Source organism: Brassica napus, unplaced genomic scaffold (assembly GCF_020379485.1).
Source record: "Brassica napus cultivar Da-Ae unplaced genomic scaffold, Da-Ae ScsIHWf_270;HRSCAF=446, whole genome shotgun sequence".
Lineage (NCBI taxonomy): Eukaryota > Viridiplantae > Streptophyta > Magnoliopsida > Brassicales > Brassicaceae > Brassica > Brassica napus.
Window position 1 is genome coordinate 1 of NW_026015992.1, and position 139341 is coordinate 139341.

A 139341-nucleotide genomic window follows, 5' to 3' on the forward strand; every position below is an offset into this window, starting at 1 on the left:
GGCCAACTAATTATCAGGCACGGTCCCTGGTATACAATGTTGGGTCCTAGCTTTTGATCGTTAGGTTTTTTCTTTTTGTTAAGATTACATTTTAATAAGTTCGCTTGCACTTTGGAAATATGAGTTGTTTTGTCTTATAGTAAGGTAATATAGTATTTAGGCTATTTTGATGTTTAATTAAGATAATGATTTGACATAATATAATGGTGATTAACATCCTCTATATAAACAAAATTTTCACATTGTTAAGAATAATAAATTTAAATAGTATTTTGTCATGTTTTGTTTGGTTGTTTAACATCCTATGTGGATATCTTCAATGGCTTATAGTTTCAATTTTATATATAGATACTAGATTTTAAATTCGCACTACGTGTAATTTGTATAATAATTTAGTTTATTTTTATAATAATTTTAAATCTCACTAATATATAATCTTTGTTTTTGTATAAATTTATTTAAATATAAATGTATTAAAATATTATTTTCTGCCATTCTACTTATGTATTCTATAAAATTATAGCTTTAAGCTAATTACTTCTTAGATATTTTTTTTGTTTTATAACTGAATATATTATGTGTATAAAGGTACTTATAATGTTTATAAAATATATTTTGAATTTTTTTAAACTATTATGTATATTTCTCGACACATATAACTGTTAATACACTTTGTATAAAACATTATCATCATTTTACCTATCATCTTGCTCGATTAATCTATTTGCATAATATTTAATGTCTAATGATTTTTACCGTACATTTTATTATTCTTATCATAAATTTTAATCATACACTAAAGTAACCTATCATAATTCTTGTTAGTCTTAGATAAAATGTATGAATTTGTTTTGAAATTTTAGAAAATATTACACTTTTGATAAGACTCTCACTGGCTTATCCATCCAACTAACTGATGTGCGTCTTTAGACTTTTATTTTATATATATTATTTTCTATATATCCTTTTGATCAAAAGAACATGTTTGAAATGATAAATAAAATTCTTATTAACATTATAGTGTTTCACATAAAGTGGATTATTCTTATCAATGGTTCTTTTTAAAATATCTTTTTGTGAATGTATTGAAAACGAAAGAATGAATTAACTCGGTAAAAAAAAACTGAAACTATCCATTGTTTATAAACAAAACTTGTATAACCTATTATAAAATAAATGATTATTTATAGTGTACACAACTACTTCGGAAAAAATATATTCAATTTCATGTTAATCTTGTTTTGTTTTATTAGTAAAGAAATATTTATATTAATTATATTTTTTCAATATATACTTATATTTCTATGTTTTAACATACTCAAAATTCAAAAAATAGTTTTTTAATTAATTTCCTTGCCGTTCTTCCAAATAATTGGCATGTATATAAAGTTATTATTTTAAAAAGATTCCCTATGTTTGTTTACAGTATTTGATATTGAATTATTTTATTTTAAATAAGTGGATTTTGAAAATCTTGGTAACTTTGAATTCTGTATGTAGCTTTTGGATAACTTTCAAATTATATGTGTTTTAAGTTCCTACTAGATTCTGACCCGCGCCTGAAAAGCGCGAGTTTATTTTTGGTTTTAATTTTTTTTAATGAATTTCTATATGAAATAGTATATAAGTCTTAGAACATTTATCCGGAACCTAGGAACCAACAGAAAAAACCAAAAACAAAATTGAACTGAATTTCATGAATACCCGACTAGATGTTTTATCTCTTGAATCAAAAAATTGAAACCAAACCGAAAACCAAATGGGTATATGTATTTTTAAAATAAAAATGATTTACCTACAAATATTAATTATATTTAATTTCTAAATAAACAAATATCCTAAAAATACTATTTATAAAACAAATTACCCAAAACCTAAATTATCCTAATATTTTTTATTCGAAATGTAAGCAGTGTTTCCATATCCGATCCGCTGTCAAGCCAGTAAAACAGGTGGTCATATATAATTCAGAGATGCTTATGTTCTTCATGTAGCATTCTATGAGAGGTTATACCAACTGATATATTTTCACAAAATTCAGATTTAATGAAAATTCATTAATTAAAATCTGATAAAAAACTGTTATTAACCTGTGAACCAATATCGGTTTACCCGCTAAGAACCCATAAAAATTTGATAATATTTTCTTATTATTTAACGTCTCATATATTTTATAATAGTACATAAAACTGAATAAACTATTTGATTTGTTTTATAAGGTAAGTGCGTTGTTTTTATGTTATGCATTTTAATTTATATGTTTCTAATTATTGTTTTAAAGTTACATTTATGAATTTTGGAATTAAAATTAGTTATGATTTTTTTATATAAAAAATAGAACAATGTTATTACGCATTTGAACAAAAATATGTTATAACATAAATTAGATATGAGAATACAAAATTTATTATCCTGATCATGGTTCCCTTACATATTTATTAAACTTTTAGACTTTGGATAAGGGTTTAGGGTATAAGGATCCATAGGATATCAATGATACACGATACACATGAGTTTTTATTATATGGTATATGACATATATGGATTTATTTTATTCAATATTATAATGTGACATTGTGTGTAAATGTGGCGAGATAGAAGAACGTGTTGGTAAAGATATATTTTGATTTTGAAATTAATTAAACCAAACCCGAGCATAAATCATAACTAACCGTATTTGCTTTGATATTAGATATCAGATTTATTAAGATTAGTTGCATTAAAAGGTCAAAATAAGAACATTTATTATGATATAGTTAGAAAAATATAAAGTAGAACAAAAAATAATAATTAGTTAATAATGGGTGTAACAGCCTTTTCACGTAGATTTTTAGATAGTTCTCTTTTAATAATATATAGATTCAAACTTTTGAATCAAGTTGTAAAAGGCAGGATTGCTACTTTTAAAAAAAATCTTTCTTAACCTAGTATTTTAAACCTATTGAATAGTTCAAATTAATTCTCAATGTGAGGTTCAGTCCACAAATTGATTATTTTCTGGATATTCAAATGAGGCCCTATATATTTATGTAATGAAAATTATAAATTTTATACATAATAAATTTATTTTAACATGTGCTATAATATATGTTTAAATTTGTATAAATTTTATATTTTAAATTTTAAATTTTAAGTGAACTATATATAATTAAAAAAAATCAAACATAATTTGCATAAACACATAGTTGTTTTTAAAAAGATTAACATAATATTTTTGATATAAATATTCGATGTTGTCTGATACCATAGAACCTTATATGCAAAAACTATTTACGCTACAATTGTAAAACTATGAGATTAATATGATATAAGGCCATCATTTATTATATTTTCCTATTCAGTGTGGTATATGTTCGTAAAGTTTGAAGAAAATATATTTTTGTTAATGGAAATGATCCATTAGATAATAACATGTGGCCCTAATCATAAAAATTTGAATCTAACGAAACCTAACAAAACAAACACGTAGTATTTTGACATAAATGAAAACGTAGTCCGGTTTGCTACGCCATGGTATTCTACGGGTTGTTATTAAAACTGATAGGTTTAAGTTTTTTTTTTGAACGAATATAGGGTTAAGTTATGATTTATTTGCTTGTATATAATAGATTAAATTAATAATGAAAGGGTCCAAACAATCTTTTTAAGTAGATTTATTAAAACTCCTTCCCTTTTAATAGTATTGATAGCTTTGATTTTCAAGTTTTTGTGCTTATAAGAAAATAATATTAGTTTTATGTTAAATGTTAAAGTAATATGTCAAGTTACTTCCTTTATTTTTAGTTTACTTTAACTAATATGTAACTATTTTTTTATTTTGAATGATTTTTTTTTTTTGAAAATAATGATATTTTAGAAACTAGTAAGCTTTTTTATTGATTTTTCATATTTTGACTGGTGGTTTTAAATCATTAGAGGCCACATTGAGTGATTTATAGACTCAAATTTTGTATAGCATATATCTTCAAAAAAAAAATCTTTGAAACAAAATTTACAATTTCATTTTTTAAAATACTTTTATAAAAGTTTTATAACTTTATTATAAATTTAGAGGATTATTTATAGTCTATATACAACTAATTTGGAAATAAAAACAATGCTATCTAAATTCATGTATATTAGATGTTTGAGTATTACGATTGGTGGTTTTATACCTTAGGTGGACGCTCTCAATGGTTTATAGCCTCAACTTTTATATAGTATAGATTGCACTGGACCACTAAACAATATCAAAAGAATAAATTAGAAAAATATCATACGATAAAGCCTGATTTTTCCGTGAAATTTCGTTTAAACTAGAAAAGGCCTCCGGTCCAAATTAGTCCAAAATTGGGTTCAATACAGCATAATTAGAAAGAGAAAGGGCTTGCTTCGGTAATTCAGAGGCCTCGATGTCAGCGACCGAGAAAGATGAGAAAGCTATATCTCGACAAAAACAGAGACGATCTGCTGAATATCGTTGATGATACCACATATTTTCTTCACCTAAATGTCATTGTTTATATCTCTGATGAGCGTTGAGCTGTCAGAAAGCATCATGAGCCTGATATGTTGGTTATTTTATGAGTTTTTGTTGTTGAAAAAAACAATAACATTAACTGAAATGACATGTCAAAAGCTTTTTTTATGATTGGCTGATTTCATCAGATGATGTGGACACTAGATGTTGAACTTATTGTCCTTTTAGTATTAGTAGACTTTGGTCCCCTTCGTTCGTATAGTTTTGATAAACATAATAGCAAGTATGTCGCTGAATTTAATTTCAACTAGAGATTAATCCGCACACCAATGTGGATACTATTTTTTCTTTATAAATTAGTATTTTGTTTTTAATCATTAGTGTTATATATTTTCTATGTGTCATCATATAATTAATTGTATAAGTACTTGAATATTTTTAGGTTCATATACATCACAATCGAACATGAATCAAATCGGGTAATATGGTTACTTTTGGTTATTTGGTTATTTTTAGGTTAATATAGTTAGTTTTAGTACAAATATCTAAACCTAGTTCAGATACATTAGTTTGGATATTTTTATGTTTCTATACATCAAAAATGAATCCATCCAAACTTGGGAAGACCCAACTTTAAACCAGTAAAGATAATTAATGAAGCAGTTAAAAACAATGAAAAATTAATGTAAAAGATATAATAAAACAATTAAAAATAGGTAACTACATTCTTGTGTACTTTTTTAGTAAATGATGTCAATTTAGTTAGAAAAAAAATAATAAATGAAGTTGTAACAATTAATTAAAAAACAGAATGAAAACCTGTAAAAAAATCATTTAAAATAGACAAGTATTGTTTTGTGCTTTAGTTTCAATAGAAAAGAAATGTCACCATCTTTAGAAAAACTTACATCTAGACACACATTTTAACTTTCTATTTACACTTAGAGACACAATCCACTTGCCACACACTTTTTGGTTATCTATTGTCACTTATACCCTTTAGTATTCTTTTTTTTACCTTTTAATACTCTCTCTTGTTTCTTTCTCATCTCTTTATCCTAACTAATCAAATTTTTTTCTCTTTCTAAAAATAGACATGTCTTTGTGGGGTTGATATAATACTTATATTGAGATCCATCTAAAAGACACATTCTATCTTTCCTTTACGTCTGAAGACACAATATTATTTGACACACTTTCTCTTGTACGGTGTGCTATTTTCAGACCAAAATTGTCTTGCTTTTGACAAAAGAGAAAGCGCTTGGTTTGAGGTAGCTAACTATAAGGAAATTGGTTTATGGATGTTTACAATAAATTGAATATTTATTACGAGACTAGTTAGTTGTATGGGATGTAGTGAATTACTTTTGGCTGTTAGATCTGTTTTCGTAGAAGAAGATCCAACGGTCTAGGATTAGCTTGATAGTGATTTTTTAATGACTAAAGTTCCCCCATCACCTTTTATTCATCATTATTTAATACTTTCAATATGTAAATATATAAAATAAAATATTGACGTTAAAATAAAATATTTTTTATTTTTATTTTGACATCCATATGTATATATATTATAATACTTCAATTTTTTTAGTATATATTAACATTGTGGACAGTTTTCTGGTGGATACATATGTTGTGGACAAGTCACGTCACTACAAGAAAACGTAGCAGTAACAACGGCGTTTTACGAGGAAATAATTTCCTCGTAAATTTACATACGCTTTACAACGCAATTACGACGAGACATAACTTCGTCGTAAACTCCATGGTAATTTACGACGAAACGTTTTCGTCGTAAAGTCAATGTAAGTTTACGACGAAAGTACATGGAATGCGAAATAGTTGTAAACGTTACATCGACATTACAACGAATCGTGTTACCGTTATATAAAGGTGAAAACGTGTATTCAATGTGCTTTAACTTACCTAAATTCGTTGTAAACGCGTTGTAAATTTTCTATGTAAAATCCATGTAAAACTTACCATATTTCTCTATATATATGTCATTTCCCACAACTCTCTTCCTCACAACACACAACTCTCTTCCTCACAACACACAACTCCTCATTCAGCCACCAATTACTATTTCGAAGATAACGATAACGAACATGAGTCATTCGTCTGTCTGCCATTCAGTGGAGCGACAAGGAGAAAATGGAGGGAAGTGCAGTTGGTTTATACTTGAGTGGAACCTCCGACCATCGTCAAAGGTTCCTCTCAAGTACAAACCAGCTGCATTTCCGTCCACTTTCTCCTTGTCGTTCCACTGAATTGGCAGACAGACGAACGACACAGGTTCCTTATCGTTGTCTTAGAAATAGTAAATGGTGGGTTAACAATGCAATTACGACGAATCCAACGAAACCAAATTTCGTCGTAAACGCCATGTAATATTACGACGTAAGTACGTCGAAAAGAAAACTTTACATCGATATTACAACGAATCATGTTACCGTTATATTTAGGTGAAAAACTTATCGAAGTTCGTTGTAAAGTCGTTGTAAAAAAACTATGTAAAATCCATGTAAAAGTTTCCTTGTAAAATCGTTGTTATATTTCAACTACCCAACTCGAAAATTTCTCTATATATATGTCATTTCCCACAACTCTCTTCCTCACAACACACAACTCTCTTCCTCAGAAGACCCAAACGGAAAAAAAAAATTTTTTTAAAAATAGAAGAAAAAATGGTCGGTGGCGGTAGTATTTACGAGTTACGAAGTTGGATGTATTTGCACAAAGATTCCGACGGGAGAGTGACGAATGCATTTCTGAACGGGCTAGAGACATTCATGCACCAGGCGGGCTGTACACCGATCACGCAGGAAAGCGGTAAGATGTTCTGCCCATGTTCAAAATGCAAGAATTTAAAATTTGCACGTAGTGAAACTGTATGGAATCATTTAGTAAACAGAGGATTTACACCACAGCACTACATTTGGTATCAACATGGAGAGGGTTATGGGGGAAATGAAGCTAGTAGTAGTAATGCTAATTTTGAGGATGCTCATCATAATGAAGAACTGAATCATGTGCATAATGAACATAATTATCATCAAGAGGAGCAGATGGTAGATCATGATAGGGTTCAAGATATGATTAGTGATGCATTTTTAGAAACAACTACAACAATAGCAGATGGAACTGGAAATGTAGAAGAACCTAATTTGGATGCAAAAAGGTTTTATAAAATGCTAGATGCTGCAAATCAACCAATCTACACTGGTTGTAGAGAAGGTCTCTCTAAATTGTCTCTAGCAGCTAGGATGATGAATATTAAAACGGATCATAATTTACCTGAGAATTGCATTGATGCATGGGCGGAGTTGTTTAAAGAGTATTTGCCAGAAGACAACGTGTCTGCTGAATCTTATTATGAGATTCAGAAATTGGTTTATAGTCTTGGGTTACCCTCGGAGATGATTGATGTTTGCATCGACAACTGCATGATCTACTGGAAGGAAGATGACAAGTTAGAAGAGTGTCGATTCTGCAAAAAACCACGATTCAAACCGCAAGGCCGTGGGAGGAATAGGGTACCGTACCAAAGGATGTGGTACCTACCAATTACAGACAGATTGAAAAGATTATATCAATCTGAGAGGACTGCTGCGTCGATGAGGTGGCATGCCAAACATGTCCAGAGAGATGGTGAGGTTGCACATCCATCAGACGCAAGAGCGTGAAAACATTTCAACAAGGTACACGGAGATTTTGCTACAAATATTCGGAATGACTATCTTGGGTTATGCACCGATGGATTTAGTCCATTTGGAATGTCTGGTAGACAATATTCTTTGTGGCCAGTCATTCTTACGCCGTATAATTTACCGCCGGATATGTGCATGGAACAAGAATTTCTATTTTTGACCATATTAATCACAGGTAATATATCTCATACTATTATATTAATTAAGTAAGTGTTTAAGAATATATATATATATATGTTTTTTGCAGGTTGATTATGACGATCCTTATTATCCCGTATGGTTTCACGAATTGGTTCAAGGTCCAGTTGCAAAGGTCACCACATCACCTATGTATTTCACACGAGGATTTACCTTTCACACATACGAGTATGGGAGACATCGGGCAACGAGTAACTACGGAATATGTGTGAAAGGTGAAACAGACTTTTACGGGATATTGCAGGAGATTATTGAAGTGGAATTTCCGGGGTTATTGAAGCTAAAATGCGTCCTCTTCAAATGTGAATGGTTCGATCCTGTTGTGAACCGAGGGATTCGGTATAACAAATTTGGTGTTGTGGATGTCAATTTTGGGAGAAGATACAACAAATTTGAGCCTTTCATTTTAGCTTCACAAGCCGAGCAAGTTAGCTTCCTTCCTTATCCTCGGCTTCGAACTTTCGGGATAAACTGGGTAACTGCTATCAAAGTTACACCTCGTGGACGCATTGTCGTTAGAGAAGAACCGCCCTTGCAAGAAGAAGACGCTATCACTGAAGTTGAGGTACCAGAACAACCAACTGATGAAATCCTTTTGATCGACCCGCAAAACTTTCAATATGAAGATATTCCCGAAGATGCGACAGATGAAGCACGTGAAGACGAGTTCGAGAGAAGCGACGATGATGATTGTAATGATAGTGATGAGAACGAAAACGATTTAGAGTGATGTAATAGTGATGAGAACGAAAACGATTTAGAGTGATGTAATATATGTATCAAATGTTGGATTTCTCTATTGTAACATTTTCTAAAAGAAAGAGTAAGAAGTAGTATGAAATAAGATATGATGTTAGATGATATGTGACTTTGGGGTTTAGGGATTTCATTCTCGGTGTTTAGGGTTAAGCGTCGTAATTTCGTCGTAAATGGAAAAACGCGGGCCTGGTAATTTCGTCGTAAAACGAAAAACACGGGCCTGGTAATTTCGTCGTAAATGAAAAAACGCGGGCCTGGTAAATTCGTCGTAAATGGAAAAACGCGGGCCTGGTGAATTCGTCGTAAAATTACGTCGCTTTTACGACGAATCCTAATCTATATAAGGGGACGCCGAGAGCGAGGCTGCCTCGCTCATTCCTCCCAAATTCCTTTGCTCTCTCTAAGGTAAACTCTCTCTTCTCTCTTTTTTTTTTTTTTTTTAATTAGTTTAGGTGATTAGTTAGGTAACGGAATTAGTTTAGGTGATTAGTTAAGTAATTAGTTTAGGTGATTAGTTAGGTAACAGAATAATATTTTTATTATGTCGTAATTGATTAAATTTATTTTAGTTTTTTTAGATGGCTCCTAGAAGAAAATCCAGAGCACCTAGCTATAGAGATTTGTTTGGCGACGATGGTTCCGGTACATCTTCTTCCTGTCCATCGTCTTCCGGTCCATCATCCTCCACCGCAGTTCCAGACTCTCAGCCTTCTCAGAGAGTTGCTTGGAGTCCTCCTCCACCGCAGATGCCTCCACCGCAAATGCCTCCACCGCATATGCCTCCACCTCCTCCTCCAGCGGCTGCACCTGAGCCTGTCCCAGAAGGTGCAGTTCATCCGGATTTGCGTGTGCCTTCATATGCCCCATTCGCGAGATATACGGTAGAGGATTTGCTTGCCCAGCCTGGACGGGAGGGTTTGGATGTTCTAGACCCCGATAGACCCCGAGGAACTTATTGGTAAGTTATTAATTTTTATTACATTAAAATTTAAATTATTTTTATTTTTAAACGGTTAAATTGTTTTCCTTTCAGGTTTGGGGCTAACAACCGTGTTGGCCGGAGCGTTTCGAAAACGATTAAGGGTTACTACGACGGGGCATATCCGAACTGGAGCAAGACTCCAAATCACGTTAAGATCACTTGGTTTAAAATGTTTGCGGTAAGATTTTTAAATTTAATTAAATTTTCACTTTTAAATATGTATATATTTTTTAAATATTATTATTAATTGTAATTTTTTCAAATTTTTTGTGTTTCAGCAAAAGTGGCATTGGTCTTTGGGAATCACCGAGATGGTGAAGGCGGAATTCGTTGCAAAAGCAAAGATCCGCCTCTGCAACACAGTCTCCGATTGGAAGGACAAGTGGGAGCTCGACGGGTATGAGGGAAAGCCCACTGAGCTCACGAAGGATGTGTGGGATGGCCTCATCGCCTACTGGAAGCACCCCTCTTCGATCAAAAAGGCCAATTCGTGCTCGGCTTCTCGAAGAACGAAGGATAAAGATGGTAATTTGCCCATGCTTCACAGAACCGGCCAAAAACCACATGCAGGCATCCGTCTAGAAGTTGTAAGTTTTGTTTTTAAATATTTATTTTAAAATATTCAATTAATATAATTTTAATATTTTTTTTTTGTAGTTGGAGAAGACGGGAGTCTTACCATCTCTGTCTGACCTATTCAAGATGACTCACGCCACATCCGACGGAGTTTTTGTGGATCCTGCATCTGAGAAACTCGCTCAAGCAGTGGCTACTCGGATTGAAGAACGGGAGACGCAACTAACTCAGGAGTCTCCCCATGGATTACCCGTCACATTGTCCACCGAAGAAGCCGACAGAATCTTCGAAGAGGTAGTACAACTAAAAATTTTTGTTTACATTATTTTTAATAACTATATTAATATATGTTTTAATTTTATAGCTGGCTCCTAGAAAGAAGGGACGAATAGTCGGTATAGGCTCTGTTAACCAAGTTGCAAGGGCAACTTCGTCATACACTTCGAGACGGGATGAAGAGACTTCTCAGATGAAAGCTCGAATGGATAGCCAGCAGGTTCGTTTAGACTCTCTTGAGGATTTGCTAGACGTGATGGCCGTGGGAAACCCGGTTATGCAGAGAATGTTGAGTCAGAGACGAGCCGCTCTTGGGTTGCCAGTACGAGATCCCCAAGAGTCCGATCCAACCCGTCAACAGCCGAGCAACCCCACCGACTACTTCGATGATATGTAGTTTTTTTAATATTTCGGTTTGTATTATGAATTTAAATATTATGACTTTTAATGCTTTTTTATAAATGTTTTTTATTTTCATATTTCGTTTTAAAATTAAAATTATTTAAAATTCTGAATTTTAAATAAATTCAAATTTATATATATATATATATATATATATATATATATATATATATATTTGAGGTTAAAAACAATATTCAAAATATATTATAAAACGAAACGTCGATGTAGGCTCGACGTAAACATTTACAACTGATTACCGTCGAAAATAATTACGAGTCTTTTACATCGAAGATTTTACGTGATCTTTACATCGAAATGTTACGTGGAGTTTACATCGAAACATTTACGAGGGTGTTACAACGAAAATGTTTACGTGTGCTTTACATCGAATCCATTACGTGGAGTTTACCACGAAATTTTACGTGTAGTTTACGACGAATCTCTGCCCTGCGCTTTACGAGGAATATATTTCGTCGTAAACTTAACAAGTCATTTACGACGAAACGTCGGTTACGACGGGCGTTTTACGACGAAACGTGTTTCGAGGTTCATTCGTTGTAACACCCCGTTTACGACGAAGTTACAACGTATATTGCCCTCGTAAAAAATATGTTTTCTTGTAGTGCGTGAATGTGTTTTTATAATCAAGTTTGTGGTGGACGTATTCTTATGGACGACAAGCTCTTACAATTATAGTTGTGTAACTATGATTGTTTGTGAAGATAATACATGTAGAGAACATATTGTGACGTTTTGAAAGAGAGAAAGGGATTAAGCTTTTTTGTGGACACGATTCAGTGGAAGCAGCTTCTGTGGACACAATTTATGTGGATACAAAAAATGTTATAATTTTTTTGTGGACAAGTTTCTATGGACAAAATATTTTGTATCCATATATATATTTTTGATATTTTATTAAATAATTTCTAGTGGACATAAAAAATGTGGATATGAGTTGATAAAAAAATTATTGTTATGGATTAAAATAAATAATTAAAAGTTTGGGATAAAACCAAGAGGATCTATAAGCAAATTAGAAAATGTTGGGGTCAAATTGCTGTTGGGGTCAAATTGCATAAATCCAAAAAAACGGAAGGACCATGTGTAAAATAGAGTAATTTGACCATTGTTGCTTCTAGAACTTTTTCTGTAACGGAAGCGACGACGAAGACTTCGGGCAGCTGTCACGGCGGACCTCCACTGTATACATCTCCACTGTATCCTTCCTCACGTCTTCCACCACAACCTCTCCCATATCCACAACCGTCTCCCCAGTGCGGTATCCACGATCACGTCCTCTATCCCACCACTTTTTCCATAGACTGAGCCTCGTCACCTTGTCGATAGGAAAAAAAAAGGAGAATTAGGGTTAGGAATTAGAAATAGAGAAATATAAACTGGTGAGATAAAGTTTTTGAAATTTGAAACAAAGAAGAAAAATAAGGAAGAAGTTTGGTTTTAAAAGTAATGAGAGAGAAAATGGTTAAGAGGGTATATTGGCCATTCAATACTCATAAAGTGTGTGTCAATCAGAAGTGTTTGTTTCAGAATAACAACATGTGTGTAGGTGTTACTGCGTATGACCTTTTTGGCTTTTCCTTAACATTTGCAGAGGTAGCTACAGATTTTTTAAGAAAATTTAAATAGCTTAAGCATCTCTAGTCAAATATGCACATTGTGATATTATCTAACTACATGATAAGAGAAGAAACATTAAGTGGAAGTCTACTTTGAAATTATGCTATAACTTTGCATAGTAAGTTACAAAACCTTTGACATCAACCGCGAGAAACAAACCTCACGGGTAGAATCGACCAACAAGGTTAGTGTTAAATACTGAAATCGTATATGTAGTGTTTTCATGTCGAATGATTAGTGTTTGGCAGAGATTGCAAATCAAGAATGACGACACAGAACATCAACAAGTACAAAATAACAATTTACAAGAGATTTTGGACCTCTCTCTCTCTCTCAGTCCTCTCTATATGCAACTAATAATTAAATTCAAAAGATTGAACAGATGGACTGGGGAAGACGCTGTTTTTGATAATTTGCACACAAGTAGAAACTTCATGATCAATCGAACAACATCACCACCATCCACATAGACCATTTTTTTTTATCATAAAAAGCTTGAGAACGACAATGGATTTACCCCAGATACAAAGTTTAGTGTTAGAAGGGGGCAAAGATGTTTTCAGCAAACCAGAAGCTACTAGAAGGAAGTGCCTTCTGGAGGTTGAACAAGCTTACGGTTATGCGACGCAGTCATTTCCTTCTTCAGCTGTACCAGTATATCTTCCATTGTGTACTCCCTTTGCCAGTTCGCAAGAAGCCCGAACTTCTTGGGATCCACCTATACATTACAAATGCATCTTCAGACAAAAGTTACCGAAAGGAACGAGTCAGAGAATGGCAGGATGATGATTTTATTATGAGTACCACTCCTGTTTCATGGTTGACACAAGTCATGTTGATACGTGAATGGAACCGGACAGTGGGAGGTTTCTCAGGGTAATCTTTGTCACAAAAGAGCTTCAACTGATAGATCCTACCTTCATGAACAGTCTGCTCATAGAAGAAGATAAAAAAAAAAAAAATAGATATCTGTAAGGACAAGCAGAAACAAGAACCTTAGTGCTAAAGAAAAAAGCTTAGGATAAGAGCATTGATCAATGCTTATTAAAAGGAGAAAGATATAAGTACGTTGTGAGGAGCGATGATAGTGCCAGTCCAAGAGCGCATGTAAATGTCATCACCATCATCCATTCCGTAGCTCACAGTTCCATCTCCAATACCTTTCTCCCCACGTTCAAGCTCCTCCAGCAGCCGGAAATTCCTCGGTACTATATTGTTATAACAATCCATATTCAAACACATGAATCATAACACTAGACACAATCACAATCTTGAGACATCATCAAGTCATATTATCATTGACCAGGCAAATCATCAGAATACGGATTTCAAAACCCTAGAACAGGAAAATCAAAACGAGAAGAAGAGAGACTAAAGCAATCGAAATCGTTTACCAACAACACTCGTTCCTCCGGAGCCAAGGGTCATATTTGATCAAACTCGTGGATTCTATTCGATCCGATCCGATTTTGAGATCTGATCGTGCAGAGACGAGAGAGACGAGAGAGACGAGAGATGAGGCAACGAAAATCAAGAGAGAATCTTGTACAATGAGAGAAAGCTATCTTTAAGGGGTAAATCGGGTAATTTAGGGGAAAATGGAAAAAGTGTTCAATTTGCAACTTTACTACCCAGGAAATTATTTTCTAATGTATAATCCGTTTGAACCGAGTTCGGTCGAAACGAGTAAAGAGAGATGGAACTTGTTGGTGGGTTAGTTCAAAGGTGTTTTATTAATCGGTGAATGGTAAAGTTACAAATAAGAAAAGTTTGATCTGAAAGTAAGTCGATGCTCGGGGAGCCATAACCGGGAAAATACAAATCGGCGAGAATCCAAAAGCGTAAAACTCTAATTCTAGCTATCAGATGAGTGTGTGTATGTTCGGCTTCCTCTCTCCTTCCCTTTATAGCTGTCGTTTTGTTCCTAATTTTAGGTATGTCTGACCTAATGGGCATGTTGTGGTCGGATTGGACGTTGGGACCGAGCAATCTCTCATGGGCCGATTTGGCACACTTCTCTGAGGCGCCGAGCGGAGGGCTGAGCTCCAGTCGTCGCTTAGTCGGGAGCCGTCAACTTGATCCGGCTTCTTGGGCCGGCTTAGCGGATCAAGTCTCTTATTTGATAGGCTTTGTGGAAAAATGTAATTCATCTCCTACAGTAAGTCCCCTTTAGTTCACTTGTGATAAGTGTAGTCGATCTTAGGGAATTTCTCGAGCTAGGTTTAGAAAATCGGAGACTCTATTGGAGTTCGATGATGGTCTGTCCCATCGACTGTGCAGCAACTGCGCAATTGGGACTGTGAGTAGGGGCAGCAGTATCGCGGTATGTCGCTAGCTCGGGTTTTCTTATGGTTTGGTTCAACTATCAATTGTGAATCAAATACGGTTCGTCTTAACCGGATTATTCGAATATTCGGTTCGCCTCTAACCGATTTCTGGTTTTCCCCGAGAAGTGGAAACGTCACGAAGAGTGGAGGATGAACTTTAGCGGTTTCGTGGGTTCTAATAGCCCGTTTAGACTTAATGATGACGTCTCTAGAGATTTGTGCTCCGTTTCTTATAAATAGGCGGGTACGTGTCATTCTCTCTATTTTTCTCCGCATATCCATGTACTTTCTCTCTCTCTTCTCTGCTTCTCTCTCTACACTGCCTTTTCTTTCGTCATGTCAAGTTGGTCACGCGGATTACTCTAGTCATGACATCCACGAGAAAAACATGTGCCAAATCATAGAGTTGTGTTAGGTTGGACAACCCTAATATCAGATTCAACACGTGTTGAAAAAAAAAACATGTTATGAAGTTTACAAGCCCAAAATATTATACATAAGGTCCATTGACACAGCCGGAAAAAAAAATACATTCTTATATCTTGAAACGAATGATTAGCAAAAAAATATCTAATCTACACTAACTCTTACAGTTCCGTGATCGCTATGGTCCTTTCTACTGATCACTTGCAAGAGATGGTGAAGAGTGAGTGAACTAGTTTTACCCAGTAACAATGTTTTGGGCTATCTCATTCTTTAATTGTTTTGGGCTAAGGCTAACATATTGTTTTGTTCTATTTAATTATTAATTATATATGATTTACGATGTTATCGTTGTTACTATATGAAAACTGAGAATGAGATTCATTCAATACAGCCAACACTTAAAATATTAAATGATTTATTTATTTTTAGTTTTAGTCTTTAAAGAGAAAACAATTTTCAGAAAACATTTATATGCAGTTTGGTTATGTTAATATCCAGATTATTAATTGTTACAATACATTTAAATTTTTGGGAAAACTGTTTTTTTAGAGCAAAAAAATAGTAACTATGTCCCTTTAGACTAATCTATATTTTGTGTCATATTTTCCTATAATACCCTTTAATATTTATGAAAATAATTTTAATAAATAGTTTTACAAACAAAAAAAGTTTGGAAAAATAGTAACATTTGTTAAAATACCTATATGAACTTAATGGTATATTTTCCAGTTATAAAAAAGTTAAAATTATAAATTTCAGATTATGTTCTAAAAAAAGTAGAAATGACATTCTACGAAGTTGAAAACGAAATCTACTTTTTTCATTGAATCTACAATGTTTAGAATACGTGATCTACGTAAATAGGAGTATTCTACAAATATGTAGAATACACATTCCGCGCTTAACCTACCATTCTAAAGTTCTTAGAAATCAAAATCTACACATTAATCTAATTCTAAAACATGTAGAAACCGACTTCTACAGATTTACTATAAATCTAAAACATGTAGAAATCAAATTCTAAAAATTACTATAATTCTACAAAACTGTAGAAATTGATTTCTACATATTAGTTGTATTCTACGGATAAGAAATCAGTTCCTAAAAATATGGAAACAAAATATTTGAGAATATTCACTTTTATATTTTTTAAAAAATCGATTTTTTTTAAAAAAAAAAAAAACGAAAAAGAACAAAAAAAAAACGACAAATCGAGTTTGGGTGAGAATTTGATTTTCTCCCCCTTTGTTCGTGAATGGGAATTAAGGATTTCGTCCCAGAGAAATCGAGTTTAAAGAGTTGAAATCATGCTTAGTCGGTTCAAATCAAGTGGGAATCAACCCGGATATAATCATACAAAACCAAAAAAATCGATTTGGGATTCTTTCCTGGGCACGGGATCGATCGATCTATCCTTAGTGGATCGGTCGATCTGTAAAGAATCGACCTTCGCCGATCGAGTGAAATGGACCAGGTCGATCAGTATATATTTCGCGTTTTTTTGTTCTGAATAATTATCGGGATCGATCGATCCACTGTAACTTGTAAAGCTGGATCGATCGATCCCGCTTGTCGAACTCATTATTTATCTTTTTAAAAAAATTACAATTTTAAGGGCATTACTGCCATTTTTGAAAAAATTAGTCTAATAGGACATAAAGTAGTACAGATTAGTCTAAAGGGACATAGTTACCTTTTTTTTGCTCTAAAAAAACAGATTTCCCTAAATTATTTTGGTTAAATTACGTTTGGTTCATTCTAAATTATTCGAAGTAAATTATTTAATATGATAGGATATGAAATTCAAGTAAAATTATGTTATAAAGGTAATACTTTATTAATTTATAACACATAATTTATTCAAATAGCATTAGCGAAACTTCCGACAAAATATTCTTTTTATTAAAAAAATTCAATAAATGCTAAAATAATTTACAAAAACATAATTAGTAAAACACTAAAAATCAAATAAAATTTCATTATAAATTGAAAATTTAAAAACCAATATGTTAACATAAGCACTGACATGAAAAGCGAGAACCGAATAATTTTATAAACCAAAATGAATTTCATAAATAACAGAACATTGACTATATCTCTGGATCGAAGAAACAAAACCTAATGAACCGTACGAAATACTGAAAGGCCAGACCTATGTTAACATGTGAAAATTATAATTTCATCAGAATATTTTTTCACCAAATATAAAAGTTTTAAATAAATTATATAAAAAACACTGAAAATTATAAAACGTACTTTACCATAACTTATTTTATATTCAAAATGATATTTTTAAAAATAAAACGTATAAATAAAAATTATATAACAATAGAATTTGTTCAATTTAATGGGCGTAAAATGTTGGGCCTAGATATATTGGATCTCAGTTATCCTGTACGGCCATAAAATCACAACTCTGAACCCTAACGGAAGTTTAGACTATTAAAAATTTAAAAGCCAATTATGATCCCTTTAGCTTCCAAAAAGCGAGCAAGAAGAAACCCTAGATTCTGCACTTTTTCCTTTCGAAACCATGGTAAGCTTTGTCTGGAACTTGCTGTTTTTTGTTTCTTAGATTTAGTTATTGAAAGAACTTTATCGTTCCGATTTACATTCAAATAGAGAATCCACAGTTTCGAAATCGTATTATAGGTTTAGATGTTATGTTATTTGGATTTTTAGTAATTATAGCTCTAAATCAGTCTCTCCGACAAAATGAGAATCTTTTTCTGACATTCTATGAAATTTTCCGGTGATTTGGATTTGCAATTTAGCACTTGAAGTATCGATTCTCTAACAAGTATTTAAGATGTTACAAAAACCGTGTGATGTACGTTTTGGTGTGAAATTTATGGTGTAGTCGAGGAGAAAGACGAGAGAGCCAAAGGAAGAGACAGTGACTCTTGGTCCTGCTGTTCGTGATGGCGAGCAAGTCTTTGGTGTTGTCTAGGGCTAGGCAAATAAACCGAACCCGAAAATTCGAACCGAACCCGATCCGATAAAAATGAATCCGAACCGATCCGAACCCGACATAAATACCGAATGGATCCTGTTTTTTGGTATTTTGGGTTATGAGTATTATCCGAACCGAACCCGGACCTAAATGGATATCTGATAGAACCCGAAACATTTAAAATCACAAAAATAACTTCTACCAAATATGATCTTAATTCTTAATATGTATCCAAAATACTTTTGGATATTATTGAACTTCTAAAATAATTATCTATTACATGAATGTTGATGTTGGAATGTGACGGTTGAAGCCTCAAGTTTTTAGATTTTGGTTTTGTTTTCACTGAATAATGTTTCTCATTTCATGAGAATTTAGTTTTTGTTTTACGATTTCATTTATCTTCTTTCTATCACTAACTATGTTTATCTTTGTTTGATGTTTTTTCTTATTTTGAATCGATTTTACTTATGTTTTGGCTATTAAAATATGTACAAATCATGTATTTTAAATCCGAAGATCCGATTTCATTTATGTTTTAGTTACAAAATATGTACAAATGAGGTATTTTTAAACCGAAGAACCAATTGGGATCCGAACCCGAAAGTACAATGGGTTATACCGGTTCCTTGAAGATTTACTAACCCCGACCCGAACCCGATAAAACCCAAACCGGTCCCGAACCGAACTTTTATATAACCCGAATGGGGTTGATTTTGATAAACCCGAAAAACCGAAACCCGAATGGATAAAACCGAAATCCGATTGGGACCCCGAATGCCCATGCCTAGTGTTGTCCACATCTTTGCTTCTTTCAACGACCCTTTAATCGTCTGTAACCTAACCCTACCCTTGTTCTTTCATTTTTGACCAAAGTGATATTTCTTTTTTGCTGAAATTTTGTAAATCTTTTATTTTTCAGCACGTGACTGATTTGTCTGGACGTGAGACAATTGTTCGTATCACTAGTAAGCATCTACATGCATCTCTCTCTAGTGATACCTCGTGTAGGTTTAGCTTATCTATAATTTAGAATGGATTGTTTTATATTTTCTAATATGGTCCGTGCACTCTCTAAGATGAATTGTTTCTATTCTCATCACACTTGAGAACTTTAATGTATTCTTTGATATAAAATTGATTTCATTGACTTCGTATTTGGCTGCTATTAAGTTCCTCTTTAAAGTCGGTGTTGTTAGAGTCTATTCTTATGAGGCTTCTAATCTTTTGAGGAAACTCGTTATTATCTGTTATGGGAATTTGCATTGTTCTTGATTGAAATATACCCATTGCCTTTTAAATTGTTGTATTTTATGTTATGTATAGGTGGGATCAAGGTGCAAGCCGACAGAGATGGGTCCGCACCTTATGCTGCTATACTTGCTGCACACGATGTTGCTCAGCGATGCAAGGTATAAGAGCCGAGAGAATATGCTTCTCCAAGCTTATGGTTTTGTAAATCTTTTTTTTTTTTGTAATTGTAATCGACTTGGTGTGTTTTCAGGAACTTGGAATCACTGCGATGCATGTGAAGCTTCGTGCAACTTGTGGTAACAAGACCAAGACCCCTGGTCCTGGTGCTCACTCTGCACTCAGAGCCCTTGTGCGTTTTGGCATGAAAATTGGTCGCATTGGTAAATAAAAACAAATTCTTCATCTCGAGTAATTTTATTGTTATTGCATCTTAGAATGTGAACAAATCTCTAACATTGTTATTGATTTTGAACACAGAGGATGTGACTCCAATCCCAACGGACAGTACTCGCCGAAAGAGTGGAAGAAGGGGAAGGAGGCTTTGAGTTCTTTTTTATGGAGTCATCTCTATATTCAGCTCTCTCCATCTCTTTCTGTTTCATTTTGTCTTCACATATTGAAATTGAGTTTTTGATTAACTATATGTTGTAGTCTCAACTCTTAACATATTTATCTTGCTGCTATTCTCATAAACATTGTCTTGGATTTTGTTTGCAACTATTTGCCAAGTCTTAGTTGCCAAATCTTTAGTTAGTGGTTGATGAAGTTATAATTGCAATACTGAGACGTTTTTTTAAACTAATTACAAACTGGCAAAACCATCTTTTTCTTTAAACGGCAGGTTCTTTTTATTCAGAATAGACTCTTGTTCATCCTTCACACCAGGAGCAGATCAAGTTTAAACAATCTCTGTATTAGCGTCTTTGGAACTTGGGATAATAGAAAACTGTTTTATTTCTCAACAAAGGAAGCTGTTGCCAAAAGTGATAGAGGACATGGATGAGTGCACTTTCTGCCAAGGTACTTCATGCCGTGAAATAAAGCCCATACCCTGATCATAATCCAGCAACCACAGGTTTGGTTTACTTCAAGTAACGTAGATTGAGTATAGAAACTTGGAAGAAAACATACTAATGGACTAAATTCTTAGAGACGCCATTGCTGAGATGGGTTGGCGAACAAGCCATGCTACGAGTTTGAGATGACAATGTTCGGTGGATTAGATATGAAAAATTTCAATTTTATGATTGCTCATTTTGTTTACTTGGACGTTTACGGACCGTCAGATCGTGAGGAGAACTCATTTTACGGTGTTAACTAATAACTATAGTTTCCTCACTTTTTAGCGAGACACCTCGAAGTATTTTAGAGCACTTGATAGGTTCACTTTTACATGGATTTCTCTAAAAGCCAATAAAATAATGAATAGTCAAAAAAGAAGAAGCTAAAAGATGAGAAAGTGTTATAAGTAAAAAAGAGAAAATGATTCGGTGTATTTTCTTTTTTTTTGTTTTTGCAACAAACGGCTATTCTAAACATGAAGTGGTCTCGGTAACCAGACCGGAATAGAACAACCAATAAAATAAAAAGATTTGTGAAAGATCGAGTATTCCTAGCTAAAGAATCAGCAACCAATAAAAAATTCGGTATATCTTATTCCATGAATAATGGATCATTTATATAGGATTACAATAGCTTTAGAACTAAGTATAACTTGGAGAAAAAATAAACTTGATAATCAAGTAAATCTAATACGTTCTATAAGGAAAATCACACAATATTCATAACAGTTCCTTTTGATGTTCATTATACTAAAATGCTTTTAAATGTCGTAGATGTTGCCTCATTAAAAATTTTATCAAAAATTTCAATGGAAAAAATTATGGTTTAGGGGAAAAAAGTACAGCGCGAAATGATTTCCTCTCATGTATAGGTTGAGACCTTTGAGGCGATATAATCTGATAAGATGAACTGACTTTTTGGATGTGGCAGTGTGTAACGCCTTGTTAAATTGATAAGTTGTCACTTGAATGAACATGTAAGACACATACATCTCTATTCTTATGCGGTTCATGAATCTTCCTACGACTTGACCATTTTCTTTGATTCTCTTGATCTCATAGACTCCAAAACGGTGATAGATTTTTATCTTTGAAATTATAATATCTCCTTTGGGTGTCTAGAGTTTATGTGTTTTCTGCTACATCGTTAAATCTTTGTCAAGGAAAAATTCAATGGAATAAAAACCATGATAAGAAAAAAATTACAACCACATACATTATCACATTTTTTCTCCTAGAAACAATATCTTCAACGTGTGTATTCTGGTAAAATGGAGTATATCTTTAAGAAATTGAGCTTAACAGAATAAACTCTTTTGATTTCTACTATAATATACAGGGTCTTTAGACTTCTAGTCAATAATTCTGAAAATAGTATGACGACCAAATAAATATGAACTACAAATAAGTTGTGACAATGTACGTACCGTTGATCCAATGTCGGGGAGGTTGAAAGTAAAAGCGGGTTCTGTGAAGATAGCTCACTACTTCCAAGAACGTTGACTTAGATTGCAATTTCTTGAAAATTTTGTGAGATGCATGGACGCTATTGATGGTATTAGTGCTTATATTGATGAATAAAAGCAATAGTAACGCATAAATAATATTTGAAGCATTCATTGGTGTAAAATTCTACAGCTATTTATTTCAGTTTGATTTTCATTTTACAATTTTTTTATTTATTTACAGATCGCTTTGTAAATAAATAAATAAAAAAAATGTAAAATTAGAGAGGAATGGTGGTAATTCATAGTCGAAGAGCTTTCTCTAACATAGTGACCCTTGACTATGCGATATTTACTACATTTTTATGGGCGACAAACCTATATTTCAATAGGATTATCTTTGCATATGATTTCAAAGAACTGTTCTTGGCGGTTAAGAAGCCACATCAATGGCAGACTCTTAGATATCAGGCTGATGAGTTGAACAGAGTATTGTCTTTAATGAAGGATTATCAGCTGATGTGGGTTTCGGTGGAAGAAAATAGAGGGGCGGCTTGTAACAAGACAAGGAAGATACCATTCCTATGTGCTAACGGTCATCCGGCGTGGCTTTTTGAGTTATTTGTTAATGAAAGCAGGACCCTCTGATCTATCCTCCGGTGGTGATGGTGTTTGAGAAAGAACTGGGTTTTTATAGGCGTTCATATTTAATTGTGAGCCTGAGTGGTGAAGTTTGATAGTGTTGGTTTTTGGTATGTTTGCTGTATGATAAACTATGTGTGGTTCTCTATCTCTAATATGAATTCAGAAGGAAAAAAAAAACCTTCTGGCCAATAGTTTTGAGGGTTGTCAAAACAGCAATGACATGTAAAAAGTAGTAGATAACTCTGGTAAAATTTGTAGTGGTAAAAAAGTAGTAGATAATATTCGAGATATATCAAATAGAATTTCATCTGGATTTAACCATGGTGTCTAGATTTAACTAACCTTGTTACAAGAAGGACCAAGTTGAAGTTACCAATAGTCTCCACATGAGAAAGAACCTTCTTTGAAGCAATGAAACCGATTTGCATCTCTTACAATAATCTCTCGCTTTGTAACCAATGATGCAAACTTGAAAAAGCTATGGCAGTCACCACATACCCTGAGATTCTTCGTGATTCTTAAGAGACTACCTTCAGGAGTCGCAATCAAACCAAACGCTAACGCTAGCTTTTCGCTATGTAAAGATAACATCCCGACTTTAACCTCTTCATCGACATCATGCAACACAAAGTTTGTATCAGGGACAAAACCCGCCTCTTCAAGCTTCTCAGTCAAGTCCCTGAGAGCATCATATATCTCTTTAGACTTAGGATGAGTCCTGTCCCCAACCTTGAACCTATGTGTTCTGTTATTAGCTTCAATCCAAGTATAACCGGGGACTTTCTTTAAACCTCGTTGGTTCATCAAGTTCCTAACTTTAGCAACCTCCTCCCACTTACCGTCGTTTGCATAAATGTTAGAGAGTAAAATGTAGTGACCTGGGTTTTGTGGCTGTAGCTCAAGCAAGAACATAGCAGCCTTCTCTGCCATTTCTACATTCTTATGGATCCTGCAAGCTCCGAGAAAGGAACCCCATAAAGTTTCATCTTTTTGAATAGACATGGTTTCAATCATCTCACTAGCCTCAGTGAGCCTACCAGCTCGACCCAAGAGATCGATCATACAAGTATAGTGTTTCACGTTTGGCCTAACGCCGTACTTTGTCATCAAATCAAAAATCTCGAGACCCTCTTTGACAAACCCTGCGTGGCTGCAAGCATTAAGCAGAGAAATAAAAGTGATCTCGTTAGGAGGTAACCTTCCATCTCCAACCATCACATCAAAAAGCTCAAGAGCCTTAGTTGCTTTCCCGTGATACCCGTACGCTGCAATCATCGCACTCCACGAGATAACATTTCTGTCCTTCATCGAATCAAACATCTCTCTCGCAGCATCAAGGTTCCCACATTTCGCATGCATATCAATCAAAGCTGTTCCAAGAACCACACCAACAGGAAAATTCATCAAGCGGATGTAATCATGAAGTATCACCGCCTTGTGCAAAGCTCCAAGCTTAGCACACGCGTTAACGATGGTGACAACAGCAGCTCTATCAGGGACAATCCCTTCATTCCTCATCCTTTCGAACAAAACCCACGATTCATCAGGCTTCCCTGAATCAGCACACGCACCAATCATCACGGTCCAAGTCACAAGGTCTCTCTTAGGCATTTCATCGAACAGCTTACATGCATCATCAATCTCTCCACATTTCGCGTACATATCAACAAGCGCAGCACAAACATAACAGTCCAAATCCATGCCAGACTTCAACGCTACTTTATGAATCAATCTACCTACCACAACATCTCTCTTCTCTCTGCAAACCCTAATCATTATAGGCAACGTGTAGTTATCAAGATTCAAACTTGATCGAAGAATCTCCCTGAAAACTCGCAAACTGTTGACGAAATCGTTAGTTTTCGCAAACCCACCAACCATCACGCTCCAGGAGACGGGATCCTTAACGCTCATTTCATCGAACAGAGTCTCTGCATCAGCTATGGCTCTGAATTGAGAGTATATGTAAAGGAGCTTATTTGCGACGGTAAGGTCTTGTAAGAAGCCATTGACGATTGCTCGCGCGTGGATTTTCCCAACCTCTGACACGTTTTTGCAGGTAAGGATCGCGGAGATGTAATCTCTGGTGTCTCGAGAGACGGAGACGTTAGGAGATTCGGGTAAGTTCGGGTGATCAGTGAGAGGAACATAGGAGGATTGTTCGTGTGAATCATCCGCTGAACAAGTGGAGTATCGCACCTTGGTGGTGGCGTTGCTCCAGAAGGGATGAAATCTACCTCTGAGATTTCTCAACATGATGAATGAAAAAGGTTTGTACTTTCTACTTATTTGAAATTTGATTACTATTTACATGAACCGTATATCACACACAATTAGACATAGGTTAATATTTTTTGACCAAAAAAGAAAAAAAAACATACGTTAATATTACGGACAAAATAAATATCTTATATATTAAAATAGAAGTTATAATTTCTTTTATTTGTGATTTTTTTTTTAATTTGGACCATCACTTAGAAATCTTATCAAATATATTTTATTAAGACTAATAATACATAAAATCTTTAAAATACTTTAATCATAATATCTTTTGATATCTTTTTATTTTAAATATATATATATATTTATTTTAAAACTCTAACAAATCTGTTTTAAACGATTTTTACAAGATCTTCATTTTTGAAATTACATTTAAATATTTTCACTAATTTCAAAATTAGTTTGAAATATTATTATACATAAATATATTCAATTATCGTTTATAAAATGGAGAATAAAAAACTTTAGAATATTTTATCTATTATATAATCATAATCAATCATATTAAAATAAATTATTATATTAAGCTACATATAATAAAATTATATTAAATTTATATATTTTATTTTCGTAAGTATAAATATTTATGTTCAAAAATAAAATATAATATGTGGGAAAGATGGGTTAACATTAGCAAACAATATAATACATGTATAAAAATTAACATGTATTTCTTTAAAATTAATAATATGAAATCTTTGTAACTAATTTAATCATAATATATTTTCATTTTAAATATAATATATATTTATATATATTATATTTTAAAAATTCTAATAAATCTATGTAAAAATATTTTAACAATAACTTAATGTATTCAACTGATAAAATAAATATATTTTAAGTTATCGTTGATAAAATGAAAAATAAATATGATAATAGTATATTCAACTGATAAATTTATAAAATTTACTTTCATAAATATAAACTATTTATTTTAAAATATAATATGATGATAGAGCGGCTTAAAATTAGAAAACTATATAATACATGTCTAAAAATTGACATATCTTAGACTTTTGTATATACAATAATATATTATCTAAAATAAATAAGCTTAAAAAATTAGTAAAAAGAAATACAACTTTGAAAGACGACTCAGAATTAGCATAAATTAAATACAAAATAATTTTCAAATATTTTTTCTCATGAATGTATTAATTGCTTAATAATTAAATGCAATTACAATAAGATAAATATATCATAAGAAGTGACAAATACATACAGTTTTAAACAATTAATTAATTATAACATATAAATTATAAAATTATTGTATTTGAAATAGTTATATAAACATTTAAGTATATGATGATGTTCTAAAACAATAATTTGTGAGTAGAAAAATGAAAACAAACAACCGCGCGGTTGCGCGGATAAAAATCTAGTTATTTTATTAAAAGAAAATTTGATTTTGATCAACAATTTCAAAACACATTTTTTTAATAAAGTGACCATCTTAAGTTTAATATGCATTGCGTTTATTTATAATTTTTTTTATCGAATAACATACGTTCATTTAAATTTTTATTCGTGTTTTTAATATTCTAAGTAAAATTTTACATAAATATAACTATATAATAATCAAATTGAAATTATTCATATATTTTTTTTTTTGTGAAATTGCCAAAAATATTACATTCATAGTACCATTTTTCATGTTTACATTAACCACTTTTACATTCACTTGTAATTAAGGATAAAATTTATAACTCTAACGTTAACTAATCTAGACTTATGGTTTAGAATTGAAGGATATGGTAGGGTTTTGGATTATAAAATTTAGGTTCTAATAAATATATAAATAATACTTAAAAATTCAAAAAAATTAAAAATTTTAAAAAATAGTTTCAAAAATAATTTTCTATTAAAAAAAAGAATTTGAAAAAATATTCATAAAAGAATTTTAAAAAAACATTTATAAAAAAAGTTCGAATTTGAAAAAGTATAAATTCAAAAACATAAAAAATATTTATTTAAATAATTATTTATTATATATATAGAATAAAGGTATAAGAATCTTTTAATAAGGTATTTTTGAAAATGTCTCTTTAGTGGTGGTAAACATGAATTGTACCAATTGAAAGTGGTAAACATGAAATTCTTCTTTATTTTTAAAAAATTAAAAATGAAACAGGAGTAATGGCATTTTTAAACATGTCTTGCATTAGTCAAATTTTATTCTTATCAATTTTTAATATAAATGAGTTAAGGGAAAATTGTCTAAAATGACTTAAAATGCTAGTGAAATTACAACTAACTTTTTATGACCAAACAAAAAAAATCAGTATGCATTTTTACTGATATAATCTCTTTAAATTTTTTCTGGTTTTGTAAGTCTTTTACGAGAAAATTTCCTTAAAGTCAGCCACTTCATTCTGGACCATTTCACTCTCTTCTTGACAGGATGTCTATGTCAAACCTTTAAACTCCTCCACCTGAACCGGATTGAAGGCTTGAGGGAGTGTATCACATGTAATTCATGTGTTGTTAACTCAGTGTATACGTTAGTGTGGTTAGATGGTGGTTAAGCTTAAGTTAGGTAGATTAACACTTTTTTATAAAGCTGACTTTACTATATAGTTACAGTTAATGTTGAGATGAATATTTATGTAACATCCCAAGTTGTGATATATGAAAAGTTTAAGAGAATTGATTTGGCTACCTATGTCACCAAAGCTGGTTTATCTTTTCGTTTATACACCCGTTTAGAACTTCATAGTTAAGCGTGTTTGGACTAGAGTAGTGAAAGAATATGTGACATATCAGGACGTGATTTGTGATATCGTGTAAGTGAGGCCAAAGCACGGAAAAAAATTGGATGGTGATTGCGTCGGGTGGTGATTGCAGGGTCAGTAAAACAAGACTTTCGGATCTTTGAAAATTAAGCACCGACCGTTGGAACAAACGGATAAGGTCCACAGACCAAAAGAATGGGCGTGGATGACCCATCAGACCAAGAGAACGAGCGTGAATTACCCCATTAACAGTGAGCAGACGGGAAGTTACAATTTCATAACAAACTTTTCTCTCCCTCTTTCCTTCTTCATCGATTTTCATCTTCCTCAACATTTGTACTCTTGATATCTGTTTTCGGGACAAGCTATAAGCAGCAGCAGCACCTCTCTTGTCTCACTTGCTACTCTTGGTCACGTTTTGTTGGGATTGCGAAATCCCGTGTCCAACATTATCTTATCTTATTAGTACGATATTGTCCACTTTGGGCCTTAGAGGCTGGTCCGCATGAATTTATTTTTGGTTTCCTTCCCAAAAGGCTTCGTACTATTAGAGTTGGACATCTCTTTATATATTAGACACTCCTTGTCTAATTATCCAATGTGAGACTTGGATTGACATCTCTCATTCTCCCCCTCAAGCTAAGGACCACACACCTTGTGCCCTTTTCCTCTAGCGAATCATCTCGGTGCCTTGTCGCATCTTCGACATTCGACACCCTTAGTCGCAAGGTTACTTTGAGTTGCTTTGAGGATGCTCTTCCCACAATTCCAGGATCTTCTGACTAATCTCTGCCGAACCTCTCTTTCCACCTTGAAGGGTCTCGTTCCTACTCGAAAGGTATTTTGGTTTTCTTGCAGATTTCTTGTCAACCTGGCCCTGATACCAATTGTTGGGATTGCGAAATCCCGTGTCCAACTCTATCTTATCTTATTAGTACGATATTGTTCACTTTGGACCTTAGAGGCTAGCCCGCATGGATTTACTTTTGGTTTCCTTCCCAAAAGACCTCGTACTATTAGAATTAGACATCTCTTTATATATTAGACACTCTTTGTCTAACTATCCAATGTGGGACTTGGATTGACATCTCTCACGTTTGACCTCTCTTTTGCCTTTTTTTTGTTGTTGTTTGTTTACTATTTTGGTATCACGTGTAATTCATGTGTTGTTAACTCAGTGTATACGTTAGTGTGGTTAGATGGTGGTTAAGCTTAAGTTAACTAGATTAACACTTTTATATAAAGCTGACTTTACTATATAGTTACAGTTAATGTTGAGATGAATATTTATGTAACATCCCAAGTTGTGATATATGAAAAAGGAGAATTAATTTGGTTACTTATGTCATTAAAGTTGATTTATCTTTTCGTTCATACATCCGTTTAGAACTTCAAAATTAAGCGTGCTTGGGTTGCAGTAGTGAAAGAATGAGTGACCTATTGGAAAGTGATTTGCAATATCGTGTGAGTGAGGTCAAAGCACGGAAAAAAGTTGGATGGTGATTGCGTCGGATAGTTATTGATTGCAGGATCAGTAAAAGAAAAAGAAGACTTTCGGATCTTTAGAAATTAATACACCGACCGTTGGAACAAACGGATGAGGTCCACAGATCAAAAGAACGGGCATAAATGACCCATCAGACCAAGAGAACGGACGTGGATAACCCATCAATCGTGAGCAAACGGGAAGTTACAATTTCATAACAAACTTTTCTCTCCCTCTTTCTTTCTTCATCGATCTTCATCTTCCTCAACATTCGTACTCTTGATATCTGATTTCGGGACAAGCTATAAGCAGCAGCAGCACCTCTCTTGTCTCACTTGCTACTCTTGTCTCACTTGCTACTCTTGATATCACATTTTGGCCCGTCTTCTAAGAAAATTCTCATGGTTTCTGATTCCATACCGAGTCTTCTCTATTATGTTTAATGCTTGTATTATGATTACATTCTTATGCATTCATACTTTGTTTTACTCGTTTTGTGTAGTTTTTGTCAGGCCGAAAAAAAGGCAGTTAACACAATTTCATCCATATGTTTCTGTCAAAAATATATCAGCAAAAATACCCCCGAAAAAGAACCTAAATAAGAGATTCATATAATAAAGGGGATATGATTTGTGTCAATTCACATGAATATTGCATAAAATTTCCAGAAACATCTCTCATCTTCTGTCTTCATAACAAATTACTTTCTCCGAGTGTAAAAATGAAAGAAAAATATCCACTGAAACCAAGAGCAATGAAACCTTCGATGCTATAAAAGAGGAGGTGCAGAAACACAAACTGTGAACAAAGCGACTGAGATCTCAGGGTTCTGTTATACGTTGAAGCGGAAAAGCATCACATCTCCTTCTTTAACAATGTACTCTTTACCCTCTGATCTCAACTGCACCAAAAGAAAAAAACAAATAATTCTCAAGAAAACTCCCGAGTAGGCGAAGAGAATCTCATATGATACATATTGAGCTCAATTTTAAGGATAGGGGGAAGAAACTCACAAGTCCTTTATCTCTTGCTGCGGCAAGAGAGCCAGCAGAGACAAAATCTTCATATGCAACCTGAAAACAAAAACAAGAACAAGTGACAATTGAAATGATGTCCGGCTACAACTGTACAAGAGAATCAATCAGTAAGAGGAAATAAAAAATGCTTACAGTCTCAGCTCTAATAAAACCCTTCTCAAAGTCAGAGTGAATGACACCAGCAGCTTGTGGTGCAGTCATGCCTGTATCAACAAATGTTTTGTACCAAATTACTTCCGCATCCCCAGAAAACAATGCATGTTGAGAACCCAACTAACCTGCGTGTATCGTCCATGCTCTTGTTTCCTGCCATAGGAGAATGGATATTTTAGAGGCAATGTTTCAAACTAATACTGTGTATGTGAACATATCTCACCTTTTCACCAGAAGTGAAGTAGGTCTGCAAACCGAGCAGACTGTATGTGGCCCTGATAAGGTTCCCAAGGCCACTCTCGCTGACACCTAGCGAGTTCAAATATTCTGTCCGCTCCTCAAGAGGAAGCTCGGTTAACTCAGACTCAACCTGCTTTCAATGAGAGTAAGGAAGATTTGTTCAAGTAAAATCTTGCCCTCAGCGCATAGGAAAGATGTATGATTCCTGACCTGAGCAGAAACAACGACATGACCAGACTGCAAATCCGAAGAAAGAGCCTTAACTTGTTCAAGAAAAGTATTCTTGTCAGGGTCGGCAAGATCGGTTTCAGCAACATTAGCGACATAGATCATAGGCTTCATGGTAAGCAAGCAGAGATGCTTGACAGAGTCCTTCTCGATGTCATTTAACGCAACAGAGCGTGCAGGTTTCCCGTCCAGAAGGCTTCCTGAATTCTTTGCAGAGCAGATTTTTCGGCTTCCTCCTTGACTTTGGACTGGGAATCCTTAGGCTTGCCTTTGTTAAGTCTGTCGAGTCTTTTACCAATCTGGTCCAAGTCGCAGAAGATAAGCTCGAGATTGATGACATCAATGTCAGAGGTGGGATCAACTTTGCCATTGACATGAACAATGTCGTTGTCCTCAAAACAGCGGACCACCTGGAGGATGGAATCCACTTCACGGATGTGAGACAAGAACTTGTTCCCTAATCCCTACATACAAAACCAATCAATCAATCTTCAAGCTTGTGAGTGACTTGTTGTAATCAGATCAGATACAAGAGAATAATGACCACACCTCGCCTTGACTGGCACCCTTGACAAGACCAGCAATGTCCACGAACTCAATGGAAGCAGGGACCACTTTCTGAGAGTTGCTGAGCTTAGAGAGCACTTGAAGACGAGAATCAGGAACTGCCACTATACCAACATTCGGCTCAATGGTGCAGAAGGGGAAATTAGCTGCTTGCGCCTTTCCATTCTCAACCTTTATTGAAAAAAAAGACATTTTTTCACAAACGCAAGGTGTTCGACGAAATGCCTCAGAGAGATAAAGAAGAAGCTCATAACCAAAAGAAAAAATGACTTACGACGGCGTTAAAGAGAGTGGACTTCCCGACATTTGGAAGGCCAACGATTCCGGCTTTGAGGCTCATGCTTACTGTGGAAGAAAAGCATCGCTTCTCCAGAGTCAAAACTCCCACGAACTTGTTTGATTTTCCGGAGAAGCTGAACTGGTTTCTCAAGAGATGGTGAGACTTGCACGGTAGCAAAGACAGAGCCGTGACGACGCTGCTACAAGCTGCTCTCGCCATTTTAACAGACTCCTATTCTCTGCCTCTCTTCTTCTCTCTATCTTTCTTTCTTTCTATCTCTCCCTCCCAGCTTTTAAAGGCCCAATACTAATAAGAGGCCCCAATTGTGTACATTTTATTTACTCTTCTCTTTTTTAAACTATAAGAGTAACATTATTGGTCAGAAGTCAGAACCTCTAAAAAGATTTCAAGAAAAAAAATATAATACTACTATAATTACTCAACTATGTTTTACTTTTGTAAAACCAACTCAAATGTTAATGGTATGACATTTGTCATTTGGACTTCTTAAGCCATTTCCAACCAAGACATATTTAAGCTAACTGACAATTACGGTTACTAGTAATATGATCCTAAAAAAATTTAGGAGATCAATCCAATAGCAAAAGAGGAATGGCAAAAACAAAAAGATAATGCAGTTAGAAGGACTTTTAACATGTCACTAAGCCCTTAAATCCACCAGAGAGAATACAACACAATCTCCCCTTCCCCCACCCCCACACCCAAGTCAGTTATATTCTCGCAAGGCTTAGATTTTTTAACTAGACAAAACCTATAGATAAAATACAAGTTGATAATCTATGTCGCTAGAGGCAAACCCACGTCGAGTATTAATGAGTCAGCTGACACATGTTAAAATTTAGTTTTATCTGTTTTTTCTATAATAAACTAGGATCGGCCCGCCCTACGGGCGGGATATTAGTTAATTTGTTTATTTTTATCGTGACTTTGATTTTTGATAATTCTCCCATGATGGTGGCACTAACTATGGACTAATGAGATTATGTGATGGGGAAAGTAGCTCTTTGAAGTTGAGATATGTTGTTTAATAACCTGAAGTTGTATTGTTCATATTATCAAATAACAATTGGTTGATGAGTGGATTTTGTTTTTAATATACTAATATTATATTTTATTAGTTATGTACGCTAACACCTAACATATGTTGTAGCTAAATGATTGAAGATATTAAGTAACTGGTTGAATTTCATAGTCTTATTTGCTTTCCACAGAATGAGTTTTTTTTGTTCCCGGCGGATAAAGGACAGAAGGTTTATTTACAACTTTATTAAGGACCTTCGAAGCCTCCATATCTTTCTCGAAATAAATAAGACTTCGGTATTTTTATGATTAAGATCGCCATGAATTGTTGACAAAAAAAATGATCACCATGAGTGACCTTTTTTTTTGAAACACTTGGTATTTTTAATTGAAATTGTGTAATATTATCAATTAAAATGATCAACCGAACTACTAAGGAAACAAACAATGAGATAGTTCGCTGAAGGAAATATTTTATTGAAATTGTGTAGTATTATCAACTATGTTTGACTTGTGCGATTTAAATGTTATTTTCATCCTTGTAGTGCGAGGAAACTTCAACTATATAATTTCTTAAAAATTTGAAGACCAGCAAGAAAAACAATTTAAATATCCAAGTACTATAAGCTCAAACACTCAGGAGACTTATATTTAAATACTAAAAGTTTTATTTTTGTTTCAAAGTAAACGGTAGATGGAAGTATCGTTATTCTTTGGTGTTTCACTTGCAAATAAAATTTTTAAAATAAATTGAACGAAACATTTACTAAATAATAAACATTCAAAAATGTATAAGATGTACGTCAAGAGGAGAAATCTTATGACCAACTCTTTGGGACATATTAAATTTCTTCTTCAGAGTTTAGTGTAGCTAAGTAAGAGATTTGATTGTATAAACTGAATGTAAATGTTGGTTTCCTGGAAGCTGTAACACCAAAGGCTTTGAATCGGTTTGCAGAAGATAGGGAGGCTTGGTTAACATAATGATGGGACTCTTAAAGATGCAATTCAAGCAAGATTTATATTGTTTTCTTCTGTCACCTGTCAAACACAACCTTTCGGTTTGAAAAACAAACTCACATAGTTTTATTGTTTCTTTCCGTGGTTTTTCTTGTTGAAATCTTGTAAAATGTGGTTTAAAAATATTATCATATAAAAAAAATCTGATTACTAAAATTTCTTAATCCCAGAATTATTATGTCGTTCCACCATTTTATGAATCAAAAATAATAAGACGGGAAAAAGTCTAATACATTATAATGAAATTTCAGATTCGTATAAGAATCTCAGCTCATCTTAAAATTTCAAATCTAGAATGCATTTTTCTTAGTTCCCAAAAGTCAAGTTTTTAACTTCTCGTCATCATCATCTCTTCGCCAGCTGAATGTAGAGACAATGTAGTGTTCATTAACCGAAAGCGTTTTACAGAGTGTAAACCGCAACTTCTTTCCCTCATGTAATTCTAAATAGCATATCCGTTGAAGAGTTTTGAGATGTAAGCTCAAGCATTCAGGAATATAATTTGGTCCAGAGACCTCATCATAATTGGTACAGATTCAGCATGGAATTATATATCAGTTAAAGCTCTGGAAACAGATCACTAAGAATGGAAAACTTTGAGCTTACCTGGTTGAGAGTTAAATAAGGGAGGTAGGTGTTGGTGTTTGCAGAGCTAGGTCACGATTATGGAACCAGAACATCGCCTTATTTATTGGATCAATTTGAGACGCTTATGGACGTTGTAGAATCAGAGAGCTTGAAGTTGTGGTTGCTCCGGTAACGTCAAACCCACTCACCGAGCACATTGAACCTTCCTTGTAGAGATTATCAGACGGTGGGCATAGACAGAACCTTGGATTTTCATGCGTTCCCTAACTAAAACAATCAGAAACAATGAGTGAGGAGAGATATACACTAAATGTAAGATATACTTTCTTTCAACATACATAACATCTAAAAGAGATATGAACTTACCTGAGCAGCATATGTCTGTTGAAATGGGCTCTTCTCAGAATTAAGCTGAGATCAAAATTACAATAGGAATCCACAAAGATCGTTCAGAAAGGTCAAGTAATATCACAATTGAAGATCAAAGTTCAAAGAAACTGACTACAATGGACAATCATATAGCTTGTAGAGAGATGATCAAAAAGAGAGGAAGAACCTCCTAGAATCTGAGGAGACGCACTTCGCTGGTGGAGCTAAAACGATCGGCCTCCAATCGGCAAGTAATAGCGCAGAGGTTACTATCACAGTCACTGGAAAAGTAAAAAAGAAAGTGATTGAGAAAGAATGAAGTGATGAGAGATTGGATAGGAAACTAACATATTTATAGTGGAGGATTCAAGCGAAGGATTCAATGAGGGGATTCATTGAATGATAGATCGTGTGAGTAGTGGGAATTTGGTGTTAATGTGATCGTCAATGCGGATGCAAGAATCCAACCGACTTCCATAAAACTTCCATAACGGTTCAGAAATTCAATCAAGAGTTTAAGAAATCAAATCCAACAGACAAATACAATGCCATCCAACTGAACTTGACTGGGGTTCATAGTAATATACGAATCTTCCTTGGCCGTAGCCTGAACTGCATATGTGACTGCGGCGGCTCTGCCCTTCGTTCCTCGTCGACATTTTTGGAGAAGAAGACGACTACCGTATTAACCTACAGACAAAGCCCAAAGATCAAATTATGTTAGGCCTAACAAACTGATTTCAATCAGTTTTAAGTAATGTAGCAAAGCCCATCAATAGTGAAGTTATTAATCAGATCGAAGCCCATCACGCCGAGAGTTAATGAAACGCAGAACATCACTTACCTGGACACGTGGCGCCATCTCCTTGCTCGAATTTCCTAGCTGGCAGCTGAGGTGGACACCCTGGGAGAGAAACAAAGCCTATTTTATATATAAAGATATGAAATTTTGTACATTTGGTTAACATTCTTCTCTTCAGATCCACCTAGCTAGGGTTCGATTCCATAATATGCTGCTTTATTACTGATTTTTTCTTCAAATGATTTTCATTCTGAGCTAAAGCCCAATTGTTGACAACATTTAAATTTTGTGATGTGTCCACCACTGTTTGTCGCGTGGCGTTAGAGTTGTCGTCTCTCGAAGCAGTTAAACGGAGGACAATCTCTTCTGAAGATGCAAAGATCAGGTGGACGTTCTGATACAGACGCAAGTACAACAACGAATGGAGCATAGTCTACGACAATGAGTGTACATGCGGATGAACAAGATCAAGTGGAGATCGAGACTTGAAGAAAGGAGTGCTGGCCAAGTTAGAGTTAATGCAAAGACATTTTGGAGGGCAAGCATGAAGAGATTCACCTTGGAGAAGGGATATCTCACGATGGAAAGTTCCTTAAAGATTTTCTATGAGTTTTAGGGAACTTACTATATTTGGGTAGGTAGTAAATATTGGGTAGATATGCTAGGTTAGCCGACTTGATTATTGTGTATATATAGTCTATACTACCTATGTATTAGGGTTGTCACCAAAATTGTATTCTTAGCATAGGAGTGGGTTTCATAAGCTTGTAAACGAGTGAAAGCACTAAGGGCTAAGGGGAGAGATTCTAGAGGTTTTGTATTCGACCTTAGGACGTATGAGGCTAGAGCAACAAGTCAAAGGTGTCTTGATCTTGTTGAAGTTCATACTTGTAAGTTCACTTAAAAAAAATACTAGTAATACACATATCTTCGTAGATATATTCTTTAGTGTGCCGTTTGCCTTACATTTGTGTGGTAGTTCTTACATTTACATCATCATAGTTATCTTATTTAAAGAACCCAATAATAATAGGCCTAACCTCCTTATTTTGGGCCGAGGTAAATGAAGAAAATAGACACGTCATTCCTTCGTAGGTGCAGACTACGATGATGAAGTTCAAACGACGTTGCTCTTATGAGTTTAATTTTGTTTTACCTTCTCAAGAAGAGGCTCGGGAAGTTCAAAGGAGAGTGTGAACTGTGAAGTCAACAAGAGTTTCAGAAGAAGAAGAACTAAGTTTAGCATCTTTTATGCATATGGAAGCTCGCAGGAGTTTGGCCCATGTAATTAGTTCTCGTTACTGATCACATCATCCTTTTTCTTCTTATTTCTTTTCATCGATTCTAAAACTTTATCTGCATTTGATTGTATGTCGAAGATGAACTCTCAGACTTCGTATGGAGTTGTAGGGAATTCCAACGAGGAGAAACGAGTTATAGAAAAAGCAAGGAGGTAATTACACTGCCTCACCTTTCCATTTCATTCTTCTGCTTCCTTTGTGGGTAAAATCTCTAGATATAATAATAATATACTTAACGGTTGGATCTAGTTTGCTCAACTGGTTGACTGAACGGAACTTTGACAAGATAAAGGATGAGATCGTCCAGACCATTATAAGAGCGTCCCCCTCTGCTTTCGTTATCAAGGTGCGTGGCCTTTTTTTATATATATATTTGTACATCTCCATGCAACATATAATTCCAGAGTTTTTTTTGTTTCTTTTGTATCTAAATATCTAATGCTTTAGTACATATGATATGTGTACAGTCTCTAGTGTGTTTCATTTTAGATATGGCGATGGTGGACAGTACTGCCAATGTCTTATTCGCTCGTCTATCAGTCCATCTTTTTCAATCTCTTCCCCCTTTCCCATCAGCTGACTGTCACGGCGAGATTACCACTTTCGAGAGGCTCTTCTTGTGTAAATGCCGAATGGAACTTGAACACTCATCTCCTGAAACTGATAGGCATGCACCACTTGTTTACGTTGACGAATCTGACTGTTGGAGATTTATCAAGACCGTGCGTCTCTTGGCTGAAATTTTCAAGAATAGGATGCTCTCCAAAACTACTCGCCAAAGTATTATTCAGGTTAACTTAATTTGCCTCTTTAAATCTGCCAATTAACTGAGCAACTTAAAGAAGAAAATCATATTTAAGACTTTTTGTACATTACTTGTTAGGTGCTCATGAATCCCATCTTCCCACCTGAGAGGAACACGGATTCTATGAATTGTTTTCTGTCCTTTGTTGGAGTTCTAGCTGACTTTAAATTTTGTGATGAAAATTTCAAGCAGCTACTGCAAAATTCACGGGTAACACTTTATACCACCATTACCTCCATCCAAATGCGCATTTTGTGCGGCCGTGATTATCTCGCTTGATTTACAGGCTGTAGAGCTGGAGAGCAGTTACAATGAACAAGTCACGCTTAGGAAGGAAGCAGAAGATGCACTTGCTAGAAATGAAGGAGAACGAGATTTAATGAAACGGCTACTCGAATCTTACAAGGAAGACAAATGTAAATTGCATTTACATGCTCAAGGTTTGGAGCAAAAGTACCAAAATGAGTCAAAGCTTCGGAAAGAAACAGAATGTGCGCTTGCAATAGAAAGGGAGAGCATTGCCAAGGTAAGGCTTCGACTGGAAACTCTCGAGAACGAACACAATAACTTGCGGTTGAAAGCTGAGGAGCTCGAGAGCAACTACACGGACGAGCTGATTCTCAGGAAAGAATCAGAAGTTTCACTTGATAAAGAAAGGAATGAGTTGGAGGCGATGACGCAAGTGTTTGAAATTTGTAAGACAGAACAAGAGAACCTGACCTCGCAGGTCAGAACTTGGCAGGACAAATACGACCAAGAGTTGAGCGTTAGGAAAGAAACGGAGGATTCTCTTTCTAGACAAAAAGAAGAGCTTGAGATAGTCAAAGGACTACTAGAAGCATACAACCAAGAAGCAGATGCAATGCGAGAAGAGAGGGATAGTGCTCTCCAAACAGTACAAGAGCTCACAAGAAAGCATTTGGAAGAGCGTCAACCACCGCCCTCGTTTTACTGCCCTATCACACAAGTAAGCTCTTTTCTTTGTAAGATGATTACTTGCACAACACTCAATCTCGTAGACATGATATAATAATATGTTTTGCTTTTGCAGGAGGTGATGAAAGATCCACACTTTGCTGCGGATGGATTTACATACGAAGCAGAAGCTATTAAGAAATGGTTTAGCACAGGTCACGAAACGTCACCCATGACAAATCTCCAGCTTCCTCATCGCAACCTTGTCCCAAACCGCGCTCTCCGGTCTGCTATTCAAGATTTGATTTGAGTTGCTTTTCATTCCGGTTTACTATAAAACTGAAATTTGGTTTCTCTATTTTGCCATCTGGTTTTTGGTACTCTACTATTTTATTTTTTCCATAAACCATAAATATGGCAATTTTTCTCTCCTAATTCCCAACTCAAGACACTATTTTTGTCTTTAAAACGAGAAAAGATAAGACAAGGCAAAAGCTCCAAATAGAAACTCTTAAAACTGAACATGATGATAACATGCGTTTCAAGGCCTCTGAGGAGTTTATGGCGATGAAGCAACTGCTTGAAACTTGCAAAAGAGAACAGGAGAACCTGAATTCACAAGTCAGGAGTTTGCAGACAAGCACGAGCAAGACGCTAGCCTTAGAGAGGGAACAGAGCCAGAGGATGCTCTTTGTAGAGAAATACAAGAGTTTTTTGACATACTCAATGGGCTGATTGAATGAATATATATTACAACAGAGAAGCAGATGCGATGTGAGAAGAGGGGAACAATGCACTTGAAGAGATCTCAACACTAGCAAAAAGGAAGAGCGTCAACCTCCCCCATCGTTTATTTACCCATATCTATCTCACAGGCAAAACCCATATCTTTACAAGAAGATTACTTGCACAACACTCAATTTCGTAAGTAGCCTAGGTAGTAATATGCCAAGTTACTATGTGTTTCTTACTTTCATAGATGTTGCTAATCGAAAATTCGAAACCATTGACAAGTACTCCAAATGGCATTTCCATATATATAATATACGTGCGCTTGCTGTCACTTCATCAAGAAACAAAGTAGAAATTTAGGAAGATCACATAATATGTCTGCTTCATCGGCGGATAGAGTTTACGAGGAAGACTGTTATTAAAACTATTACATGATTCAAGTAGAATACTTATAATAAGAATAAATATATATATATAGTTAACTCTGTTTTGAGGTACACTGAGTAGGGGGTACCTATAAGCAGCTGGAAGCCTGCAAAAGCTTTGACGCTGCAGCTAAGCCACTGAGTATGGCACCTTGGACGTTTGGACTGACACAGAAATCTCCACAGATTGCTAGGTTCCTGTTTCTATCCCAGAGGCACCTCTCCTCTACGGCTATGCTTTTGGCTGGGAACGCACTTCCCCTTATAGATAGATAGACAACAGATCTAATAAGCTAACAAGAGATATCAAAAAGTTACAAATTAATTAGAGTCAGTCAGTCAGTCAGGCCTACCATCTGTGGGCTTTCATGAAAAAGGGGAGAGAACTAACAAGCCCTGAGCACTGAAACTCTTTGAACATCTCTTCAGATATTTTGTCAAGTGTTTCGCTCGATAGCTTTTGGAGGCCGGTTTTGGCAATAACACTGCTGGCATAGCCTGGAGTTGAATGCAGTATCCATCTTTCACTATAAAAAAAAGTATATAAAGATTTTAGAATGCTGAACCAAACTTATAAAATTTGGGTGCAACTAAACTGCTCATATACTTTAACTCCACACTTATGTTTTGGTTAGCGAAGTCAGCTGTTACTTACCTATCAGTGGACCGCCCTGGCTTAGTGCTATCACAGTGAGCCCAGCTCAAAATCTCAGAATTCTTGAAAGATAAGCCTTTCGCTGGTATCTAAAATCAAGAAACGCAAACGAAGAAATCAGCCAGATGAATTCAAACACTTTGGCTAGAAGATTGGATTGGTGTATCAACCAACATTAGTAACACGCTGAACAGCAGGAAGACATCTTACCAAAGACAATGGTTCTTTAAAAGCTAGCATAAGAGAAAAGCATGGCAAAACAGGAATATCTTGCAGCTTAGTGGCCAACTCGGGGACAAGATTCAAGTCTGTGTGAAGGAAGCAAATAGAGATAAATGTGATAAACGGTAAGAGTAGGAGGAGTGAGAGAGAGAGAGTAGGTTCAAGTTATACCAAGAGGAGGAGGGAGTCCGGTTAGTTGAGTAAACCTTGGAGAAGCAATGTTTTTATCAGATGCAACCACTCCATCAAAACGACCCAGGTTTTGTCCTTTAGAATCTGTCAACAGCCATGGTATCTCTTCCTCTAACCACTCCAGCTTGGCAATACCAGTTCCAAACATAGATTCAACACCTACGATGACGGATATAAATGTTTAAGAGCGAGCGAGCTGAATCCCACAGACTAGAAAAGCTAGGAAACGAACCGGACTGGTTGCACAAGGCCTTTGATATAGAGTTCATGCCTGGAACACCCACATACTTGTTGTTGTTGTTGGCATCCCCTTCCTATTTTTTTAAGGAAAAAAAAAACTCAAAACTCAAAGATGAATGAGACAAAAGGCAGATTGATAACAAAACCTGTTGCATGATGCCAAGAAACTTGTTGGAGGCACAATCGAAACTCCCAAAAACTTGTTTCCACTGAGAAACAAAACCTCTGGACTCCCACTCGTGAACAAGGGCCATTGCATCAGAGTTGGTCACAGAGAAAAACGGAGCTCCATGGTCGAACGTCAGCTCCTTCCCATCTTCCCCAACCTCCCTGCAACCCTTTCACCAAATAAACAAACCAACCATCTAGAGATTCAAGCAAGGCAGGCAAAGGAACCTTCTCTGAGACGTGCGGCCACCGGGGCCACGACCGGAGTCGAAGATAGTGACGGAGACTCCATTCCTGGCCAGAGTCGATGCGCACACTGCTCCTGATACTGCTCATCCGACAAAACTGGATACTAATCACAAAAAGGAAGGAAACTAATTAAGTGAGAGGAGAGGAATCTCTACTTCCGCTTCCGATGACGGCCACCTTCATTGCCACGGAAACGCTCCTCCTCCTAATCGCCGGCGATATCAAAATTGAGCCTGACATCTCTCTCTATTTTGGCCTCATCCTCGAAATTACACTACGTGTCGTTTACTGTTTGGGCTTTACAACCGCGTCCTCTTTTAAATTCTAAAAACCACAGCTCGTCTGTTAAATTTTGGTCCGAATTGCCACGTGGGACATTGGGATTCAGGGAGTTAATATGGGCTACCAGGGCCCGTTTAGATCCTGTCCGTTTAAATCTGTTTAATGTCAACTCCGTTTAGACCTGTTATCCGTTTAAACTTGTTTAACGTTGAGTCCATTTATGTTGATAGTACCAGTTTAGCCTGTTTAATTTTTTTTTTGTGAATTCTATTTTTTGTCAATAATCTTTTGTCATATCTTTATATAATTTTTAATAGTTTTTATTTGATTTAAAACTTATAATAAATAGAAATTCCAATTAAAAAAAATTTTGAAGGAGAAGACGAACTGACAGTTTCGCGACTGAGCTCGACTGAGGTTCACCGCCAGTCACAGCGGATGACCAGGAAACACGGCGAAGAGGAGTTGCGGTATTGATGACCTGAGATCGAGAGATCAAAGAGTGAGACGTGAAGAAGAAGCTCTTTTATTTAAAAATTATGTTTGTCTACTCTAGAGAAAGAGAAGAAAAGTAATAAATTTTAGAAAATTGTAGGACCACTTAGTTAGATAAAGAGCGTCTAGTTAACGATGATTTGGTTTTAGTCATAAAAAACTACGTCAGTAGTGATAACTAACTTAGAATGTAATAAAAACTTGGAAATTGTTCTATAGCGTAAGATACTTTTCTTATTACTTACACCAATGAATACTTTGTGTTTGTAATATCAACATTAGACACCCACAACTAACTCTTTGTTATTTTCCAAACTAGATATCTATTTTTTTATTTGATTTATGTTTTTCACTTTTAAAATGTAAAACGACAAAGCTTAAAAAATCAAACTTTTTTTTGCTATCTTTTGTCATGAACCATCAAAGAAAAATTATTTTTGATGAACAAAAATCGCCAAAAAACTTGATGAGAAGTCTATGAAGAATGAAAAATCCTTTGAATGATGCTATTGAAGGGAGAACGGACAGGAGCTTGATGGTCGCAACATTACTATGAACAAGGCTCATTCCCATATGAAGTGGTGGTAGTGGAGGCCGTGGTGGAGATGGCGGTGGATAAACAGTGGAGGCGGTGCTCAGCTCCTCCTCTGTGTTGTGCTCTCAACTCATGGCTGCCGTCTCCGTTGCATCGTAACAGACTTGTCGTCTCTCGACGGTCAAAGATTGAAATCTAGATCAACAATGGTGAACTATACATCATTTGCACATCCGGTCCTCCATCTTTTGTACATTTTCATTTTTGACCCCAAACTTCTTAGTGTTCATAAATATCTTCTTGATTTCGTCCCAAATTTATAATTGTACATTCTAAACCATGTCAAATATAAAAAAAAATACACGAAAGACCTCTAAATCTATCATAAAATGATATATTTGAACGGTGTTGAAAAACATAGATCTATTTAAAGTAAAAATAAATGGTAAAACTCATTAAAATCATAAGATATCAAATATCCAAAACAAATGTACATAGAAACGTACCACCATGGACATGAACCTATCCACCACGAACATATCCACGCCATTTTTGTCTACGAAACATACATCCACAGAAAAGTTGTCCACTAAATTAATACTAAAATTTAATTAATATATATGGATATGAAATTAACATATTTTAAAAAAACTATAATCTATTATAACTTGTCCACACTAAAATACAAATTCATGAAATGATAGCTATTATAACATCTATATAAGATAATTTCCACATTATTTCCATTTATCCATATCTATGTCTTTTTTTTCACGTATTTTTCGAAATATCCACATTCTTCTATCTACATTTCATATCCATGTGTTTTTATATAATTGTTAAAATATGATATATATATATATATATATATGAGAATGGATGTTAAAATACAGAGAGAAAGAATTACAATTTATTGTAACAATTATATTTTCACTATATATTTATAATTTGAGAAAATGGACAAATAAAATCACAAGATAAAATGAATAATATAAATTAGAAAATAGGACAAATTTTCAACCACCAACACAAGCATTTATTCACGTCAATTGTCATTTTATTCAAACACAAAGAAACTACAACCATCCTAGGATCTAAATGCATTTTTAAATCGTGTGGTTCAAAATATTTTCTAATACCCAATTTTTTTAATATTTCGAAAATTTAATTTTTCTATACTTTTGAATTGTACATAAAATATTTCCTAATACCCATTTTTTAATTTAATATTTTACCAGATACTCGAAACTATAATCGAAAACCTTGTTCCAAAACTTAAAAAGTATTCATAATATCAAAAACACATTTGAAATACCGAATACATATCTCAAAAACCCAAAATATATCTAATATGAACAAAACATTTCAGACACTTTGGATACATGATTGGATCTTGAGTAGGACCCGGAATTGAACAGAGACCGTAGATCGAAGAAAAAATTAAATATGTATTTTGCTTTGGTCCCGGACCCAAACCATAACTATATTTCTCAGTCGATTTTGGTTTGGTTTTATAGGATCCGGTAAAATGTTCATGGCTAAAAAATATATATAAATGTGTACATACAAAATTTTATATAAACTAATTCAAAATTATATAATTTTAAACAAATGTCTTTATTCGATATAATGACTTTGTAACATAATAATACATACCAATTTCAATATGCTAACTCACAAACTTTGTTTTCATCTAGTTCATATTATTACTCTTGGATCATCATCTATACTATACTAAAAGCAGCATATACTCAACAGAGAAGCTGTCCACGTCGTTTAAAAAAATCGTCCAATCATAATCTTCAAAATGACCACGTCATACCGTTGTTTCTCAACGCAGAATAATAGCAGACCAATTCATATGGGCCGATAATATTTGGTTGCGGCCCATTTTAAATCAGTCCAAATTTCTTATTCCAAATACAAACGTGTGACCCTTCTACTTCGCCTCATCTTTTCCGATTTCTGCAGATTGTTGTTTCTGTTGAGTTATTATGATCCATCCTCACTCATTCAATCCCGTTATTTTCTTCGAAGGTTACAGCAAAGACGATCAATAGATCTTATCTCACATCCCAATTTAATTCTATTTTGATCGTCTCTAGCCGTTACACATCCTAATCTACATCTCTGGAGAAACCGATGGCTGATACATCTCAAGATCTCACTTTTAGGGCGCTTCGTTTGATAAAATGATGTAGTTCTCGCCTCTACACCCTTCAAATCTGAGGCGAAATGGTATCTCAAATGCATGGTATTCATCTGAGACATCTTTTTCCCACTGATATGGTGTCTTCTTCGAGTGGGGAAGATGGCTTCGCGTCGTACCCGGTCAAACTATTCATCTCCACTGAGAAGGGATATGACAGAGGAGAAAGATGAAAAGATAGTCCCAAATCTGGTAATAATCTTTTCTCAGTCTCCCTTATTGATCGTTTTCCAGTTTTCGTAGGAATACAATTGCTTTTTCATATTAATTAGAAATTGACATTGATGCTTTGCTTTAGTAATTCAACATAAAGTGTAAAGATTAGTTTATTTATCATTTCTCGGCTTAAATATTTTCCTCTGCTATGACTGGACCTTTGATTTTTTTTATTCATGTTAAAGCCTAAGAGTGTGGAGTTCCTGTCCATGATGACAAGTATAGCCTCTCACGTTGTAAAGGCACTTCTCGACTTGGGTCACTCCGTAAGGACAACTGTTAGAGACTCCTCAGGTACTTAGCGATCTCTCATTTTGATTGCTGCGACGATTTTTGTTTCTAACTATTCTGTAAAGATGAAGAGAAAGTTAGGTTTTTGTGGGAGTTGAAAGGAGCAAAAGAAAGGCTAAAGATTTTCGAAGCCGATCTAACGGTGGAGGGAAGCTTTGATGAAGCAATCAAAGGTGTTGATGGAGTCTTCCACATCGCCTCTCGTGTTACCCTTTGTGTGGACAGCAATGATCTGGTCAAATGCAGTTTACTTTTGCTAGAAATTAATCTCATTTTTATTTCCATATCAATCAAAGTAGTTGATTTTTTTTCGTCAGGAGAAGTTGGTCGATCGAGATATAAATGGAACAAGGAACTTGATGAACTCTTGCGAGAAATCAAGAAACACTGTGAAGAGGATTGTACTCACATCTTCTTCGACCGCTGTCCGGTACCGTTATGACGCCACAGAAGCCTCTCCACTTAACGAATCACATTATAGCGATCTTGACTACAGCAAAAGCTTCAAAGTAAGAAACATACCTCACTTTTGTATCAATTTTAACCACTGTTTTAGTTAATGAATTGTCTGAAATGTATGTAGAAATGACAATGTATAAGAAAAATCTTCTTTTAGGATGTTACATAGAGTTGTGTGTAAATGAATTATCGTAACGTTGAAACTCTTTAGCTTTGCCGAGTACATAGAGTTTTCAGTTATTCACATACAACTGAACATATATTCATTGGGCATCTTCCTTCTACGGAGTATGGCCCTGTTCGGCGGTGATGCAAGGCGGAGTTGCAATGGTAAAGTCGTGACGTCTCACTTCTTTTTTCAGGCCTTGAGTGGACAAGTGTGTACACACCTTTGCTTTAACACAAGCTCTAACTGCAGTAATTTGAAAAGAAAAGCTTCAGCTTTCAAACGCTTACCTGAACCAACTGGTTAGGATGATTGACTGTCTAATTGTGGAAACAGACATCATTTATCATAGGTTCTTACTTTAGGACATTATGATAATACAGGTTTAGAGAACGATTCGTCTTTGGTTACATAGATGTTAATCTAATCCTTTGTGTCATGGATATACTCATCTAGCGTTTGTGCACTCATATAGTTGCATCAAAATCAGAAACTGAGTGTTGGAACAACAGTTTGAAAGAATCAGAAAGACTGCAACAAATAGCAAAGAAGCAAATATGTAATTGTTGTTAATTTGATTTAGGCCAAGCCAACTATTATAGATGTGCTATTCAGAGTTCTGCAAGTTTTATTTTTCACAAAGGTTTTACGAGTATGATTTTTTAGAATAAAAATGAAAATCAATAACAAAATTTAAATTAACAAATAAAATAATATAAAACAATTAATATCTGGAAACTCAACATAAAAATTTTAATTTCCAAAATTGTATAACTAGGAACAAAAAGAACATAAATTATATCTTACCAAAGTAGAAAATCCAAATATTTTGAAAAAAAAAATTAAAAAAAACTAAAAAATCATAAATTTGAAAAAAAAAATGTAACATTTTCTTTACACGGTTTTTAACAACAGTATACAAAGTTAAAATTACATGTCCCAAGATTAATGTTCATTTCTCAAATGTTAACAGTTATTATTTTCATTATAATTTCTACACATATGTCATATATCTCAAACATGTTGTAAATATTTTTATTTTCATAAATTAGTTATTTACCAGTGTAAGTATTTAATTTTATTTAAATTTTATTATTTTAATAAATTATTTTACTTATTTTTTATAATTTAAGAAACATATATTATATTTTTATAGAAAATAAAAAACTAAACAAAAACAAAATTTAAATATATTTTTCTAATACTAAATTTAATTTATTAGTAACTTGAAAATTATTAACCAATTCTAATGATATTTTAAAAATTTATCAATTTAGATATACTAATTTAAAAATATTTATATTCATGACTAATATTTATTTTTAAAACAAAAAATAAACTTAGTGATAAATATTATTATTTGCATGTATGTCACATCATTTAAATATCTAATTTTAATCATTGTAATATATATATATATAAATTTATTGGAAATACAAATGAAATATTAGTTATTACTTGTGTAATTCAAATATATTTTATTATAAGCCCAAAAAGCAGCATATACAATAATTAATGAATTTAGGTATATTTATATTAAATTTAAAATTTTATTCTAAGTGAGAATGACTAAACGGTTTTGATCCAAACTTATCGGTAAATATTTTTTGTATATTTTATACACAAACTAATTTTTAGAAAAAATGAAAATATCTAATATAAATATATACATATATATATATATATATATATCACTTTTTATTAGATCATCTAAGCAAGTAATGTACCAAAAATGAATCATAAGCACATTTCTTAAAAACAACCAAGACTTTAGGTAATTATCTATACAAAATTAAAAATCATCTGGGTATGTGACTTCATTCATCGTCAAGTGCATATGCCTCTGGTTACACAGATTTTGGTCTAAGACAATGTCATAAAGTTTAGGATATCAGGTACAAAACAACGTTAATAAACATCTTTTAGCGTTCAAATAATCGGCATGCAGCAGCTAAGAACCTTTTAATAAACTATTTTTCTGAATGTCTAAGTAGATTTTATAAAGGTTATTTTAGAAAAATTATTTTGTTTCGATCCGATTTTTAGAATATTGTTTTCCAAAAATTAAAGTTGGTTCAAAGACACAATACATAATCTTTCAGTTCTATGCAGTTTCACATACTTAAAAAAATATTTTTATAAGTTTACAAAAAGACATATTCTTAAATGTATACCTTAAACATAAATTCAAAATACATAATCCGCGCATAGCGCGGAGAAAAGATCTAGTATAATTAAACACCAACAGTTGAGCTCTATACAAAATTTTGGTTAAAGAGTACTTATAAAATCAGATTAATCGGAAATAACTACAATTGGCTTAGATGACATAATCAGACCACTCGGTCAAATACGAAGTCTGGTCCATACTCAAACCTGGAACCTTATCAACCATTCTCCGATTCTCTTTCCCACCTATCGGTCTCGCCGGGTTTCCAACCGCCGTTGTTCGCGGCGGCACGTCCTTAAGCACCACCGACCCCGATCCAATCTTAGCTCCCTCTCCGATTGTTATATTCCCTAGTATACAAGTCCCTGCTCCGATCAAGACCCCATCCCCGATCTTGGGGTGCCTATCGCCGCACTGTTTCCCTGTTCCTCCCAGCGTCACGCCGTGGAGAATCGAAACGTTGTCTCCAACCACCGCCGTTTCTCCGATCACCACGGCCGTTGCGTGGTCTAACAGAATCCCTTTTCCGATCTTGGCTCCCGGATGGATGTCGACGGCGAAAGCTTCGGATACTCTGTTTTGGATGAGTAAAGCAAGGATCTTTCTGTCTTGGGACCAGAGCTTGTGAGCGATACGATGAGCTTGACAAGCGAGAAAGCCTTTGAAGCTTAGGAAGCAATGGACGTAGCTTAAGCAAGCTGGGTCTCTTTCCTTTGCTGCTACTAGGTCTTGCTTCACCGACTCCACCATCTCTGGGCTTTCTTCTAAAACGCTGATGAACATCTCGAAAAGGGTGTTGCTTGGTAAGGTTAAAGTGCTGAGCTTTACCGAGAGAATGTTCGCCAAAGCGGAACCTAACGATGGATGCGATGTTATGGAAGCGTGATAGTAGCTTGACAAAACGGGTTCTTGCTCAACGTCGGATTTGGCTTCTTCAAGCATCTTGAGCCAGACATCACCTCCGTCCAGGGAGTTAGTGATGGGTGCTCGTGAAGGGAAATGAACGGGTCGGAAGAGATTCATGTAACAGAACCGAGAGTCATCTTTATGAGAAAGCTGGGGTTTACATGTTCTGAAAGTGTCGATGCAGGGAGCCATTGAATCTTTTGGGATTGGAAGAAGAGATGAGGGATGGTTGTTATGTGGAGAAGAAGATGAACAGAGCTTATATAGGAGATGGCCACGGCTTGTGCTGACCGACAACATGATGCCTAGTAATAGTAATATTCTTTTACTGAACTGAAGTATGTTTTTTGTGTGGATTTTGTTTTAAAATTGTTGCGTACTATATATATTTGTTCATGTCTAACGAAAAAAGTTGTTAGGTTAATAATATGACAAGCAACACATGTAAGACACATTGCAGTTATTATTGTTACTTTGACTTGATTTCCTGTAATATAATTAGTCTCCTTATCTACACATCCTACGGCTCATCACTCGTCACATGTTTTTTGTGCCACCTACTTCTTTTTTATATCATCAACCTCCTACCTTGTTTTCTATTTGGATTTGTAGACAGAAGTGTCCTTGTAGACAGAAGTGTCCCAGCGTGTAATATAAAAGATGAAATGTGCCTTAAAGTGTAAATCTTTCTTATATATATTTATTACTTAGATGACTAGTTCAAAGCAAGAAGCAAATATCAAAATAGCTAGTGCTAGTATTTACATAATTTGTATATGCGATTTCAGTGTGATTTCTGTTGTCCCAGCATTTAGAATTTGCTAACATATGACAAAACAAAGATTAAGAAAATTGGACCAAGTAAGCTAAGAGAAAAACGAGGTTAAATATATTTTTTAAATGGTAGAAAAGGGAAAACGAGATAAAAAGGTGACGCTTGTGACATATGAGTATGTTTGTCCCAAAGTTGCGTGAGGGCCGTGAGGCCATCGTCCTTTGATTTGAAAACTCCTCCGTTCATTTAAGGTTGCCTGAATCTAATCATATTGCTCACTCTTTTAATTTCTACAACAAAGATATCATACAGTATACGATATCATACCGTATGAAACACACAATAAATCTTTATTTAACTGTTTAATTGTTTCTCAGAGAATATTAACGAAATGTCAAACATACTCTAGGATAAAAGCGTGAACGACAGTATTAAGTATAAGTTTAACTTTAGCAAAAAAAAAGTAAGTTTTTTTTTGTGGAAAAAACATGGGAACAATATACCTTTTTGAACTTTGGTTATAGTTAATCAAAATTCGCCTAACAAATATTTTAACCACTTTTCACTAGGTAATGTACATGTTTTTTTTTTTTGAAAGACAGGTAATGTACATGTTTTAAACCAAATAGTGATAGCTTAGTGCTAAGCAATATTATTTCAGAAGCAAACTTAAAATATTTATCAAAACATAAAAACTTTATATCCAACTACATATTAAAACTATACCTTAAACTGGACATTTTAATTAATATATGATATATATTTATTTTAGGTATTTATTGGGATCTTTGAGTATACATGTAATAAAAGTACAAATGTGAGCAAAGTTTTGAGGAAGAAGAGAAGAGGACGAGACGTGTGAAACTTGAGAGGGTTTATGTCATGGCATCCGTTTTGTAGTACAATAATTTATGATCTAAGTTAGTTTGACTTTTACAACTACTACTAGTCTACTACTACAGTACTAATACGCATTGGAAAGGATTACAGGTGAAAGGATCTTTGTAAGTGGATATTGCACCTTTATGCACGCATTGAAAGTGACAGATTTTAGTCGGCTAATATTTACCATAGTTCTAAATTAATCAGTAAGGTTAGTACAAAACTAGAAATCCACTAATTTGTCTAATTTCTTTGGTTTTATATATGTAACTAGGATAGGCCCGCCCTACGGGCGGGTAAACAATTGAAAAAATAAAATAAATATATTTAAAATATTTATTTCAGAAATTATAATTAATTTTTTCTTGTTTATTATTAAAATAATTTATCTATTTATTTGGCAATTTATTTTAAAAATTGTAAAATTATTTTAATTATTGAAAAATTTATAGATGGTTATTATTTAATGTTTGTTTTAGTTTAACTATAGTAATAATTAGAATTTTTAAAAATAATTGCTCGATGGGTTTAGCAAAGTTATAAGTAATAAGTAGTGCAAAGTTTGATCCATTCTAACTGAGAATATATTTAAGTTAGGTAGACTACATACAAATTTAATAGTGATCATTATTATTTAAAATTATACATGTTTGTTTTGAGTCTTAAATATATTACTCTATGTTTGTTCGCGCAGAATGTTGTCTTTTGTGATTTATGATGTTTATTTGTTGGTTTTTATCATTAAGGTGTACTTGTGTGTATATGAACGGTGTTGGGTAATTTTGTTATATAGTTTCTGTTGTAGATGTGTAGAGTTCCGTTTAATTAGCTTCAGTTCAGGGATAACAATTGAATGTTCCTTAGTTTTTTTATATGTATTCTAAGTTTTTGTTTGAACTAATCGATGTTTTCTATTTTTTATGTCTCGTTATACATGTATTAATTTTGACGCTGTGTCGTTTTCCATTAAATACTGATTCTTATGACATTATTGTGTTTTGATTTGGTGATTAAATTTAGGGGCATTTTTCTTATTTGTGTGTGTTTCTTCTCTAGTGTTGTATAGTTGGGTCTTTGGGTATTCAGGACGGAGTCAGTCTTTTTCATAATCTGAACATTTTTATATGTTACTTTTTGGTTATCCATTTTTTTATAATTCAAGGAAGATAATTAGCGTTTAAAGATTACATTATTTTGAAATATGCCTGTGTTTTTTTTTTGTTATTTGGATTCATCAAAGCAATCACACAGTTCGATATTCCATATTTCGAGGTCATCAAAATTGTCTAAATTTTCTTTCTAATCGTATGTTTTGATGCTTTTGAATTGGCTTCCATGAGTGCGCCATGTACATAACCTATTTAGTTCAGTTCAGCTGTAATTAAAGAAGAATAGATTGTTGACAAATATTATAAGTTTTTCAACACCAAAAGATTATATTTACATAACAAAGAAAATATTGTCGATGTGTCAAGAACAAACACAAAGAGACAGCAGAACAAACGTAGTGATGTACTCATAAAATGACACTGTATGATACTCCACCTAAATGTCTCTTCCATGTCTAAACCACACTGACCATAACTGAGCAAATCAGTCAGCAAGTGATGTCAGTTTCACTTGGACCAAGTCACTGCATCGATCTCTAATTGGGCATCTAGGTACAACTTTAGCGCATACATAGGTAGTATCTATAGGATGTAGATTAAGAGTTGGGGGAAAAAATGGTACCATCTTGCTCTGAATTTTAATTTCTTTGTTAGAAATCAGGCGTAGAGATTCCACATCTTTATCACTCTCTCAAAGCTTCCTCTCCTTCACCCTATGAGCTTTCTAAGCCTGAGCTAGATAATCCATATTGTCCGTGCAGCACAATAGTAAAGACCAATATATAAGTTGAGGGTCAGAGAAGAAAACATACATTAACAAAGTCATTACCTCTTATGACTATCTGGATAACCTTTTATTGATGTTGTAGATGAGTCCGATGAAACTTCAGGAGGAGAAAATGGATCATGGACCGGTAGTCAACGTGCAGCTTGAACCCTTCTGCAGCAAGTATCCCATGTGAGGAAATAGCCAACTTTTGCTGAAAATATAAACCAGTAAAATGTCAAGTGCCCATTTTCTTTTTTGTTTAAAAAAAAAGAAAATCTAAAGGTAAGTATTAACTTACTTTTAACTTATCGCTCTTGACTATCCACTCACACATAAGGCATAACCTCTTAAGTCCAATCTGAGAGACATATAGCCAAATCTCCAAAAGTTAAAAATAATTTGCGGGAGAAAGCACAACATGCGTAATGCAACAATGGTAAAAGCATTTCTCCTTCGCTAAGAACACTTACCCTATGATGCTTGAGACTTTCTAGTTCCTCTGGATCCTACTCTGGCCCATGTTTCTGAGATTTTGCCTGCCAACAGTCATACATATATAAGCAAACGAACTTCAATTCTGGTGGTACAACAATCAGTTTTTAAGTTAGCAAGGAGGAGAAAGGAGTTCTCCATTCTACTCTGCAAAAGTTTATCTGCTTGATAAGATTGTGAGTAAGAAAGTGATGATTTTGACGGATGGAAACACACCTATATATACCTGCAGATGCACCGACTTGAAGGAAAGGGATGTACTGAAAGTGAAATAGTCGAAGGAGTGGGTAGATGGAGTCAATTAAAACTTTAATGACAGTGATTGAATGGATGGGAGTTACGTAACGTTGCCAATCTCGAAACGTATGAAAAGAGCTGGAAGCGAGTCGACACAGACAAAGGCTTGCATCAATCATTCGCCGGTGATAATGGATGGTACTGGGAAGGACCTTCATCGTTGGTGAAGGAATGCGACATAAGCTTTACGACGGCGGAAACTCCAAGGTTCTTTCCCGTCAAGGTGAAGAAAACAAAGTGGTCATTAGTGGGCCAAAATCTAACATTTAGAAGCCCATCAGAAACAATTTTAATGAAGCGCAACGTTTAGTATAGGTGAGACACGTGTCGAGCCCACATAATCCGACTTTCTGACCTGTCTGCTGAGGTGGCACAACAGGAGGGATACAAACCCTTCTTTATATATAAAGATTTTGATAAGTCATCAAAATAAATTTATAATTAAACCCACAAACTAAATATCTTATATAAATATAATATATATAGAAATAAATCAATAATTCGTTAAGGTCTAAACCTAACCAAATAATAGTCGCTAGGCATATACAAATTGCCTACTTAACTAGCAATTTCTTGAACATCTATTTACTCACAATACATATAAAATTATAAATAGACGTTTCAACCAATTAACTTCTCAAAGTTCATAATCGTTATTCATTTGGTAATCAACCAAAACAGATTAGAAAAAAAAAATATTTGCTAACTAAATTAAAAATAAAATTTCATTTTGGTTCCCTTGGAAAAGGTTCACTTTGTAAAACCGAGACAAAGGTCACCAGAGGTAAAAATCGGGTAAAAACACATAACATTTTCATGAGGAAGACACGATTTGTAGTTGTTAAGTTTACCCCTCAGCAAAGAACAGTAGCTTCTGTTCCCTGTGTTTTATGGTGTAATGAATCAAAGAGGATATAATCGTCTCTAACTATACATAAAAAATGTTTATGATCCTTCTAACGCCTCCAGAGTCGGCCTTGTCTCTGTCCTTGCATTCGCCTGCATATTCAATAAGACTTGTCTTAGTGGGGACAGCCAGCAACAGATTTTGCATTCATACGACAGGTAAATAAAAGACTCACTTTTGATACTCAATGGACCTCTCAAGGAACTCTTTGGCAACATCATTTCTCTCATAAGAGGCTAGAACCGGTCTAATATCAGCTGGATTGTTACGAGCAACATCTGCAAAATAAAAGAGATGAGCCAACCAACCAACCAAGATTAATAAAGAAAGAAAAACAGAAGGCAATGAAGGAACAATAGTAACATTCAAGGAAGGGTATTAGGTCGACAAGGGCTGTGTCATCAGATTCGAGTTTGTAAGGCTTGATAGGCACACAATTCTCAGGCTGAAGGCTCGTATCAAAAGCATTGCCGCTAATATACAGAACCCTCTTGGGGTCCCTGTTCAGCTTTGACAGATCCTGGCACCACGGCGGGGATTTTAGAAAAGCAGAGCTACTTTTGGTAGGTTATTGACAAAAAGAGAGATTACGTACCCGGTAGCGCTTTCCATTCTCATATTTAGTAGCGTTTCTGGCTAGCCTATAACGTATGTAGTAATTTGGGTCTAACTTGTCACAGACGGGCAGTACATACTTAGAAAGCAATGAAACCAAAGTGTGTTGTTAGTTGCCGCAATGTTAACACAACATAAAATAAAATAAAATAAAAGAAAAGGGATATTTTTTTTACCGCATCCATCTGGTCAGAATAGAGGACAATCTCATAGAATTTGGAAAGGTGCTCCAAGAATGCATCCACACCAGGTCTTTTGAACGTCCTCCACCCTCTCTCTCGCTAATTTTTGTTAACGGAAAATAAGAATTTTTTTTTAAAAAAACGGATATTCAGAACATCATCAGTCAAAGATCAATTGGAATTAAGGGTGTTACTATTACCTTCCAGTCAGTGTAAAGCAGAGTCTCATTCAAATCAAGAACGAGAGTGTAGATTACATTCTGTTCTGCGGGATGCATATCTGGAAGAAGCTTTTCAGAGAGAGGTTCTGCGAAGCCCTATAAAGAACCGGAGAAGAAGTAAGTAAAGAAGAAGAAGATAGGAGGAGCAAGGCACAAGAATGTGTGAAAGTAGTAAACATACTTTAACTTGTTCCTCCACAGCTTCCCTAAGCTCCAAATACATATCAATGGCTCGGGCAGGAACTGATCATTCAGAAACAAAGTCGTCATAAGAGGTAATAATATTAGTTAGTAGTGAGTGACAAGGGCAAAAGGGATAATATACCTTTGACGGCAGCAGAGTAGAGCATTGCCTGATATTTCTGCAAAGAGATAAAAAAAAGTATTTTAATTCAGAGAAACAATGGTAAAGTCAGAATTGAATTGAAAGCGAACATGAATGCCGGAAGAATGAAGAGATAGTTGTTGAGTCGTCTTGAAAGCAGATTCTCGGAAGGCCTTGGTCTTCTGATTCACTTCATCTAACGTGTAGGCTGCACAAGAATCATGAGATTTTTTAAAAGAGTCAGACAACAACAGTTAGAGACATGACACCTAAGAAAAACACACAAGGCAGACATTCGGACACTATTCGAACCCTAAAGAAGGGCGAGGGAGTGCAAGAAGCACATCATACCATAGCTTGTGTAACCAACAGCAGCTGTAGCACCGGTGAGAGCCCAGATGAATACGTTGCTAAGAAACTTCAGACCTTTCCGCTCCTTCGCCAGCGCCGCCTCAGGAGGAGGAAGTTGATGATGAAGATCAGAAAAGAGCGAGTGCGAGAGTCCTGGAGCAGCCTTCTTGGATGAAGAAGCTGCTTCCGTAGAAAGTAGCCTTGACGTACGACACCTAAGCTTTAGTAACCTTGGCACAAGGCGCGATCGGAGAGCTACGAAAAAAGCCATTCTCAGTTTCGGCGTACTCTCCACTCAATCAATCACTGGCGTGGGGTGGGGGGTTGAAGTAGTAGGGTTTTCAAATGCTCTATAAGGAAATTAACTGTTTGGTTACACGATTTACTTTAATTAATTAAACCCATTTCCTCTGTTTGGAGGTCGGTTTATATCACCTCCTAGATTTATTCACTAATTAATAATCGATTTATTTGTCCCAGTGAAACAATGAATTCAACCAAAATGTATTAAACAACGAATACATGCAGTTTTACATTGTTCACAGAAGTACAATAGCCCACAAGACAAGGAATAACTTACCAGTTCATCATCTCCTAACTGATCAACTGAGACGACGACAAATCAAGCTTGAACTTCAAGAAATCATTGTTCTTTGCTATCTCCACTATCTCCTCGGCTTCTCCTCTCTTTCCCCCTTTTACCAATTCATTTACTAACTCCTGCAATGTCGTTTGTCCCACAAGATAACGCTTACTGAACGTCTCTTTGCAGAGCTCAATCGCACACCCAAACTCCTCTGCTTTACACAATGCAGGAATCAGTAAAGCCAATGTAGCTTTATCAGGACGATAACCCTGCTTCACAATTTCTTCGTACCAAGTTTTGGCTTCCTCCCTTTTGCCTTTGTTGATTGACCCTCTAATCATTGCATTGAAGCTGTAAACATCAGGTTTGATCCCACTAGCCTTCAGTTCTTCAAAGAGACTTACTAGTTCTTCCGATTTCGTCTGGTTGGCTAATCCAAGCAACCGAGCATTGTAACTCCTGATGTCCCTTGCTACCTTCTTCTCCCCCATTTTAGCCCATATCTCTTCCCCTTGCTCAAACTCTCCCTTCAGATACGACGACAACAAAAGTGTGTTAAATGTTATTATATCAGGTTTCAAACCACCCTTGTTCTCAATATCACCAAGCAACGCAACAGCTTCGGACAAGGAACCCTTCTCACACAATGCCTTGATCAAAGTATTGTAAGATACGATGTCTGGTTTGATCGATAGCTTCTTCGGCAAGTCATTGAAAAGCTGCTCAACCACATCGAATCTCTTGGAAACACCATACGCACTGAGCAAGGCATTGAAGGAGAGCACTGACCTCTTGCAGTTTCTCTCTGGCATTTCGTCGAACACCTTCTGTGCGTTTTCAACCAAACCGGCTTTCCCGTAAAGGGAGATGATCCTAGCCGCGAATCCTTCCTTTGACATGTCGGGGTACTTCTTCTGCTCCTCCAATATCTCTTTCACGAAATGTAATCTCTTTGCCGCGACGAGACGCCGCACGGTTCTATCGTAGACGGCTATGTTAGCTCGGAATCGCTCAGACTCACACGCCATCTTGAACTTGTCCACGATCCGTTTGGGGTTTCGTTCTTCATTCACGATACTACTGAGTGACTTTTTAGGAGGTGGAGAGATTGCTGCCGTGGTTTCCGAGGCGGCGGCGGAGGAAAAACGACGGATAGTACAAGTGTTGAAGGCGCCACGGAGAAGGCGAGATAACGACGACATCGTTTTGGGTATGTAGGTTTTCAGGAGAAGGGTTTAATAATATTTTGGGAAGGATGTGTCTGATATTTTGAAAACATTTGTTCCGTATTTGTAATGAAAGAAAGAAGTGGGGGTTTAAAATGAAAATAAAACGGCTAGAAAAAGTGTTGCTTTGCCTTTCCAAGAAGAAACGGGCTCATTGACTCATTGGCAATACTTCTCTGATTCGAATCTAAGAAAAGACATTAACTTTGATTCTACTGGTGTTGATCAGATTCTTGGCAAGTGTGAGTTTTTGACCAGGAGGTAGCAAGAGTTGCTGTCAAGATCATTGAAGAGGTATACTATTAGCTCTGATTTTCCAATCAGCGATTAGCATATTAAATATTTTCCAAACTATTAATGATTATCAACTGATAAAGAGGCCGTTGAGGTATAGTATTCATACTTTATATACCTGGATAATATTCGTAAAAGTTGGGATCATGATTTTTTATTTTTTATTTATGTTCGGTCCCATATGTTTATTCTGAAGAAAGATGGGCTCTTTGTTGACACACGATAATGGTAACCTATTATTCTTTTGTAGCACTGTGAGAGATTCATAGATAACAGCTATATCTGGAGTCAACGCAAGAAAGTCAAAGCAACAAATGCATGTGTCTGTTCACGAAGTCATGCCCCAATGGGCTCCCTTACAAGATACTGGGGAACATGTCATCAGGATTTTTTTTTGTCTTTGTACCCATTGGAATCTTGTCTATGTTCAGTGCATTCGGCCTGGAAAATTCATGATAGAGATGAACATATATATAAATCGGTTTGTGTAAGGTCTGATGACCCGGACCCCCAAACAATGGCGAGAAATGAAGTCAACAAGACACTATTGATCTCAGCACTCTCTTTCTTGAAGAATCTTTTCAGTCTCATAATAACTATCCCAATCTTGTTTCTCTCTAAGGTTCTCCACATTACTGACGTGTTCAAAAGCAAGTCATCCAAGTCTTGTCTTCATGGTCGGGAAGAGCTTGAAAGTCAAGAAACTAAAACCAACCTAGATTATGAAGAAGAAGAAGAAGAAGAAGAAGAAGAAGAAGAAGGGCTGATAGAGATTACTCTGACGAGAGAAACAAAAGAAGGTTGGATGAGTAAAGAAGAATATTACCAAGAGATGACGATCATGGATATTTGGGAAGAACTTGAAGCTGAAGAAAATTTGATTGAGATTGATATCTCCATCCGATCCATTGTCAACAATACTAGTATTTGATTTATCACACTATTGCGCTTTTCATTATTTCATGTACTTAAAACAAAAAATTATACCTGATCATAACACTATATGAGTTTCATGTTTCTTAAAAAACAAAAAAGACAAAGACTCTCTTTGATAAAAAAAAAGGAGTATGGCTAATTAATCCTAGTGTGGTTTAACCAAAGACTCGTCTTTAAACTCTATTTGCCTAAACCGCATCGATCAAATCCGATGCTTTGTGAGTCACAGCGACCATGTTCTCTCTTCTCTCAGCCGTCTCAGGTCTCTTGTTCTTGGTTTGACACCAACCGTTTCAGCTTGGTCAGAGAATAGGACCTTTGAGATGTGTGAGCTGCAAAGGCTTTGCAGATGCAATCTTTGGTCTGTCTAGCCTTGAGTTTTCGTGGGAAGTTCCAGATGAGTACGATATTCTCGTATTTAAACATTGAGACTCGCCAGTTCTCTGGATTACTATGGCCTGTTCGTAGGTGGATGATGTCGCCACTTGTCCAGCTGAGATAAAGACGGTTAATGTACTTTTCAAGTCTGAATGATGTGCAAAGTCGAACCCAAGATGAGTACATGCCTGTGCAAAGACGCAACCTGTCATGAACGAAGAATAAAATGAGATATATTTGAATTAAAGAAGGCTTTGTAAGAAGAAGAATAAGAGAGTGACAGTATCCATCAATCCTGAAAACTTTGCTATCATCGACTATAATTCACTTCATCAATCTAAGTAAAGATCCAAGGACATGTATGTATCTAGTGGTAAGAAATCTTTCCAGCAAAAGTGTAAATGGTATATATTACCAAGAGATTTTCCTTGTTGGATTCTGAATCAGTGTACACAAGAAGAAAGTCTTGCGAACATGAACTTTCATCATTCGTATGTATGTATGTATACAGGATCTCTAAAATGCTTTGCTAAAATCCAGAGCCAAAACACAGTATCAATCCAGGAACTTTCATAATTGCATCTTCCTCTTGTCGTCTGGACAAAAAAAAGAGATGCCTGGGGGAGTATTCAAATACGTGAATTCCTCAAGAACTAAAACACAGTATTGCTAATCATGAAAAGGGGAAAGGAGGAGGAACCTTCATTGATGCAGGTGTTAAAATCAAAGTGATACTTAGCAAGGAAGTCGATGGATGTGGTCTGGCAGAGAAACTCATAATGATCAGAGGTGTGCTCTTGACGAGGGAGTACATAGAAGTTGTGCCTGCCAAAACCAAGCACTGGAGAGCGGCCATCGGTTGTGCCGCCGCATTTTTTTGGACGGAGAAATGGCAGTGAGTGACACTTGTTTAGGTTTTTGCTCAGTCAGTTCCGACGATCGTTTAACGACTTACGAGTTTCAAAAATCTACACTAGCACTGTCAGTCGTTTCTAACTAAGAAAAACGGCAAACATTTCTCAGCGTCATTTTTTTTTTAACAAAACAGCTTTGTCTTGGTCTGCAGCCTCGCCTCGCCTCGCCTCCGGGTCGCAATGGCAATGGAAGTTGCCGTCTTTGTTGAGACTAACTTGGGAACCCGAATCGCCATGACGGTTTCTCTCGATATCACATCCCCAGATTTCAAGAGTATTCCCTATGCTTATTGATTACTGCTCAAGTTTTCTCTTTCCATTAAAATTATTTCTTCTTTCTCAATTACCTCTGCTTTTACCAACTTTCTACTTAGCTTTGTAGCTATATCGTTCAGGTTATAGTAATCACTGTAACAAGTGTTCTTCTCTGGTGTTTTTCTCCATTTGTATAAATGTCAAGTGTGCTTTTGCAGGAAAACTTGAGGAAACACATGCAAGTTGCCTTCCCACCTTAGGGGAGATACGAGTTCATGCTCTCATGGTAATGTAAATCTGTGCAAAAGTATCCATTTTTCTTCAATCATGTGCTTTACTAACTTTTGCTTCTCTCCTATTATAGGTTCACCGAAAGTCTCAGTTTTATTACATTGCTCAATCTGTGCCTATAAAGTTTATCTTCCGGGATAACCATTCTAAGCCCTGGTTTATCCACGCAGAAGCTACACTTGTTAACAGATCACCAGCGCCAAGCATATCCAACTGCTTTGGTAAATCTCAAATTGTACATTTCTCCGGTTCTAATAAATCCCCTCAAGGAGTCGTTGGCCTGATCCCTGCTGTAAACAAGAAGACAAAGAAGAGAGAGTTTGTCGGTTCTGACACCATAGTAAGATGTTCATTGTCGACAGCAAGAGCTGCTGAGTTGAACTCGAAATGTTTCATACCAAAAACGCCGGAGAGGGAAACTGGAGCGACTGCGAGTAAAAAAAGTGAAACGATAAGCAATAAGCTAATTGTGGCTGCAAACAATATCAGAATGCAAGGAAAGTCTAGTATGTCTTGTTCACTATCATCATCTATTTTCAAAAGCAAAAATCGGAGAAAGAGATGCATAGATGCTAAGACACTCGCTTCTCTTGCAAAGTTTATGGTCTTTGAGATACCTGATACTGAGGATTGAGTCACTAAAAGGGAGGGAGATATACTATGTACAAACAAGACATGGCTACATTTCTTCAGTTTGTCACCGGAACATCAAAGGTAAACAAACTATCATCGAATTCACCTGTTTCCTTCTTTTTGTTGAAAATCTTCATATGCTTCCCACTTTTGAAAAGAATAGGAAAATTTTATTTGATTTTAAGAGAGTGGTGTATCTCCTTTTCAGGTTAAGGTGATAATCTTCACCGGTCACCTTCAGATCCAGTGAAAAACCCATCAATGCTCCATTCTTTTCGACTCCTCTGTATGTAAGCTTCATACTTGTACCTCCTCTTTAGATTTTGTCTGTCCATAGGATCTTTCGGTAATCACTGCAGAATGGGAAAAAACATTGGAGTGGCTACTTTTATCTGTCCATATATGTTAGACTATTATTAGGATGTTAGGACCTTTCTTGTGTTTCTCTTTAGATTTTGTAAGCAGAAAATCTTTAAAACAGAAGAATCAATGTTGCAAACTTCCCAAACATTTATTTAGTAGTTGCAATCCATACTTGATGCACATTTGTATCAAATACATTGGTTCTATCTTTTATTAAGACAAGGCGATACAAGTGCAAGCAGACAAAGCTAAGACAAATGCTTTGACAGTCACGGTCCGTGGCATCTTCCCTTTGTCCTTCCTCAACAACATGCCCTCATATAAAGGCCAGTTTATTACCACAAGTAGTCCTGTAATCACAAACTGCATACCCATTGTATGTACATCTCCTCCAGCCTCTCTAGAAGTCATCACCAGTCTCATAACCGCTGCGGCAAAACAGAAGAGATGGAGCATCCCGAGTGTTCCGAGGAGGAGAAACATCGGAGACTCCACTCCAAACTCCATTACCTCTTTCTCGTACCTCTCTGCAGCCTCTTCTTCAGCTACTTTCGCTGTGATCACAAACGCAGACTCCGAAACCCCAAGTTTCTTCAGAATTGTGTCCGTGAATCCGAAAAGAAAGGAGCTTGTTCTTCTGTAAAGCCACATCCTTTGCTCGTTCCACCATCCACGTAAAGTTCCTCCGCACCACAAGAACTCGGCTAGGCTGTAAGCATTGACTGCAACAGTCACGTAACCAAACGGGATAAACCACCAGCTCCAGACCTGAACTAATAAAAAAAACAGATCAGTTTTACCTGAGATTCAGAGTTCATACCCAGAAAAAAACAGAGGAACGCTAGCTATTATTACCTTAGGAAACAGAGGAATGCCTTTGAAGAGACAGAGAGAAGTAAAAACTGAGTAAATAAGCACAGGAACTGAGCTTGGAGCCCAGAGGCAAAAGCAACAGTAACCAAGGATCAGTCCAAAGCCGATCTTTCCTTGGGCATACCAAACCGGACTATACTCTGAAAGTAGAATCTGAAAGTCTCCCTCTGACCATCTCCTCTGCTGCACAAGCATCTGATGCAAATTGGTTGGTGCTACCCCGACGAAAGCTTTCTTTTTCGGATTCAAGTAGGCTGATTTCCATCCACGGCATTGAATCGCTAAACCAGTTATGACATCCTCTACTGGACAACCGTATTTTACACCCATCTGTCATGGAAGCAACCACATTTTACTTAATTTTGAATGAATGAAAGAAAGAGGAAACAAACCGGTATACTTGGTAACTAAGTATGCTTTACCTCCTTTCCCCATTGAGAGTTTTCTTCATAATTGCAGCTCGCGAGAGCCTTAATCATCTCAGTTTCTGAAGTATCCTCAGATTCTTCTTCTTCTTCCTCTCCGTACTTTCTTCCGCAGATCACATCTCTTCTGTGAAAGCATCCAGTTCCAATGTATAACGGACCTCCATTTCCATCCAATCCCTTAAACTCCACCTTTTTATTTTTATTTTACACATACAAAGTTTGTAAGCAGAATAAATATTTTACAAATTCAGAATCTATATATACAACTTACATCAGCTCCTACGCGCATCATGCTTCCATACAGATCATTCCTTGTAAGGTTCTCGAAACACTGCGGAAACTGCACGAAAGCTATCTCTTTTCCTTCTTTCTCGTCAAGGAGGATGCAGAGTGCATCGCGTGCTGACTTTGAGTTGTTTGAGTACATATCACAGTCCACGTTTAGTATGATTCTCCCACAAGTTATCTTCGAAGAAACCCTAACCTGTCAGAGAATGAAAACGGTGTCAAATCAAGTGGTCCGAGTGACTTGTGGAACAAGTAAACCATTACCAATGCATTCATGGCTCCAGCTTTGAAGTGATGATGATGCTCAGGTCTCTTCTCTCTCGACAGATACACCAACGTTACTGTATTCGCCTTTCTTCCATCTATCAAAATCTGATCATGAAACCAATAAAACAAATAAGTCAGAGTCAGTTCTTTCCATTGCCGGAAGTTAAAGCCTTAATTTACTTGAAGAATGGTTCCATGGTTTCTGCGTGTAGCGTCAGGGTCCCACTGGGAGAACCCCTCCACGTACTTCAAACGCGCCTCATCGGGTATTCGCCCGAGTCTCGCTGCTGTTTCAATCCTCTCCGCCATTTCTTTATACAACCTAGCCACTTCCTCTGCGGCTGCAGAACCAAGAACGCTTGTCTTTGCCTTGCAAGACAAGTAAGCAGCTGGAGATCTCGGCTCCACGTTGAACTTCTTACAGAACGGAACCCAAGTTTTAGCAAACTCAGCTGCCTCCGCAAGAGCATAGAACGTGAGCTCAGAGCCACCGTCGTCTGAGAGATACACGGCGAGTTTCTCCGGTGGGTAATCCAGGGCCGCCACAGATAAGACTGTGTTGACCACCATCAACGGCGGCTCTATCACCGGATCCGCCGTGCAAACGAAAACGTCGAGCCTCGGGAGATCGTTACCGTACCTCCGGGAGAGTCTATCGGTGAAGGTGAATCGCCAAACCGGATTCCACCGGAGAGATTGCACGACTACCCAATACAAACCGAACCAAATCTCCACGATAAACATAACCAACCAGATTAATCTTACCAAACCGGTCCGGTTTTCATCAATCTCTGTCGGTACGGTAACTCTGTAGAGCCAAATACAGCAGATACAAAAGAAAACCGAGGCTGAGAAAACACGGTACGCTATCACTCTTCCGGTTTTCCTCCTGGTGTCAAAAAGCGGTTCCCCTTCGTGAACCTGTATAAACCGGTCGTCTTCTTTTCTCATCTTTTTTTTGCTTAGCCTCTTGAGTGGGGGAAGTGATAAAGATAAGAGAGAAACGTCTCTTCTTGGTTTATGTAGAGATGTGAGTGGAGGCTCTAAGCTTGGACATTTCAAATGAAAATATTCGCTGACGTCACTCAAACCCTCCCTCAGCAATAGTGATATAAGGCTGGGCTGATGTTTAGATTTTAGAAAATGGTTGGTGGTGAATCGTCAAGGGTAACAATATTAATTTGCTCATTTTCGATATTTGCAAATGGATGAATGTATAGGGCAAATCTCCAAAATAGCACCTTTTTAAGTTTATATCACAAAAATAGCATTCAAAAACTAAAATGACCAAAATAACATTTTATCTTTTGAAAAATTTAAATTTTTTTAATTTTCAAAATTTGAAATCTTATTCCCAAAACTTCACTTCTAAACTCTAAACCCTAAAACCTAAACTCTAAACCCTAAACCCTAAATTATAAACCCTACCCTTTGAGTGCTATTTTTGTGACTTTTAGACTTGAGTGTTAGTTTGGGAACAAAAACTTGATTTAGTGCTATTTTGGTCATTTTCTCGGATGGATGTATATAGGATAAATTTTCTACATAAAAGCTGGCAATTATTGAAACTCTCTATTTTTTTTTCCTTACAGAAACACAATAAAAGTGCAAGCAGATAAAGCTAAGACAACTGACTTGACTGTCACCATCACTGGCATCTTCCCTTTGTCTTTCCTCAACAGCATGCCTTGGTATAAAGGCCAGTTTAGTACCACAAGCAATCCTGTTATAACAAACTGCAAACCCATTGTCTGTAAATCTCCTCCAGCCTCTCTAGAAGTAGTCATCATCAGTCTCATAACCGCTGCGGCAAAGCAGAAGAGATTGAGCATGCCGAGTGTTCCGAGGAGGAGAAACATGGGAGACTCCACTCCAAACTCCATTACCTCTTTCTCGTATCTCTCTGCTGCTTCTTCTTCAGCTACTTTCGCTGTGATCACAAACGCAGACTCCGAAACACCAAGTTTCTTCAGAAGCGTGTCCGTAAATCCGAAAAGAAAGGAGCTTGTTCTTCTGTAAAGCCACATCCTTTGCTCGTTCCACCATCCACGTAAAGTTCCACCGCACCACAAGAACTCGGCTAGGCTGTAAGTATTAACTGCGATAGCCACGTAACCAAACGGGATAACCCACCAGCTCCAGACCTTTGGAAACAGAGGGATGCCTTTAAAGAGACAGAGAGAAGTCAAAAGAGAGTAAAGAAGCACAGGTACTGAGCTTGGAGCCCAGAGGCAATAGCAACAGTAACCAAGGATCAATCCAAAACTGATCTTTCCTTGGGCATACCAAACCGGACTATACTCTGAAAGCAGAATCTGAAAGTCTCCCTCTGACCATCTCTTCTGCTGCACGAGCATCTGATGCAAATTAGTAGGCGCTACCCCAAGAAAAGCTTCCTTTTTAGGGGTCAGGTAAGCTGATTTCCACCCGCGGCATTGAATGGCTAAACCGGTAATTACATCCTCTACCGGGCAACCGTATTTCACCCCCATCTGCCATGGTAACAACGTTTACTTGTGGTACAAGAAACAGATTGAGTAAGTGAAGACTTATTAATCACTGCCTTACCTCCTTTCCCCATTCAGAGCCTTTTTCATATGTGCAGCTTGCAAGAGACTTAAACTTCTCAGCCTCTACAATTTCATCTTCTTCTTCTTCTTCCTCTCCGTACTTTCTTCCACAGATAACATCTCTTCTGTGAAAGCAGCCTGTCCCAATGTATAACGGTCCACCATTTCCGTCCAATCCATTAAACTCCACCTTTGTTTTCACATCCCAAATGACAAAGGTTAGGTAGCAGCAGAATCAATAATACTATCAAAGCATCCAGAATCCTTACATGTGCTATTACTCGCATCATGCTTCCGTACAAATCATTCCTTGTTAGATTATCATAAAACTGTGGGAACTGCACGAAAGCAATCTCTTTTCCCTCTTTCTCATCAAGTAGAATGCAGAGCGCTTCGAGTGCTGACTTTGAGTTGTTTGCGTACATATCACAGTCCAAGTTAAGTATGATTCTCCCACACGTGATCTTCGAAGACACCCTCAGCTGTCAAAGAAACAACCATATCAAAAGAATCAGAGCAGCGTAGTAGTAGTATCGGAGAATGGTTATATGACTTGTTGAACACGAAACCGTTACCAATGCGTTCATGGAACCAGCTTTGTAGTGATGGTGATGCTCAGGTCTCTTCTCTCTCGATAGGTACACCAGTGTTGGTATTGCTATTGTGTTCTCTTTTCTTCCGTCTATCAAAATCTGATGAATGAAACAAATAAACTCAGACTCTGTTTCTAACAGAACATAACTAAAATACTTACTTGAAGAATGGTTGCGTGGTTTCTTTGAGTGGCGTCAGAATCCCACTGCGAAAACCCCTCACGGCACTTCAACCGCGCCTCCTCGGGTACTCGCCGTAGTTTCGTCGCCGTTTCAATCCTAGCCGCCATCTCTCTATACAGCTCAGCCACCTCGGAGTCAAGAACATTTGACTTGGAAGAAAAGTAAGCGCCAGGGGATCTCGGCTCCACGTCGAATCTCTTACAGAACGTAACCCATGTTTTAGCAAACTCAGCTGCCTCCGCGAGAGCGTAGAACGTGAGCTGAGAGCCACCGTCGTCCGAGAGATACACCGCTAGTTTCTCCGGTGGGTAATCGAGAGCCATCACGGATAACACTGTGTTGACCACCATCAAAGGCGGCTCTATCACCGGATCCGCCGTGCAAACGAAAACGTCGAGCCTCGGGAGATCGTTGCCGTATCTCCGGGAGAGTCTATCGGTGAAGGTGGATCGCCAAACCGGATTCCAACGGAGAGACTGCACGACAAGCCAGTACAAACCGAACCAGATCTCCAAAATTAGCATAACCAACCAAATTAACCGAAAGAAACCGGTTCGGTTCTCATCTTTCTCTAACGGTTCGACCACTCTGTAGAACCAAGTACAACAGATGCACCCGAAAACCGAGGCCGCAAAAAAACGAAACGCAATCAGTCCTCCGGTTCTCCTCCTGGTCGCGAAAAGCGGTTCACGGTCGCCTTCATGAGCCGAGCTAAACCGGTTATCTTCTTTTGCCATTTTTGTTTAGTTTTCTTTCAAGAGGATAAGAGAAACGTCTCTCTCATGGGTTGGAGTAATAAGAGAGCCTTAAGTAGAGATTAGTCGAGAGGCCGTAGGTGTCATTTTGGAGATAATAGTCAAAAAAGGAACGTGGATATCGAGGTCGTCGCTGACCTCATTGTAATCGTCAGCATGTATGTTTCTTCTTCACACAAATGATGACAGGTAGGCGTCAATGATCAAAGATTATACTTCTTAAAACCCAACTTGTTTTTTTTTTTGGTAAAAATGTTAAGTAAAACCCAACTTGTTAGTATATGAGATGACATCTCTGAGGCGGCCGCTAAAGAAAGAATAAAATATAAATATAAATAATATAATGCTAAAGCTAATGTTTTCTTAGCACATGGTAGGTGATGATATAGTCAAGGACTCAAGTATCAATGGTCGAGTGCACCGATCCAGACATGGTTTCATTAAAGAACACTGATAAAACTGCAATAACAGACTTCATGAAAGAAGGTACTTTTTGTCCATTAAGTACAACTGTTGGTAGAATCTTTCTCTAGATAGAAAGAATCAAGATCAAAGAGGATCGCTATCAATCTTACATTGCTGCTGGATATCCTGGTTGGTTAAGACATCTCTTTGTTTTATCATAAGGTTTATTTGTAATGTTTAGATTCTGGCTGATCATTTTGTAAAATTCTATCTGATCTATACTATGTATTTGTAATACCCTATTTCAATGAAAAAAAAAAGCGTTACCACCGGCTTCTTTATCACCACAAGACTCATCATACAATAGTTTTCTTGTTTATTCTTACCGAATTTATTATCCGGAAGTTATAAAGTTTAATAACGTTTTTCTAACGATTTAGAGATATTAGGTTCTATACATCGGCTTTTGATCATAATTAGTTAAATGCTTCTTATGTATTATGTAAGTGCAAGATGCAAACATAATAGTACTGCATAAGTAAACTGAGAAACAAATCAATACAAGCAAACACTATGTTTTATTAGAATCTGCTTTATATAATCTACTAGTATTACTGCCCGGCTACGCACCGGTCAATTTACTTTTTTTATAAATTATTTGATCAGTGTTATAATTGGCGATCAGAATAAATATTTTTAAATAGTATACAAAACACATAATATTAGAGGTCATTGAAATAAAGCGGTTGTCGAAAGCAAAAAAAAAATCTGATATTATTATAAAATTGAAACATATTTGTAGTATTTCAAAAATAAATAGGATATGTACAAAAATACTTGATTTGATCCATTAATTCTTTAGATGATTCATACAGAATAAAAAACTCAATTTATGTTGATTATAAATTTGAATGTGATGAATCAAATAAATTTATTGTTTAAATATATTTTCAGTTTAAAATAACAATTTACTGACATCTTTATGTTATTTTATCTAATATATTTTCGGAAAAACACACATTTGAAACATAATTAACCCAGATTACTTATAGTTTGTTGAATTTATAATTTAGTTTGATTTTTATTACAATATCATGAATGTTAAGTCTTGATGAAAAATTGCATGGTCAACCTTGCTTGAATTAAAGTAAATTTACATTAGGATTCAGATATGCAAATTCCTTTATACGTTCAACAAAAGTATTATGGTTGGACTCGATTGCAGTGTGAATACTTAGAAATAATTGTTTCAACAATGGAAACTTTAATCAAGAAATCAAAATTTAGGAGAGAAAAGTAGTAAGAAGTTGAAAAATTGCAAACCTTTTTTGTTAGGCCAAAACCTGATGCTTGTCACTTTAATCCTCTTTTACCCCAAGAACTTATGAGCTTTCCAGGAGAATAATTTTGCAGAAAAAATAGAAGAACCGAGAACAAAACTGAAAGTTTAGGAGAGAACAAATAATATGTTCTATTGTTTCTTTACTAATGGAGAAAACAGAAAACATTGAGTGAATCAGTAGATCTAAAATATATATGAGAATAAACGGTTTAAGAACGTGGCCAATTGTTTTGTACGTGATATTCAGAGAAGATTTAGGATTGAGTTGCTGGAAATTAGGGATTGAACAGATATTTTTCTAATCAATTGTTTATTATTTTAATGCATTTTCCACATGTTAAATTTTGATTTGTTAGCTGACTTGTGCTTTAGTATATAAGAGATTACAAGATCTGTTTAATTCAACTTTTACACGTCTAATGTTAATATCCTAACGCTACTAAAAATTCCTAAGTTACCTGCTTATGTCTTTTTTCTGTCAAGTACTTCAACTACTGCTTCAGCACGATCCAAGAGCACTTCCAAAAGCTTATTTTTCTCTATAATCTTATATTATTTTCCACGTTTTCGAAATTCTAACCTCTAAGGTAACATGAACATCTTCCATATCAACATGAAATCCTAATTTTCCACTTATTCCTTTTCCCTTAAGTCATAAACTTGCTCCTCAAGTTTATTCCCCTTTCTTTATCTCCAGGATACGTCCTTGCTCTCCAAGTCTACACGACTCCAGCTCAGCATCTTGACTCCACATGGTCTTCACCACTCAATACGACATCTGCTTCAACAACTACGTCATCGACTACTTCATGGCAGACATCTTACATCTTCAGTGTCTCCCTTTTAGTTTTGTGTACCGATCAAGCACAACATTCTTTTTGTTCAACAACCACGTTCTTCACTTGGAACCTTTCCATACCAAATGTGTTTTTCTCCCCCCACGAGATGTCCATCACACATGTTTTTCTCCCCCATGAGATATGCATTCTCTGGACCAGAACGTCGCCATTCTCCCCCTGCTTGATTGCATACTAAACTAAAATACAAATTCTTAGAAGTCAAGCCTTACAAACATACCCGTCTGCTTCTCCATGCGTAATTATGATACAACCCCTGCTGCATGGGAATAGATTACAAGTACTGCATCACGATCTGACGCACGAACTACCCTTCGACCAGCTTCTGTTGAGGACATGGCTTCCTTTATGTGTCGTCTTCTTGACCATGAGCCCTTCCCCATCCGCACCGACTGCACTCTGCACTCGTTGCTATTTTCTTGGAATGATTTCACTATCACCCTACTGAAGATCATTTCGCATCACTTCCTGACGCACTTCGATCTCCTTCCCCTTTGTGCCACAAATAACCTTTTGTCCTAGCTCCAGACTAGATGCTTCTTGACCTTCTTCAAGATCATTCATGACAGAGCTGCACCCTTCTTATGTTGTCTCATCCTTGATCTCATCAAGTAAACCACTTTTGGCTAAGAGCACCTCTTCAACCCTCTTGTGTTTAATGAACGGTTTTTCACCTTTTTAGCCATGTTTCTGCTCTTCTCACGAGCAAAACACTCCACCTTCTTGTGTTCAACCTTCCAACAGAACCAACATCACATCTGATGTTGCTTCTTGTTTGGCCTGACACAGTTGATGATGCACCGATCAGTTTTCTTCCTTGTACCAGATGCACAACCATGCTTCAAAACCTCTTGTTTGACTTTCATGTTGTTGCACTGATGTACCAACTTCGGTTTATTAGTCATAGCTGCACGACGTAGAACTTTCTGCCGCACTCCTTGTCGTACGTCCCGACGTACATCCTGACAAGCTTCTTTGGCTTCACTTTTTGATGTGCTTATTTGCACGAAGTGCGATAGCCTCTTCTATTGTACTTCTTTAGTACTCAACTCCTCGATATCCCAGTCCCTAATTCACCTTGACTGGTTGTTCGATAACGACAGTACTGTGTGCCATGTTTCTCTATCGTTGATGATTAATTTGTTGTCAAAACCAACTCTTGTCCGTTCAAAGGCCCGCTTTTTAGATTGGTAAGGTGTTCAAACAAAGGCATTTGCTTTTGAATTGGTTTTCTATAATTTACAAGTAGACTGATTAGTCTCTCTTTTTTATCTCTTATTTGGATTTTGCTTTAGTTGAAAGGATGTGCCAGACATGTATATTTGGGATGGAATGTTGTTACGTCAAAACCATTAAGCTCGGGTGTTCAAATGATGATCTTTTGTGCAATGTGATAGTTGGGGCCAATCAGCTTAGAGGATTTTTGTCATCATTTCTGAGTACAGGCTGTACAACCTTTTCTTTAATTGCTCATTAGAGATTGATCTGTGAATCTGCACGGGTACTGGTTCTTACATTTTTATACATTGATATTTGTTTTTCATAATTAGTGTTATATATTTTAGATGAGTCGTGATATAACTAATTATATTCAAAAGATTTGGAACGAATTGAGTAATATGGTTATTTTTTGTACAAATATTCGAATCCGTTTCAGATACATTTTATATTTAAATATTTTAGGTTCCTATACATCAGAGCCGAACTCATCTATACTCAGAAGAACCCAACTAAAATCCACACATAAATTTATAATATTCAAGCAGAGCCTAATTTAAAAAAAATGATACCCGAAAAAAATAACCCGTACCTAAATGGATAACCAATGTTCATGCCTACCTAATTTTATAAACTAATAAAAATGACTATTTCTATGTGTTTGGCTAAATTAAGTGAAAAAGAAAGAGTTTTTTTTTTATTATTTAGTAAAATAATTATATGGAGTGAAAAATAAAATGCAATAAATGTAATACATTTTTATTATTTTTATTTAAGTTATTATTTTATTCACATAAACATTTGTTTTTGAATTATGTTTTTGGCTACGTAATTTTCGACCGATTGAAACTAAAATATAAAAAAATGGTTTTAGTAAAACAAACTAAACCGAACGTTTAATCATATGCAAAACTCAATAATTTTACATTTTGATTTTATAACTGACAGAAAGTTAATGTTGATTAACTAATAAATAAAAATCTGAACTCTTATTATGGTAATATAATTAATGATGTGATGCATTGTTAATGTAATATAACTAATGAAATTGTTAGACTTAATGAAATACTAGGTGACCGGTCCGCACCCTGTGCGGGCATAAGAAAATTTAAAATATGGAATAAATATTATATAGTTTTAGAAGTAACAGATTTTACAACATAATACCACCGTCTTTGGAGGAATTCATCAGTCATGGAAAAAAACTGGTAGTCAATATTTGAGATGGACGAGAGGGAACACAATAACGTCAGTATGAAGAGGTAGATATTGTGAGTATGTATAATTGCAATGTCACAAAATATTTTGTGTGTTTAAGAAGATACTTTCATTCAAAAAATAGAATAAATAATGTATAGTTTTAGAAGTAACATATTTTATATTATCATTAATTAGAATTGTATTGTATATGTGTCGTAATTCTTTATTTTAGGTGAATAATATTATTTTTCCATAAATAATAAACAAAAATTTATGTAGACATATTAAAAGAAAATATCAAAAAAATCAAAATATTATCCATAAATAATATAAATTATGAAGTACATTTCTCGTTAAAGAAAGCAAATTCAATTAGAAACCTGCAAAAAATTAAATAAATTTTGTAAGCAATTTGACGGGTTAACATTATTTGATACATTTATAAATTTCTAAATTTTATTGAACATGAAATAATATTAAATTGACATACCGTCATCGGTCTCCTAACTCATCACAACCCATCTGGAAAATACAAAAAATAAATAATTGTAACAGTTTATATATTTTAAAATTTGTATTTGAAAAAAAGTAGATTAAAATTACGTACCGTGACTACGGAATATTCTGAAAAACTTATTTGTAGACAACATTCAATGTTTTTGTCTGCGGCTTCTCTTCTTTACCAGTTATTAGGATTTTTAATCCAGATCTCGACTTAACTCTTGAAAGTGCAACTTTGCTTTGCATTTTGTAAGCATTTTATAAATTATTTTAAAATTATGATAAATTTATTCTTTAAACAACGATAAATAATTTAAAAATAATATTAATAAAAAATATTGGATTTTGTAATATTTAAAATAGTTATTATATAATTATATTCGAACACAATTCATCAAGTAGAGTATAAAACTATTACAATTATCTTATATAAATTTTCGTTCATTATATTTTATAGGTTATAAATATTAAAAGTAATAAATAAAACATTATTAATCTTTCTGTAATTTCGAGAATAGTTTCCATAAATTGTTATTTGTAATATTCGTTAGATTATATGGCAAGTGATGTTCAATGATTTTAGATTTATCTTAAAATTTTAGATCTAAATTAAATAAATAAAAATAAAAAACAATTGACCAATCAAATTATAACAATTTCTTGAAACTTCACCTATGAACCCCAATCTGCGATAGATCAGTCCACGAGATTCACAAAAAAATCTAAATCCCTTACAAGTTGGGTTACTTAAACGTAGATTTGTCCATTTGACATATATGCACCATGTTGGTAAGTTGACCACGATTATTGGTGGAACTAATATCTGGTATAATAAAAAAAGATAGTTTGTTCGATTATTAATTTTTAGGTTGTTTGATTGCTTTGAAATATTTTGGCTTATTTGCAATTTAATATGCTAACTTATTTTATGTTATGCCTCTCTCTTTTTTTTTGCCTTTTGCGTATTTAATTTGATAATTATTACTATGATTTGATAATAATAAATAGTAGTAATTCATTGAGCATTTTTTTGCCAGATGTTACAATCTCATTCAATCTAGCCTGCATATATAGTCCAATTAAAATGAAATCAATCTTGTTGATTGACTGATACACACACATCAAAAAATAACTCAAGTCATGGGACAAACCTTGGCAGCTTCCATTTCAATGCTAGCAGTATCAAGACCATCCAACATGGAAGAGTCCTTGCTAACCAAAGAAACCTTGAGAAGCAAGAAAGATAAAAAGACATTATTAGTAAACACATGATGATATTGCAAATTAAGCACCAGCAATATAATATTAAGAAGGAAAAACCAAAATTGGCATCAGCTGTCCTTCTAGGTCAAGCATGCCTTTAGCAAAAGCAGCTGCAGACATCTGGTCAACATATGCAAACCAGTTCAAACATTTTTTTTCCAACACATATGCTTAATTATCTTCAGTAGTATCAATGTAAAAGGTGTACATACCTGAACACGTCCCTCGTCAGAACTGTAAATTTTAAGGTCATGACGGTATGTACTATGGAGACGAAGTAAACCAGTCCCTTCACCTGAAAAAAGCATATAATTTAAGAACATTTCATCGGTGAAATACTCCAAAATAAAAGTAACAGATCATAGAGCCTTACCTGGATACATATTGTATCGGAAAAATCTACCAAGCTCTTCTGCCTGCATGCAGATGAAGCAAACATCAATAAGTTAAACAGTTCTTCCATATTTAGAAAATATATATATATATATATATATAACAATGACAAATTAAATGGTAGAGTATGTAAACACTTGTTTTCTACCAGCGTGAGTTAGAACACCACCGTATTTAAGAATCATAAGGGCCTCTACAGGTCTTTCTTCTTCGCCTTCACCATCCCACTTCAGCGGCTTCAGTTGAACCTTCCTGTATATCCCTGAGAAATTTCTTTCCTGCGCCATTCCAAAAGGTTCTCTGCTGTGAGAAAATGACCTCATGAATTAATCGAAAAATGCATAATGCTAGCTTACTTATAAGATAGTATATTCAACAAAAAAAATGATATAAGATAGTATTACTAAATGATACTATGTAATACTTTTCCCGGACTATATTCAACAAAAAAAGAGAAAGTACTAAAGAACCTCTTCAAGAACTGCTTTAACTTGGCGAAGCTTCTCAGCATGTTCAAGGTCTTCTGGATCACTATCACTCTCACGACCTGGTCTACATATAAAAAAAGGAAGACCATATTGTCATTACCAGTATTCAACATATGGAAAAGATAGACCAGACATGCTTTTTGGAGACAAGACACAAAGAGTTGAGTTCAGAGTTCTACCTTATACGGGGAACTAACATTCTTGTTGCATCTAATAGGTCTTGCAACTGGACTGCACTTTTTAGTTTTGTCTACAAAAAGAAGAAAAATATATAAAATGAATCAAGACTCTAATAAAAGATGGATGACAGAAAAGTTGGTGCCTCTCGCACCTCAGCTCTTGGCTTTCCACCATTGTACTTCAGCATCATGTTTAACAGTTTTTCCTCTGTAACATTTAGTTTCACCTTTTGTTTTGGAGTTCGATCGCCACTGTCATGTAATAACAAAATTTTAACAGATAGAAGTATCGAAGAGATAAATGTGATTTATATGCTAAGAAAACATACTAACAAATAACAACAATGACACAACGTAGCTCTTCTGAGTGTCCATTGCCTTCGCGGATTAGTCCTTTATTAGGCTGTACAGGTTTATTTAACTTCCAAGGCAAAGTGGGTGGCAGAGTCGATGAAAGATGAGGAGCCTTTGCGTCTAAACACATTTTTTAGCACACAAGCAACATCGTCGTAATACCTTAATAGTATGAGAGTAGAGATTTGTGAATACTACTTTAAAGAATGAAAAGAGAATGTTTGTATTTTAAAACCTTGGGTGTCTCCTATATATATACAGTCGATTTATTTCTCATATTAATGACGCACAATATTTTGCACAATAAATAATGAAATCGTTTAAAAAAAGATATTAAATGTGTATTGTCAAAAAATAATTTGCATATGATATGAAATAACTTGCGCAAGTAATCCATATTAGAAAGGTAAGTTATTAAAAACAAATAACCTAATTAGAAAAATTAAAATATTTTGTAAGCAATGTAATAAATATGATATCAACAGGCGCAAGTTTACCGTTTGAATAATAAGGAAAGGTTTTAATAATTGTCTTAATTCTAAATCTTGCCCAAGGGTAAACTAAATCGATAATATTTAATGATTTCAACTTGCGCAAATAATCCATATTGTGAATAAGTGATTTGCATATTTAATAATTTCAACTTGCGCAAGTAATCCATATTAGAAAGGTAAGTTATTAAAAACAAATTTTGTCAATAAGTTATTTGCATATTTAATGATTTCAACTTGCGAAAGTAATCCATATTAGAAAGGTAAGTTATTAAAAACAAACAGCCTAATTAGTAGGGGTGGACACTTTACCCGATATCTGAAGTGGCACCCGAACCCGATCCGAAAATGCATGTCAAGTTTTTTATTTCAAAAATTAACAAAAAGTTACATCCAAAATTAAAAAAAAATAACTAAATTAATGCCTTTTTAGTTTTAAAATGTTATGTTCAAATCTATTAACCATTCAATCTATTAAAAATAAAAAATTAGTTAATTGAAAGTTATATTTTTAAATATAAGAAACTTGAGAAATGAAAATTTTAATTTTTTTTTTCAAAATCTAAATATTCGAACCCGATCCGAAATAACTGAATCCGAACTAAAAATACCCGAACCCGACCCGAAGTACAGAAATACCCGAACGGGTTCTACACCTCTATACCGAAATACCCAAAATCCGAAATACCCGACCCGAACCCGAACGGGTACCCGAACGCCCACCCCAACTAATTAGAAACATTAAAATATTTTCTAAGCAAATGTAATTAATATGATATCAACATGCGCAAGTTTACTGTTTGAATAATAAGGAAAGTTTTTAATATTTGTCTTAATTCTAAATCTTGTCCAATGCTAAACTAAATTGATAATTATTATCCACTAGCAATATATGGGCTTAACGAAATCGACAATAGTTTTGGCTTGTCTACATAAGCGACTGATTAAAATAAATGAAAAATAAAATTCAAAAAAATCGACCAATAGAATTATAACAATTTTTCTGAGAAGCTCTATATTAATGCCATGTCAGCAGAATTCACTAAAGTGACTTCTCTTTTAATATATAGGGAGATGGAAAAACAATTAATGTAATTATATTAATGAATTACTAAAAAGACAATATACTTATTTTTTTATATTGCTATCTATGTTCCAGACAATTCATATTTATATTGCTATTCATGTTTCCAAACAATATTAAAAATACTCCAGTTTTAATAATATAAATAAATTCAGATTATCGCGTTGAGGACAGTGGCGTTTGCGTTTACTTGTCGCTAATTAACGCTAGAAACAAAACACATTTTCCCAAAATCACTATTCTCCTTTAGGTAACAAACATGTACTTTATGAGCTTGAACCAAATCAAGTCAGTGATCACCTCTTTATGTTTTGAGGGTAAAGCGAACAGTCATTTCCATTGCTAATAGAAGCTGAACGTCCCTCTTTTTTAAACTCATTACTAGGGCTCCGAATGGTAACAGCGGGTAAGGCTGTGCACGACAAGCGGATTGGTTAGTGCGGTGCGGTTTAAAAGCGGTTTGTGTTAGAAAAACGCATACTGCAGGACAAGTGAAATTCATCTAATAGAAGTGGTTTAAGAAATATGTGAATGGTGACCAAAATAATTAAAAGTGCGGGACAAATATTTGAATGGTATTTATAAAATAAAATATAAAATAATATTCTACTTGATATTATAAATATATTTTACATATTTTTATAAAGTACAAATCAATTATAATCCGAAAATAATTTTATGTTATTGATTTTCTCAAGGCATATTTGCAATATTATCTCTTATTTGCTTCATATGTCTTCCACAGTCACCTTCAAATATTAAGCAAGAAAGAATAAATGTGCGCAAGTGTAAGCTCTTCCGCTATACTTAGGCTCCAAATGGTAACCGTAGTTAGAACGGTGCGGAACAAGCGATTAGGATAATGCGGTACGGTTTAACAGCGGTTTGTATAAGAGAAACGCATACTGCGGAAAAACTGCAGCTCATCTGAAATAAGCGGTTCAAAACCAAATATGAATGGTGACATGTATATGAATAGTGTAATTACGGGATACACATAATATATTTATTTTTTAAAACTAAAATATCAGTGATATTAATATTATTTTCAAAATAGTTATTTTATTTTAAAAAGTATTTTATATATCTGAAATATGAAATTTAATATAGAATTATTGAAACTTTATAGATAACATTATATTTTTTAAAAATATTAAATTTGCAAGTTGCTTTTAAATAAAATTAATTAAGTTTGTTATTTAAATATAAAACATAAAAGTTTGTATCAAAATTTTACTATTGAATCTTTATTATGTAATTTTATAAATCATAGAACAATCGATAATTGTTTTGGTTCTTTTTTTGTTTTTCGGTTCGGTTCAGGTAACAAAGTGAGAAACTGGCTAATATTCGAAATGAACTTGGATCCCATTTAATTCCAATTTAGTTCCATTTTATGGTTAATTTGGGTTAAAAAGTAAGAAAATTTGATTTTATGAAATATCAGAATATTAATTAAAAATTACATAATTCAGATAATTTTGAATATTTTCGACAAAAATATTGTAATAATTCGGTTTTGGGATTTTTTTTTTTCAGGAGAGTATTTCAGTTTAGAAATTGTAGTTTTAAATTGTTTGACTATTTTAAAATTAAATATAGTGAATATTTATAAGTATATAAATTATATTATAGAAAAGAAAATATTTTATCATAATTCATTTGCCAACGGAATAATACACATTTAAACTTGAATTTATGTGTATTATATTAATAAAAATTCTAGCTAGTAGGTAAATTTGTGTTACCAAAATAATTATAAACAATAAAAGCTAAATTTATTTATAGTGGGCTGTTTAAACCACACCATGTGACCTTCTTCTAGAACGCATGTGTGGTATGACCAAATATCTTCTGCTTTCAATATTTTTCATTTAATTTATTATTTTTAAAAAAGAAAATAAAACACAACAAAATAGTGATGAATGGTGACACATTTACCTTCTCGCTATGTGGTTTGCTGGTCCCGCACTTATTAATTCAATACCTATGTTAAATTCTTCGCCTTGCGCGTAACGAATATTATATATAAAATTTTATGTATTATATATTCTTTTACAATTATAAAACAATAAATATATATTAAATATTAAAAATTTAAGTAGTTATTAGAGGAAATTTTACTTATGCACTTTTCTTAGTACCATTATTCAATTATACCATCCATTAAATGATATTTTCAAATATACCCTATTCATTAATGACTAAATGACCTAGGTGCCCCTGAGTAAACCAGATGTAATCGAGAAAGAGAAAGAGATAAGGTTTGGGGTTCACCGTCGTCGTCCTCATCCAGCCTCGCCGTCGTCGTCTTCATCAAGATCCATCATTGTCTCCGTCGAGATCTACTATCGTCTCCGTCGAGATCTGTCGTCGTCACCGACGAAATCCGTCGTCACTCTCTCTCACACAGCCAGCAACAAGAGATTACGAGAATCACTCTGTCTTGCGGATCTTCACTATGTCTTCGCGACGTTCTTGATGGTTTGGGCTGAAGATCTAGTTTGAGAGAGTAGTTTTGTGTGGTTAAAGGTTCAGATCAATCCTCGTTTGCTCTCATTGGGTTGGAGAACCGGCGAATTGAGGTGTTGTTGGCTTCATACTCGGTGGTTGTGGGCTTGTTAGTAGAGTTACATCACCGATGTAGGTCATGGGTCTTGTTTGGTTCGTGTTTCTCCTGTTTGCAGCCTTAACTAGGATGTTTAGAGTCTGGTGAAGTTGTTTAGTTTAGTTAAGCTTGGTTGAGGTTGTTGATGCATTGGAAGAGCTTTGTGGAGAGAGCGTGTGGCTGGGTTTCTATCGGGTTGCTTGGAAGACTTCTCTACTCTCTAAATTGTTTTCTGGTGCAAGGTTGCAGGTTAAGCCGGCTCTGATGTGGGGTGATAATTCTTCCATCGATTCTGGTGTATCATTTTCCAGAATCGATGTGGGGTGATAATTCTTCCATCGATTCTGGTGTATCATTTTTCAGATGGTCAATGATGGTGACTAGTGCTCGTTTCTCCTGCTTTGTTCCTTCGTTTCTGCATCAAAGTGCTCTTGTTTTCTGGTGTTATGCTCTTGTTTTAGGAGATCAGATTTCTTATGCTGTTATGTTGTTATGCTCTGTTCCTTCGTTTCTCCTGATCTAGTCTTTAAATTGTCTTCGTTTCTGCTCTTGTTTTAGGAGATCAGGTTTCTTATGTGCTATGGAGTTTGGATGGTGTCTCTTCACGGGTCTTCAGTTAGGTTCTCCTTGGTGTAGCTTTTGGTTATGTTCCCTCTACCTAGGTCCTCCTTGTGGTGATCTCTGGTAATGCTTCGCTGTTCTTCTTTGCATGTACCTAATTTATAAAATAAATTATAAACCCTTACAAATTGGTGTATGAAGCATAATAAATGATTTATAAGCCTTTATAAATCATTTTATGGTTTCTTTTGATTTTAAATTACCAAATTCCTTTCATATGTGCAGTTTCCAGCTATTTTTTACATGAAATCAAATATTTCTACTTTCAAGTACACTGATGCTCATTTACAGTTAATACACACAATTCAGATGCAACAAAAAAGAGAGAGATAGAGATTGGCAGAAACATTATAACTATTTATAAATTATTTCTAATTGTTTATAAATCATGAGTGGATAGATAAAATCATAAGCTATAAGATATTCTTATAACTAATTGATTAACAAATAAGAAACTGAAAGACTCCGTTGTGCATTGCCAAAATGTAAAGTCCGTGAGTTTGTGAATAATGGACATATTCCTGATCTTGAACTGTGTCCAGCAGCAATTCATTTCTTGAAAAAGAGAAACATTGTCTTCGGTGGCTGGAACATCCTGTGATGTTTGCCAAAAATATAGGTTCAAACCTCCTTGATGTGCAGATGTTCGTCACAGTTAGGATAATAGGCGCAGTTCCTGTCTCCAATATGAATTTCTACAAGCTGCTTCGTTCAAAGACTCATGTTGGGGTCAAAAACGGTCATGACAGAATTAAAACCCGAAAATTTTCGGAAATCGTATTTTCGAAAATATAGTAAAAGAAAAATATGATTTTCGTAAAAATTAACCAATACAAAGTTTTTACGAAGAAATATCCTGAAAGGTTCAAAGTGGACAAACCAAGCTCGGTCATTGCGCAACTACCGCACATGCACGCTGTCCGGTCACTACATAGCAACCAAGTCCGAGCCAAACTTGGCCGCTACGTAGCGACCGAACGTCCGTCCCGCTCGGTCCCTACGTAGCGACGAGGGTCCATCCCTCTCGGTCACTACGTAGCGACTGAGCTTGAGCCAAAGCTTGGTCTGTACGTAGCGACCGAGCGTCCATCCTGCTCGGTCGCTACGTAGCGACCGAGATCGAGCCAAAGCTTGGTCGCTACGTGGCGACCGAGCGTCCGTCCCGCTCGGTCGCTGCATAGCGACCGAGCTCGAGCCAAGCTCGGTCGCTACATAGCGACCGAGCTCGAGCCAAAGCTCGGTCGCTACGTAGCGACCGAGCGCTCGTCCAGCTCGGTCGCTACGTAGTGACCGGGCTCAAGCCAAAGCTCGGTCGCTACGTAGAGACCGAGCTCTTCCGAAACGTCGATACGACACCAGTCCATGCATTCTCGTCAAACCTTCGATGCTATCTCCCGAAGACTGTAGCGAGCTCGGTTCATGTTTTCCGCTATTCTAAATCATCGATCAAACTTTGCGGATTAAAACCGCGGAAAGATCGTTCTTTGTCAAGAGAAGTTGTAGTAAACGCTTCGAGTCGGAAGACGGCCCAAAGAGACCTAAAACACGACTCGAGACCCATCCTACGATTTCTTAACCAAAACCCCGTAAACCGTAGCACGGTTTACGCTTGGCGCGCAAGGAAAGATAAATGTCAAGTTTCCGCGGATAAATACGAAATTTTGAGGATATACAAAGATCGGGAAAAATGGAATATCTCTATTCTATGCTATGACGGCTTAAGGGCAGAAGAGTAAAAGCGTAAACCGACCTTGGAGCGAGTATATAAGGAGTCCTAGGCGAGAGGCATGAGAGAGAGACTTTTTCAGAGAAAACTTAGCACTTAGAGCGATTTAGGCAACTTTCCGTTTTTGTTATTTCGAGCTGCGACTCAATTAGGTTTAGCCGTCTTAGGGTTGCTAGAACTAGGAATCTCGCCGACAGCTCTCGAGCCCAGGCTTATACCTTGTTGTAAACGCTCATACGCAGATTCGGAAAAAGATCTACTTTGCTCTCTTTTTCGATTTCTTATACTTTATCGTTGTTATTCTCGTGTTCTGATTGCTTGACGTGTGGTATTAGCAGATATCCGGGTCCTCTGGGAAATTAGGGTTTTCCTAGTTTCCTTATTTAAACGGAAATCGACAGTGCGAATTTCGGTTCCCACAACTCATGTGGTCTTGTATCCTGGATTGTATGTGAAGCTTTGCACAGAAATGTAGTTGACAGTTTGTGTATTTTCTACATATATGGCTCTGACACATTTGGAGAAAGTTGTTTATTGGATTTGGAGAAAGTTGTTGATTGGATTTAGAGAGAGTTCTTGCTACGTCGAAGAAGACGCAAGTTGCAGCATGCGAGTACTGTGAGTTGAGAGAGGGTCAAGGGAACCAGATGAGGTGGAGGCAGCTATAAGTGGAATCTCGAAGCTACTGGTCTCTCAGTTCATTAACCTTCAGTCTGGTTCTTAGGATAAAACTATTCATGTATGTTTATAAAGGTTTACAAAACCAATCATATGGATATATGAAATAGTTTTGTATATAAATCATTTATAAGAGTTTATAAAACTATTTATTAACAATTTATAAATTTTATAAGAGCTTATAAAACCTTGTATCAACCATCTATAAAGTTTATAAAACACATATAAATATTTATATAACTATTTATAAAAGTTTATAAAACTATTTAAAAGGGTTATTATAAATATTTACAAGAACTTATAAGCTATTTATAAGAGTTTATACATTTATTTATAAGTTTTTATAAATTAATTTACAAGGTTCATAAATCTATTTATAAATCAGTTAGAAGAGTTTATAGATCATTTATAAATTCTTACAAAATTTGTAAGTAAATATTTATGAAAGTATTTATAATGTTTACAATTCTCCAATAAATGTTTGTAAATTATTTACAATTATTTACAAAATCATTTTCTAGCCAAAAGCATCATTATTGTACGTGTAATTATAGAATTCATAAATCATTTTGCAATGATTTATATCATCTTATAATGGTTTATAAGAGCTTTTTCGTTTGTGTCGATGGGTTTAGGACATATTTATAAGAGTTGATCAAAATATATGAGAAATATAAATCTATTTTTAAGAGTTTATAAATCTATTTATAAGGGTTTATTCAAAAGATTATAAGAATTTAATAATCTTCATAACACAATTTATAAGGGTTTATAAATCAATTTAGAAGTATTTATAAAGGATCATACAAGCAACTCTTTATGACACTGAAAGCCATCAAGATTCAAGGTTTTGACAGCGACAGTAAGGCCAGTGCCAGGCTTAACAGGAGCAGTTTCGTTCTCCTTCACCCATCCTTTAAAGAGACAACCAAAGCCACCTTCTTCGAGAAGACTTTCGGGTCTGAAATCTCTTGTAGCCAACTTGAGATCAAGGAAAGTAAACTGCTTGAGGTGAGAATACATCTTAAGCTCTTCAATGATCATAGGAGTGGACAAAGAGCTTTCAGCATTGGTGATTGTTGCTATTGTAAAAGAAGAAGAAACATGGCCAGCTGGTTGCTCATTAATTTGATTTCACAGTTGCTGCCGAGTTACTTCCTAGTGTTAAAAACAAAAAAAAAACAATATAGATTAGGATGAAAGTAGTTAAGCTCAAACTCTGATTCTGATACTTAGGTAAACCAACCACATTGGACACATACGGGAAAGAATCTTAGATGGAAATTTTAAGTCTATTTTTGGAAATCAAATTCTAGAAAAAATTAAGAAGATTTGATGCCAAAGTAAAGATTTTTTTATGAGAGAGGAGAAGGAAGAAAGGAAGGAAGGGGCATTACGAGTGGTTGTAGAGAGAGAGAGGGGGAGAGGTATCAACATCAGAAGTTGAAGGTAGGCAAACCCCCCCCCCCATTTGATTCTTCTTCTCCTTCATTGTTCTTAATTCACACTGTTCATTAATAAGAGTTTATAAAACCATTTATAAATTTTATAAGAGCTTATAAAACCTTGTATCAACCATCTATAAAGTTTTAAAACATATATAAATATTTATAAAACTATTTAAAAGGGTTTATAAAACTATTTACAAGAACTTATAAGCTATTTATAAGAGTTTTTATATTTATTTATAAGTGTTCATAAATTAATTTACAAGGTTTATAAATCTATTTATAAGAGTTTATAAATCATGTCATCGACATTTTACGTGCGACGGCGATGGCGATTGACTGCTAGGGTTCGATGAATTTTTGCGAATGGGATCCGGGGACTCGAGGGGTTACAGGAATCTCGGTTCATCAATATGGGGAGTTAGAGGCGACACGCAAAGGATTCAAAGGATTGGAAAGTACAGATCTGATTGAGATTACAAGCGATCTCATACAAAATGGAGAATTGGGAATTGAGGGATTTTGGTGTTTCTTGGGAGTTTGGTCTCGGAATCTCCAAGGTATGATTCTGAACCAGAAAGGGGAAGTAGCTGCTTTGGAGTTTAAGGAACAGATTTACGGATCTGTTTTCCTCCGAGTTTGGAAGGTTTCGATGGGGACTAGGCCCTCGTCGCCACCTGCAAGCGTACGGTCAGTACAACGGCAACTCGTCATGGAGAAGGAGCAAAACAGCAGGAGGAGAAGGGTCTCGCAAACCCCAAACCTTATGCCACCAAATCTTAGAAGTAGCATGACGACACAAGAAGTGGAGGGTTTATGCGAGCAGTTGGCGTGTTCTATTTTTAATTTTAATTTTGTTTTTCAGTTTAATAAGCTCTATGAGCGTCTTATTGAGATTTTTTTTGGTTATTTTGTTGGTTCTACTTGTCCCCTGTGTTTCATTGTCTTGCCCTATGTGGGTTTGAATTGGAACAAGACGAGACTCTTTGGTTTTTGGTTTTGGCTTGGATGTGGCGGTTGTTTTAGTGGTCTTTCTCTTACGGTTTCAAAACACCAGAGGCCATGTCTGCAAGATGGTTTTACTATAGAGGAGCTACTGTGTTTGGTCTCATTAAACCATCCACAGATATCACATGTGTGTACGGAGGTGTTTGAGTTGGTGGAGATCGGTCAAAAGGATAGTAGAATGGTTTTATTTTTGCGTATGGGTTGGTCTTCTATTTGTTTTCTTATTCGGATGAAATGGTGGTTTTGTGTCTCTGTGGTATTTTTTCAAACAAGGGAGTTAGGGAGTTTGGCTCAAGAAGTCCAACAATTATGGAGAGGGGATATCAATGGTGGGTTACGAAAAAGCAAGGCTGAGGTTTTATTTTTTCGAAGAGTTTTGGTGGTCCAATATTATATTCCTGTGAAGGTTTTCTACGTCTTACAAGATACACATAAGGTCTGGTACTTTCTAATGTTTAATAAAAATAGGATTTCAATTATAAGTAATCATCGGGGATGGACTTTAAAAGTGGCACGTGGTTTAATATCTGTTGATGATCAAGAGTTTATTTGGAGTGGTTTAGAGAGAATCTGGATACATGGGAGATGGGAGGTTATATTCAATACACACATGTTAATTGAGGCAGTACGGCTTCAATGGGGTGTACGGTTTTGGTCCATGTTGCAAATTATATATTTTGGTATAGTGAAAGATCAGGTTTATGACAATACGATTCACACAAATTATGCCGAGTGCATTCTGGTTACTCAGGGTTTCCTCACACCCGATTGTCTAGCTCGAATGAGCTTTTTGAAAAAAAATTATGATAGTGTTGAGCTGGAATTGTAGAGGTGCGGGAAGTCATTGGACAATTAGTTATCTCCGGGAAATATGGCATAAACATAAACCAGATTTTTTGTTTTTCTCAGAGACAAAACAGGATTTGACGTTTATTCAGGGTTGCAGTCCCATTTTGGTTATGACAATTTAGTTACAGTGGACCCGGTTGGTGCGAGTGGAGGATTGGCATTATTTTATAATAATGAATACCAAGTTGATATTCAATATACTAGCAATCGTATGATTGATGTTGAAACATTGGCCCTCGGGAAAAAAGTTTACATGACCTTTGTATATGGAGAGCCGATCCAGAGTTTAAGGGATCAAGTTTGGGAACGTTTAACAAGATTTGGTCTAGCAAGATCAGAGCCGTGGTTTATTATCGGAGATTTGAATGAGATAACTGGGAATCATGAAAAAGATGGGGGGGCCATACGGAGTGCAGGATCTTTTGTACCGTTTAATAACATGATTAGGGATACTGGACTTTTGGAGTTTCCGGCCCGAGGAAATCAGATGTCATGGCAAGGAAGAAGGAAACAAGGAAAAAATAAAAAAGTAATGGTCAGGTGTCGGTTGGACCGAGCGTTAGCAAACGAAGATTGGCATACGCTTTTTCCCTGCTCTTACACAGAATATTTGAGAATGGTGGGGTCCGATCATCGACCAGTGGTAGCTTATCTTGATAATAAAGTAACAAGACGGAGGGGACAATTTCGTTTTGACAAGAGATGGATTGGACAAGAAGGTTTATTGGATTCAATTGAGAGAGGGTGGGGTGAATTTTCAGAGGCGAATCCGGGGGATTTCGTTTCGAAAATCACAAACTGCCGTCATGAGATCTCTACATGGCGGAAGAATAATCCACCTTATGGAAAAGAGAAGATCGGAGAACTCCAGAAAGCACTTGAGGAGGTCCAAACAGATAATAATAGAACCCAGGAGGATATTCTGGAGGTCTCAAGGAAGTTACAGGAAGCTTATAAGGATGAGGAAGATTTCTGGCAACAGAAGAGTCGTAATATGTGGCACACTTCAGGGGATCTAAATACAAAATTTTATCATGCTCTAACAAAACAACGTCGTGCCCGTAATCGAATTGTGGGTCTATATGATTCTGATGGAAACTGGATAATTGAGGAACATGAGATAGAAAAGGTGGCAGTGGATTATTTTGATGATCTGTTTCAGACGACAACTCCTACAGGTTTTGATGGCTTTTTAGATGAGATTACATCTTCAATTACCCCACAAATGAATCAACGGCTCCTTCGCTTAGCAACTGAGGAGGAAGTTCGACTGGCTTTATTTATGATGCACCCGAAGAAAGCTCCTGGGCCGGATGGAATGACGGCTCTTTTTTTTCAACACTCATGGCATATAATAAAAAAGGATCTGTTGGAAATGGTCAACAGTTTTTTGACATCGGAAAAATTGGATACAAGGTTAAACATTACGAATATTTGTTTGATTCCTAAAAAGGAGAGGCCCACAAGGATGACTGAACTCAGACCTATCAGCTTATGTAATGTAGGATACAAGATTATTTCTAAGGTATTATGTCAAAGATTAAAGGTCTGTCTTCCATCATTGATCTCGGAGACGCAATCGGCTTTTGTGCCTGGACGTTTAATAACGGATAATATACTTATAGCTCAGGAGATGTTCCATGGTCTGCGGACTAACAAATCGTGTCAGGATAAATTTTTGGCAATAAAAACGGACATGAGCAAAGCTTATGACAGAGTTGAACGGGTCTTCATCCAGGAACTACTAACAAAAATGGGATTTGATCAGCATTGGATCCAATTAATGATGGAATGCATTTCATCGGTTCAATATAAGGTTTTATTAAATGGGCAACCAAAAGGACATATAGTACCACAGAGGGGATTACGACAAGGGGATCCTCTATCTCCTTATTTGTTTATTATGTGCACGGAAGCTTTGGTCGCGAATATTAAAAAGGCAGAAAGAAATATGCAACTAACGGGTCTAAAGGTTGCTAGGGCTTGCCCCCCAATTTCCCATTTACTCTTTGCAGATGATAGTCTTTTCTTTTGCAAAGCTCAGAAGGAAGAATGTCAGACAATTCTTAGGATCCTTAAGGAATATGAAGGGGTTTCAGGACAACAAATAAACTTTGACAAATCATCGATTCAATTTGGACACAAGATCGAAGAAGATACACGACAGGTATTACGAGATGTCTTAGGTATACATAACTTAGGAGGAATGGGGTCATACTTGGACATCCCGGAAAATCTGGGGGGTTCAAAGGTGCAAGTTTTTGGATTTGTTCAGGATCGGTTAAATAGCAGAGTAAATGGATGGACATTTAAGTTTTTCACCAGAGGAGGTAAGGAAGAAGTGATTATAAAATCTGTGGTTACAGCTCTGCCAAACAATGTGATGTCATGCTTTCGAATCCCGAAAACGGTAATGAAGAAGTTAGTGAGTGCTGTGGCACAATTCTGGTGGAGTCCAGGGGGGTAATAAGAGAGGTATGCATTGGAAATCATGGGACAAACTCTGTAGTCCTAAGGATGATGGAGGTTTGGGATTTAAGGATCTTATAGACTTTAATACAGCTATGCTTGGGAAACAATTTTGGAGATTAATGGACAAACCTAACACGCTTTTTTCTCGTGTTTTCAAAGGGAGATATTTCAGGAATGCTTCACCCCTGGAACCCATTAGATCATACTCGTCATCTTATGGCTGGCGTAGTATTGTCTCTGCTAGATCTCTGGTTAGCAAAGGACTAATCAAAAGGGTGGGAACAGGATCATCTATCTCAGTATGGAATGACCCTTGGCTTCCATCCACTCGCCCGAGACCAGCAAATAAAAATCAACACAATCTTTACCCGGAACTAACAGTGGATGCTCTTATCGATGGAACATCACGGTCATGGAATCTACAGGTTATTCGGACTCTGGTGGATCCACAAGATGTGAAAATTATTGAAAGTATTCCTATAAGCAGATTTCACCTAAAAGACCGAAATGGATGGCATTTTACAAACAATGGGAAATACACGGTTAAATCTGGATATGAAGTGGAATGAGTATATCCGGACAGAGAAAGTATGCCACCCCAGTTTGGTCCTTCGATAACACCTTTGAAGGCGTTCTGTTGGAAAGTACGCTGCCCACCCAAGATGAAACATTTTTTTATGGCAAATTTTAACTGGGTGTATAGCGGTTAAGAAAAATTTGAGGTCAAGAGGAATGCAAGGAGGTACTGTATGTGACCGATGTGGAGCCCCCGAGGAGTCCACTAATCACGTTTTTTTTTAATGTCCACCGGCGGTTCAGGTCTGGGCACTTTCACGGATTCCAACGAATCCGGATATTTTCCCCACTCAATCTTTGTTTACCAATATGGATCATTTATTTTGGAGAGTGTCCCCCGAAATGGAGGATCATTACTTTGCTTGGATTCTCTGGTATATATGGAAAGGTAGAAACAATAAATTTTTTAGCAATTTGGATATGGATCCAAGAGATACTCTCAAATTGGCAGAAACGGAATCGTTACTTTGGGCGGAAGCACAAAACTCTCAGACTCAGAGTACGGACCGCACCCAAGTTCCAGTACCTTTGGCAATACCGAGTATACCAGGACGATGGTGTTTTACGGAGGGATCTTGGAAAACAGAAGATAAATATTCAGGACAAGGATGGTACAGTACCCTGGAAGGTTTCGATGGACTAATGGGAGCAAGGAATACGAGAGCGAGTCAATCGCCACTACACACAGAGATAGAGGCTCTCATATGGGCAATGGAATGCATGAGGAATCTTCGACAGTCTTGTGTTACTTTTGCAACGGAATGTGCTCAATTGGTGAAGATGGTTTCGGAACCAGAAGAGTGGCCAGCCATTGCAAGCTATTTGGAAGACATAAAGTTCTTGAAGAGAAGTTTCAACAGCTCAGAGATCATTCATATACCACGGACACAGAACTCAAAGGCGGACAGTCTAGCATGCAGTGCAAGGAAACAACCGTCGTTTGTCGTTCATATGGATGCAGAGTTACCGGGATGGTTCGCAGAGTCTATATGAGTCTGTTTTGTTGCTGACGAAAAAAAAAGAGAGTTTATAAATCACCAAATTAACCAACTTTCCACCATTTCTTTGCTTATTAAAGAACATCATTTTTTTTTACAGTTTCTTTTATAAGGCCTTATAAAAAGGTATAATTGAGTATTGAGATGATTGAGCATTGAGAGATACTTGGGATTTCTGAATTTATAATGGTTTATAAAAATTTATAAAGGGTTTACAAAACCCACAATGTTAGATGAACGCCTCAGTTCTGCAGATGCACATAATGTATCCAGACCAGATATATAGCCTTCTAGGACCTTTCTCACAGCAATAGCAAAAGCCTGATTAACAAGAGTATAGCAGCTCTTGTTATTGGCTTCTTCATTTTCACCTACTTTACAGCTCCCCCTGTCCCTCAACTTCCAACTTGAAGTTCATGAAATGGATCTACGAAGTTATGGAGAAGAAAGACCAAAGAACCAAAGCATCATATGTTTCAAAGAATCTGTCCCAAGGCGTCAGTGCTTGATAACCGTTGCCACAAGCTCAGACTTTGGTGGGTTGTCCTATCAGCTGGCTCAGAGCATAATACATAAGAGAGCTTTTGTATGCTAATAAGAGAAGACTCAACACCTTACATGGCATTCAACGGCAACCTAACCAAGCTTAATTCCTATTAAAAACCAACAAAATTGTCAGAGAATGTGGCCAAAAGTATAAGTAGTCTCAATATATATCGTTCATCTAAGCACTAAAGATATTCAATTGTTCTGTAATTAATTACTAAGAATAGAAATCTGAGAACATCACATCGTAATCTTCCCAAAGATAATGATTTTGCTGTAACTCAATACAGTACATCGAGTACTAAACTCAAATCAATAAAAATGATACTTCTTTTTCTCCAAATCATTTCCTATTAGGTTTCCGATCCTAGCCACTCAAGCAAAATGCAAAGCTCATGTTTCCACGCATACAAACATGAAAAACGTAAATGGTGAACTTACAGAGACAAAGGAAGAAGATAGAGGAGAAGCACGAGTTGGAGGAGGAAATTGGCGGCTCTGAGAATGTAAGGACTCCCAATTACTTGGTGGAAGGTAAAGCTCCTCCTGTTTGAGCTTCTCCAGAAGCGAATCAACGCTCGTCGCCACCGTCATTATTTCTCAATGGAGGAGAAAGTGAGAGATCGTCTTGTTCGCCTAAGCTTGCAGAGTTTTTCAGCTTCGTCGGAGAATTCGTCAGCACCGTCAATCCGCCGAAGAACTCGCCAGCGCCGTCCAGAGAACTCGTCAGTATCGTCGGATTTGATCACCGTCGAATTCAAAATCAATCTGGGAACTCTCAGATTTGGAATTGAGGGAGAAAGAGAGTAATTTAGGTTTAATTATTCAAGGGTATAATGGTACTTTGTCTATTAAAATTTTAATGCTAAAGTTGAAAAGTGTAAAGTTGAAAAGTGGTATTAGCAAAGTGGTATTAGCAAAGTGGTATCAGTGGCAATTCCCCTAGTTATTAAGTATATTATTTAATTGATGCAAACACATAAGTAAATTTTATTAGACAAACACTTTTTCTATTTTATATGGTTTATAATTAAATTTAAATGAGATTATCATATATATATAGTCTTTTTTTAATATTGATATTTATTAAATAATTTTGTCTACTCATAGTGTTTTTTAACCATTTGTATCTTTTTAAAACAAAAATTTTAAATCACTAATAACAAAAAATTTCATTGTGTGATGTTTAATAGTTTTAGTAATTTATAATTTAAAAAATCAATGAAAAAATTTAAATTTAAATATTAAGTTGTCAATATTTGTTCAAAGCTTTTCAAAAAAAAAAGTTCAAATCAAATTTCAAAATTAAAATATATCTATATTTTTATATGGTATATAGTTTAATTAAACGATATTAATATACACATAAATATATATATATATATATATTTATTTAATCTTAATATTTATTAAATGAGACTTCATACTTATACGATTTTGTAATCATTTGTATTTTGTCATAATAAAAAATTTAAATCATGTTTCATAAAACTTTAATGTGAGAGTTTTAATAGTTTTAATAATTTTTAGTTGTTTTCAAAATTCAAAATATAACATATACAAAAAATCTAATTTTTATTTTAATAAGTTAATGCTGAAAAAATGATAAAAGATACACTAATTTTATCGAATCTTTATTATTCAAAACCATTAATTTTCATATATACTTTAGCCACATTAGACAATTTCGTAATTTTTATTTATGAAAGAATGAAAAAATTAATAATTAAATTGTAGTTAGTTTAATAAAAACTTATTATATATTGAGATGAACCAACCTATTTCTCTAGATTCTAAGAATCATTGCGAATAGATTTGGAGCTTCCCTTTTACAGGGAGTTGATGCAACCAAACTGAAACAACACCCTCATCTTAATTGCAGAAGATTTGACCGAGTCGTCTTCAACTTCCCACATGCCGGTTTCCACGGCAAAGAGTCTGGTTCCTATCTTATATGGTGAGTGCATGTTTTGACTATGCTGCTCAAACTTTAGTGTATCTTTTTATTTGTAAGATTATTTGTTGTAGGAAGCATAGGGGACTGGTGTTTGGATTTTTCCAAGGCGCAAGCCATATGCTAAGAGCTAATGGAATCTGGAGGAGCTCGCTAGCAAATGCTCTCTTGTGTTGATTCAACCAAGGCTGGCTCTGGCCATGCTTAGTGAAACATTTGCAAAAGGTTCCAAAAGTTTTGAAAAAAACTATTTAGACATCTTCCAAATTTGTAAAAAATAAAATTTTACATAGATAATGCCACGGACTCCCAAAATCTCAAACCCAACCCTGGATTCAAAATGTGGCTTTCGAGAAAAAAAAATTACCCTGGTTATGAGAACAAGAGAGGAGACGGGTCCAGATGTGACAGAACTTTCATCTTGGGAGATTGCAGTACTTTCAGGTTTCACGTATCTACGGAGCTTCACACAGATAATATGAAATGGAAACAAGTGAAGGGAGGAGAATCAAAGCGAGAACAGTTCGTTGAGTGCACCAACCGCGTCTGTAGAGTTTCGTCTGAGATTCATATTGGGGAACTAGGAAGGCTGTCACCACGGGAACGGACCAGATTTCCTTACAGGTACACCAAAGAATCACCAGAAAGACACCGCCTGCGCTTTGTAAAGACTTTGCAGTTCAAGCTAATCAAGAACCACCCCCAAAAGGTTTTCATGGAATTTTATAAGGTGAAAGGACGAAAAATGTTAATACGGAACAGATATTCTCAGCCAAGCACTGTAGAGAATTATGAAAAAGAAGCATGAGTAGGCAGAGAAACCACATGATTCACTACCAAAATTCTTAAGAATAGCATTGTATGTCGTCTTATGTTTATTTAGGCTCGAGTAGCTCAGAACTGAGATGATGATCTCCATGTGGAGATGATATTTTACTACTTTAGAATAATTTTTGTGTATCTGTTTAGTCTTTTGTGTGTAGTAGAAGGAAAAGTGGTTGGGAGAGAATTTCTCAAAACTTTGTGTTTTTCCACGCTATGACAATAGGTGGTCCCGAAGGTTCGGAACGATTCTTTTTGTTTTACTATATGGTAATCGAACAATATGATTTTTCTATAGTTTCTCGTAGACATGGCGACGACAATCACTATCAGAGCGGAAAAACACTTCAATTTCATTAAATAGGCAATTAAGTAAAACTGAAACCATGAAAGTTTCAACCAAAATGCAACGAAATTTGGTCTCGACAAAAATAAACAAACCAAAATTGTTAGAAACTGGTAAATTTCAATGGAATTTTATTATAGAATTACTACGAAAAAATCCAACTGTTGACAAATTGTACAACACTTTCCAATAAGACTAAAACTATATAAGCTTTAATAATATTAAAAGTACGGCCTTGGCCGTTAATTTATCGTTTTTATAGGTATAGGGGTATATGTCAATACTCTATGATTGTTTTATGATTTGAAACAGAACATCCTTAGTTAAGAATTATATAATCCTTGTATTAAATTATATTTTTGTATACAAAGTAGGAAGCTACATATTTCTCATTCGTTTGTTTATGACCATTGTTATCTATATATAAACACTCAAAACCCTACATAGATTCAAGTATTCTCACCTTATTACACAAAGTATATATTGGTTTCTCTCCTTACTCAAACACACATATCAGAAGATTCACTCCGGCAGTATGATGAGGGTAAGTGCCCTTTGGTTTTCCTCTTATAGTTAGTTCCTTTTGGTGAAAACAACATGCGCAAAACATACAATATTTTTAGACATTCTTAAAATAGTGTTGTAAACTTTTTTTTTTCTTTTTAATAATGTTGTAACTATTTTCTGATATATCATATATCATTCTTTTTGTGCAGCAAAGGATAGTTCTGAAGATTGATATGAGCGAGAATGAGAAAGCAATAAAGAAAGCTATGAAACTCGCGTCAGGAGCATCAGGTACGTAACACATCTCTATGACTTCTTTTGCATATAACTTGCAAGGAAAGTTAGGTCACGTGAAACGTTTCAGCCAATATATTTTTGTTTACGTGCATGCAGGTGTGAGATCTGTCGGGATTCAGGGACAGAACGATCAGTTGGTTGTTGTGGGAGCGGGAATTGACACGGCCGAGCTAACACGTCTGCTCCGGAAGAAAGTTTGTCCCACCACGTCCATCGTCACCGTTCAGGCAGCACCGCCTCCACGGCCCCAGCAGCAGCAGCAGCAACCGCAGTTTCATCTAATGGAACATCACAACGAGATGGCTCCGGCTAGAAGATGCATATGCGAGATACCGAATTCGGGTTTCTGCGGGTTTTGTAGACTACCCCCTTACCAGATGGTAGCTCTGCCATATCCAGCTCCCGTGGTCTACCGTGAAGAATCTGATGGTTGCAGAATCATGTGATGTGAAGCTTTCAACTTTGAGTTGATGATATTTGTTTGAGTTTCTTTTTGTTTATACAAGTTAAGACATTTTAAAATTCGTGGTGCTGTAAATATTGTGACATGTGACAATGGGACTAAAAAAAGATTCATTAAACCGCAGAAAAAAAGAAAGTAAAATGTAATGTTTCATGATCGAACTATACTCAAACAAACTATCTATCTATATATATATAAATATGTTCGCTTCTCTCCTGTGATGTCACGTCATCAAGTGAATGCAGTCAAGGATAATTGAACCCAACACCTTCAGCACTGGTAATTTCTCTTAGAACCACTAAGGTAAAGTCACTTTTTATAAATATGTGGCCGCGAAAATACTTATTATCGTGTCGGCTGGAAGCCCATGCTTCTTCTTCTTGTGGCTAGGGCTGACACTGAACTGACATCAAGATAAAGATCGTGAAGTTAAAAACTATGCTCGAAACAGTTTTGTAATGTTTCCACCCTTTATAACTCGATGCATATAGTATATATATCCAAATACATTTGTTGTACACGCTTTTATTAGTTTTACTTTTAAAAGAAGGTATTTGCAGTTATAAATATTTTGTGCCAGTGAAGTAATGGTTGAAAAACCTCTATACATGTGTCAATGTTATATTTTAGACTAAATATTTTCTCTTTTAAAAATATAGAAAACAGTTTTTTTAGTCTACAAGCAAATATTGTAGAGCAAGTATGCATTATACAAAATAATCAATACTATTAAAACAGGAACATGCCCCATTGATAATAGTTGAGTCCAATTAAAAATCATATACATCATCTAAATATAACTACAAATATAACTATAAAATATAACTGCTAACTTTTACGTTTGTGTACATGTGGAACCAAGCCCAACTGACGCTTTTAAATTTGAAGGATCCACATCTATATAAAACATAACTGCATTTACATCTATATCTCCGTAACTACTTTCTTATTGGTCAAGACAAATTTTGTAACTTCATGTCCAAAATTATCGGTGGCCACTTCATTCTAATTTTTATATTGTCCCACAGTTATATATTATATAACAATTATTCTTTTCCTTTTGGGTTTTACCAACATTACATTTTCAATAATATCAGCATTTATATGTTCTGTCATTTTAAAGAGTAAGTATATTTTATGTTAACTTCTTTTAGAAATTTAATTTTTATAATTTTTTTTGTAATCATATTTATATTTTTTTAATCATATATATGTATAAATTTTAATCAAAATCTATTATATTTTATAAAATAATAGCAATTTAAAAGTTATAGAAACATAAAAAAAAATAAAATAAATGTAGAACATACAAATATGATTACAAAGAAACATGTATACATACATATAATTACAAAAAACCGAACATATAACTTTTTAGCTACTATTATTTTATAAAATAGATTTTGATTAAGATTTATACATATGATTACAAAAAAAAACACAAAATATAACTACAAGAAGAAACACTAATATAAAAATTAAATTAAAACAAAAAATGTACCCGCCCTTTCAAAGGGCGGGTGAAAATCTAGTATATATTTAAAATCCATACGCAAAAACATAAAAGTTGTTATATGCCTCTTTCTGACACATGCACACTCCACTATGAATAATAGTTAAAAAAAACAGTATTGTCATCAAACTTTATCACAAATCCACATTTGTACATCTATAATTATGAGTTCGACAATTAGTTAATTTGATACAATACCAAAGTAAGAATAATCGAAAAACAACTATACCACCGCATACTAATAAGTAACACATAACAGATAACCAAATTCCTAAATCTTAAAACAAATTTCAACTCGAGCATTTAGTGAATATCAAATTAACTAATATCCCGCCCGTAGGGCGGGCCAACCCTAGTTAAAAGAAAAAAGATTACACGTTATCAAAACTCTTCATCTGTGTCCTAATCTTCTGTTACAAAAAGTAATACTTATGCGTCTTAAATTGTTTGAGTATATACCCTTTATAATCTGATGAAATGATTTACATTTTAAATAGTTTTCTAATAATTAATGTGTGTATATTTTATCCTGAATCAAGTTGTGCTTAGTATAAACTCTTTATAATGTGATGAAGTCAAGTCCACTATTATCATTTTTAAGGACTTTGCTTTGGTGAGTGTATAAGGACTGGGTCGTGGATAGAGAGAGTCGTCCACATTCCAAAGAAAATTAGTTTTCATACACACAGAAGTTATGTGTTTATTATTTTAAATTACTATTTCGTTGAGTATTTCGTATATTCTTAGTCTAAGAAACCTTAAGGAAACTTCATAAATGAAGAGAGTGAAATGATTGAAGGAATATACTTCATATATATATTGCATGAGCTGATGATACATTACACACATCTGTATATCGAGAAAAAAAAAAAAAAAAAGAAAAACTTAAAATACAATATTAGTCTTAAACATTGGTTTTAATCTTGTTTGGAATTAGCATTTCAGCCCATAGATCAATTAACAAGTACTGATCCAGAAGGCTCAGTATAATATTGGCCCAATAAGTTGTTATTTGTTTTCTGTTTGACCGTTGCATATTTCCCGCCGATTTTCTGAAGGCAGACAAAATTATAAAAACAGATCTCTTCACAACAAGAAACAAAAACAATAAACAAAACTCGCTTTGAACTTTCGATTGTTTCATTTTTTCATTAAATCTCTATTCATCATCCATAACCCTAATCATTCCCCTAATAAAAGATTATGAAGCAATTCACCGGCAATTCACCTGCATCATTTCTTTCTTTCTCCATCGGTGGAAATGCTGATTCCAGTTTAATTTCCGATCTGTGCAAACATTGTGACGACCCAAAACTCTGCCTCTCTACCATAAAGTCGCGCCCTGAGTCCGGTGAATTTGCAGCCACCAGCAACCAAATTGAGATTATAGCTATCTCCGTTGCATCGTCAGACGCATCTGCTACTTCTGCTTACATCAAGGAAAATCTGAGCCACGAGGATTTGGAGCCAGCAACGGAGGCCACATTTGAAGACTGCCAGAAAAACTACCAAGATGCTGTGGAGCAGCTCGACGACTCAATATCCGCCATGCTCGCTGACGCACATGCTGACGTTGATGTCTGGCTGCATGCGGCGATAAGCGCCATAGAGTCATGTGCTACCGAGTTAGAGTCACGCGGAGGAAATGATGCAGAGCTTTCAAAGAGAAACGAGGTGTTTCTAAAGTTGTGCAAAAACGCTTTGGTGATAAACAAGATGTTATCCTGAGAATGTTAATCCCTAAAACTCGAATATTATTTATTTTATTTGGTTTAATTAAGATGAAAGTGGTTCGGTCTGGTTTATTAACAACGGTCCTTGCCTTCAATATAAAACTAGATTTTAACTCGCACATCCGTGCAGATATTTTATTTTATTTTATAAATGTATTTTATATTATTAAAATGTTTTAAATATATAATTTCTATTTTAGTATTCTATATTGTGTAACTATATAATATTATTGTTTATATTTATTATCCGGATTAATATATAGTGATTTGTTTAATACATTTTATTTTGTTATTAATTTTTATTACTTACTAATATATTTTCGAGTTAGGTACAATAAAATAAAAATATGAAATAATCAAATAGATAGCTTCTTTCAAAATATGTTTTCTTTAATTTATACATTTTGATATAATACATTTTTAAAATTTATTCTATAGAAAACAAATATGTTTAAGATAATTTATATTTACATGTTGTGTTTAAATAAATATACTTTAACATATATTATTTTAGTGTTTTACGGATTTATAAGTTAAAACACTGTTTTGTTTAAATAATATAGCCCTACTATTTTAGTAAATTTTATACATAGTAGCATCTATCATATTATTTTAGTAAAATTTATTGATATTGGATATTTTTTGGATGTTATAACTATTAAGTTTCCTTTTTATTCTTAATGAAGATTTCAAAATATTAGATTGCTTTAGTTTTTACAACATATATAGTTTGTTTTTTGGTGGTGCATTTCAAAAAGTTATTCTTGTCAAAAAACTTTTAAAAGTTAAACTACTATTTTTTAGTTTGAAAGATTACATGAATTTTGAATTTATTTTTGTTACTATGTTAATACATTATTTTATATAAAAATATTTGAATTTTGGTAATAGTTTCTAAATTTTTCCTACTGATTTTGTTATAATTAAAATATAAGAAAATTTATAATTAAAATTTGGTTTGTCATTAAAATTTTTAATGAGTTACTAAAATTTCACAGTTTTCTAATAACATATTTTTAAATACTATATGAACTAAATGTTATTATTACTATTATATTTTTGTATATAAACATTTTAAACAATATATTGTTGAGAGTTTCAAAATAAATAAAAATATGATATATAGTTGTAGATATAAAAGTTTAACCTATGTTTATAAATTTATTTTTGTATAAAAAATTATATAGTTTATGATTTTTAACCCATTTTAATGATGAGTGATAATTTATTTATGTGAAATTTTTTTTAAAAAAAAACAGTTTGTTAATTTACGTTTTAATAAAATTTTGTCATATTTAATTCATATAGCACTTCTATTTTTATATGATACAGAATATAATTATAGAATTTATAAAAAAAATAGTATATAATTTTTATTTTCTTGTTTTAAAATAAAATTTTAGTTAACAACGATTTATAATAATATTAAATTACTAATTAAGAAATTAATTAGTATGTTATTTTATAAAAAATATTTAAATTTTAAGTCAGATTTTGTTAGATTTTTTTCTCAACAGATTTTGTTATAATTAAAAACTAAAATTCAAATTTATAGTTGGTTTATTTTTAATGTAAATAATCAAATATATCACATTAACTAATTTTTTAAGTGGTCCTACAATGACTTGTTAATGGTAGATAAAAATAGAACTCTAAATTAATAGATTAGATCTCACACACTGTGATTAGGATGATTAAGGTCCACTGAAAATGAATACAACGGTGACCTAAACATATTCATAACGTAATGAATGTAACTAATATTTTGGGAAACAAGGTGGGATAGAATAATCAAGAGTTGGAGATATATAATCAGGATTCAAGTCTTATATTTTCGGGGAAATGATACGCGACTGATTTGGACATTATTTAAAAGAGGTCCGTTGCTTGTAAGATTGGGTGATGGATAGATTCTAGATTCAGTGTCCCACAAAATGACAAACACACAAATACATTTCTTCTCCTCTTGGGCCAATTATATATGTACACTTATTCTATGCTTTAATCAATGTATTTCTCAATATTCATCACTCAAAAAAGCAATTCAAACAATCTGCATCACAGGTGAGATCATAAGAGAAAACTTGCACTCTTGTAAAGGAATTCAAGATTCCACTAAGACCCCACCATTGGTTGCCTTTCCTCTTAACAACGATATAATCTTGCTTCTCTTTTTATAAATATCAATGGATAAAACTATATTTTATCATCCAATTTGATAGTTCGCAAAACCGCCAAAAAAGCTTGATTACACTAATCATATTCTGGTATTCAAGTAAATGCAAGCATAAGCATTCTTGCACATTTTCAAAAATATTTACACATGATCAATCGATGGGTAATGTTTAGATTGGTTAGCTAAATATTTGAATTTTACTGAATCAGATTCAAGTGTGGTGATACCATGAAAATACTTTGAATATCTTATATATTAAAACATAAGTCATGACTTCTTTTCATGTGTGATTTTTTTAGTTTGGACCATTTCTAAAAAATATCATATTTTACATAAGTTCATTATTATATTTTTAATATCTTTATTTTTTTATTTGAAATACAAATGAATATATTTAAAATGTTCGAACAAAATCTTTTTAAAATCTTCTTAGAATCTTTTTAAATTTACTGTTGAAAATTAGTTAGTTTTAATTTAAATTATCATATAATATAATTAGAAATTAAAATTGAATATAGTTTTGGTTTATAAACAAAAATTTAAATAAAATGAAACTAATTAATTTCAAAAATACATTTACTAATAATTTTAAAAGATTTTTTTAGAAATAAATATTTATTTCTATTTTAATTTTTTCAAATTTGTTTTCTAATAAAAATAAAAATTATGATTTTTTGATGAGTGATATTTTTATTTGGACCATCATTTAAATTCTCTATTAAATGTATATCACTAATGCTAATATATACAATATTTTTAACTACTTTTATCATAATATCTTTTATATCTTTTATTTTTTAAAAAAATATTAAAATTCTAACAAATCTCTTGAAAAAGATTATAATAAGATCTTAATTGTCATAAATTGAATATAAATATTTTCAACTAATTTTGTAATTAGAAATAAAATTTTACTAATAGAATAAAATTATATCCTATTTTATCAATTTTATAATAATATCTATCATTTTAAAATAAAAACGTTATATTGAACAATATATGATAAAATTATTTTAAATTTATATGTTAACATATTTCATTTTCATAAATATAAAATATTTATGCTAAAAATATAATATGTTGGTTGAACGGGTTAATATTAGCAAACTATATAATACATGTATAAAAATTTATTTTATCTTAAATTTTTTAATATACAGTAATTTATTATATAAAATTAATAAGCATTAAAAATTACTAAAAAAATCTAGCGATTTGAATTACAGATCATGATTATAATAAATTAAATACAAAATTGTTTTCATATATGTTGTTTCATGCATTAAAAAATTTAGTTTCGTAATCAAACGCAAATTCAATAGGACAAATATATAATAAGCAACATATATATGTGATGATTTTAATTTACAACATGAAAACTATAAAATTATTATATTTGACATAATTATACAAATATTTAAATATGTAAGTAACATAAAAAATATATAGTAATTATGTAAAACAAATATCTATATATATCAATGTTAAAATATATACCCGCACGGTTGTGCGGGTAAAAATCTAGTTTAATATTAATATGCAAATTTGATACGTTAGATTTCGAATATGGGAAATTCAAGTTGAAAAATCCGATTAAGAATCTGACTGGTAGGAACGCAGAGGTTACATATGCGACTATAGGAATATACGGTTGCAAGAGATGTGGGTAATTGCAGTTTTAATCGCTATTAAGAAATTTGTATGACTGATACAATAGTTAGAAATTGTTGTGTTTGTAGGATATTTATGAGTCAACTACCAGATACAATAGTAGTGGTTTAATAATAAACTAACAATATATATACATATATATATATATATAATATTAAAATGCATATTATTATAACAAATATAAAATTTTATTTATAAAATTACACTTAAATTTTTGAAAAATTATAGAAAATATATTTGTTTTTAAATTTTCTAATATAAATTAAAATATTTATATTTTAGTATTTCTATTATTTTAAAAATAAAATTATTGTATCTTCATGCAACCGTCTGCAATCGCCCGTAACCTCAAACGTTAGTTAGAACTATTTTTAAATTTAAGATGTTTAAAACGGTTCGAAGCAATTTAGGTATTTTCTGTGATTGTTGGAAACGTCAAAATACCGTTACCAACTACAAAATTTGCGTTTGCAGATAGTAGCAGAGAAACTAGTGATGCGTAATTTGTATGTTTGGAAGGAGTGGGCAAAAGAACCAAGGTGACAGAAAATGGACGCAAATCTATTTGAGAAATCTAATATTTAAAGATAATTGTAAAGTAGAGTTGCCTACCTTGGAAGCACACAAATTCCAACTGCTTCCATCACGCTAATAATTACTAGAGTTTATCCCGCACACCGTGCGGATATATTTTCATTTTATAAATATTTAATTTTGATATTATTATATAAATTTAAATATACAATTTATATCTTAGTGTTATGTATTTTATAACTCTTTAATTTTATTGTTTAGGTTTCTTATTACTTTATTAATATAGGGGTTTGTTTTATACATTTTACCTTTTTTATTACGTTTTCGAGTTTTCATAATTTGAAATAATCAAATAAAAAATATTTTTCAACATATGATTTTTGAAAATATATAGTTGTAGAAATAAATTATTAACATATGTTAATAACTTCATTTGTATAAAAAAAATCTGACATGATTAACAAATTTGAACCTATTTTAGTGGTAGATGATAATTTATTTAAATGAAAGCATTATATTACTTAATTACAAAATTAATTAATACAATATTTAATAAAAATTATTTAAAAATTTAGTAGGATTTTGTTAGATTTTTCTAACAGATTTTGCTATAACTAAAGATAAAATTCAAATCTATAGTTAAAATTAATTTATTATTAATATTCCTATTAATTATTATGTCATATTATGTAATTAATGAAATGGTCTTAGTAGACTTATAAATAGTAGATAAAAATGATACTTCTCTTTTAATAGAGAAGATATGCCTTAAAGACCCACGATAATATAAAATCGGCGTCGTTTCACTCTGAACAAGCCCTAGTTTTTTAACACAATCTCACAACCCACAAGTCTTTCTCTTAGTCTCTTCCTCAGCCGGCGACATCCTCAAGCAATCCAGGTTCTCTTCTCTTCTTAGTTCTTACTGTACAGTAACTAAACTTACGATAATAGATAGGAGATTCTATTGGAAGAGTAAATTTTTTTGGATACTATGATCCACTTTTGAAGCTGTATCAATTTAGCTAGTGGACGCATAAACTATGTCTCCGGTTCTCTTCTCTGTTTGATATAATATTCTCAGCTTAGTCAGTTTGATGAGGGAATCCCTGTTAGTTTCAGACCTTGCTTGGTAAGTTGGTAACTTGGTATATGTGTATTTTTGGTGGTGTTTGCTTATATATACTAGTATTATGGCCCATGCATAGGCAAATTATTGTTAAAATTACTCGTACCAAAAATGATAATTGTTTAAAGTGTATCATTATAATTTAATTTTAAGAGAAAAACATGTTTTGATTTCCCAAAGAAAAAAGTGTTTTAAATTGTTGGCAATTCATGAAAACTGTACTCAATTTTGACGACAAATTGAAAATCAAACTAACGCCTCAAACATATTACAACAAGAGTTGATTACACCTTATGATACTTTTTGTCTTTCTTTTACAATGAGAGTCAATTTCCACTTGTGAGACACTTTCTGGTGGGACCTAGGTGTATTTTTGACAAATTTGTCCTTGTAGACGACGAGTTGTGGACGGAAAGTTATTGACAACAAGTTGTGGACAACAAGCTAAAGATGACGATGAATTATTGATCGACTTGTGAACGACGAGTAATTTGTGTACGTCTGAATCAAAAAAATGCAAATAATATTGTATGATGGTTTACTACCACTATTACAAATTTGAAATTTTTAAAAAATTAATATGATAACCATTATATATGTACATAATACACTTAACACCATGTGGACGGTAATTTCTATGAGAGTGATTTGTTATGAAAATAAATTATGAATATATATATATATATTTCATGAACACATATGGTTTAGTCTTAAATTATGGACATAATAATTGTGTACGTAGAAATATGGACAAGATTACAATATATGAGATTAAAATGGTTCAGCTAAACATGTGAAAAAGATCTACGCTTTATAAAAGATTACTCGGGCTTTCCTTCTACAATTGAAGAGGCGAAGACAGCTACCACAACGATCTTGAGCATGGCCACAACACATGAGACGATGTGGATGGTGTTCATGTCTACATCTAATCTATAATTATATTATCCATGTTTTGGTATCCACGTCGATATTTAATTTTGTCTACACATTAATATATATATATAATATATATGAAAATAGATTTTAAAAGATAGAGAATTTTATATATAATTTATTATGATAATTATTTTTGTTTAATAGAGTTTATAATTTGAGATAAAAATAAATAAAAACATAAGGTGTGATAAGGAAAACAATAAAGTAAAATAAAAAGAAGAGAGAGATTTGTGTGATGGAAAGAAAGTGAAATGTTTCATTTTCTTTAGTTTAAGGTCATAAGAGTCATTTTTACAAGGGAAAATATGTCTCAACTCTCAAATGATAAGTGTCTTGTAGTCTAATTGATACTAGATTTTGACCCGCGCTTTAAAAGCGCGGGGTTATTTTTTCTAAATAATTTCATACGAAAGCAATATAAAGGTTGATCGAGTATAGCATTATGTGTGTTTAAAATACTTATAATACAATCATATATTTAATCGTGTAAATTTTGTATGTTCGTAAAATAAATATGAATTTTAAAGATGGTATTTCTAAAATGTGGGATTTTATACTCATAATAAACTACTTTGGAAATATTTTAATAGTTTTTAGTTCTATAAATTAAAGCTTTATATTTTTTTTTAAAACTATATGATTCACAATTATATTAGTTAGGGCTATGGAAAAAATCGGAATCGGAAAAATTGACTCGAATCTGATCCGATCAGAAAAAGTAGTACCAAAACAGTACTAAAATTGGTTAAATATCCGAACATGTTCAAAACTTTGGTATCTAGAGAATCGGAACTAAATCCGTTTCAACTTGAAATATTTTGGATATCTGAATATATCTGAATCAGATTTATATACTTAAATATATTAATTATCCTAAAAATTAATATATAAAAATATTTAGTATATAAGATATTTTGAAGTTGCCTAAAATAACTGAAAATATATATATTAAAAATAATTATAAAAATAGCTAATCAATAATCAAAACACCAATTATACTTAAAATATAAATTAATTCTATTCAAATATTCAAGCCAAACCAATTTATATATTAGGTTTATGTATTTTGGCATACATTATTTTAATTTATATTTAATATATTATTTTATTTTTATATTTTGAGAAATTTAAAGTATATATGAATTTAATTTTTTTAAAAATAATTTATCCGGACTATCCAAACCCAAACCGAATCCGCAATGATCCGAACCAAAATTTATAAATACATGAATGGGGCTGATATGTTTAACTTAGAATATCCAAAACCCGAATAGACATGAACCAAACGCAAATGAATACCCGAATGTCCACCCGTATTATCAGTCTTTTTTTCAAAAAATAATTTTTTTCTTAGAACATTATTATTAATTAACTAATATATACTAACATCTTTCTACATTTTATACTAATTAAACTTTTGATTCAATGAGGTTAAATTGATTATAATGTGTTTTATAATTTGGGTTTGGATAAAATAAGAATGTTATTAGTAATGGGCAGTGAAATGTTCTCTAATAATTTTGTTTTCCTACTTGACCCATCAACATTTGGTTAAAATTTGTCAAATATTGATTAACAATATAATCAATCGATGGACCAGGAATATTTATAAAGTAAGTCAATTAGTTTAGGATGTACACAATTTTGTAGATTTGTCAATTAATTTTGGGCCCCTAGATCTTTTGAAATATTCCCAAAATGCTTAAAAGATATATTAATCGAATATGCTGAAAGTTAATGTTCCGGATTTTCTATGTAAATCACATATGCTGAAGTTACTGCATTTTCCATAACCACAGGTTAGATTTTTAGGCAACTTCCGAAATTGGTGGGTTTAATTTATGAGATGATTATTGTAAACATGGTTTCTACATGTATTATCTATTATCGTATTAAGAAGATGGTAATTATCTGTTACACATATCCCAAAAAAATCGATTACATTCGATATATTTAAATAATTATATGAAATATAATTTTTATTTGAGAAGAAACTAACTCATACTGAAGCAATTAAGAAATCTGTTGAAACCTTGAAAAGTTTACCGTATTCATAACAAAAAAGAATTTGTAAGAAAAAAAGAGTTTGTAATTGACTTACTAACCACAACGACGGAGAAGAAAATGGGCGTTTCTATTTTTTTTCTCGCTATAACCTTGAATACATTTAGACCAAGACCTGTGTATCTATAGTTTTTAAAAACACAAGAGAACCAAAATAAATACAAAGACATTACACCAGAATGAAACCTCAAATCAGAATAAAAATAAGACTTTGCACTTACTTTGGACCGTCTGACTTGGAAAAGAAACGTTTAACCTTTTAAAATCCATATGTATACCCTGTCCTGAGCCTTGTCTACTGGATATGCAATATGCACTGATGACAATGTGGAGAGTTGATAAGAGTTTCTGCAATAAATCATAAACACACAGCAGACATGGAAGACAACGGTTAATCTTGAAATAAAACCCCAAACCAATTCCATTAATTCCAAGCACTTGCAAATAAAATGCTAATTAGAAACCAGGTTCCCCCCTTTTCTTGAAAAGATAGTCCTTATTTTTATAAGCAATCAATCTCCTTATTTATTCCTAAGAAACCACCAATAAATCCAAAGCAGTTGTACACTAACCTCAATGATATGATAGAGAATTTCTTGACTCATTTATGAAAATCACCCTTCATAGATCTTGACTTGTTTATCAGAATTTTCTTGACTCTTTTATGAAAATCCTCTTCATAGATGAGTTAGTTTTTTTCTTTTGTATCGTGTGAAGTATTCATGGTTAGTTAGGAATTATTAATTGTTGCTTTATTAAGGGAAACTAGAGCTTGACCCGCGCACCCGCGCAGGTGTTATTTTTTTTATAAGTAAATATTTATTTGTATAAGTGATAATATATATTTTAAAATTTATTTTTTAATATGAAATTTCTAAACACAATAATTTTATAGTTTATATTGAGTAGTTTTATTTTATCATGTAAACCCTTAGTTATATCATCCATTTATTTAGAATATGACCTATAAAGTCATACAAATGTATTTTTATTTTTTATGGATCAAAATTTTATGATTATATATAATAAAATTGTTGTATAAACTGGTTTTATGGATCAAAATTTTATGATTATGTATAATAAAATTGTTGTATACTATTTATTATGTATATGTGGAATTAGTAAAATAATTGCCATATAATGTATGTAATTACAAAATGTATATATGGAATTAAATTATTTTCAAACACACATATGTATAATAAAAAAAAAGGAAAAGACAAAAAATATTAAAAGTTAGGTTTATTAATTATTGTTGCCATGATTTTTTAGTTAGAATTTAATTTTGGAAATACATTAATTGAAGAGAAAAGACAAAAATCCTATTATCCTAAAAGATAGGTTAATTAATAACTTCAGTGGCATACCATTGTAAATATAGTGGAAAACTAAGGGATAATCTAATTTTGTACTCCTCTTTTTAATAGATTAGATAGATGTGAGAAAGTGTCTCTAAAGGTAAAATTCTCTTACAACTACCTAGGAAATACTGAAAGAGCAAAAACAGCTGTAATTAGACCCAAAGATTAAAAATTTCATACTGTCTCAAATAACAATAATTGCATTTTCCATCCATTAGTGGAGCTAGCTTTTTGTTAAGTGGTTTTCACTTCTAAAATGTACTGAGGAAAAGAGTTCTTTTTTTTAATTTTACTATTGTTAATTAATTATTATAAATCTATATTTTTTTTGAAAAATATAAATATATATATTTAGAAGGCCATATATAATAGAAGTTTACATAACTTATAATGGAAGGAAAATGTAAAATAGCAGATGAAAACATGTGCTTTACTATTACCAGAGAATAAGAGCATCCACAGCGGAGAGGTACTCCTAAAATCTCTCAACCAATAAAAGAAATCATTATGTCAATTATTTATTTTTGATTTGTGTTTTAAACCTACTGGACCAATAGACAAACAACAGAATTTGAAGGAGCTTCTTTAACGCTCAGAATCGTTTCTTCAAGAAGAAGCAAATTTCACCTTTTTTCTTGTTTCTACATTCTCTCTCTTCTTTCTACATTTTTTCTAATCCATTATATATTAATTGAGAAACATTTAAAAATATATAACCTCGATTTTGTAATAACTAAAAAAAACCATTTTTTATGTGTCAATCAATTAGGTAGTTAATTAGTGCTATGTGTCATCCTCATATTAAATTGAAAAACATATTGGTCCAATTCGATTTTTATATCTCACTAGAAACATTTAAGACCAACTATATGATATCATATGATATTAACTAAAGCAAGGTGGTTATGTATTATATATTATTTCCTTAAATAAACCTATGGAATTACCTAATTTGATTATGATATATATAGTAATTAATGATTTTAAATAACGAAGATTTGCTAATAATATGTATGCTTTCTATCATTTCTGTTTAACTCTTTACTTTTAAAATAAATTACACAATTACATTAATCATATATTAAAAGTTCAGATTTTTTGTATATGTTGTATTTTGAATTTTTCAAAACGATTATAAATTACTAAACTATTAAAAGTCTCACATAAACTTTTATGATCAATGTTTATTTTTTTTTCTATAATAAGATACAACAATAATAAAATCATATAAATAAATAATTTTATTTTAATAGGTATTATGTTAATATATATATATATATATATATATATATATATATATATACTTTGAATAGTTTAAATTTAATTACATATCATATACGATAGATAAGATTGATTGTTTTAATTTATTTATTCTAAAATGATTGCGCGTAAACAAGAGCAGTCATTTGATTTATATGTGCAAGCTAATTTTTTTTTGGTAGGCTGTGCAAGCTAATTTATTACATAATAGTAACTGGGTTTTTAGTTATTTAATATATATTTATTATTTTATTATTTCATAATATGCAGCAAATATAAAATAAGTATTTATTCTGCACAAGGCACAGATCTTATTCTAAGTAAGTACCTTTTTAATAATTTTGAATCTTAAACATTTTCTAAATTTCAGGCCAAAATAAAAGAAAGAAATGAGAATAAACTCAAAAATAAATATTTATATCGAGCAATAACCAAAATGACATAAAAACGAAAAAAAACATTGAAGATATATAGTATTGACACGTGAACGTAAACTTCTCATAACCATAAAACCGAACTGGCATAGTTTCATTGTAACCAAATAGTAGGCATGAGATTCTTCGGCCTAAACGTTAGGTTTTTGTGCGATAAATAATTTTTTGACCTAAATATTTTTAAAAATAGTAAACAAATTATTCAATTTACAAAAAGGTTTAAAAAAATTGTTTAAGAGCCAAATATTTTAATTTGATCAATAATATAAAAAAATTTTCATACGATATTTCTTAAGTAATTTTCATATAAATTTATCCTGCGCAAAGCGCTTGTTTTATGCTAGTTTTTTATTAAATAAAAAACTCAGCAAAGTATTCCTAATGCTGATGCTCGTAGGTTTGTTCCACACTGATAGGATTTTGGAGTGAATCCTAACTAAAGTTTTTCTCAGACCTGAAAACAAAGGATAAATATAAAATCATGATAATTAAAGTTTTCAGATCTGAAACAAAGGATAAATAATGAAGAACAACATGAATATAAGAACGTCATTTACATCAAAATCATACAAAAATAATATTATTTGATGAATCATATTAGTATTCTTGCACTCTCGACAACAATAATGCATGCTTAGCAAAGACTTTTAAGCAACCATGGATTTTTAAATGCAATTTTAAAAAAATTCGCAATAAAAATAGATAAAAAGTGATTACCTTTTATTTGTATCTCCAATTGTTGACTAGATAAAACAGTCGAGTGATGATTGAGAACAATTGACATAATCTAAGTTATAATAGGGCAGTTGCATCAAGAGTGATGCGACACGTCAACAGGTAAGTGGATCCCACTTTAAAAAAGTGTAATAATGTCAAGCTTTTGGTTAAAATCCGGGTTACTGTGATATAAACACCAACATTTATACCACTAAACTAAATGATACTTTGTACATTGATGACCGAACTAATATATATTTACGAAGGTCATCTGTTTTATTTTTTAATGGGCCTATGTAAAAACACTCAATCGACCAAGTTATCATTCAAGTCCACCAATATTGATAATTAGCAAATTACGGATCGTCATCACTCGTGCTCCTCTGTCAATCATGCCGACGTTCCGTATGAACCTTAATTTAGAACTTCGGGAGTTCACCCAGCCTTTGCTCATAAAAAGAAGAGTTCACCCAACCTCTGTCACATCTATCATCACTTCTAATAAAGGTATTCACTATGTTGAACTAAGCATAATTTTTTCACTTCTGCCGTTTCAGGTATCCTCACTACTATAAATATGTGGCAAATGATGCTATTTTCACTCACTATTTTCACTTCTCAGTTATGCATAATGTTACATTTTCTCAGCGATGTCACGAAAAGCCTTTTCCATGAGCTCGACGAGATACTGTGATGTTTTATTGGAATAATAATTTCTAGTATTACGTGGTTATGCTGATGTATCGTATCAGATGGAGAACATATTGGAATTTCTAGGCTAGAACAAGTTTTAGTTGATCACAAGACTGACCAAAAGCAATATTCTTTGAGTTTACTCCAGACCTATATGTTAACTTCAGGTTAGAATTTTTGTCATATAAGTTTGTATAGGTTAGCAGTTTCGATTATATGTTTTCCCGATTATGATTGAATCCTACTTTAATTTTTCTTTCCATGGTTAGGTAAATATCTTTGCCAAGGGTGATGACCTTCAGAATCAGGCTCAACCTCTTGAAGATTTTGCAAGAAGGCTTAAACCGAAGGTATTTAGTAAATGCTGAATCATGTCAGAAAGATTTAGTTCTTTGATTTTGTCTTCATGTGTATATTTTTACGTGCAGCTTATGTTTATATTTAGGACCCTATATTAACTAAGATTAACTAACCGACGAAATCTGTAGGAAAAAAGTGTGGTGACTGTGGTAGGAAAGACTTTTGATCAGTTGGTATCAAACTGTCCAGACAATGTTCATCTTGAGGTAAGTAAAACCAAAAGACCACTATGCTAAACCAAAGATTTTATTAATCGAAACCGAGATAAAAACTCATGGATCGCGTGAGGGAAACTAAAAACAGGTACATAAACCATGGTGTTGAATTGTGAGGCATTGAGAACCAAGATAGGTGATTCCCAAATGATGACCCGATCTTTGTTAATGACAGGTTAATGATTATCTGACGACATTTCTCTACAAATTTGATAGAAATGAGAAGCAGAATAACCCTTTTCATAGAGCTTCACTAGCTCAAGCCCTTTTCGCTTTCACTACTTTTTGGTGTATCTTAACAAGTCTGATTTGCAGTTAAAACTATTAATTAAATTGAGCTCCTAGGACATGGTTGTATTCATCAACGAAAAGTTAAAACCAAAAGGTGGTACTGTGAAGGATGAATTGTAGTCAAAGAAAATGTAGACGTGGGAAGAGACAAAATTATTTTAATTTGACATTACATGATTCTAATATTCTAATTAACATTCACACTCTTTTGACCTCCGGCTCAGAGCTGTACGCGGGTACCTGCAATTTATTCATAGGAAAATATTAAGATAAGATTAGAAGAACACAAAGTTATACTGTATAAAACTTGACAGATAAATCATATATGTGCCATCAATATATGGAAAGAGATTATAAATACCAGAAAATGTACAAAACACAAATATAACCCATGCAAATAATATGACCTTGCAAGTACATGCAAATTATAAAACAATATAAGACGCATAGACGCAAACTATATATAACATCATGCACTTATAACTAAATGACATAGAAACCCACTAACCCTGCGCTTGCGCGGGTGAAAGCCACCTAGTATTTATACAATGAAAGGAAAGTTAGTCATCCGATTGACATAATTGTGAGACCCGGAGAAGTCGACATTTCTTTGTTGTCATTTTCTTCAGAGGTTTCTTACTTTTGTAGAACAGAAGTGAAAGTTAGTGGGAAGTTACTAACTTGTAGTGGAAAATTTGAATGTGATACATAAATTAAGGGATTTAGATTTTGGTTTCAAAATAAATCGATTCACAATTGTTTTTCTTTTTTTTTAATTGATATTAGGTTTTCTAAACATGATTATGTGTCAAAATTTTATTGGTGAAGTGACTTGTGCTTTAGTATATAAAAGATGTATGTTCTTTTATAGGTCTGAAAAAAAAAAAAGATAATTGTTCAAATGTAAAGAAATCAATGGCAGAAGAATCTACCGAAATGGAAATTCAATCAGCAACTGAACCGGAGTCACTACCTGCTAAGCCAATCTTTAAGCCACTCAAGGTTAATGAGATGTCTGATGGCAGGGTTTAGTTCCGGAAGGTATCCGTCCCATCTAACCGCTACTCTCCTCTCGAGAAAGCTTGGTTAGATATCTACACTCCTATCTACCACCAGATGAAAGTTGACATTCGCATGAATCGCGGATCCCGCAAAGTCGAGCTCAAAACCCTAGCCGACACACCTGATATCAGCAATCTTCAGAAGTCTGCGGATTTCGTGCACGCTTTCATGCTCGGTTTCGATATCCCTGATGTGATCTCTCTCTTGAGAGTGGACGAGCTGTATGTCGAATCTATTGAGATCAAGCTGGATGTCAAGACTCTTAAAGGCAAGCATCTGCCCCGTGCTATCGGGAGATTGTCAGGGAAAGGAGGGAAGACCAAGTTTGCGATTGAGAACTCTACAAAGACAAGGATTGTGATCGCTGACACGAGGATCCACATCTTGGGAGCTTTTTCTAACATTAAAACCGCGAGGGATTCTTTGTATAGTCTCATTATGGGATCTCCTGCTGGTAAGGTTTATGTAATCGAACCAAAAAAATTGTAAAGACTAGAATAACGTCTAAACAATAAGGGCCTTAACGCAAAAATTAATTTAATGTTGGATTAAATCGAAACATTATAAACAGTAAGGGGCTTTAAGACAAATAAAACTATTTGTATGAAATCTGATAATCCAAAACGAACCAACAAGAGAATGCCACGTCATCAACCAGGGATCGTGTCCTCACAAACAAAATCTTGTAATCGTCTCCTCCAAGAAGATCATAAAGGTAAAACCACTCATTCTCTCTTTCGCTAAAGCTCTCCAAAAGAAGAAGAAGAAGATAACATGGCGACAAGCGCATCTGCTTTGCTCACACCCACAACTTTCTCCACTGTAATCTCCCAGAAAAACCCAAACTCCATCTCATTCCACGGCCTCCGTCCTCTCCGTCTGGGTGGCTCCTCCTCCTCCTTACCCAAGCTATCCACCACCGCCGGAAGAAGATCTTCCTCCGCCGTCGTGAGAGCCGAGCTCAGCCCATCCGTCGTTATAAGCCTCAGCACTGGTCTCTCCCTCTTCCTTGGTCGGTTCGTCTTCTTCAACTTCCAGAGAGAGAATGTGGCCAAACAGGTTCCGGAGCAGAACGGCAAAACCCACTTCGAAGCCGGAGATGATCGTGCCAAGGAATACGTTAGCCTCTTGAAATCGAACGACCCTGTTGGATTCAACATCGTCGATGTTCTTGCTTGGGGTTCTATTGGTCACATCGTTGCTTACTATGTCTTGGCTACTTCTAGCAATGGCTACGATCCTAGCTTCTTTGGCTGATTCTCTCCCTTGTTTATGTACTTGTATCTCAAGCTACCTAATGTTTTCTCTTATCTATGTTTCTTCCACCTCTATTGTTATTGTCTAGAACATTAATCTCTCTTCGTTGCAACATTTAAAAATATTTCGTCATCTAGAGATAGTCTGCATCTCCAATTGTTAATTTCATTTTTTTCATCAATTTTTTTTAAAGCTACATTTTCTCCACTTATTTTATTTTCTCTTTATTAAAGAAATATTCTAATTATAATTAATTACTAATAACGCTTTGTATTTTTTCAAATGTACTACTTTTATTTAATTATTTCGTTTTACCAGTAATCCAACACAACTATCACTTATAAGCTAAACATCATCATTTGATACAATTACTAAATAGGGAAAATTGGTTTTTATACCAAAAAACAGGGACATAGGCTAGTTTCTAATTTGGTTCATTATTATCTATAATGTCCTTTCCTATTTATTAAAATAATTCAAATAAATAGTTTTACGAACAAAAAAAATTAAAAAAATAAAAATTGCACTGTAAATATCCCTGTTCGAAAATGCGGCCACCTAGCCGCCTAGGCGGCCGCCTAATCGCTGGTCAGTTCATAGACGCTGCGATTTTATCCTATTCGGACCAAAAAATCGCTGGCCTGTTAATCGGCCCAATAAACCAACTAATCGACTCATTTACCGATCAATCGGCCTAATTAAACGATTAATCGGCCCATATAAAAAACGTTGAACTACAAATATATTTTAGGGCGGCTTACTAAGAAGCCCATATATATGTTACTAAGTCTCACACACTAAGGGGTCTAGATATAGATCACAATTTCACTTCTTTTCTCCTCACTGGCCGATGTGGGACTTTTGTACAACTTGATTAATAATCGAAAATAAATAAAATACAAGGCCGGAAGTCGAGGTCGGGTTGATCGGAATCAGTACAATAGTCTCGGCAACTAGGATACATCGAATCGTATGTTCAATCGCGCACATATTAGTATATATACAATATAAATATAATATAAGTACAAAACTAATCTCCGATTAATCCCCGCTTAATCCCCGCTTAATCCCTGATTTTGTGGTAACTCGCTAGGTCCAGGATTGCCGCCCGACTAACGCTTAGCGCAGTTTCAAACAGGGATAAATACATATACCAATTTAGAGATATTTTTTTGGTTCTTAAAATGTTTTAATAAAAATTTTAAGTTTCGTTCTACGGTTTGTAGAATGTACATTCTACAAGGCGAGCCTGTTCCGGCGTAACGGTAACCGTGGCTTGGAGCTGAGAGCACGGCGAGATGGAAAGGTCGTGGAGAAGCCGCTGACAACGACTGGTGCTTTGAAGAGATCGAATCGCAGAGGTTCAGGTGCAGAGCGACGAACTAGATGCGAAGGTGATAGGGAGGAGACGACAAGTCTTTTATTAAATAAATGTTACATTCACTTAAAAAGAGATTTCGGCTTGTGAGATATATATGAGAAATATATATTTTATGTTTCTTTATAACAACATCAAGAGATTCGAAAACAACTATAAACGAAAGACTTACTATAAAAATATTTTAGTTTGCTATGAAAAATTTACTATAAAAACATTTAGAGATAGACTTACTATAAAAACATTAATGAAAACATCGAAAGATTCTTTTCAGGAAAAATTGCCAAATATGACCTATAATTTGATTTTAAATAAAAAATACTCCAAGTTGGACCAAATGCAAAATTAACCCAAAAGCTTAGTAAAATTAATAATAGTTTCTTATGACCAAACAAAGAAGTCTTCTCCCTAGAAGACTTATAAAGCTTCCAGAAGATTTTCAGGGGTTATATTCGTAAAAGTACATTCTATTTTTTTTTATTGTCATAAGGAATTATTCATTATTTTACTAAGCTTTTGGATTAGTCTTCTCATATTATAGATCTTAAAAATAATTAGTAAATTCTATTAAAAATATTTTGATGGAGAAAAAAATTGAAATTGTGTAGTTATAAACATTTGGAAATGATATAAATTAAGATCTAGTAAAACTGAAAAGTTTTCAACATAAATGAGTGAATGAAGTGAGTCATATTATTCTTTGGTTTATAGTTTGGTAACATATGTTGTAGTATTGTTTGTATTTTTAGGATTAGATTTTGGAAGCTTAAGATTTTTTTAAAAAATTAAAATTTGACCTATATGTTTAGTTTCATGTATATTAAACACTTTTAAATTATATTTTAAGTTTAGTGAATTTTTTTTTTCTACTTAGTTAGTTATTTAAGTTTAGGGTATAAATTTAGGGTCTCGAAGATTTCCTGAAAGTCTTCTGGGCAAATAATATATTTAGAGGTAGAAGACTTACCTGAAAGTCTTCTGAATTGAAAATATTTAACCTAAATGAAATTTTTTGTGTCCATATATAAAGAAAATGTATACATTCTCTCTCTTTCTCTCAAATGGCTGCAACAAAAATGTAATGATTCTAACTAAAACTTTCCAACCTCTCTCTAATCTCTTTGAACTTGAAAACTCAAACTTTATATGAATATTTCATTTTTTTTGTCCCATCTCACTAATTTATCTTGTTTTTACAGATTTTTAATCATATGGTTCTCATCTTTCACTACTTTAATAGGTAAATCTATAAATTTTGGATATCTATTTTTTTCGTGTTCTATAAAGGTAGATATATATATCTAATCTTCCACTCATTTTTTTCTTTTTGAAGCTATTTAAACGTTTTTGTTTATGCAGGTTTTTCAGATCTGGGTTTGGATATGCAAGTTTTTCAGATCTCGGTCAGACATTCAAAGACTTCTGAGAAGTCTTCTAAAATATTATGCTCCAAAAGACTTCTTGAAAATCTTCTGAATTTATGGAAGATTTCCTAAAATTTTTCTTTCATGACAGATCTGAGCATTTTGGTAAACCTCTATGTCTGATTTTTTCCATTTGGTAAACTCTTGTTGCATAAAGCTCTTATCTTTTCCATTTGGTAACATCTTCAATATCTTTGAACTTAAAAACACCAAACTTTTTATATGCATGTTTTTCAGATCTGGATCTGACTCTCGAAGACTTCCCGAAAGTCTATTTTGTGTGTTCTATAAAGATAGATCTATATAATTTTCCACTCATTTTCTCTGTTTTGAAGCCATTTAAACGTTTTTGGATATGCAGGTTTTTCATATTTGAGTCAGATTTTGAAAGTCTTCTAAAATATAATGCCCTAGAAGACTTCCTGGAAATCTACTAATGGAGTCTTCTCCCATGTCAAGTGGAGTCCGAACTTATCTTTGTGTAGAAATAATCTCTAACTCCATGTGTAATAGTTTTATTTATTGCATGTTTTGTGATTTATATTTCTTTTGTAAATTTGTAGAGATACTAAAAAAATATTATCTTGCCAAAAATACTTGAATTTATTGAAGTTATTGATACAACTTCAATAGCAAAACAAAATAACACAAACATTTAATCAATCTTTACTAAAACGAAAATTATAACTAAGGGAGAAAACTTACTAAAAAAAAATTACTAAAACTAAGGGAGAGAACTTCTAAGAAAACTTAGTCAAATTCACAAAATATCAAACATTACATAAGTTCAAACATATAACACTTTCACTAAAAGTCTTTTGGGAAGTCTTTAGAAGTCTTCCAGGAAGTCTTCTTAGAAGACTTAAATTTTAAGTGGGAAAATAAAATATAAGCGAGAAATTAAATTTTAGGCGGGAAACTTAACTTTTTAAGTGAAAATTGAAATTTTAAATCACATGAAAATTAAAAATATATCTTATGATCTAAGAAAACATATTAAACCATATAACTTGATAATCTTGAAGTTACTTAACACTTTTGAAGGTTAAAAAACTATCTTGAAATTACTTAACAAGTTTACAAAAACTAACATAGACGAAAGTCTTCTAGAATTGGCAAGAAAGATAAATAAACATGAATATTGCTAACCTCATAATTAAAATCAATTAAGTTATGAATTTTATTCAGGAGCACCAATATCGATTAGTATACATGAATTAACAAGAAAATATTAAAAAGCTTTATAGTTTTAGAAAAAATGAAAGTTTATTAAACATTGACATATGGAAGTCGTCTGCCAGAAGACTTCCAAGAAGTCTTCCATTTTAGTTCAATTTTGCAATTGAAAATTTACAAAGGAAGACTTCCATAGAAGTATACTCTACATCAGACTTTTTTGGAAGTCTTTTTTTGTAAATATCGGCTACTTTTTTTTTTGAAAAAATCTCAAAAATACCAGAGAAGACTTACCGATAAGTCTTCTAGGATAAATATGTTAGTTTTACAATTGACCGAACTGTGTCAGAAATTTGACTTTTTCTAGAAGACTTACATGGAAGTCTTCCACTAGAAAAATAAAACTTCAATATTACATTTAACTAGACGACTTTCATGTAAGTCGTCTCAGGTTACTTCCGGCAGAAGACTTACACGGAAGTCTTCTGTGATAACCAAAGTTTGACAATAATCTGGGAATAAAATTCTGGAAGACTTCGGTATAAGTCGTCTTCCGGAAGATTTACATATAAGTCGTCTAATTAAAATTAAGTATTTAAGTTTTATTTTTCTATTGCAAAAGTAACCTGAGACAATTTTCGCCGACAGTGAGAAGACTTCCACCGAGAGTTCGGAAGACTTGCGGAAGACTTTCATGTAAGTCATCTAGAGAAAGTCAAACTTCTGATACAATTTGGTAAATTGCAAAACTAACTTGTGTATCCTAGACGACTTACCAGGAAGTATTCTCTGGTATTTTCGAGTTTTTTTATTAACAAAGAAAGTCGGAAGACTACCACATGTCGTCACTAAAAACACACATCAAGTCAATTGCATAACTAACTTTTGTATTGACCAGAAGACTTTCGTATAAGTCTTCTACGACCAGAATACTTACACAGAAGTCTTCTGATGAACATATCTGGAAAAAAATCAATTTCATACTTTCAACCAGTGAGATAACTTGATTAGCTTCTCCTATCACACAGAACTTCACCACGAACAAACCCACTTGTTAATGACCAAGAATCATGAGTTTGAACCTTACAAAGTTTAGAATCAAAATCTTGGTTTTTTTTAATGAATATAGAGAGAAAGTGAAAGAGATGTAGTTTGAGTGCATAAGTAATGAGATATGAAGAGTAAAAATCGAAACATTAGTGCATTAAGAGCTTCAAATTGGTTGTTCAATTTGGGTTGGTGTATTCCTGACAATGGCTATATTGTAAATAATTGATGAAGATGATGATGATAGAGTAAAATACTGATTTTTGGAAAAAAGAAAATAATAATGGTATTTTCGTGAATAATCCAAATTTTTGGGGTGAATATGCCAAATGAGAGTTCCAAAAAAAAATCATGGGTTAGTTTTGTGTTTGAATTTTTGTTTTGAATCATATTTATAAAAACCCTTCTTTTCATCAAGGTATTTCATAAGACTTCTTAAGAAAGACTTAATATAAAAACATCAACATAAGGTTTATATACTATAAAAAAATCAATGTCTTTTCATTAGACTTCTTAAGAAGGACTTACTATAAAAATATAAGAAAAACTTACTATAAAAACATTATGATATTCTTTCTCACCAAGTCTTTCTTACTTTTTTGAGTTTATTCTTTAATATCAACATCAATAAAAAAGAAAATATCAACATCCGTCAAATCAAAGTTGAGTAATGTAAAGTGTTTAGACTTCTACAACGTTCACTCATTCATTGAATATGTTCTCCTTTGACGTATTGAACTTAGTCCAATTCTTTCTTACAATGACACATATTTTCATGAGTCACCAAGTGAGAAACCGTCTAGAATAAATCACTTGTGCATTAGTTAACTCACTAGAAACTAAACTCCTTTAATTAGCATTGTATTGGTTACTAAATGTCTTTAGGGTTTAACAATCTCAATAAAATTAAGTTTACCATAAGACCACATAATAGTATAGAAATATTCTCATGCTAATGAAAATACTTCTTACATTCTCCCACTTGACCATTGATATAACTCATTCTATTTTTTTATTGAGAATCATAAGACTGGTATTATTTGTTAAGCCGTTTCTTTCATTTGGTCATTATGATTGGTTTAACTAATCTAGTAATCAATGAGAGTCATGGTGGGTACATATTATCTTACAACATGATTCCTTCCATGCACAACTACATTGATTACTTTTAAAGTTAGAACATAAGTAGGAATTATCATAACGGTCTGTTTTATGTCTTATATAAAGATTCATCCGTTATCATAAATCCAACAACAAATAATTGGTGTGCACCTTAGAAACGGAATGTAAAGATTCAAAAGCCATTAAGAGATCATATATATTGTCAAATATATGCTAAAAATAATCAAACAAATTTAATAGCTATCCATTAGGCTCATAATTATAGATGTTCTTTAATGTCTTTAGATGTAAAGTTTTCGTAAATATGTTTATGACCGTAAGTTTAGTGGATATATGCATAATGACAAAATTTCTCTTGTGACATATTATTTTAATAATGTGTATCAATCTTAATTTCATATACTTGGATCTTTTAGATATCATATCTTACATACAAATACTAACATAAAGAGTCAAACACTTACAATCTCAAACTCAGAGATAATTCTGCAATCGTGATTTACTTTATTGAAGCCTCGTAAAATTTACACATACTCAGCCTCTCTTTAGTGGACGTTTAAAGCAATTACAACTATAGGTATTTCAATAAAACGTCATCTCTTTTGTGAGATACACACTGCAAAATTTGTAATGCTTAGAACCATTATGTGCACTAAAAACGGAGGTTGAAAATCCAACCACCTGCAGGCGTTAATTTTTTATATGCGAGCATGTGATTTCTTGTTCCTTTAGATATCTTAAATTTTATTCCAGCTTTTCATTTCTTTATGTTCTATTTCATTCGCTGGATATTGTGTATCCCTTTATACATAGAAACAATATTAGATGAATATTTCAGCATCTCAAATCTGGCGAGAACTTTATCAATATATATATATATATATATATATATATATATACTCTTTATAAGAGAACCCTAACATGTCAAATAATCTATAATGGAAATTATAATTCCAGTCACATAGGTTTCTTCATTAATATTTAAAGCTATTAAAGAGATATTTCTCAGTCTCATGTAATGGACCGAGATGACTATTTCTCAATAATATATCATTGACATACAACACCAAAATTATGAACTTACTCCCACTAAAACCGAGGTACATATATATAGATTTCTGTTTTCTTAGAAACCAATTTCCTTAATGGTTTCATCAAACTTTAGATACCATTACTTCAAGATTTATTTCAGTCCATAAATTGATTTCTTTACTTTGTAGACCATGTTTTTATCTAAGCTGTAAGTCACCAGTAAGAAAGACAATCTTCTAATCCATGATGGAACTCAAGACCGTACTGAGCTACCAAGGCCATGCCAATTCTTATAGTCTGTTATAGACATATGAGAAAAAGGCCCAGTCTAATCAATTCATTCTTTTTGATTGAAACCTTTGGCTACACGTCTGGCTTTATGTCGTTCAACATTTTCATTATAGTTGAGTTTGGTCTGAAAGATCCACTTACACTCAGACTATTTTATCATGGAGTATGTAGTCATTCATTGGATTTTACTCATTGTTTAATATTACAACAATATGAAAATTTTCAACATTCATAAATACATGGCAACATATTATTTACCCTTATTTATTGAATGATCATTTCTTAAACTTTATTAGTCCCACTATTGTTGCTATTCCTATAAAGTTGACATTATTGGTTTCTATTATTACATACTATGGTTTGGACAATTAACTTAAATCCTTTAGAATTCTCAGGGTGGCTTTATGAAGAAACCACTGATCATTCTGAAATATAATTTATTTTCATGCGGATTATATATTCTTGGTTTAGTTGGACATCCTTATACTTTTAGATGTGTCATACTAGGTTTGTAGCCTTTATGCAGTTCAAAAGAAGTTTTTAGAACTGGTTTGCTAGTAACCATATTCCAGATATATAATGCAGTACATAATGCATCCATCCACAAGGATATACATAAGCTTTCATAAACTCATTATAAACCTAACCATTTCCATAAAAATACGGTTATGCCTTTCAGCTACACAATTATGCCATAGAGAACCAGGTTTTTTCTACTAGATACAATTCCTAATTTTTAGAGAAATTTGGCAAAAAGTCCAGGACATTGTCTCTTTTCATCAAAATTGCCATAAATTCTTTATCTTTATATGGCCTTATGTTTTTTCACTTTATATATTATTGTCTCTCTACTTTAACTATGAATACTCGTAATGTAATATCCAAAATTGAGACTTTCATGCAATAGATATACATAAAATAATGTGAATAATCATCAGTGAAGGTAGTAGAATGCTTTCACCTATAAAAGATATAACGTCAAAAGGTCTACAATATCAGTATGTATAATTTCAGAAAGCTTTGTATTTCTTGTGGCTCATTTCTCAGCGTGTTTCTTTTTCTTATCCTTCATGCAATTATTATATATTTCATTCTTGGCAAAATCCAGATTTAGAATAATTCCATCTTTTACCAAGCTTTAGATTCTTTTATTAAAAATATATTCACCTCTTTTATGCCACAAGAGATATTTATCATATGTAGATGTTTTATGTTTTAGTTTTCTTTTAATGTCCAGAACTAGATGTGTTTTAAAAGTTTGATTAGCCACTGTTACCTAATATAGGCTATCAACTAATATTCTTAAGTAGATTTAAAAACTAGTCATCAAGTTTTCTTGATGAAACTAAAACTTATGGGAAATAGATGGAACATAAAGTGTTTGGAATCAATCCAAACAAAATCCACTATTCATAATGAGGAGTTTCGATGCATTCACCTAGCACTTTGTTTCTGATTCCCATAAATAAGTAGTTTCACATGAATTAATTTTTTTGATCATAAATAATCTATGCACGAAATTATTTATATGTACACTAGAACCATTATTTATCCATCAAGTTTTAGAAAAAAATATTATTAGATTCAAAAACAATTACGGTAATTAAAATGTTACCTTTCTTTTCGAATTATTTTCTTCTTTCATTACAATCTCTCTGAAGTGTCAAGACCTTTTATGACTTACTTAGGTCTACCTCTTTGAACATAGTTGACAACTTTAATACTTTTAAAGCCAAACCTAGCCTACTATTGAACTATTTTACTAGCCAATTCATTCAACATCCATCTTACATAAGTGATGTTAGATTTGGAGTCATTTTGCTCAAAATCCATAGAAAAGTTGGTAATTAGCTATTTGCCTAAAACAGTGCAAGTTGTGTTTTACTGTAGCAGAAGATTAGGCTGAAATGACAATTTTGGGCTTCGTAGGTTTCATGCTAAAATAATATGTATGAAGGGTAGATCCAGCTGTCAGCGAAATTAAATAAATCTAAAAAATATCTTATACAGATTTTGTATGATATACATTCACTATATATTAATTAATATATGTGTTATTCTTTTTCAACCGCCATCATAATTTTTCTTGAGAATAACCCCCACCATACTTATCATCGATTATATCACAACTATAACTCACCATCGTTAATCTGGTTACAATTTATGGTATGCACCTTTCAATTCAGTATCTTTCTCATACAGAGACTAAATTAATGTGGCGATGCTACAAAAAGATCCAGAATCCGTGAAGCCACCGAATAGGAAGAAGTTGCAGTCGTTGTAGAAAAAAGAAAGTGCAGTCTGAAAAAGTTTTGATGATGATAACGGTATCCGATTTTGTTTTTGCCGAGTTGACCAAGTGAGCTGGATTTGAGTTAGCTCAATATACTGACTTAACTAAGTTTGTTCAAGTTAACCAAATCATTATATTTAGATTGTTATATGCAATAGAACATACCAATGGTTTGTTTCGTACAACTAAACATTATCTTTCAATGAAAAATACTTGTTATTAGCCATGGCTTTGACTCTTTGTGCTCACCACTTCACCTTCACATTATCACGTAAGAGTAAAAATCGAAGAAATTCCAATGAATCTGTATACAATATTTAGTTTTGAACGATGCCATTTGAGTAGCTAATTTCTAAAGTTTACAAAAATAAAAATTTGTTATTAGCTATTATAAATGTTAGCAGTCTAACTTTGATTTGACAAACATCATATAAAGTGTATGATTGTAATAATATTGTTCATTGTTAACAACACTTCTATATAATACTTGTTATTAATCTTGAATGTGTGCAAATTAAAAACATTCAAATTTTAATAAGATAAATAAATTGTTATATGTTATTAGATACATTAGTCGTCTAACAAAAAAATTCAACAACTAATTCAAAGATACATATAAAATACAATCAATTTGCTATATGTTATTAGATATGTTAGCAAGTTAACAAAAAATCTCACAAAATAATGCAAAGAAAAATTTAAATATATGAATAGGTTGTTATTGCTATTAAAAAAATTTAGACATCTAACAATAGATCTTAATGTTATTAAATGCTAGCAATCTAACAAAGAATTTTAAATATAATTTGAAATATATATAAAAATGATATATGGCTAAAACTTTTATTATCTAGAATAAATATGTAAGTGACTTTCAACTATTTGTTTATCGCGCCAAAAAGATATCTTAACAAATTAATCAAATCTTTAACACATAAATACAAATCACTTGAGGAATCTAAATTGAGTTGGAGTCAATATCTTCCATTGCAGCTCGAAGAGTGATTTAAAGCTCTTCCTCCGTTACTATCTTTGCGCCAATTATGTCTGCCACTAAAGATACACTCCTTTCTTGATCCTTTTCGTCTCTATGTGGTGATGGTATCTAATACAAAATGAGAGAATTCTGACATTGCAATCTCTTGAAACATCTTAAAAGATTCAACATACCAGAATAAAAGGCTTCCTTATTGATGGCATTTGTTCTTGGAAAGTAATTTATTTTCGTTATGTTGAAATGGTTAGTTAGATGTCTAAATAAAATATTAGCCAAACAATAATTTTGATACCCCAACTACAATATATATTAGCCGGACAATAGTTTTGGCAATATGATCAAGTAATGTTGGAGATGTATAACATTATTATTGCCGTGTAATGTTGATAAACTAGCCGAGAATCAAAACTAAAGCTTTAAATAATTGGGACGATTATCTAAAATATTTATGTCATCCTCGTCTCCTTGATCTCTTATTCTTCTTCAAATTGTATGGCGTGAGCTCTTTAACCAAGGAGCAACCTGAGAGCCCTTTTTTTTATCAACAACGTGAGAACCCTTAAGATGGAGCAAATGTGTGATGCGAAAGAGGAACAACTTTTGTAAGAGATCAGTTGATAATGATACAATTTTGCATGAAAGAACAAGGAGCATCAGAGTAAGAACTTGCGGCAGGTCAGCCCTGTAACAATAGTGAATTCACGAAGAGGGAATCTAACAGGTGTACCAGCAAATAAAAACCATGCTTTGTGCTTCTTCGCAACCCTTAACAGTCTCGATGTAATAAAAGGACCAAAGCGCCTAGAGAAATCTCCACAATCTCAACAAGTTTCTCGAATGGAAACACTCTTATAACTTTGACGTCATCTTCATACAGCGTGTTCAGTATTTTTCTGATTGCACAAAGTTAGTGATAACTGATAAGGGGTGACCATGAAGTAACATCCTCTCTCAGAGATATGGAGAGGTGGGTTTGGTTCTGCGCCGGACTCGATTACAAAATACATAGAATCTTATCCTTCCGCTTTAGGATTAGCCCAGCTTTTTTGAAACGGACGGAGGCGTTCCGGGAAGTCCTACGTTCTCTACAACTGGTAGCCCAACTCTTAATTGACAGAAGACTCACAGAAAAACTGAAATTAGAGACTAAACGAAGAATTCAGATTTATCTTTTTCTTTTTTTTTTAATTTCAGATTTGCAGGTAGAGAGGGAATTCAAAATTTGAAATAATATTAGGAGAGGGGAGAGAGTAGTGTAATTATTAAATAAGCAACTTGTCTGACATATCTGAACATATCTCTAAAAAAGATTTTATTTAATATATTTTATGTTTCTAGTGTCGTAGTGGTAATAGGGACAACATGGTCGATATGATTTTTTCAACAATGATGAACAGTGTAATTGTGTATGCAGCTAATTAGGCAAAAATGTACGTGTTGAGAGTGCAAATACGCTTATATTTAACTTGAAATATTTTATACCGAAAAGACAGAAAATTTAGGATAAATTGAAAAAGAAATGAATCTTCCACATTTTTTCCTAAACTCTTTAAAATGGCCGAAAATAGGTCCCTTCAATCCAATATTCATGCATAAACCTTATGTCATTATTTTATTGTTGCAAGATGTACCATAAGTTTTCCAACTAAAGATTTTCTTGCACTCTTAAACCATTTTTCTATATACAGTACAAGATGTTTTAGCTTAATCAGCTGTCATAAAGAAGGTTTTAATGTTTATAATTATTGCATCTTAAGATCATAATGCTCAATATATTCAATTACACCCAAAAAAAAAAACAATTATACCCAAGCTTTATGGAAATTATTTTTTTCCTCAGTACTATCATTTATTTGTGAATTTGACTCATCATTGAAGAGTGTCAAATTCAAGTATAATACAATTAATGTGAACTCAACATTCTCTTTCCACACTGGAAAGTCAGTACCGGTAAGGACTAGAATAAACAAGACCTTATATGACAATTTTTCAATTTTTTTTTTTTGGGATACAACAAGTTTAAATTAGGCTTTGAAACATAATCAATACGTAAAAAGTATTGAATACATATGCTAACAAATTATGATGTTTATGTGGGTAGCAACAATGCATATTTTCATCAATAATCATAGTATTTGAAAAACATTTATAAGTGGTGTATCACATTACCTAGACTAGGTTATCTGTACTTAGTCGAAACAACAAACACTCTATAAGTCATCTGATCGTATTTTGTGTTCATAAGTCATCTGATCGTATTTTGTGTTCATAGTTTACATCTGGGTAACTATTTACTACACAAAATGATCAATACTTATATAAACGTTAATCTTTCATTTCACAATCGCTTGTTTCTAACAATCTTTATCCTAATTTTACGTACTCTCAATATAAAATATTATTTCACTATACAAATAATGCATAAATTAGTTCATTTGATTTTATACTATTTATGTATAAATTTTTTTTATGCCTTCATTATTTCTAATTTCGGAGATCTAAATAGAATTCACACATATAAAGTATGATTCATGATTCTGAAAACCTTGTCGTTTTTTACGGAAAAACTTAAACATTGATTTAGATCTAAATTTTATTACATAAGTATAGATCTACTTTGATTATTTGAATCATATATCTATTGTACTGTACGGATAAAATAGATGGTTATAACCATTAGCTTTGATACCACAGGTAAACATGATTTACATGAACCCTAATATCTTTAACATCTAGAATAATCACATAACAGAACTATAAGGAGGTTTAGCGGAGTACTTCCTTTCATCGTTGCAGAAATCTTTTTGAACGGTTTTGATTACAGAAGATGATTTCTTTATCTTCAAGTTGGAGTTAAAACTTCTCTCCCCTTTTCTACAACCTTTCTTTATGTGTTTAATTCTCTTTAGGATTTTCTTCATGTTGCTTTGTGATGGTCCAAAAACAACTATTTCGAGGTGGGGTGAGAGACCGAACTTCCTCAAATTTTTTGTTACTTTCTTACCAAGTCTTTCTTACTTCCTTGGCAAGTTTATTCTTTAATCTCAACCATCCATCAAATCAAAGTTGAGTAATGAAAAGTGTTTAGACTGTTAGAACATTCATTCACACATTGAAATTGTTCTCCTTTGATGAATTGAACTTAGTTCAAATGCTTTTCTTAAAATGACACATGTTTTCATGACTCACCATGTGAGAAACCTTCTAAAATAAATAGCTTGTACATTTGTTAACTCATTAGGAACTAAACTCCTTTAATTAAAATTTTATTGATTACCAGGTGTCTTCAGGGTTTACATATCTCAATAATTTTAAGTTTAACATACGACCACATCATGGTACAGAAATATTCTCACTCTAATGAAAATTCTTCTTACATAACAAACTGAAGAAACAATATGATGCAGATAAGTATTTGGAATATTTCCAAATATCTTGTTATTTATTTTCTTAGTTATATTAATTTAGATAATTATCTTTTATTTGTAATTTCTATATTTTAATGGTTTCTATATTTTAATTAAGATTAGGATTTTCTAGATTTAAGGATTTATTATAAATAGGCAGTCAAGCCTAAAGTTGTATTCAGACTTTGATAATTAATAAACTAGCTGTTTTGCTTTATACCTTGTTCGATTTGATGAAATTCATCAAGTAGGAAGTTGGTCTCAAGAAGATATCAAAAGAAACTCTTGATTGATCCAAGAACATGTCTCTAAGAACCCTAAAGGTTCCTTGATTGACCGTTCAACCTATTTATCTGCTGTTTCAGTGATAGGAAAACCCTAATCTTAATTAAAGTAGAAAAACCATTAAAATATAGAAAATACAAATAAATGATAATTATCTAAATTAATATAACTAATAAAATAAATAACAAGATATTTGGAAATATTCCAAATACTTATCTGCATCACAATATAAGGAAGAAAACAAATTATTGTTATGTAAAAGTTGCCAAGATTCCAGATCGAAATCACTGGACCCTTCTACAACTTATTATTATAAAACAAATTTTTTTTGAAAAGAAATAGAAAAGCAGAGATGAAGTTTCAAACAGAGAAGACAACAAGAACAACAATCAGAGAAAACACTACAGACTCTCTTTAGCTTCAGACTCAGTCCCAGCCTCGTCACCATTTGGGGCTGCAGTCGCTGCATCAATCGGATATACACTTTCCGACATCTCTGTGTTGAGCCCCTCATGTGATCCCGTCTTCATGGTTACAAAGTATCCGTTTCCGAACTTCCCATCAGTGAACCCCTTCAGAAAAGTACAAGGTTGCAGTTTGGAAGGCCTGAAAGTTTTAGAATACAAGTCACAAATGGAACACAATCAAGAAACGAGAAAGGTGACAGCCTTAGCGAGTATTTGAGTACCTATGTCATGATTTGAATATTCGTTAACAAGGCGTTTAAATGCTTCTTCTGCAAAAAAAAAAAAAAGGAGAAGAGGTTGTGTTTTTAATCTCAGATCTCCACGTAGAATTAGATAATAAAGAAAAAGATGAATGTTGTTAATGACTCAGATCTTTCTCCTAGAAGAAAGACATTGGTTTTTTGAAGAAATACATATGCTCCAACTCAAAGAGCATTTTCAGATAAGTCTTCTTTAAAACATATGCTGCATTTTTCACTTCTGTCTTCAGATTAAATGTTCCAATCACTTCGTTGCATTTACAATCCCTGATCATCTAGAATCAACAAAAAAGCCAGAACAGCATTATGTATTTTAATTAATGTTCAATTGAAGCACTAACTTAGAGATACTTTTTCAATACCACCTCGATTTATGACCTCGATGCAAAGCTGATGCAGATCCAGAATTTCTCCACCCACATTAGGATCCCTTTTACAAATTAATGTGCAACAAAAACAGTCATGGAAACATTAAATAACACAGCAATAACAACAAGAAGAAAAGAGGAAAGGTATATGAAAAACTCACTTGACAATTCTGCCAGAATCTTGGGGCAAATCATGAAGCTTATCCCGGAACAAATCAGAGTTCGCAATGAGATCTAGGTAAGTAGTCGTACCAGAGGAATCAGCATCACTCTTGTTGTCTGAAGAAGACCCATAAGTGGGAACTAGTTGAAATTGCGAATACGTTGAATTATCATTGGTCGACATCATTTTTGATTATCAAACTTGAATTTTTTATTTTTGTTTAATAGATTTTAGTTTACCCTTCAAATGTTAGTGCTAAATTTAAAATTTCATACAAAGATGTAAACTTGCATGTCTATGATTTAATTTGAGTAAAAGAAATGTAGTATTTTCTTCTTACAAGGAATTATGTGCTAATATTTATACACATTCTTACATTGGTCTACACCAATTACCTTGTGCCTTTTTACATATTCTATTTACACATAAGTAATTAATTAAATTTGATACATTTTGGTAAAAAATTAAACTGTAGTCAGCGGATAGATTGTATAGTTATTTAGAAATTAGGTCAAACAAATAATTTTGGTATTGAATTATTTCATGTATAGTAAATAATTAATTTAGAATCTATGACTCGGTACTGATGTTGAATTTGTTTGATGTTTTTGGTAAAAACTTAAAATATAGTCATTGAATAGAGTTGTATCTATATTTATAAAATAAGTCAAGTGCATAGTTATGTGATTAGTACAGTCAATGTATAGGTAATTAGCTAAATTAAATCTGTCATTAATAATTGATGTTGAATATGTTTTTAATAATAACCACAGTTTGACCCGTGCACCCGCACGCGTGTTTGTTTTAATACAATAGACATATACAATTTTCCACAATATAAAAATTCAATGATTGCACAAACACGCGTCTATATGAGTGTTTGTTCGATTTTTAATATATAATATTTATGATAGATCGATGGTTTTAATTTTTTGTAATTTTTTGATTGCACACAATATTTACTATTTTGGTTTTAAATATATTATTTTGATAAAATTCCTTATTTTAATGATAAATTCGTTATTAGGAAAAATTCAATTGTGATTTTGATATTCGCCATGTGCAAATACAAATTAATTTATTTTAGGTTTGGAATATGATTGTTTAACATTAAATATATATATATATATATAATATTTAACATAAGTATTTTATGTTTTACAACATATTTTCAATGATGCCTTATCTTCCATCTTAACTTTAATATTGTAATAATGTGTATTTAGATTAATATTTCTAATAAGAATTAACTGGCTATAATATTAGTCATTAAAATTATAAACTAAATATAAAATAAACGTAAAAATGATATTATCCATAGATATTGTTAATATGGAGTGGTAATATCTATTTATCAATTAAATGTCTTAAATATCATGATAAATATACATATTAAAATATATTTTGTAAAAAATAATAGTATATATATATATCGGTAAAATAAGTTAATGTTTATTAATTATCTTAAATATCATGATATATATATGCTAAAATAAAATTTAAAATAATAATAATAATATTAATTAAATTAATGACTTATCCTAAAATCATGAAAACAATGACAAGTAAGTAAATTTAATACCGTACAGCCCAACAGCTCACACGGTTCTTAGATAAAACAATCAGTAATCGCATCTCCTCTCTACATTCCAAAAACATTGGATAGTGCAGTAGCATGATGATTCACTGGATGCGAAGGAATTAGCTTTTTTTCCCTTAAGTTGATGTTCTCTCTAAATTTTAAAACTCATTCATATTGTAAACTGTATTTCTTTTGTTGATAAATGAATTTAACATTTCAACAAAAAAAAGAGCTAGATATGTCTCTAAATTTTTTAGATGCCAAATGTATTTCAATTTCAGTTTTATGTTTATTTTTGAGGAAAATATTAATTTGAAATTTATTTGTTATATTCTTATAATTCAAATATATATTGTGAATTTTTTTAATCATCAAATTATTTAACATATATTTAAAATTACTTAATATGTTTTAATAAAAAGTTATGGTTTATATTTTGTATGTGAAATGAAATAATATTTGTATGAATATATAACATTCAAATTTGTATCATCATGCTGATAATAGCGTAAAAACGGTGATAGCTTTACAAACGCTAACAACATTATCACGCCGATAACATCATCATACCGATAGCATCATCACACTGATTTCTTGGTCAAGTCAAATTTATCGTCATATTGATCACATCATCACCGAAAAATCTTCATACATAGTTTATATGAACTCGTCATACAAGCTAATTCATGATGGTTTGTTCATGACGACTCGTCCGTGATAGCTCATCCTCAATGGCTTGTCCATGTCGGCTCGTCCATAATGTCTCATGCTAGCCCCCAAACATTACATCAATGTAGCCTTTCTGTGCATGGTATAGAAACCCGAAAGGAAGCTTGTCCACTAGAATCCTTCCATGACATTTTGTCTATGACAATTTGTCTATGACAGCGCATCCATGACATCTTGTGTATGACAACTCATATATGAGCAATATTGAGCATCATGGTATGCCAATACATACCATGTATTGCATTCATGACATGTCGTCTTGAAATTCACATGAGCTCATTGACTCCAAACATCGTGAAAACCTACAGCTTATGCAATAGGCTGATCACAATTCATGCCGAGTTTTTTTTCTCGAAATTTTTCGATCTTGGTCAACACTTGTTATAGATGGGTTTCACATCCTTGTAAAAGCTCCTCTTGAATTAACATCCGCCCATATAAAAATGGTAATTTGGAAGTTGGGAAAGAAAATGAAGCTGACAAGGAAAATGATGTTGGCAAAATAGGGAAATTGATATAAAATGAAAAGACCTTAAATAAAAAAGAAAAGGCATGTATAAGAAAAAGAAGACTGACATAAAACTTTTATTAATAAAGAGATTGAAAAAAAATATCATCTTCAAATACTTTATACTATTCTCTAATGAATAGAATCAATGGCTAAAATAATTGATGTGCTATTCTTACTCACTGGTTTAATCCAATGATTTATGAATAGGAGTGTCAAAATGGGTAAACCAACCCAAACCAAAACATATCCAAATGAACCAAACCATTTATGGATTATGGATAAACCCAACGCATTAGCTTAATGGATTGGGTCAATCATAACTCATTTCAATGAATGGGTTAATGGTTTTAATGAGTTAATCCATTTTTATATATTAATAGAATATTACAGATTAATTAAAAGTATATAATTATGTAAATTTCCAAATGATAATATCATTTACACTTTTTAAAATATGTTTATTATTATGCAAATTTAAAAGTAACAATAAACTAATGAAACTAAAAACATAAAATAAAAACAAAATATTTTTATCAAAATAACATTATGTCAACATGTCCATTGCATTATTCTCTGTCTTTATAATAGACTTTCATGTAAGAACACAAAATATTAAAAAAAATAACAACAGCCTTCTGAATCAACATGTGTTACATGTATTTATGTATTTCTAAGATGGAAACCAGTAGCATATAAATGACGCTAACACATATTTCTCAATGAAAAAAACAATCACAAGATCAGTAGCATCCCACGATTTCTTGGATTCATACACAGATGCATCACAAAGAATAAGTGGAATGATAGCAATTAGATATATAAACATCAATCTCTAATCAAACTAATGTTCCATCTGGTCTAGATAATATGTTTCTCTCAAGTCTCAAATCATAAGCATGAGAAGAGGACTAGTCAATGCAAATATGATTTGAACATGCTTTATAACTATAACAAAATACATGTCCAAGAGTATAGAATCATCAAGAGTTTTTACCTATTTCACAATGAAGATGCCATTCTTGTATGGAAAACAAACACAAAAGATAATGTCGCTTCTCTTCTCCTAGATGCTTCAGAGACTTCTTTCATCTGAAACAAAACAGTGGTTTTACTTTTGAGTGTTTGCGTTAGACACAACAATAGATAAGTACATACATTATGTAAATATTTTGACTTTTATAAATAAGTTTTAAAGCACATAAATACTTGGATCACCACAGCTTTTATCTAATATTGTATATATAATATAAAACACATTAAAATTGTATAACCTAATTTAATTCTATTAATGATTGGTAAAGCAGAATTATCAAATCAACTGCATAGCAATATTAGTCAATATTATTATAAACATTTCACTGTTGTCAATTATATTTTTAATAAAATAATTTGTTAATATAAAACATTTTAAAAATAATTATTCGTTAACAAAACACTTATTAAGTATATTTTTTAGTGAAAGTTCTATAAACAAGAATAAAATTCTTACAAATATTTTTATTATCAAAAGAATTATAAATTATATTTACATATAATTATTAAAAAAAATTTAAAATGAGAAAAACCTATATAAAAATATGTCTTCTATAACTATGTGTCCTAAATAATCGTCTGCGTGGCTTGCACTATGACTGATCTGCATGAAATAAAACTAGAAAAGTTCAACGACATCAAGGTTGTGGCCCTTGTGGAAGAAATGCAACATGTACCAATTCTATCTCCTTAACTACATGGATATTTCTGTTTTTTTTTTGAATGAATGTTAAATTTTATTCATCAAAAAACCCTTCTTACATCATGTGTAGACCCTCTATATTTTTTAAAGTCTAAAACTCATTCAAATAGAAACTTTAAAACTTCCAAACCCTCCTATAATTACAATTTTCTATGGACCTTTAAACTCTTATGCTAAACCAAAACTGCAACACATCTTCCCAACCCTTCACTCTTCTTGTTCTCATAATACTCAATTTGTTTCTTATCCCCTTCACAACCATCCTCATAACAGCGTCATTAGGCAAAGGCTTTTCCTCATAGCATGAATTGTAGCATGTAAAATATATACTACATGGATATTTCAACTCGTTGCATTATAGTCATCACACTGTTATTGTGTGGGGTAACAAATGCAGGCCTAAAAAAGGGCCATAAGTGTTGATTTGGATCTTCTAGATCATATTGAGTTTTTGTTATGGAAAACCGATACAACTCTTTAAAAAAACACTTATAAGAAGAACAAAAACATATATTTTAAAAGGAATTCCATTGATATGAAAAAACAATTTATCTAAAAATTTGAAAACAATTGACTATATAAATAGAAATATACATAATATCGTAATGACGATAAAATTTAAATTAATTTGAAGATGCTCTCACGAAAAAAATATTTATTAATTGTGTTGTCAAAAAAAAAATTATTAACAAATTGTTGAAGAAAAGGTAATGTTGGAAATAGAAGAATGTGGCTATTTGTTAGTGGCATCTTAAATTAAATCTGGTTTAAGTTGACATAGTTGATTGTGCATGTTTTTGTTAGATTTTTGCACCGTCAATGAAGTTAACTTTTCTAGATTAGGGGTGTTACCTTCACATATGTCACTTCACCCTATATTCTATATATCTATGCTTCTGGAATTTGTACGTGATTTGAGTGCCATAGATCAAAAATAATAAAAGTATGCTAGCAATTAACGTTGAACGGGATTGAGATGTTAGTATATTGAGGCAATGAAAGATTTGAGAAGTAGCTTTTGAGAGGACATCATAAGGCAGGAATCAAACTTCAACAGGGAGATGAAATTGATATATAAACTATGAAATGAGATGATAGTATGAAATGTGATGATAGTATGAAGGAAGAAGAAGAGTTGTAATTGAAGATGGAGGTACCAAGAGTAAGATGAAAAAGAGATAAGATATGAATTGGCACAAGACTTACGCAACCATAAAAGAAGAGGAAGTGTTTGGATCAGAAATAAAAACCTCAATATCATGATGATAGAATTATGAAGATCGAATGGTGGAAATTGATAAGGTCGAGAAAGAGTATTGAACCTAGAAAAATAGTTATAACATCTTCCATCTGGTGAAAGGTTAATGTTTTTTAATTTGTCGTACATATTCTTCTTTGATTGTTGTACATCCAATTAACACAACTTTAACCTGATATTGACTAGGGATGAAACAACAATGTGGATAAGTTATAAGAAGAAGTCAAATGCTCGAGTTGTAATGAACTTGATGGCATACTTATACAACAAAACTGATGGTAATGATGAGGAAATATTTGATAGCAGAAGAGAGAATGACCAATAAATTAATGCAAAGTTAGATGATAATTAAATGGTGGAAGATTGAAGTAATATACTGAGTAATAGTGAAGAGAAGAATTCCTTAAGCATTCAAAGACAAATTCTATTGCGGGGAAAGAGTGTAATAACCCTCAGTAAAAATAAGGATCCGTACGAGCCACGTGTTATCACTAAGATAATTCTTAGAATTCTTAGAAAAATAAATTGGTACATATAAATATATATTATACTTTTTATTAAACTAATTATCAAATTGATTAATAGTGTACACAATAATATTCTAAATTATTTTCTTAAATAAAAGCTACGGAATTAACTGATATGAGTAACATATATATGAAAATTAACGATTATGGATAAAACATATTTGATAAAAAAAATTGTATCCTCTCTCTTTTTTGTTTAATTTTATATTATTAAAAAATTAAAAAATCATATTAAGCGTATAAGAAAAATTTTAGATTTTTTCTTATATGTTATATTTTAAATGTTTTAAAACGACTATAAATTATTAAAAATGGTAAAAGTCCTACATTGAAAATTTTGTGATCAATGGTTTTATTTATTTTTTGTTCAAGCAAGATACAAATGATCATAAATCGTACGAATATGAAATCTCATTATTAGACATCGTATTATATATATACATTAATATCATTTAAATTAAATTATATAATAAATAAAAATATAAAAATATGTTAATTTCAAAATCAAACACTTCTTACTTTATACATTGTTTACATATACTAGAATGTTAAAGTATTATATATGTATATTTTTATTGGTATACTCTTAAGTAATTAAACTTCAAAAACGTAGGTTAATAAAATAAGTAATTTATTTTTGTTCTTCTAGAATTAGATGATTTTTTGACCGAACTGGTGAATATATATACTAGACATACATTTATATTTAAGTCTTCACTTATATTCTATAATGGCTTGATATATTAGATTTGAACACTAACATGTGAATAGAGTTTACCGGTGATTTTCTTCAAAATTTTGATTCTTAGATATGTATCTGGAGTGGAACTATTTTTTACAGATGTCCATCTTTTTAAATTAACACTTATGTAATTCACCGAATTCACATAAGAAGTTAAAAAAAAAAATACTCATAGCAGTGAAACAGACACGAGAACAAAAGCACAATTTTATAGATGTAGAAAATGAAAACAGAGTCAATAGTAAAAAAATCGAGAGCAGAAAATATAATCCTTTTTCGTCATTTTACAATCGATATTGCCTATCTTGTTTTTGTGATTTGTGTCAGCCGCAAAACTTAATTTATTTTTACGCATATGAAGTGTTAAAAATAATTAAAATGAGTTGTAATACGTTAACGCTTCAACAACGATGGTACATTTAAGAAGCCACCATTTGTATTCGTCATTTTACAATCGATAAAAATTATAGTATTACAAAATGTTAAAACTATTTACTTAACACATATTAGTATAAAAAACTTATTCCGCGCGCATGAGCGGATTATCGTCTAGTCATACAGTAAAGAGGATAAGAATAAAATTAATTTGAGGATGATTTCACTTAAGCTTTATTTGTTAACAAATTTTTTACTTTGCTATTTTTCCGTAGTCAAACTTTCTATACAAAATTAGGTGTGACTATCAACTTTTATTTACACATCGCATTACAAAACTCAATGCATTTGTTGATATCGCTTGACAGTCAACAAATAATAAAATAATTCCATATCGATGTCATTCTAACAACAATGATCAAAGTTAATCATGTCATCTGTTTGACCGTCGTTAGTTACCCTAATCATACTGATTTGTTAATCAATAATCTGATTACATGCTTGACTCATATCGAAGTAAAAAAAAACTTCAAACAGTTTAAACTGATTATAATTAAAGTATAATCTTAAATTTTTAAAATACAAGTACCAATAAATATAAAATCACAGTAATATTATTTATATATAAATTTGTTGTATTAATAATTTTTTTACAAGATAATAATAAATGTATGATCTAAAACTGATTAATATATATATATATATATATATATATATTACCTATGTACAAAGATATTAATG

At 33.3% G+C, this 139341-nt stretch overlaps 16 protein-coding genes and 3 pseudogenes across 22 annotated transcripts; 8 read left to right on the top strand and 11 right to left on the bottom strand.

Annotated features, from left to right (window-relative positions):
* Window positions 1-13346: 13346 nt before the first annotated feature.
* On the bottom strand, window positions 13347-14626 carry LOC125601960 (ubiquitin-conjugating enzyme E2 variant 1D-like). Its single transcript, XM_048773889.1, has 4 exons — window positions 14395-14626; window positions 14069-14208; window positions 13805-13930; window positions 13347-13718 (listed from the first exon to the last, which is right to left on the bottom strand). The coding sequence occupies exons 1-4, from the start codon at window positions 14426-14428 to the stop codon at window positions 13578-13580; spliced, it is 441 nt and encodes a 146-aa protein (XP_048629846.1). The 5' UTR covers window positions 14429-14626; the 3' UTR covers window positions 13347-13577.
* A 3559-nt stretch (window positions 14627-18185) lies between these two features.
* LOC106356848 (40S ribosomal protein S14) lies at window positions 18186-23119 on the top strand. The gene is made up of 4 exons (XM_048773925.1): window positions 18186-18289; window positions 20033-20118; window positions 20211-20340; window positions 20438-23119. Exons 1-4 carry the CDS (start codon window positions 18217-18219, stop codon window positions 20503-20505), a joined length of 357 nt encoding a protein of 118 aa, XP_048629882.1. The 5' UTR covers window positions 18186-18216; the 3' UTR covers window positions 20506-23119.
* Window positions 23120-23480: 361 nt separating this feature from the next.
* LOC106412071 (pentatricopeptide repeat-containing protein At2g33760) lies at window positions 23481-25367 on the bottom strand. Its single transcript, XM_013852992.2, has one exon. The coding sequence runs from the start codon at window positions 25365-25367 to the stop codon at window positions 23481-23483; it is 1887 nt and encodes a 628-aa protein (XP_013708446.1).
* A 4833-nt stretch (window positions 25368-30200) lies between these two features.
* LOC106412163 lies at window positions 30201-32403 on the bottom strand (annotated as a pseudogene).
* A 4078-nt stretch (window positions 32404-36481) lies between these two features.
* Window positions 36482-39921, top strand: LOC106372881 (putative U-box domain-containing protein 58). The gene is made up of 6 exons (XM_048773923.1): window positions 36482-37390; window positions 37488-37584; window positions 37706-38029; window positions 38122-38253; window positions 38330-39010; window positions 39095-39921. The coding sequence occupies exons 1-6, from the start codon at window positions 37308-37310 to the stop codon at window positions 39266-39268; spliced, it is 1491 nt and encodes a 496-aa protein (XP_048629880.1). The 5' UTR covers window positions 36482-37307; the 3' UTR covers window positions 39269-39921.
* A 101-nt stretch (window positions 39922-40022) lies between these two features.
* LOC125601986 (renalase-like) lies at window positions 40023-42204 on the bottom strand. The gene is made up of 9 exons (XM_048773924.1): window positions 41997-42204; window positions 41821-41920; window positions 41571-41754; window positions 41417-41498; window positions 41164-41343; window positions 40981-41078; window positions 40771-40859; window positions 40469-40642; window positions 40023-40376 (listed from the first exon to the last, which is right to left on the bottom strand). The coding sequence occupies exons 1-9, from the start codon at window positions 42079-42081 to the stop codon at window positions 40205-40207; spliced, it is 1164 nt and encodes a 387-aa protein (XP_048629881.1). The 5' UTR covers window positions 42082-42204; the 3' UTR covers window positions 40023-40204.
* A 6409-nt stretch (window positions 42205-48613) lies between these two features.
* LOC106412334 (serine acetyltransferase 1, chloroplastic-like) lies at window positions 48614-50075 on the bottom strand. Its single transcript, XM_013853283.3, has one exon. It carries the CDS (start codon window positions 49868-49870, stop codon window positions 48815-48817), a length of 1056 nt encoding a protein of 351 aa, XP_013708737.2. The 5' UTR covers window positions 49871-50075; the 3' UTR covers window positions 48614-48814.
* Window positions 50076-52605: 2530 nt separating this feature from the next.
* Window positions 52606-56766, bottom strand: LOC106359844 (mitochondrial import inner membrane translocase subunit TIM50-like). 6 transcript variants are annotated; one of them, XM_048773886.1, is made up of 14 exons: window positions 56496-56766; window positions 56255-56352; window positions 56145-56181; window positions 56001-56062; window positions 55799-55915; window positions 55593-55697; window positions 55397-55495; window positions 55165-55321; window positions 54977-55079; window positions 53944-54893; window positions 53824-53857; window positions 53576-53641; window positions 53404-53463; window positions 52606-53316 (listed from the first exon to the last, which is right to left on the bottom strand). In XM_048773886.1, the coding sequence occupies exons 1-10, from the start codon at window positions 56764-56766 to the stop codon at window positions 54851-54853; spliced, it is 1092 nt and encodes a 363-aa protein (XP_048629843.1). In that variant the 3' UTR covers window positions 52606-53316; window positions 53404-53463; window positions 53576-53641; window positions 53824-53857; window positions 53944-54850. The 6 variants fall into 6 exon arrangements, with proteins under 6 accessions (XP_048629843.1, XP_048629841.1, XP_048629838.1 ...); XM_048773884.1 differs by having other exon boundaries at window positions 53814-53857; XM_048773881.1 differs by having other exon boundaries at window positions 52606-53066; window positions 53166-53316; window positions 53814-54893.
* LOC106361237 (pentatricopeptide repeat-containing protein At1g55890, mitochondrial-like) lies at window positions 56618-58532 on the bottom strand. The gene is made up of 2 exons (XM_013800958.3): window positions 57076-58532; window positions 56618-56750 (listed from the first exon to the last, which is right to left on the bottom strand). Exon 1 carries the CDS (start codon window positions 58281-58283, stop codon window positions 57090-57092), a length of 1194 nt encoding a protein of 397 aa, XP_013656412.2. The 5' UTR covers window positions 58284-58532; the 3' UTR covers window positions 56618-56750; window positions 57076-57089.
* A 1143-nt stretch (window positions 58533-59675) lies between these two features.
* Window positions 59676-60751, bottom strand: LOC106412507 (poly(A)-specific ribonuclease PARN-like). 2 transcript variants are annotated; one of them, XR_001282626.3, is made up of 3 exons: window positions 60616-60751; window positions 60331-60532; window positions 59676-60120 (listed from the first exon to the last, which is right to left on the bottom strand). XR_001282626.3 is itself a non-coding variant. In XM_048773888.1 (2 exons), the coding sequence occupies exons 1-2, from the start codon at window positions 60402-60404 to the stop codon at window positions 59796-59798; spliced, it is 399 nt and encodes a 132-aa protein (XP_048629845.1). In that variant the 5' UTR covers window positions 60405-60695; the 3' UTR covers window positions 59676-59795. The 2 variants fall into 2 exon arrangements, 1 of the variants encoding a protein (XP_048629845.1); XM_048773888.1 differs by having other exon boundaries at window positions 60331-60695.
* Window positions 60752-60960: 209 nt separating this feature from the next.
* Window positions 60961-62551, top strand: LOC106361241. Its single transcript, XM_048773887.1, has 4 exons — window positions 60961-61103; window positions 61303-61370; window positions 61449-62089; window positions 62217-62551. Exons 1-3 carry the CDS (start codon window positions 61010-61012, stop codon window positions 62007-62009), a joined length of 723 nt encoding a protein of 240 aa, XP_048629844.1. The 5' UTR covers window positions 60961-61009; the 3' UTR covers window positions 62010-62089; window positions 62217-62551.
* On the bottom strand, window positions 62499-65369 carry LOC106361242 (cellulose synthase-like protein E1). The gene is made up of 6 exons (XM_048773878.1): window positions 64408-65369; window positions 64225-64332; window positions 63944-64156; window positions 63667-63861; window positions 63227-63574; window positions 62499-63139 (listed from the first exon to the last, which is right to left on the bottom strand). The coding sequence occupies exons 1-6, from the start codon at window positions 65176-65178 to the stop codon at window positions 62585-62587; spliced, it is 2190 nt and encodes a 729-aa protein (XP_048629835.1). The 5' UTR covers window positions 65179-65369; the 3' UTR covers window positions 62499-62584.
* A 346-nt stretch (window positions 65370-65715) lies between these two features.
* On the bottom strand, window positions 65716-68461 carry LOC111198147 (cellulose synthase-like protein E1). Its single transcript, XM_048773879.1, has 5 exons — window positions 67552-68461; window positions 67373-67489; window positions 67067-67279; window positions 66796-66987; window positions 65716-66719 (listed from the first exon to the last, which is right to left on the bottom strand). Exons 1-5 carry the CDS (start codon window positions 68308-68310, stop codon window positions 65814-65816), a joined length of 2187 nt encoding a protein of 728 aa, XP_048629836.1. The 5' UTR covers window positions 68311-68461; the 3' UTR covers window positions 65716-65813.
* Window positions 68462-83489: 15028 nt separating this feature from the next.
* Window positions 83490-87053, top strand: LOC111215872. Its single transcript, XM_022720076.2, has 2 exons — window positions 83490-85185; window positions 85531-87053. Exon 2 carries the CDS (start codon window positions 85537-85539, stop codon window positions 87019-87021), a length of 1485 nt encoding a protein of 494 aa, XP_022575797.1. The 5' UTR covers window positions 83490-85185; window positions 85531-85536; the 3' UTR covers window positions 87022-87053.
* An 8240-nt stretch (window positions 87054-95293) lies between these two features.
* LOC106359847 (heavy metal-associated isoprenylated plant protein 41-like) lies at window positions 95294-96005 on the top strand. Its single transcript, XM_048773873.1, has 3 exons — window positions 95294-95299; window positions 95472-95553; window positions 95656-96005. The coding sequence occupies exons 1-3, from the start codon at window positions 95294-95296 to the stop codon at window positions 96003-96005; spliced, it is 438 nt and encodes a 145-aa protein (XP_048629830.1).
* A 2733-nt stretch (window positions 96006-98738) lies between these two features.
* LOC106359014 (pectinesterase inhibitor-like) lies at window positions 98739-99437 on the top strand. Its single transcript, XM_013798781.2, has one exon. The coding sequence runs from the start codon at window positions 98739-98741 to the stop codon at window positions 99261-99263; it is 525 nt and encodes a 174-aa protein (XP_013654235.2). The 3' UTR covers window positions 99264-99437.
* Window positions 99438-111324: 11887 nt separating this feature from the next.
* On the top strand, window positions 111325-114663 carry LOC106359015 (annotated as a pseudogene).
* Window positions 114664-114922: 259 nt separating this feature from the next.
* On the top strand, window positions 114923-115567 carry LOC125601961 (photosystem I reaction center subunit V, chloroplastic). Its single transcript, XM_048773890.1, has one exon. It carries the CDS (start codon window positions 114949-114951, stop codon window positions 115429-115431), a length of 483 nt encoding a protein of 160 aa, XP_048629847.1. The 5' UTR covers window positions 114923-114948; the 3' UTR covers window positions 115432-115567.
* A 14717-nt stretch (window positions 115568-130284) lies between these two features.
* Window positions 130285-131324, bottom strand: LOC106359016 (annotated as a pseudogene).
* Window positions 131325-139341: the final 8017 nt, after the last annotated feature.

Bases quoted from the DNA above. Each gene is read 5' to 3' on its own strand.
- LOC125601960 (XM_048773889.1), bottom strand. From the start codon at position 14,428: ATGACCCTTGGCTCCGGAGGAACGAGTGTTGTTG. The intron at 14,209-14,394 runs GTAAACGATTTC...ATAACAATATAG, and splicing joins CGGAGGAACGAGTGTTGTTG to TACCGAGGAATTTCCGGCTG. The intron at 13,719-13,804 runs GTACTCATAATA...TGTAATGTATAG, and splicing joins TCAACCATGAAACAGGAGTG to GTGGATCCCAAGAAGTTCGG.
- LOC106356848 (XM_048773925.1), top strand. From the start codon at position 18,217: ATGATCCCTTTAGCTTCCAAAAAGCGAGCAAGAAGAAACCCTAGATTC. The intron at 18,290-20,032 runs GTAAGCTTTGTC...TGTTATGTATAG, and splicing joins TTTTTCCTTTCGAAACCATG to GTGGGATCAAGGTGCAAGCC. The intron at 20,341-20,437 runs GTAAATAAAAAC...TTTTGAACACAG, and splicing joins CATGAAAATTGGTCGCATTG to AGGATGTGACTCCAATCCCA.
- LOC106412071 (XM_013852992.2), bottom strand. From the start codon at position 25,367: ATGTTGAGAAATCTCAGAGGTAGATTTCATCCCTTCTGGAGCAACGCC.
- LOC106372881 (XM_048773923.1), top strand. From the start codon at position 37,308: ATGTCGAAGATGAACTCTCAGACTTCGTATGGAGTTGTAGGGAATTCC. The intron at 37,391-37,487 runs GTAATTACACTG...GGTTGGATCTAG, and splicing joins GTTATAGAAAAAGCAAGGAG to TTTGCTCAACTGGTTGACTG. The intron at 39,011-39,094 runs GTAAGCTCTTTT...TTGCTTTTGCAG, and splicing joins TTTACTGCCCTATCACACAA to GAGGTGATGAAAGATCCACA.
- LOC125601986 (XM_048773924.1), bottom strand. From the start codon at position 42,081: ATGTCAGGCTCAATTTTGATATCGCCGGCGATTAGGAGGAGGAGCGTT. The intron at 41,755-41,820 runs GTTCCTTTGCCT...AAAGGGTTGCAG, and splicing joins GGCCGCACGTCTCAGAGAAG to GGAGGTTGGGGAAGATGGGA. The intron at 41,344-41,416 runs GTTCGTTTCCTA...CCGTCATCGTAG, and splicing joins GGCCTTGTGCAACCAGTCCG to GTGTTGAATCTATGTTTGGA.
- LOC106412334 (XM_013853283.3), bottom strand. From the start codon at position 49,870: ATGTTGTCGGTCAGCACAAGCCGTGGCCATCTCCTATATAAGCTCTGT.
- LOC106359844 (XM_048773886.1), bottom strand. From the start codon at position 56,766: ATGGCTTTTTTCGTAGCTCTCCGATCGCGCCTTGTGCCAAGGTTACTA. The intron at 56,182-56,254 runs GTTCGCTTTCAA...ATCTCTTTGCAG, and splicing joins TTCATTCTTCCGGCATTCAT to AAATATCAGGCAATGCTCTA. The intron at 55,698-55,798 runs GTAATAGTAACA...AACAAAAATTAG, and splicing joins TGCTTTACACTGACTGGAAG to CGAGAGAGAGGGTGGAGGAC.
- LOC106361237 (XM_013800958.3), bottom strand. From the start codon at position 58,283: ATGTCGTCGTTATCTCGCCTTCTCCGTGGCGCCTTCAACACTTGTACT.
- LOC106412507 (XM_048773888.1), bottom strand. From the start codon at position 60,404: ATGATGAAAGTTCATGTTCGCAAGACTTTCTTCTTGTGTACACTGATT. The intron at 60,121-60,330 runs GTAATATATACC...CGTTCATGACAG, and splicing joins CCAACAAGGAAAATCTCTTG to GTTGCGTCTTTGCACAGGCA.
- LOC106361241 (XM_048773887.1), top strand. From the start codon at position 61,010: ATGGCAATGGAAGTTGCCGTCTTTGTTGAGACTAACTTGGGAACCCGA. The intron at 61,104-61,302 runs GTATTCCCTATG...GTGCTTTTGCAG, and splicing joins CACATCCCCAGATTTCAAGA to GAAAACTTGAGGAAACACAT. The intron at 61,371-61,448 runs GTAATGTAAATC...CTCCTATTATAG, and splicing joins TACGAGTTCATGCTCTCATG to GTTCACCGAAAGTCTCAGTT.
- LOC106361242 (XM_048773878.1), bottom strand. From the start codon at position 65,178: ATGAGAAAAGAAGACGACCGGTTTATACAGGTTCACGAAGGGGAACCG. The intron at 64,333-64,407 runs GTAAATTAAGGC...TTTCATGATCAG, and splicing joins ACCATGGAACCATTCTTCAA to ATTTTGATAGATGGAAGAAA. The intron at 63,140-63,226 runs GTAATAATAGCT...TTATTAGTTCAG, and splicing joins GCATTCCTCTGTTTCCTAAG to GTCTGGAGCTGGTGGTTTAT.
- LOC111198147 (XM_048773879.1), bottom strand. From the start codon at position 68,310: ATGGCAAAAGAAGATAACCGGTTTAGCTCGGCTCATGAAGGCGACCGT. The intron at 67,280-67,372 runs GTAACGGTTTCG...TTTCTTTGACAG, and splicing joins CTGGTTCCATGAACGCATTG to CTGAGGGTGTCTTCGAAGAT. The intron at 66,720-66,795 runs GTAAGGCAGTGA...TTACCATGGCAG, and splicing joins GCTCTGAATGGGGAAAGGAG to ATGGGGGTGAAATACGGTTG.
- LOC111215872 (XM_022720076.2), top strand. From the start codon at position 85,537: ATGAATTTTTGCGAATGGGATCCGGGGACTCGAGGGGTTACAGGAATC.
- LOC106359847 (XM_048773873.1), top strand. The intron at 95,554-95,655 runs GTACGTAACACA...ACGTGCATGCAG, and splicing joins ACTCGCGTCAGGAGCATCAG to GTGTGAGATCTGTCGGGATT.
- LOC106359014 (XM_013798781.2), top strand. From the start codon at position 98,739: ATGAAGCAATTCACCGGCAATTCACCTGCATCATTTCTTTCTTTCTCC.
- LOC125601961 (XM_048773890.1), top strand. From the start codon at position 114,949: ATGGCGACAAGCGCATCTGCTTTGCTCACACCCACAACTTTCTCCACT.